The 141,572-nt window shown below is 47.1% G+C and overlaps 3 protein-coding genes, 2 non-coding genes and 1 pseudogene across 30 annotated transcripts in view; 4 read left to right on the top strand and 2 right to left on the bottom strand.

Moving 5' to 3' along the window:
• Window positions 1-28,157, bottom strand: part of MDM4 (MDM4 regulator of p53) — a 59,781-nt gene extending 31,624 nt beyond the window's left edge. For 3 of the 8 annotated variants that reach the window (XR_012375810.1, XM_073884531.1, XM_025855197.2), the window contains exons 1-7: window positions 28,042-28,157; window positions 11,911-12,023; window positions 10,164-10,238; window positions 6,095-6,228; window positions 4,790-4,845; window positions 845-912; window positions 14-113 (exon numbers count right to left, since the gene is read on the bottom strand). Coding sequence is in view for 7 of the 8 variants with exons in the window: in XM_073884531.1 (XP_073740632.1) it covers window positions 14-113; window positions 845-912; window positions 4,790-4,845; window positions 6,095-6,228; window positions 10,164-10,238; window positions 11,911-11,988 (511 nt within the window). In the remaining variant the exon portion in view is untranslated. Of the gene's footprint in view, window positions 1-13; window positions 114-844; window positions 913-4,789; window positions 4,846-6,094; window positions 6,229-10,163; window positions 10,239-11,910; window positions 12,024-25,691; window positions 27,962-28,041 lie in introns of those variants that run through there. The other 5 variants (XM_025855198.2, XM_073884528.1, XM_073884532.1 and 2 more) reach the window with 5 other exon arrangements.
• Window positions 28,158-33,207: 5,050 nt separating this feature from the next.
• LOC112811216 (large ribosomal subunit protein uL1-like) lies at window positions 33,208-34,068 on the top strand (annotated as a pseudogene).
• Window positions 34,069-36,472: 2,404 nt separating this feature from the next.
• Window positions 36,473-36,545, top strand: TRNAK-UUU (transfer RNA lysine (anticodon UUU)). The gene has a single exon. It is a non-coding gene; the product is annotated as a tRNA-Lys (tRNA).
• A 283-nt stretch (window positions 36,546-36,828) lies between these two features.
• Window positions 36,829-36,901, bottom strand: TRNAK-UUU (transfer RNA lysine (anticodon UUU)). The gene has a single exon. It is a non-coding gene; the product is annotated as a tRNA-Lys (tRNA).
• Window positions 36,902-46,179: 9,278 nt separating this feature from the next.
• On the top strand, window positions 46,180-135,153 carry PIK3C2B (phosphatidylinositol-4-phosphate 3-kinase catalytic subunit type 2 beta). Of its 19 annotated transcripts, XR_012375844.1 has the most exons (38): window positions 46,180-46,621; window positions 58,439-58,552; window positions 59,398-59,538; window positions 65,083-65,419; window positions 68,460-69,492; window positions 72,770-72,870; window positions 73,491-73,645; window positions 73,974-74,094; window positions 76,953-77,064; window positions 77,228-77,307; window positions 77,659-77,722; window positions 79,220-79,366; window positions 79,982-80,015; window positions 81,367-81,562; window positions 82,601-82,723; window positions 86,208-86,375; window positions 86,889-87,000; window positions 88,229-88,371; window positions 89,657-89,845; window positions 91,051-91,144; window positions 91,297-91,391; window positions 91,857-92,037; window positions 93,288-93,395; window positions 93,996-94,088; window positions 94,900-95,029; window positions 96,252-96,388; window positions 100,306-100,475; window positions 100,962-101,118; window positions 101,460-101,569; window positions 102,476-102,677; window positions 103,089-103,213; window positions 104,478-104,595; window positions 106,293-106,374; window positions 106,789-106,895; window positions 108,331-108,459; window positions 108,977-109,161; window positions 128,736-129,040; window positions 131,363-135,153. XR_012375844.1 is itself a non-coding variant. In XM_073884630.1 (35 exons), exons 2-34 carry the CDS (start codon window positions 68,548-68,550, stop codon window positions 131,379-131,381), a joined length of 4,932 nt encoding a protein of 1,643 aa, XP_073740731.1. In that variant the 5' UTR covers window positions 65,083-65,419; window positions 68,460-68,547; the 3' UTR covers window positions 131,382-131,426; window positions 133,746-135,153. The 19 variants fall into 19 exon arrangements, 5 of the variants coding, with proteins under 5 accessions (XP_073740731.1, XP_073740730.1, XP_073740729.1 ...); XR_012375847.1 differs by lacking the exon at window positions 59,398-59,538; XR_012375850.1 differs by lacking the exon at window positions 65,083-65,419.
• Window positions 119,807-128,105, top strand: PPP1R15B (protein phosphatase 1 regulatory subunit 15B). Its single transcript, XM_025855091.2, has 2 exons — window positions 119,807-122,287; window positions 125,467-128,105. Exons 1-2 carry the CDS (start codon window positions 120,377-120,379, stop codon window positions 125,686-125,688), a joined length of 2,133 nt encoding a protein of 710 aa, XP_025710876.1. The 5' UTR covers window positions 119,807-120,376; the 3' UTR covers window positions 125,689-128,105.
• Window positions 135,154-141,572: the final 6,419 nt, after the last annotated feature.

Below are 141,572 nucleotides of genomic sequence, written 5' to 3'. Positions count from 1 at the left end.
ATCCAAAACTTACCTTCTCTAGAATTTCTGCATTTATGTTGTGAGGTAGGCAGTGTAGGAATATTGCCTTCTTCCATTCTTTTCCTGGAACTGGAACTTTCTTCTGCACTTTGCTGGAAAAAAAGGGAAAGATGTCTATTAGTGCAGTAAAAATGACTGAGACCAGGGGATGTAGCAGTTCCATTCTGGCTCACCAGTTAGTGTGCGGCACAATGGGTTATGCACAAGAAAGAGATCTCTGAAGTTCACAACAGTCATCAAATAAAGGCAACATCTCTCCTTAACCCACTGGGAGCAGAGCTAAGAGAATCCCAAACCTGGGGGGGGAAAAAAATCTCTGCACAAAAGGCCAAAATCTACTGTTAAAAACAGGCTATCAATGTAAAGCCTCTATACTACAAAATTAGGCATAATTCAGAAAACATGTGAAACCCTCAGCATATACCAAGATGATCATAAAGTTTTCCCAGGTCTGGAGAAGATTTAAGAATGGCCTGACATGAACTTAATTGCAAAAAGCCTGTTAAAATCTAATAAAGCAGTTTTCTCAAACACCTATATACATACACCATTACACACACAGGCATACACAAACCCCAAAGAAAATGCAACTGGAGGAACTGAAGATCAGAAGTGCTACATCCCAAAGAAAGATTCAGAGACTGGAACTCTGTTATGGGCAGAACAGAGAAGTTTCACTCTGTCCCTGGTCTGTGAACTCCCAAGAACCTTTCTTATTAAATTCTTACCACATTCAGAGAAAGGTCTTGGGAGTCCAAGATCCATAGGTACAGAGAAGGGGCCACTCTGTACAACAAAAGAAGTCACCGTGTGGTGATTTTACCTTCAGTTGGTCTTGACTTGGAATATCCATACTGTGATCCTGTGCGAGAGCGAGAGTCTGAGCGGCATCTGGATAGCAAGTAAAACAAAAGGAAAACCTTCCCTGGTAATAACCATTCTTTCCACATAAAAAGGACCTCAGCAAACAACCCTGGAGCCAGGTTTGCTCCCTAAAAATGTACTCCTCCGTGTTGGCTGCACAAGGCTCTCATCCAAAAGGGAAAAATCAAAACTGATAAAAATGGCAAAGACCAAGACAGGCTATATTCAAAATGTATTACCAAAATGTAATCTGGGAGAAAAATGGAAAAATAACTAAAAAATGTTCATGGCAAACTTTCAAATTTTAATATGAAAGTGATTCCAACCAAGAAATAATGAAGAGTATCTTTTATTATCTCTTCCCACAGGTTTTTTATTATTCAATCTGCCTAACTTGTAAACAACAGCAAAAAAAGTTTGGCCTTTAATTTTTATTTGCAACTGTTAAAAGTTATACAGGGTTATGAAATCTGAAAATCTGGAATTCTCTCCACTTCCTTCATCACACAATAGCACCTCATGGAAACTTATATTCTTAAGTGTCAATGATGATTTCCTAGCTTAAACTCCCATAACCTGAATATAGAGTAGGTGTTTTTAATTAACAAGTTTTATTTTTCCCAGTTACTATAAACATTTCTTAAGAAGGAAGGGAGAGCAGATAAAGTTTTTCTCAAAGTCAATGAAAAGCCAGGAAAACAATAACCTGACAGAAATTCTTAGTCTGAGAGAAATATATTTCGAGGACTTGGAAACTTTTCAAGCAGAACAGAAGATGAAAACTGAGCTACAGGAAAACGACAAACTGCAGAGAATTTAGTAACCTAGACTGCTCATTATATGAGGTTATATGTAACTGAAATGTTCCCAAATAAGTCTACCAAGGGTTGGGTTCATTAGCTACTATCAGGTCCAGAGATAAGACACTTAAGGAAAACCTCATCCTCACATAATAAAGACTGCCAGAGAAAAGAATACGGATCCTACAACTGGTCTGATAATTCAGTTGTTTTGCACAAAGCAAACAATTTCAAAATTGTAATTATAAAGAGCATGACTTCTACAAGCATTTTTATAGGTAAATAGAGAATACTGAGAAGTTTAAGAGACAGCATTTTCTGACCACAGTGATCTTCAAAGATCAACTAAAGAGACAATGCAGATAAAGAATTTCTTTAATAAAGCAACTTGCTTACTGTCATTTATAGTTCTAACACCTTACTATCTTCTTAGGTTAAAACATTTAGAAGCAGGGGCGCCTGGGTGGCTCAGCCCATTGGGCATCTGCCTTCAGCTCAGGTCATGATCTCAAGGTCCTAGGACTGAGCCCCATGTCAGGCTCCCTGCTCAGCGGAGAGTCTGCTTCTCCCTCTCCTCCTGCCCCTCCCCCACTCGTGCGCTCAAGCTCTCTCTCTCTCTCTCTCACTCTCTCAAATAAATAAATAAGATCTTTAAAAAAATAAAACGTTTAGAAGCAAAAAAATTATCTGGGAAAATCACAATGTACAAAGGAATTTTAAAATAAAGTAGGTCATATATATTTCATTTTGTTGGTATACATGTGGAGATTTGGACAAATGATTCATAAAGAACCACCTTTACTTTAAACAATGATATTTTCTCAACCATCAAAATAAAAGGTTTAACTCACTTGCAAAGGTGTACAACAGATGATACAGAAAACATTTTTCTCATTTGTCCTTTTAAATAAAACACATGCAATCCAATTTATTCAGATCAACAGAGATAACCAACTACAGGCACCAATGCAAGTGCAAGTCAAGAGCAGACAATCATAATTACTTTGGGGCAATATTCTGGTTTTCAATATTGCACTACGGTTATATGTTAGTTACCATTTGGGGAATCTGGGTAAAGAATATTTAGAACTCTATTATACTTTTACTACTTTTTTGTAACTAAAATTATTTCAAAGTGACAAGTTTAAGAACAAACAAAATGTTTTAAAGATTTAATGTTCAGAGAGAAAAAAGTGTTCAAAAAAATTGGGGCAAATTCTGTTATGACATCAATGTGTAGCACATGAAAAGAGCAAGAACCAGTCAGTCAGAAATACCTGTTCTACCAATTATCAGTGGCAACTAATCTTGGACAAATCACTCATTCTATTAAAAAAGCAAAAAACAAAAACAAAACAAAAAACCCCTCCGTTTCATCATCTCCAGACCTTCCTCACGGGGTTGTTGTGAGGATCAACTGAAATGTTATCAAACTGTTCATTTTAATAGATGGCATGTTAAATGCTGCAAGTGCGAGAGAGAGAGAGAGAGAGGAAAAGTGAGAATTACATCCACTCGAGTTATCCAGAGAACAGATCAATCAGAAAACAAATGCTACTGAAATAGTAGATCAGCAAATATAAAATCCTCTGTGTATTTCAAGCCTGCAGTGAGTATCCCAGGAAAGCCCTATATTTCACAAGTGACTGAATTTCAATAAAGCACCATATTATTTGCAAGGCCTTCCCACTCAACAGAAATTTACAGCTGGGTAAAGTGGGCAAGGTGGACAAATGGCTCAATGAAGTCAACAGGCTACAAAATTCAATGTAAGTTCAAAATTACATTTCAATACAAAAGCACAGTCTCTCTGCTCTCACGTTAAATCATAAATCTTTATTAGGAATGGATTCTTTTCAATTATTTGTTTCACTAAACTATTAAAAGATAACCAATCTGATTACAAACTTGGGCTTTCTTTAAAGGATAAGGTTACCTAAAATCTAATTTGAAGTTCACAAAAGGGCTTCACAGAGGAATGGAGAAAAAAAAAAAGTTTCATTATTTGGAAATGAGTAAAAGACAGGGTTACATTTAAGTTATATCCAGTTGATTGATCTCTAACATCATACTTCAGATCCCAAAGCAGCCCACTTCCTGCACCTACCTAATAAACTCAAAAGGCAGTATTTAAAATATATGGAATCAAGCAAAGCGTGTTAGACAAATTGGCATTCATATAACAGAAAGCTAAAACCATTAGGTGAAAGGTTCTTCTTGGGGGACCCTAATAACAGATGGATCAGAGTAACACCACATGAGCCCATGGAATCAACATCACTTAAAGAGGGACAAGTGGACCTTACATGACTCAGGTGTGATGCAACAGATGTACAAAGCACCACCTATGACACCTTCTCAGCAAAAAATTTAAACTTGAAACTATTCAAGCATTACTAGTTTACGGAAAATAGAAGAAATAGACAAACACGTTCAACGACATCACAAGAATATAATCTGCAACCTCTAGAATGTGGGAAATTCTATAGGACAAATGATCCATTTCTTCAACAAATAAATGACATAAAAATAAAAGGAGGATTGTTTTATAAAGATACTTAGAGACATATCAACCAAATGCAATGTGTGGACTTTGTCTGGATCTTGATTTCAACAAGCCAAATGTAAAACACATTTCTGGGATGACTGGGGGTAAACTATATATACACTGGCTATTGGATAGTATTATGGAGTTATTATTTACTTTATTATTATTAATTTTGTTGGGTGTAAAAATGACACCATAGTTATGTTTAAAGGAAAAAGGTCCTTATCTGTTAGAGATTTTAAAAGTATGTCCAGATGAAAAAAAAGTAATAATAAAATTAAGAAAAAAAAAAAGTATGTCCAGATGAAGCAAATGTGGCAAAATGTTAACAATTACTAAGTCTAAGAGATGGGCATTACACTAATCTATTTTCAGTATATTTGAAATTTTTCACAGTGAAAAGTTAACATCCCGGTAACATTCTGTATGACAGGTATCCCTCCCAATCATGCCAACACAGCATTTCATTTCCATCTTGATCCTCCTTGTTTTCCCATCATTTGCCCCCTTGAGCTCAAAGCTGTGATACAGTCTGAAGAAATAGGATGTGACGTACCTGTAGTAGCAGAGGCTAAAGTGACAAGATTCTTTCTTAGCATATCATAGAGAGGGCTGTCAGAGAGAAAAAAAAAATATGAATAACCTCATGGTTTTCCATTAAAATGTTACATGTCTATCTGATACGTGATCTTCCAACTTTCTCTATAACACATGGAGAAGCAGAATGTTTTCCCCAGAATAGATTTGTTTGTAATTATTTAAATGTCAAGATATTCATGTCCAAGTGCTTGTGATACTCTGCCCCCATTAAGAAACTAATTAATTTACATTTTATTTAATTAGCTAACAGTAACACAAGATTTCCTTTGGAGACCATTCCTTCCCACTAGGAATTAAGTTTTACAATTTTAATTGAGGAAGGGGTGGAAGGGAGTCTTACCAAAGTAAGACAAAATGAGCTCAGAAGAAACAGTCATCACAAAGCTATAGAAAGAAAACACTGGCTTCTCAATTACTAATTAGCTTTTGACTCTGTAACAACCATATACACCCCATGCAGCTGGAGAAAAATCACACAACAGGTCAGAGAAGCTCTACTGTGATTCTTTTTTCCTTTTTTTTTTTTTAAGAGAGAGAATGAGTGGGGTTAGGGGAAGAGGGAGAAGCAGACTCCCTGAACAGCAGGGAGCCTGACATCCGGTTCAATCCCAGGACTCTGAGATCATGACCTGAGCTGAAGGCAGACGCCCAACCAACTGAGCCACCCAGGCGCCCCTCTACTGTGATTCTTATGAAGCCCATCATTCGACCTCAAACTGCCCAGCAATGCTACATTTCTCTAATCAGCTCACTCTTCCTCTCTGTAACAGCTCCTTCACAAAATTCTATCCTAGCCACATCAAGCTCCTCCTACCCAGGCCTTTGGACATGAATTCAGTCTGCCAGAAGCTCTCCAACACTCTCCTGGAGCACCTCTCTCTCCTCACTTATCCTGCAGCTCTCCGCTCAAATAGCACTTCCTCAAGGAACTGTACCTTGACCCCTAAGACCCTAAATCCCACCCCCAACACAGCTTTATGTACCTCTTGTCTGTAACACCCACAGGATAATTTTACCATGTGCTGGTGTGATAACCTGATTAAGATGGGGAAGAGCATCCACTGTCTCACTGCTCTTTAAGCTCCGCAGAATCTGAGACTGTTGCTCACTAACACGTTCTCAGGGCCTCAAAGGTTACCTGACATATGTAGGCCCTTAAATACTGATTGACTAAAGGAATAAATAACCATTAATATCCTATGGAGACTGAGTGGTGAGATATAAGCACCCAAAAAGATAAACAAACCCTCATTCTTCTTACCTTGGATCCTTCACGGAGAAGCTCTGACGTCCTAGCAGTTCTCCCAAAAGATCTCCACCACAATACACCATATGCTGCTCCCGCTGATCATAAAGCTGCTTCACCATTATATACTGGCCTAGATAGTGCATGACCTGCAGGGCAATAAAACCGTATAAAGAGATCTGTCCAACAGCTCCAAAGAACACAAATTAATTACGGTAAGATAAGGGAAGTTAGTTTGTTAGAAAAAGAGAAAACACATATGAGCATGACTGTCAGTGCTTGTGTAAGGAGTCCTACAACAAGATGGCTGTCCCCAACTACTAGGTTCATCCATTTATTATCATGCTGGATATCAAGAGACTCTTATTTTTTAGAATAGAGATGTAGTGGTCTGACAATGAGAACAAGTGTTGAATCTACCTAGTATCCCCTTAAAAATTTTCTCACCAGTCCAAATAAAGAGGTCTGTTCTATGACTAGAAGAAATAAACTTTAAATGTGCCTGGGTCTTAAAAATATTTTCCAAGTCCAGGGACACATAACTATAAGATGCTTTTGACGCATGTTCACTTAATTCTTTTTTGGCAAATGAAGTACAATGGTTAATAAGCCATCAGCACTGTAAGTGCATAAAACATAGAATCTAGTATCTACCAAATAAAAATTTACCTGGCTTTTTTCAGAGTTCACAAAAATGGAAGGAACTCAGACAAGTTCATGATTCAAAAGTTTTAAATTATCTATTTTTTCCTAATGTTTTCTCTATGCAGATTTTTTTAAAAGGCTTAATAATTAAGTTCACTTAATGACAGTCAGAACTTTGTTGTCATAGATCACAAGAAGACCAAAGCAGCTATCTTTATCCTTAGGCCCCAACTTCTCAGGAATTATTAGATATCTGCACAGAAGATTTTTCCAACACTGTTCCCATTACATTGGTACAATAATGCTCCTAAGCTCCCCTCTATACCAAGCAACATTTCATCCCAGATAATCAAATATCTAGGGGGAAATAAGATGGGGAACAGCATCCACTGGAAGAAAAAGGAGGAAGTTTTATATTTATATCTGTCCAACTTCCAGAAGAAATAAATTCACCCTAAGTATACAAAATAAGATCTTCGGGGTGCCTGGGTGGCTCAGTCGGTTAAGCAGCTGCCTTCAGCTCAGGTCATGATCCCAGGGTTCTGGGATCAAGTCCCGCATCGGGCTTCTTGCTCAGCAAAGAGCCTGCTTCTCCCTCTCCTTCTGCCTGCCTGCCGCTCCCCCGCTTGTGCTCTCTCTATCTCCCTCTCTCTGTGTCAAATAAATAAATAAAATCTTTAAAAAAAAAAAAAAAGATCTTCTAAGACAGTATAGATCATCTACCCTATAAATGTGTACATAATTGTTTGCAGCCACTGCCGCACCATCAGAATCTCTAGCTCCCGGAGCTCCAGCTGAAGGAGAAGGGGGAGTAAGTAAGGTCTCTATACTATGGCTTGTACAAAGCAAACCACTCGCAAATCAACCGGTGGTAAAGCTCTGAGGAAGCGACTGACTACAAAAAGCCACTTGCAAGAGTGTGCCCTCTTCTGGAGGGGGTGAAGAAACCTCATCATTACAGCCCGGGTACCGTTGCACTCCGTCAAATTAGACGTTATCAGAAGTCCACTGAACTTCTGATTCCCAAACTTCCTTTCCAACATCTGGTGCGAAAAATTGCTCAGGACTTCAAAAGAGATCTGCGCTTCAGTGAAGCTACCGAAGCTTTGCAGGAGGCAAGTGAGGCCTGTCTGGTGGGCCTTTTTAAAGATGCCAAACTGTTTGCCATCCATACCAAACATAGAACAATTATGCCAAAAGACATCTATCCAGCTAGCATGCCACACACGGAGAATGTGCTTAAGAATCCGCTATGATGGAAAACATTTCATTCTTTAAAAAAAATTCTTCTTCCTGTTGGTAGTTCTGAACATTAGATATTTTTTCCCCATGGGGTCAAAAAGTAACTAAGTATATGATTACAGGTGGAAAAATAGGGGACAGAAATCAGGTATTGGCAGTTTTTCCATTTTCATTCATGTGTGAGTTTTTTAATATAAATGCGGGGATCTAAGGCATCCATGCAAGTCAAAACATTTCAGTGAACAAGTCTCAGCAGTTCAACTTCACAACAATTATAAATAAACCCGTTATACTTTTCTGGACAATTTGGATTTTTTTTATTTTATTTTTTTTAGATTTTATTCATTTGAGAGAGAGAGCTCGTGTGTGAGAGAAAGCACAAGCAGGAGAGTGGCAGAGGGAGACGGAGAAACAGACTCCCTGCTGAGTGCAGAGCCTGAGGCAGGGCTTGATCCCAGGACCCTGCGATCAAGACCTGAGCCTGAGCCTGAGCCGAAGGCAGAGGCTTAACCAACTGAGCCACCCAGGTGCCCTGGATTTTTTTTTTAAACAAGTAAATTTCTGGGGCCCCTGGGTGGCTCAGTCATTAAGTGTCTGCCTTCGGCTCAGGTCATGGTCCCAGGGTCCTGGGATGGAGCCCCGCATTGGACTCCCTGCTTGGCGGGAAGCCTGCTTCTCCCCTCCGGCTCCCCCTGCTTGTGTTCCCTCTCTTGCTGTCAAATAAATTAATTAATGCTTTAAAAAATAATAATAATAAAAATAAAATAAACAAGTAAATTTCTTACTGACAGTAACTGTATGGTGTTGGTAGCATTTTTATCATATGGTAGATCCATCCATTCACTATATTTTTCTGAGTTGTCCTATATGCAAGTACATGTTTTTAAATGTTGTCTGTCTTCTGTGCTGTTCCCGTAAGTTTACTATTAAAATGCATTAAAAAGGGCACCTGGGTGGCAGTCAGTTAAGCGTCCAACTCTTGGTTTCGGCTCAGGTTGTGAGACGAGCCCCACACTGGACTCCGTGCTCAGCACAGAGTCTGCTTAACACTCTCTCTCCTTCCCCCTTTGCCCCCTCCCACCTACCTGCATGCTCACCTGCACGCTCTAATAAATAAATCAATCTAAATAAATAAATAAATAACGCATTAAACTAGGAGCACCTGGCTGGCTCAATCAGTAGAGCCTACAACCCTTGATCTCGGGGTTGTGAGCTCGAGCCCCACAATGGGTGTACAGATTATTTAAAAATCAAATCTTAAAAGAATAATAAAATAAAAATAAATGCATTAAACTAAAAAAATAAAAAATTAATAATGTGTACATAATTACTACTCTTATTATATCATACTGCCTCAATGCACATATTGAGAACCAATATTTAAAAATAAAAAATTAAATTCTTTATGCACCAGATAGGGTCAAAATTCATAATAGAGAGCTTCATGTAAACGGACTCTAATTTTTTCCCCAGTAAAACATTCTTTCTGACCAATATGTACTTAATTTCTTCTTAACCCAGGAAAACTCTACCATGCGATTGAAGGAGATAGCGTAATTCATTGTAACAACCTTATTGATAGAAAATTCCATACTTCAGGGCAGCTGGGTGGCTCAGTTGGTTAAGCACCGACTCTTGGTTTGGGCTCAGGTCATGATCTCATGGGTCCTCAGATCATCGAGCTCAATGCCGGGCCCCCACACTCAGCACCCACACTCAGCACGGAGGCTGCTTGAAAACTCTCTCCTTAGCATCCTTTAGATGCTAAATAAGTTATTTAAATGCATAAGTGTTTGAAATAACTCCCAGTGCTCAGAAAAGTACTGGACACATTTATAATGAAAAACTACTGCATTTAATTCCTGCCTGGCAGTACATCCTATAAATCATAGACAGTGTCATTTTTTAATCTTGTACATGCTTTGCATTTTAACTCTGAGATCAATGAATTAACGGTTAATTTTATGTTTGGCTGACAACATACTTCAAAAGGATATTTAAAGGAAATATGAAGCTCAATTTAGCTCAATGGTCTTTAAAACAAAGCAAAAGTTGCCTCTCTAGTACCTCAGGCAGAGAATTTCCTTTCTTGGGCCTGATTTCAGAACTATATATTCATCAGCTTCTACTTTTTTATTTTCATCAGCTTCTACTTCTCAGCTGTTCTTATAACTGAGAATTCTCTTTGATGGCTTACCTCTTTAACAGTGAACATTTCACCTTGTGCACCTGCTGCCTGCAAAATCTTCAAAAGTGGCTGTTTTGGTCGTACCTGATATAAACATAAAATAAACCTGCTATTTACATTCCAACTAGATTGGTTTCTGAAACCCTAGGGAACAAGAAAACCTCCTTTTTTTTTTTAACAAACGCTGGTAGATACTTATCATCTAATAACATACAATCTTCCAATACATACAATCATAGCAGATAATCAGACTACTACTTGTCACCTCTCTGAAAAATCACATTTTCAAGACAGCTACTAGGATGGCCATAATAAAAAGAAAAAAGGAAACAAAAGTAAGTATTGGCAAGCTTGTGGAGAAGTTGGAACCCTTGTGTACTGCTGGTGGGAAGATAAAATAGTTCAGCTGCTATGGAAAACAGTTTGGCAGTTCCTCAAAAAGTTAAACACAGAATTACCATACGACCCAGCAGTTCCATTCCTAGGTATATACCCAAAAAAACTGAAAGTAGAACTCAAACAAGTATTTGTACACCAGTGTTCACAGGAGCATTATTCACAATAGATAAAAGATGGAAACAACCCAAATAGCACCGACAGGTGAGCAGATAAACCAGATGTGGTATAAACACACATGGGATAGTGACTCTGACATTTCTTGACTCTGTGGAGTCTGTCTTTAGCCACACAATTTTATCTTTAAAATTTTTATGGTCAAAGTTGTCTCTCTCTTCCTCTTACAACCTCTTTGGTTTTGTCTTATTTAAGGCCCCCTTCATCCTAAAGTTTCACAAGCATTTCCTAAATTTTTTCTAGTATTATTTCCCTTTTTACATTTAAATCTTCATCTATCTGGAATTTGTTTTTGTACAAAGTTTGAGGTCTTCATTTGTTTCCTTCCAGAGATGGACAATTACATCAAAACCATCTATTACATAAGCCAAATTTCCCATCAAATCCAAATTTGGATTTGGATATGTGCAATGCATTTTGTGCAATGTTTATGAAAACACAAGACCAAATTATGTATTTTTATATGTTAGAGGAAAGATCTGAAACAAGACACACCAAATTAATAACAGTGTTGTCTTAGGGGGAGGGGACTTTGGGGGAAGAAGAGAAGAGACAGTCAAGGAGTCCTTATAGATAAATACTTTATAAATACGTTATAAAATTGAATTGTTTAATAAGAATATATTTGCTATATTTACAACTTGAAATTAATTTTTAGGGGTGCCTGGGTGGCTCAGTTGGTGAAGCAACTGCCTTCAGCTCAGGTCATGATCCTGGAGTCCCAGGATCGAATCCCACATCAGGCTCCCTGCCCAGCAGGGAGTCTGCTTCTCCCTCTGACCTTCTTCCCTCTCATGCTCTCTCTCTACCATATTCTCTCTCTCAATAAATAAAAATCTTTTTAAAAATTAATTTTTAAAGAAAACAAACTTTTGTTAAAATGAAGTGAGAGACAGAAAACATACAACTTGATCCCAAATTCTCCACAAGCCACCCATACTCTAAAACACAAGTTTTCAAAATGTACCATATTTTAAGCAATCTGTAACCTCCACATCTTTATTTAATCAATAATCAATTCAAATTTTGAGCACTGACACCATTTCCTAGTTTCCCTAATATGGCATTTAAAAAATAATCCATTCTGCTCTACATAAAATCCTAGTCAGTGAAGTCACCTACATGCTCCAACTCAATTTTTTTAAAGCTTACAGAAAACTAGGAATGCCTAAAAATGATTTACCTGATTGGTTTGTTCTGGAGAGATCCTGCAAGCACTGTCAGAAGTTGAACACTGGGCAGAGGTGGAAAATGATGTCATTTTGGCAGTGAAGAAATTGCCGTCTGCTGATAAATCTAAAAGGAAAAAAAAAACATTATGAAATCTCTTTCAAAGTAGAAAATTCTCACTTTAAGATTTACAAAATAGCAGCCAGAAGTAAAAAAAAAAAAAAAAAAAAAGACACACGTATCAGAGCGCCCTACACAAATGCAATATATCCATATGAGGTTCTTGATACTCTTCTTATCCCTAAGTTCAGATCCTACAAAAAACTGAAGAGTTTAATTAATAGTCAGAACCATCTATGCTTCCCTCAGGTAAAGCCTGAAACAGAAACAGGTTCAGGCATGCTCCAACCTCCACAGTGATGATAATGAGAAAACTGTTTTAGCTGAAAGTCAAACTTACAATCACTACTTCCCCAATGGGTATCAGGGTTTCAGTAACTCCTCCTCTCTTGAACAGTGCTCAAGAGCACCCCCTGGAAGACAACTGATGTAGAGTTGGGGGAATTACCAAGATTAAGTAATAGATTTAAGATTCCAAGAGCGCATCAAGAAAAACCTCTGCAACATGTTGAAACATGTCTTGGCAAGGAACTGCAGGAAAGTGAGAATCAAATTACTCAGTATCAGTTAAAGCAGCTTTTAATACCTGCCAAACCCAAAGAGTATATAGCAACTAAATACCTACAAGATGGGTTAAGCCAAGGTGGACATTTATCATCAAGGAAAGATACAGCATGAAATGAAACAGAGAGTAAGTTTTAGTTAAAATTTTTCACCTTCTACCATCTCTCCTTTAAAAAAATTAAAAAAAAAAAAGCTTTAAGAGGGAAAATAAAATTTTAAATAAACTTGTTGAAGTTTACCGTCAGGCCTTTTTCTAGTAAAAAGGTGATAAATGATCAGTGAAATTTATGACCAACAAGCCACAGCAGGGAAAGGGTGAAAGGGGCCTGGAAAAACTGACAAATAGTCTGGCTAAACTAACAAGATTCCTCAATCTTCTGAGAATACTTACTAACTGTAACAAAATACAAATTTCTCCCTCCCCCATCTGCCTCCCTTGCTACAAAATGGGAAGTCAAATAGGATACAAGCATAATTTACAATTTTAAAGCAGCTACCTCCTAATTAGCATTTCAAACCTTATACCTAAAACACCAGTCCTGATCTTCCCAAACCTGCCAGTCCTGCAGTCTCCCCCATCTCAACAACCGGCAACTCCACCCTTCCAGTTGCTCATGTCAACGACCTTGAAGCCATCCTTGATTCCTTTTTCCTTCACATTCCACATCCAGTTCATAAATAAACCCTAAAGCTGTATCTTCAAAATATATCCAAACTCTAACCATTTCCCACTTTAATTACTGCGCTAATCCAAACCACCTACCTCTCAACTACACTACCCTCCTAAGGTTTTCTTGCTCCCACCCTTGCCCTTCGAGCTCCTAACCTCCTCCTTTTGTCTGCTCAAATGTCAGTTTACCGAGGCCTTCCATGACTACCCATTCTTAAAACTGCAACTCCCAGCCTCCAGTATTCCCTATCTCCTTCCCTGCCTTATTTTTCTTTAATGTCCTTGTTACCAACCAACATACTATACATTTTTAATTACTTATCATGTAAAACATAAGCAGCAAGTGGGCAGGGATTTGTATTTAATCATTCATTAATAAATCATTGGTGCCTAAACTGACAATTACATATACTGTAGAGCAACATGACGGATACAAGTATCAGTTAACAGTGTGGATGGGGGATGTGTGGCTCGCTTAGTCGGTGGAGCACGCGACTTGATCTCAGGATTGTAAATTCAAGCCCCATGTTAGGTCTACACTTACCTAAAAACAAAATCTTAAAAAAATGAACCACATCTCCCAAGTGGCTCTGTGATGTTTATCAACAGAATACAGTGGAAGTGATAATGTGCCAATTCCAAGCCTGGCAGCTTCATTTTTTGTGCTTTTGGAGACCCCTAAAATCTGACTACTCTACTGGAGACCACATAAAAGGGCCATGTGGAGAGGATTGTCCAGTTGAGCCCAGCCTTCCAGCCATTCCCTCCAAAGCACCACATATTACAGAACATTTCCAACAGCAGCGGTCAGCTGACCACAGCTGCAAGACAGACAAGAACTATCCAACTTAGCCCACAGAATCATAATAAATAAAATGGCTGTTGTTTTAACTCACTAAGTTGTTGGGTGGTTTATTACCTAGCACTAGATAATCAAATGGCACAGACTTATGGAGAGCTTACTCTGTACCAGGCACACATATTAACCCATTTAATACTTAAATAATCCTATGATGTAGGCAATATTATTACTATTATTTACAGTATAATTATTATTTATAGTATAATTATTAGTATAGTATAATAATTATTATTATCGTTTTACATCTAAGGCAAGAGAAGCATGGAGGTGTTATTTGCCCAAGATAATACAATTCATGCACCAAAAACTAATGATGTAATATATGGTGATTAACATAACAATAAAAAATTTAAAAAAAAAGATAATACAATTCAGTGAACTGCTAGAGTCAAGATACCGAACTCGAGAGTTCTGAAGTCCCCACCTAGTAATATTTTTTTTGCCTGTTAGACCTCAATGTACAGAATTAATCATAATCCTTTCCTTCAACATACTCTCATTGTTTATCCACACGGCCCACTTTTCCTTGATTCTTCCTGATGGAATAAGCACCTGCAAAGCAGTACTCTTGACAACAACCTATATTCAATTATAATATCCCCTCCCTATCCCATTCTCCTGCCTCTCCCCAACAATCATCCTTATCCTGTTTTGATTTTCTTCCCTTCCTTTTAATGCATTTTACTGCATCAAAATGGAATGCTAAAGAGTAAATATTTTGTTTAGTTGTTTTTAACTTAAAAAAAGCAGGTATAGGGGTGCACAGGTGGCTCAGTTGTTAAGCGTCTGCCTTCGGCTCAGGTTCCTGGGGTCCTGGGATAGAGCCCCCCCGCATCGGGCTCCCTGCTCCTCAAGAAGCCTGCTTCTCCCTCTCCCACTACCCCACTTGTGTTCCCTCTCTCACTGTGTCTCTGTCAAATAAATAAATAAAATCTTAAAAAAAAAGCAGGTATAGTAATTTGAAAGATTTTTGTTTCACTAACATTAATTCCTACCGTCGTGTCACTTTATTTTTATTTTTTTATTAACATATAATGTATTATTAGTTAGAGGTAGAGGTCAGTGATTCATCAGTCTTACATAATACCCAGTGCTCATTACATCATGTGCTCTCCTTAATGTCCATCACCCAGTTCCCCACACCCCCACCCCCCTCCAGCAATCCTGTTTGTTTCCCGTAATTATAAGAGTCCTTAGTTTTTTAATTTTATTGTAAACTAAATATAACATAAAATTTACCATTTCTAAGTGTACGACTCAGTAACATTAAGTATATTCACAATACTGTACACCATCACCACGATCCATCTCCAGAACTTTTTCATCACCAAACTGAAACTCTGCACCCATTAAACAGTGAGCCCTCCAATGACCCCTCCCCTCCAGGCCCCAGTAACCACAGAACTACTTTCTCTCTGAATATGCCTATACCAGATACCGCATATAAGTGAAATCACAACATCTGTCCTTTTGTGTCTGGCTTATTTCACTTAGCATAATGTTTTCAAGATTCATCATGTCACAGCATACTTTATTTTCCTTTTTTTTTTTTTAAGATTTTATTTATTTATTTGAGAGAGAGAGAATGAGAGACAGAGAGCACGAGAGGGAAGAGGGTCAGAGGGAGAAGCAGACTCCCCGCTGAGCAGGGAACCCGATGTGGGACTTGATCCCGGGACTCCAGGATCATGACCTGAGCCGAAGGCAGTCGCTTAACCAACTGAGCCACCCAGGCGCCCCATACTTTATTTTCCATTTATTTTGACTGTTGTATATTCCAGTGTGTGATGAACATTTGGGTTGTTTCTAGGTTTTCACCATTATGAATAGTGCTACTAGTAATATTCTTGTACATGTGCAAAAAAGTGTCTCTTAGGCATATCTGTAAGATAAATTGCTGGATCATAGCATATATGAATACCCAACTTTAGGAACTGATACCAAACTGTCTTCAAAGTGTTTGCACCAATCCACAATCCCATCAAGAATGTATAAGATAGGGCGCCTGGGTGGCTCAGATGGTTAAGCGTCTGCCTTCGGCTCAGGTCATGATCCCAGGGTCCTGGAATCCAGTCCTGCATCGGGCTCCCTGCTCCTCGGGAGCCTGCTTCTCCCTCTGCTTCTCTCCCTCTTTCTCTCCCTCTGTATCTCTCATAAATAAATAAATAAAATCTTTAAAAAAAAAATGTATAAGATATCCTGTGAATCCATCTCCTCTCCATTATCTGATCTTATGAGTCTTGCTATCCAGTAAAGCAAGTCTTCTCCCTGTTCTTTTTTAGAAGTGACCAGCTATTCTTGGCCCCCTAACTTTTTAAGTTTTCAATTTTAATTCCAGTATAGTTGACATACAGTGTTCTATTAGTTTTGGGTGTGCAATATGATTCAACAATTCTATACATTACTCAGTGCTTATCATGATAAGTATACTCTTTAATCCCCATCACCTATTTCACCCATCCCCCACCCATTTTCCCTCTCCTCTGGTAACCATTAGTTTGTTCTCTATGAGAGTCTGTTTTCTTAGTCGGTCTCTTCTTTTTTTCCTTTGCTCTTTGTATTGTTTCTTAAATACCACAGGAGTGAAATCATATTTGGCTTTCCTCTGACTTATTTCACTTAACATTATACTCTCTAGCTCCATCCATGTTGTCGCAAATGGCAAGATTTCCCTTTTTTTATAGCTGAATAATATTCCAATATATTGTGCATATATACCAATCTTCTTTATCCATTTATCTATCGATAGACACTTGGGCTGCTTCCATAGTTTGGCTAGTGTAAATAATGCTGCAATGAACATAAGGATGCATGTATCCCTTTGAGTTAGTGTATTGTATTTTGGGGGTAAATACTCAGTAGTGCAATTACTGGATCACAGGGTAATTCTATTTATAACTTTTTGAGGAACCACCATACCATCTGCCACAGTGGCTGCACCAGTTTGCATTCCCGGCCCCTTATATCTCTTCCATATAAATGTTGTTATCTTTATCAAGTTCCATAAAAATCCCTGTTGGGATTTTGAATGAAATTACACTTTATATACAAATTGTTTTCTAATCATTAGCATCATATATTTCCCTATTTATTAAAGACTTAATTTTAGTAAAATTTTGTAATTTTCCCTTTAGAGATTTTTCTAACACGTTTGTGTTAGAATAATCTCTAAAGTTGATATTCTAATACTATTGTGATGCCTTCTCATTATAGCTGTTTTTGCATATATACAGAAATACAAATGACTTTCATTAATCTTCTATCCAGTCACCTAAATTTACATTATTTCTAATAATTTGTCTGTATATGCTTCTGTTTTCTATGTAAATGGTTATATCATCAGCAGATAATAAAATCTTATTCCCTCCTTTCCAATTCTTACGCTAATTTATCTTACTTTACTGCTTAGGACTATCCCAACACAGTATCAAATACACACAATGATAGTGGGCATCTTTGTCTCTGATTTTAAAGAAAGTGCTTCTAATGTTTCCCTATACTTTTTTTTTAATGTTTGTTCTTTAACAGTTACTTTATCAGTTTAGAAGGGTTTCTTTTCCTCATTAACTAAAAATATATCATGGAAAAGTTGTTTTTATAAAATATTTTCTCAATCTATTTAAATGATCATGATTTTTTAAAATCTGTTAATGTGGTGCCTTTTTGAATTTCATTTATTGATTTTCTGAAATTAAATCCTTACACACCTGAGATAAACCAAACCTGACTTGGGGGTATTATCCTTTTTTGTACACTGCTGGTTCTGATTTGCTACTTTGGTTAGGTTGTAAAGTCTATAGGAGGGAGTGAAATGGGCCTCCAATTTTCCATGGTCAAGTTTTTGTCTAGTTTGGGTGTCAGCACTAGCAGGCCTAATAGAATAATTGTTGAATAGTCCCTATTTTTCTTTTGCCAGGGAAAAAAATTCTACAAAATTGAGATGTTCTGGCCCTTGAAAGATTGGTAGAATTCACCTATGAAACATAAAACTCAGTGTTTTCTTTGTGGAAGATTTTTAATCACAATTTTAAGAAATTGTAGCTTATTCAAGCTTTTTATTTCTTCTTCCATTTGTCTAAGTTTTCAAAATTACTGGCACATAGTTGATAGTATTCTCTTTTAATCTGTGTACAGGTGCATCTTCCTTTCCATTCATGATATTACATCTTTTATTACCTCTTCTACTTTTTAAAATTGTATTCTGTTGATCATTTCCCAATTTCTTAACTTGGACATTTAGCTTACCCCTTCTCTTACAGTTTGAATTTCTTAAGGCTACAAATTCCTCCCCCCAACCCAGCAATATTTTTTAATTTAGCTCACAGGTTTTGCTATATAAAGTTTTCATTATCATTCAGCTGTATTTTTTAATTTCCATAATTTTTTAAATCCCTGAGCTTAGCTATGCCTCTGCACACTGTATTTTCTCAATTTATGTTTTGCGATTAACTCCTAATTTAACAGCACTGTGGGGAGATATCATCCTCTCTATAAAACCTGTTCTTTGAAATTTTTAAGGCTTTCACCTGGTCTAGTTGGTGATCAATTCTATAATGTATGCTTGCAAAACTCTATGTTTCTTATGCTAAGCCTGCTGCCTTTCTATAACCTTACATATCTACTAATTCGTTAGCCTGACCTACAGATAATTGAGAGATGTAATGAAATCTTCCACTATAATGGTGGATTTGTCCATTGATCCCAGTGTAGTTTTACCAACTTTGCATCATCTATTTTAAGGACTTTTAATCAGAGGCATACGTGCTTTAAATTACTAGATCTTCTTGCTGAACTGACATCATACTATTGTCAGTGTACTGTCATTATATAGTGATTGTCATTATATAGTGATTCTTTCCAACCCGATTGAGACATTTAGTCCTAAAGTGCATTTGATCTAATATTAGTGAGGTCATAGCAACTTTCTTTTAGTAATTCCAGGTATGTATTTTACCAATCTTTTAATCATTTTTACATGTCCTTAAAATTTTGGTGTATCCCTTATAAAAAACATGTATCTGGACTTTGGATTTTTTAATCCAATTTGTCAGTTTTTACCTTTAACTAGTAAATTTAGACGCTCCCTGGTGGTCTAGTGGTTAGGATTCGGCGCTCTCACCTTTAACTAGTAAATTTAGTCCATTCACTCTAATTAGTATATATGGATGCTTCTACCATCCTGACTTAGCATTCCAGTTTGTTCCACTCTTCCCATGCTTAATATGTTATTACCTTTCTTAAAAATTCTATCTCCGTCAGCAAGAACTTTAGTATGATTCATCTGGACTTTTAATCCTGAGATTTTTTTTTTTTTGCCTTAGCCTTTACAATAAATATCAAGAAATTATAATCACCTTTACTTCACAGATCTCTTGTTAACACTTCCTGGATTTGAATCTCTTAGTACTTCATCCAGAACTGGGCTCAATATGGGTCTTTGTGTGGCAAGGCTCCCAAGACTTCATACACCTGAGAATTTTTTTTTTTTTAGATTTTATTTATTTGACAGAGAGAGAGAACACAAGTAGGCAGAGCAGCAGGCAGAGCGGCAGGCAGAGAGAGAGGGAGAAGCAGGCTCCCCGCTGAGCAGGGAGCCCGACGCGGGGCTTGATCCCAGGACCCCAGGATCATGACCTGAGCCAAAGGCAGACGCTTAACTGACTGAGCCACCCAGGCACCCACCTGAGAGTATTTTCGTCATCATCCCTCCTATTTAAATGAATGTGGGTGGGTATAAAATTCTGTCTCTCTTGAAAACTCTGCGAACAGTTTGTTTTCCTGCATTTACTGATGCTGTTAAAAACTCTGACGTCAATTTAATTTTTGTTCCCTGTAGTAATCTGTTCCTTCTCTCTGAGACTTCTTTTGATATTTTTAACTCTTAAAATTTCACTATAATGTTCCTGGAAACAAATTTTTCCTGATCTCTCATCTTCAGGTGTCCTAAGGATACTTTCCCTCTGAGGACATTCATTTAAGGAAACTTTCCTTCTGAGAACATTTTTTTCTTCTTTTTTGTTAAGATTTATTTATTATAGAGAAAGCACAAGAGCATGTGGGGGAGGGGCAGAGGGCGGGAGAGAGAATCTCAAGCAGACTCCCCACCCAGCACAGGGCTGGATCTCACAAACCTGAGATCATGACCTGAGCCGAAATCAAGACTCAGATGCTTAACCGACTGAGCCACCCTGGCCCCCCCCCTTTTTTTTAATTCTAAAAGAGAAATATTTTTCCCATTATTTCAAGCATGCCTTTTTTTTTTTTTTAATGCAGGCTCCAGGCTCAGAGTATCTCCTATCCTCTAGGGAAAAATAACAAAGACAGTTGAAGAGCACAGGTATTTCAAGAGAAGAATAATGTATAAGTTTCACTGGAAAAGAAATAATAGAACAGATGGACCTAGAGTTTAAAGTTAGATTGATAATTATCCTAAAAGAAACAGGGAACATCTTAAGAACTTGAAACAAGAATAAGCAGGGTCTGAGAGAATCAAGCCAAAATAATAGGGTTGAAAAATGCAATGGTTGAAATAACAGAATGGATACAGTTGAAGAATAAACTCCAGATCAAGAAAATCTCCCAGAATAAAAAAAAAAGATAAAAAGAAAATCTAAAGGAAAAACCAAAAGGTAAGGAAAATAGATGTAGAGGTACTCACATCTAAATAATAGGAATCTTTTTGTTAAATTTCAATTTTATTTTTTAAAATATTTTATTTTTTTTTCAAGATTTTTTATTTATCAGAGATAAAGACAACACACACAAGCAGGGGGAGCGGCAGACAGAGGGAGAAGCAGGCTCCCCGCTGAGCAAGGAGCCTGATGCGGGACTCGATCCCAGGACGCTGAGATCATGACCTGAGCTGTAGGCAGATGCTTAATCAACTGAGCCACCCAGGCGTCCCTTTATTTAATTTTTTTTTAAAGATTTTATTTATTTATTTGACAGAGACATAGAGCACAGATAGGCAGAGCGGCAGGGAGAGGGAGAAGCAGGCTCTCCGTGGGCCAGGGAGCCCAAAGCAGGGCTCGATCCCAGGACCCTGGGATCACGACCTGAGCCGAAGGCAGCTACGTAACTGACTGAGCCACCCAGGCGCCCCACAGATTTTATCTTTAAGTAATCTCTACACCCAGTGTGGGGCTCGGACTCACAACCCCGAGATCAGAAGTTGCACGCTCCACCAGCTGAGCCAGCCAGCACCCCTAAATAATAGGAATCTTAGGTAAAAATGAAAAGGAGGGGGGTCTGATTCAGTCGGTGGAACATGCAACTCTTGATCTCATCATCATGAGTTCAAGCCCCACATTGGGCATGGAGCCTGCATTTAAATTCTTAAAAAAGATTTTATTTACTTGACAGAGAGCGAGAGAGGGAACACAAGCAGAAGGAGTAGGAGAGGGGGAAGCAGGCTTCCCACTGAGCAGGGATCCCGATGCGGGGCTCGATCCCAGGACCCTGAGATCAGGACCTGAGCCGAAGGCAGATGCTTAACGACTGAGCCACCCAGGTGCCCCAGGTCTGAAGAACTTAAAGGTAAGGTTTTCTTACTTTGCTTCAATACCTGGTAGACAGTGTCCTGCCATTAAAAACAAAACAAAACAAAGCAAAACACTGTTTTAAGGGCCATGGAAGTTAAGGGAATGGAGACAGGAGTGGGAGGATTTTTTTTTTTTTAAAGATTGTGTTTATTTATTTGACAGAGAAAGAGCACAAGTAGGCAGGGCGGCAGGCAGAGGGAGAGGGAGTAGTCGGCTCTCTGCTGAGCAGGGAGCCCGACACGGGGTTCGATCGCAGGACCCTTCCCCATGAATGGAAGGATTTTATTTTTTTTTTTTAAGATTTTATTTATTTATTTGAGAGAGAGAGAGAGAATGAGAGATAGAAAGCACGAGAGGGAAGAGGGTCAGAGGGAGAAGCAGACTCCCCGCTGAGCAGGGAGCCCGATGTGGGACTCGATCCCAGGACTCCAGGATCATGACCTGAGCCGAAGGCAGTCGCTCAACCAACTGAGCCACCCAGGCGCCCATGAATGGAAGGATTTTAAAATGAGAAAATAGGGGCGGCTGGGTGGCTCAGTCGTTAAGTGTCTGCCTTCGGCTCAGGTCATGATCCCAGAGTCCTGGGATCAAGCCCTGCATTGGGCTCCCTGCTTGGCGGGAAGCCTGCTTCTCCCTTTCCCACTCCCCCTGCTTGTGTTCCCTCTCTCGCTCTCTGTCAAATAAATAATAAAATAAAATAAAAAAATAAAATGAGAAAACAGTGGAAAGAGTGGGAGGGAAAACATGAGAGCAAAGGCACTGTTCAAGAACATATGTGAGAAATGAAGTCAGTTGACAAGCTCTGAATCCAAAGCAAAATCTGGCTCTTCCCCACTTGGAGTCTCTTTTGATTACAGCAGGGTTACGCATTGTTACTTGCTCCTTAAAAGAGGAAACTGAGCCTAAAAGAAGTCAAATAACTTGCCTGAGTCTAAAGCTTATTCTTTCCCACTATGCTACCAGTGAGCAGTTACATTCCGTTGCTCAAATCAGGAAGTTGGGGGCACCTGGATGGCTCAGTCGGTTAAGCGTCTGACTCTTAATTTCAGCTGAGATCATGATCTCAGGGTTGTGAGATCAAGCTCCACGTCAAGCTCCTTGCTGGGCAGGGAGTCTGCTTGGGATTCTCTTTCTTCCTCTGCCCCTCCGCCCCCAACCCCATGCATGCGCTCTCTCTAAATACATAGATTTTATTTATTTGTCAGAGAGAGAGTACGCACGTGCACAAGCAGGGGAAGCGGCAGGCAGAGGGAGAAGCAGGCTTCCCACTGAGCAAGAAGCCCAATGCGGGACTCGATCCCAGGACTCTGGGATCATGACCTGAGCCACCCAGGTGTCCCAATACACACATACATACATAAATGAAACCAGAAAGTTAGCAGTCACCTTCTCTCTCTTCCTGTTACCACATCATCAAACTTGATCAATTTTAACTTCTAAATATGTCAAAACCACCCCTTTTCATCTTCATGACTACTTCCCCAAACCAAAAGTGTTATTTCCTGCATGCATCACTGAAACAGACTCTTAACTGGTCTCTCTAACCCCCTTCAAACCAAATTCCACACTACAGCTAGAAGGATTAAAAAAACAAAATCAAAAAACAAACCCAATCCTACAGTGCCAGGCCCTGCTCTAAAACTTGCTACTGCTCTAAAGATAAACACAGAATCTAGCCCCAGTCTTGCCAGTCTTTCCTGTTGCACCTCACCACACTGATCTTTTAGTTTCTCAGGGCATTTACTTCCTGCTTCAGGGCCTTTGCACACGTTGTTCCTTCATTTGAAGCACTGCGAGTTCTGCCCAAGACTGACTCATCCTAGACCTTCTAGTCTCACGTTAAGTATCAGCTCAACAATCATTAATAGATAATAAGCCATTTAAGTAAAAGGCTGGGGGAGGGGAACTTTAAAACACATGGAGAAGGCTGAGAACACTTGACCACTGACAAAACTCTCTAAAAGATGGTCATTTGCATCATGTACTTCCTGATGTGAAGCAACAGGAAGCACCCAGAACCTCCTACCTCCTGTGAAGTATTCTTGAAAAAAAAAAAACTAACCAAGCTTCTACATCCAACTACTAATTACCTGCTTGTAGGAAAAATGGAGGGCAAAGGAATAAATAATAACAAAAGCAAAATAATTAGCCAAACCCAGAATGTAGGAAATTATACAGGATCTCAGATGGCGGGGCAAGGGGGCGGGCCCGGAGCAGGGCAGATATGGTTAAGTGGGGAGACCATGATGGAGGCTTAAAAAAACATAAACAGTACAGCATGTGGACCTTGTTCATTCAAGTCCTGATTCAAAGAAACCAACTGTAAATGCCATTTTTCTCTAAACAATCATAAAATTTTGAATTATGTACTAGGTAGTAAATATTAAGAAACTGTTCATTGTAGTAAAAAGACACTGATAATTTTTGTAAATCCTGACCTGATAAGAAATACATCCTAACATATTTAAAGGTAAAATGATACATTTGTGATATGCCTTAAAAGATTTCATTAAAAAATTGAGAAAAGTAGAAAAAATATTTAATTGAAACAACGGACTTTATTGAGTGGTACACACCAAACAGAAAGAAATCACAAAAATTCCAATTATCTATTGCATCTTGAAAAACTAGTACTCAGAGAATACTCCAGTTACGAAAAAGAATGTACATTATTAACTGGTACTACTTTGGCTCTCTGGAAATGTTTCTTTCCAGCTAATAATAAACCTTAGAGATAAGTATAAAAAGCTGAAAAGAGGGGCACCTGGGTGGCTCAGTCAGTTAAGTGTCTGCCTTGGGCTCTGATCTGCAGGGGTCCTGGGATCAAGCCCTGCATCTGGCTCCCTGCTCAATGGGGAGTCTGCTTCTCTCTCTGCCCCTCCTCCCCCACCCCCTCGTGTTCTCTCTCGCTCTACTCTCAAACATTTAAAAAATCTTTTAAAAAGCTGAAAAGAACTTGTCTACTTTTAAATGAATGAGGGAAGAAAGTTCTTTCTGCAGTTTTCTTGCTTTCAAAAAAAACTCTCCCTTTGGGATGGCTGGGTGGCTCAGTTGGTTGGGCATCTGCCTTTGGCTCAGGTCATGATCCCAGGGTCCTGGGATCGAGTCCCACTTCGGGCTCCCCGCTCCGCAGGAGGCCTGTTTCTCCCTCTCCCTCTCCCCCTGCTTGTGTTCCCTCTTGGTGTGTCTTTCTCTGGGTCAAATAAACAAAAATCTTAAAAAAAAAAAAAAGAGTTTATTTACAAAAAAAGAAATTCATTAAAAAAAAAACAAAAACCAAAAACCTCTCCCTGGAACAAACTGATGGTTGCCAGAAGGGAAGAGGTGGAGGGACAGGCAAAATGGGTGAAGGGGAGTGGGAGATACAAGTTTCCAGTTAGGGAATGAGTAAGTCACAAGGATAAAAGGTATAATACAGGGAATACAGTCAATGGCATTGTACTAGCGTTGTGTGGTGACAGATAGTAGCTGCACTTGTGGTAAGCACAACATAACGTATAGAGCTGTCAAATCGCTACGTGTACACCTAAAATAAATGTGACATCGTGTGTTAATTGTATTTCAACTTAAAAAAATAATAAATAAAATAACCCAAAAGGACTCTTCTTTAAGAGATGTGTTTATTGACAGAGAAGCCATGGGACACCTGGGTGGCTCAGTCGGTTAAGCATCTGCCTTCGGCTCAGGTCATGATCTCAGGGTCCTGGCATCAAGACCCATGTCTGGCCACCTGCTCAGTGGGGAGTCAGCTTCTCCCTCTCCCTCTGCCCTTCCCTCTTGCTCTCTCTCTCTCAAATAAATAAAATCTTAAAAAAAAGAAAAGAAAAGAAAGCCAATTCCACCTCTTCATTCCACAATACAGCAGAATTAGGGATATCCCAGAGCAGGCCAAACTACCCTGGTTTTTCAGTGCATTTGAAGAGTGAAGGACTATCACACATGAGCCTGTAGAGGTGACTCAGGAGGCACTTCCCTTTCCACTCTCACCCCCCTCACTGGGTATGTGTGCAAGTTTATTCGATTGGTTTCCAACTTACTGTCTCCATTCCTGCTTGGTACTCTTCAAGTTTCCACTTGAACCACTCAATCCCCACCATGACGAATGATGAACTCAGTTTCTTCAATGTGTCCAGTCCTTTTATCACTTACCTCCCAGGTGTTTTTAGTACTGAGTTTTTCAAACTACAAGTTGTACCCCCGTGAGTATTAACTGCTCCCCTCCATTAATGATATAGAACAGAACAGAAAATAAAAGTAAGTAACAAAGGTAAGTTTTGTTTGGTGGAACCTGTTTCTGTTATTGAATAGCCAACACAACAAGTTAAGCACCTTTGTATCAGGCACTCTTTAAAGCAATAACTTTTTTTTTCAATAACTCATTCAATCCTTACAGAGATCCTATTAGGTAGATGTATTATTGTCCTCATTTTCAAAGGGGAGACTGAGGCAGAGAAGAAGATAACTTGCTGGAAAGTATGGTCTTAGAGTCCAACCACTCTGGCCGCAGAGCCAGAGTTCTTAACCATTCCCCCTCCTATGCATACTGGGTCACAATATAAAACATTTCTTACTGGGGGTCATGGTTTAAAAAGTTTGAAATCCACTGCCTTTGGATTTCACATAGTATCAGGCATCTGTCCTTCTTCCTCTTCTGTGATCTACTTTCTATTGAAAAGTCTTATTCTTTTACCTAGGCCAAAAGTCACTTCCTTGGTGACTTTTGACACCCCAAGGGAAGCTGATGACAGCAGAGCCCCCCTATTACCACTTGCTACATTATATTTTTTATTTGTGTCCTCTACTGGTCTGAAATCAGAAAGCAGTTTATTCATCTCTCAGTGATGATGAAAGACTGGTTTTTACCCTACACTTAGTCCAAGAGACTCCTACACCTCATCTTCAAATCTCTACCTTTGAAGACAACTGTGATTTTAAGACTAATTAAAAACTTCTTGTCAAAATTTAGAACTAATTCGTAATTCTTTAAAGCCCTAAGGACCTCTACTAAACACGGTCTGATTCTTTCAACTACATACTTGAAAATAATAAAAACTTAAAAAAAAAGAAAACTACTGTACCATTCAGATGTTTAGTTCTTACCAAATCTGTTACACACCTACACAGGCAAAGTGTGTAGCAAGAGTATGTTCCAGCACAGTTTGCAAACCAACATGCCAGGAACAACCTAAAACTCCATCAGTGGGGAACTGGCGAACGAAACTGTTGTATAACCCTCTAAACCAATACTATGCAAGTGTTTAAAAGAAAGTATATGTATATTTGATGGAAAGCTGTCCCTGATATTACCTGAAAAACTTAAGGTGCATAACAATGCATACAAAATCATCTCACTGTTGTTTAAAAATGTGAGTACTGTAGGAAAAAGGAAAGATGTTATCAAGCAGTTAACAGTAGCTAGCCTGAGGAGTTAATGAACAGTTAAACTTTACACACTTCTGTATTATGCGCATTTTTTTTAACTTCAGACACACGTCTGGCTTTTTTTTTTAATATAAACTACAAAAATTTGTGATCCCGACCAGTACTGTGTGAAACAAAATATTGTGAAATAAATACTTTAAAAATAAGTTATCTTTTCGTGTCAGGAAGGTATGAGGAGGGAGGAGACAAAACCTAAACTGACCTAAACTGAGATGTAGGAATACCTAACACAAAAAGTACCAAGTACCTTTGGGACAGATACTTGTTCAGGGTGGAAGAGCTTCCTCACTAACACAGAGCTTTCCTGATGACAGGGAAAAAGCAACAGCATGTTCTACGGGTGTCGCTTTGTAAGAGCGGTTTTCAAAATCCGGGAAGCACAAGAATCAGCGGGAAAGTGCGCTGTTTAAAATACAAATTCCCGAGGCCCATCTCCGGATGTTCGGCTTGGGCGGGTCTGGGTGTGGCCCCGAAATGAGCCCTCTTCAAACAAGCACTCAAGTTGTCTCTGACACAGATGGTGCGCAGCCCTGAAAGTGACTACCTTCAAATCTTGAGACACATCGATGTCATTCTTCCCCCCTCCCTCTCTGGCCACCTCTATCCTCCAAAGGGCCTCAGCAGGTTTCCAATGTTGCGTCCAGTTAAACATCGCCCACCGACCATTTCTACTCCAGGTGTAACCTGATGGCCGAACGGCTGCAAGCACGTCACTCCACCTCCATTTTTGCCTTCCGCGCGGCCTCAGCTCATCACCCTTCCCCCACCAGCCCTTCTTCCGCCCGGCGCGACCATCCCAACGCCGCCACCCGTGCCTCAAGCTCCACCCGCCCGCTGCCCCAGATCCGAGGCCCGCCGAACTGGCCACACCACCGCCCGCTCCCCACTCTCCACCTCCTGTCCCCAGCCGCCGGGGACCCGGCCGCCGAAACCCAAGAGCCACACCTTAAGGCCGCTCCATGAGTCGCTCCCCCGGCGAGCCCGGGGGGGGGAGGGGGCGTCAGTCACAGGCCCTAAGGCCTCAGCAGCATTTTGAAACGGCGAGTAGTGAGGGCGCAACTTCCGGCCTCCTGAACCCGTCTCGTACCAGAGCTTCCGGTGAGGCCTCCGGAAACCATAGAGGCCCCACTGGAGGACTAGAGAGGTAGAAAGGCTGAGCTCTCCCTACCATAGACTAGAGCCCAGTCCAGAGAGAGAGTCGCAGGTCCTGGATGACTGAATTTTGAGGTTCTAGAGAAATCGTTTTAGGAACTCAGTCTGATGGTATTCACAGACGTGTCCTAGGAGATCAAAAATCGAGGAGGGGAGAAACCTAATAGCATAGTCAGAGGCAGCCTTTCGCTGTTCCAAAAAACGCCATTCCCACTGTTACTCAAAGTTAATTTACTCACTCTTACTCCCCAGAGGTGGTGGCTGGAGAGGGCAAACAGCATGTTAGTGTTGTCGCTAATTGGGGGAGATAGGATTAGAATATACACGAATAACTCAAGATACGTGATAAATGCTGAAAGAGGTGCAAAGAACCGGGAGGGGGAGCTTCTTTGGATCATACAACCTGATAAAAGCACGTGCAACCTCTCAGGTTGGCCGACTTCCACCTCTGCCAATGCCAAATGGTATTATCCCTCCCAAATACCTCATCTCATTTATTTCAGGATGATTCTAAATGTTAGAGGATTTTCTGAGCTGAAGTATGTTACTTTGCAATTTCCATTGGTTTCAGTTATACACTTGGTAGAACAGAGTAAGGAGTCATTCTTTATAACATGAATACTATTAAGTCATTTGAAGACAGTTCCCATGTTCCATCCCTAACCCTGTCCCTTGTTTTTCTACAAGCTAAAAATCCCCTCACAGCCTTCAACTATTTCTTATTTGACATGGCTTCAAGCCACCCTGGTCACCATGTTCTGAACAAGTACTTGTTTGTCCTGTTTAAGATGTGGTTCCCAGGACTGGGTACAGACTCATGTTAAATAAAATGGGGCAATGACCTCCCTTAATTTACACATTGCACCTTGCTCTATTTCTGGCATAACCTTCCGCATAGCCGGGAGATCCAGATTTCTGTAAATGAGCTGAAGAATTAATTCCTTTTTCACAGTTGTTCTGAAAGAGCTTGAAGTCAGCAACCACCTCTCTCAAAAAATAAAGGGGAGGGGCTTTTTTAGATGAACCACTCTTCAACTGTTTCTCCTCTTTTTTGTGCAATTAATTTTAGTGTTTTTTTTTAATTCCCAAACAGTAATTTGTATCTTTTAAATAATATCCAGTTAGTTTAGATCTCTTCCTCCTGTCTCCAGGACTCTTGGAATTATGATCCTGTCCAGCAACTCATTTTGTTTAAGATCAACAAACATTTGTTGAACACCTACTCTGTGCCAAGCACCAACCTAGAAGATTCCAAAGCAAGTAATGCCTGGAATCTGCCTAGTGGAGGAGTCAGACAGTCCAGGTAAAGAGAATGTGGTAAGTGTGGTTAACCTTGCCTGGAAGGTTGAGAGAGATTAGCTCTTTCACTTTTGCATTTTGCAAAATTTTGATCAACATATTTAATTTGTCTTATCAAAAGTCTTGATAAATATGCTGAATAGGACATGGTTAAGAATAGAGCTTTTCCCCTCATGGTTGACACTGATTCATGATTAATCATTCATCTTCAAATATTCTTAAACCACTAATGATCCTACCTAATAGTGGTCAGTATCTGGCAACATTTCGCTATCCTTTCCTAAGGAGTTCATAAAATTTCATCAAATGACTTGCTCTAATGAAAATAAACCATAACTAGAGCATTTCTTCTCCTCATCAAGTAAACTTACCAAAAAGAAAATGAAATTAGCTTAACAAGCTCATAACTGACTCAGTGATCACCACTTCCTTCTCTAAGAACTCTACTCAAAAACCGTTTATTTAATAAAGGAACAGGAAATGTAGGTTTAGTCTAGTTATTTCTAGAAACCAGAAAGTTACACAGTTCTTCAGTTTCACAGTCTGTAAATAAAATGGCTAAACCAAATGATTTTTCTAGAGCCCGTCGGAGTTCTAAGGGAACTAGAAGTCAATGTTGTTGATCTATAGTCTTTCTTAAAAAATTATAATGAACTACTTCACACATACAACAAGGTATAAAGAAGAATATTATCTCCTTTTCCCCACCACTCTTCCTAAAGAACAATACCTTACCTTTTACAAAAAAGTTTCCTATAGTCCATTCTCCTAAGGCATCTCCCTCCTTCATCTCCAAAAGGAACTATTCTGAATTTGGTATTTACCCCTGCCATGCACTTCTTTAGACTTTTAGGATTTATATATGTATATATTCCTTAAAAATATTTTATGCTTTTAAAATGTTTATAAATGGCATCAAACTGTATGTATTCTACTACAACTTGCATTTTTGCTGATCACTGTGAAGTTTCACAATGTTAAATCATGTATAGTTGATTTTCAGTATTATTTAGTAATGTTGTATAGTAATATATTGAATTGTGTAATTAATTGTTATATAGTAATTGTGATTTTTTTATATTTTATTAATTTATTTGACAGAGAGAGACACAGCTAGAGAGGGCATACAAGCAGGGGGAGCGGGAGAGGGAGAAGCAGGCTTCCCGCAGAGCAGGGAGCCCGATGCGGGGCTCAATGCAGGGCTCGATGCAGGGCTCGATGCAGGGCTCGATGCAGGGCTCGATGCAGGGCTTGATCCCAGGACTCTGGGATCATGATCTGAGCCGAAGGCAGACACTTAACAACTGAGCCACCCAGGCGCCCCAGTAATTGTGATTTTCTAGGGCTACCATCACAAAATACCACAGACTGGGTGACTTAAACAATAGAAATCTGTTTTCTCACAGTTCTGTGTGCTAGAAGTATAAGATCAAGGGGTTGGCAAATTTGGTTTCTTCTGATACCTCTCCTTGGCTTGTTGTACGTGGCTTGCCTTCTTGTTTTGTCCTCAACCCTTGGTCAGTAAGTTGTCTGCGTCCTAATCTCTTCTTATAAGGACAACAGCCATAATGGATTAGGGCCCACCCATAGGACTTCATTTTACCTTTATCACCCCTGTAGAAGGCCTGTCTCCAAATAGAGTCACATTCCGAGGTGCTAAGGGGTTAGGTCTTCAAAACAGTAATCTGGAGGTGGGGGGACACAATTCAGCGTATAACAGTAATGAATGCACCACAATTTTTTATTCATCTCCTCCTTTGATAAATAGGTGTTTCCAATTGTTCGCTGTTACAAACAATGCTGCCATCGACATTCTTGTACTTGTGCACTCTAGGGAGTAGAATTATTGGGTCACAAAAACATTGTCAGCGCTACCAGATCATAACACAGTGCTCTCCAAAGTGGTTGTAGATGTATACACTCCTGAAGGGTGTGTATAAGATTCTATTGCTCACATTATCGACAATAGCCAAACTATGGAAAGAGCCCAAATGTCCAATTACTGATGAATGGATAAAGAAGATGTGATACACACACAAGAGAATATTATTCAGCCATCAAGAAAAAAAAAATGAGGGGCGCCTGGGTGGCTCAGTCGTTAAGCGTTGCCTTCAGCTCAGGTCATGATCCCAGGGTCCTGGGATCGGGCTCCCTGCTCAGTGGGAGGCCTGTTTCTCCCTCTTCCACTCCCACTGCTTGTGTTCCCTCTCTTGCTGTCTCTCTCTCTGTCAAATAAATAAATAAAATCTTTTAAAAAAATGATATCTTTCCATTTGCAAAGAAGTGGACGAAGCTACAGTATATTATTGCTAAGTGAATTAAGTCAGTCAGAGAAAGACAAATACCATATGATCTCACTCATATGTGGAATTTAAGAAAGAAAACAGATGAACATACGGGAAGGGGGGAAAAGAAAAAAAGGAGAGAGGGAAACAAGCCGAAAGAGACTCTTAACAATAGAGAACAAACCGAGGGTTGATGGAGGGAGGTGGGTGAGGGGTGGGCTAGATGGTGATGAGCCCTGGGTGTTGTATCTAAGTGATGGACCACTGAATTCTACTCCTGAAACCAATATTACACTAGATGTTAATTAACAAAATTTAAATTAAAAAATAAACTAGAAGTGCCACAATTTAAAAAAAAGATTCTGTTGATACACATCTTTGCCAATACTTGGTATTATGAGATTATTTTAAAAAAAATGTAATAGATGTGAGAATTTCTCATGGTGGCTTGATTTATATGGTGACCCATGATTATTAGTAAGGTTGAACGTTTTTTCATATTTATTGACCATGTTTACTCACCTGTGAATTGCCTGTCCATATCTATTGCCCATTTTTCTGTTGGTTTGTCTATTCCTTACTGATTTATATGAGTCCTCTGTGTAAACTGGATATAAATCCTTCTTGATTATATATATCACAAATAAATCTTCAAATCTACAACTTGTTTTCACTTTTTAAATGTCTTTTGATAAGCAGTTTTTTTAAATGAAGTTGGATTTATTAATTATTTTATGTTTCACTTCCTTTTTTTTATTTAGGAGATTCTTCCCCTTGGGGTCATAAAGATACTCTCATATACTTTCTCCTAAAAGTTCTAAAGATTCACTTTTCACATTTAGGCCTTTAATTCATCCTCAATTGATTTTTGTGCATGTTATAACATGGAGATCCAGTTTTATTTTTTCAATTTGAAAAATAAATGTCTGGCTCTATTATTGAATCTATAAACTGAATGTGAGCCTATCTATAGTCTCTTGAATTAATCCCTCCTTCCTATTTAACACAATCATTGGAAGGTTTTGTAGAAGAATAATCATTTGAGTGGGACCTTAAAAAATGAATAGGATTTCAAGAGGCAGAAATGGGAGAAGTAATTTGAAGAAACATGGCACAAATAATGAGGAGAGGAAAGAGATGAGGAATTTAGAAGAGACGGTCTTAAAACGGAAAAGAATCTACTTTGATCAAAGTGTTGGTCACTGAGTAAAAGATTGGCACGGTATTGAATCCCACTGTCCAATATAATATCCACCAGCCACTTGTGGCTTGAAATGTGGCTAGTCCAAATTGAGATGTGCTCTAAGTGTAAAATACACCTCAGATTTCAAAGACTTAGTAGGGCTTTTTTCTGGTTACCGTGGTGCAAGGAACCATGAGCAGCAGAGTCTCCTGCGAGACCCTGTATGAGGCAGTGTGGTGGTAAGTCCTGCACGGGAACCAGCACAAGTGCCGGAAGTTTTCAGAGATGGTGGAGCTGCAGATCAGCCTGAGGAACAATGACCCTTACAAGGACAAATGCTTCTTGGGCACCGTCAGGCTTACGTCCACTCCCCACCCCAAGTTTTCCGTATGTGTTTTGAGGGACCAACAGCACTGTGATGAGTCCAAGGCTGTGGATATTCCCCTCATGGACATTGAGGCGCTGAAAAAGCTCAACAAGAATAAAAAATTAGTCAAGAAGCTGGGCAAGAAGTACGATGCCTTTTTGGCTTCAGAATCTCTGATCAAGCAGATTCCATGAATCCTGGGCCCATGACTGAATAAGGCTGGCAAGTTCCCTTCCTTGCTGACCCACAGTGAGAACATGGTGGCCAAAGTGGATGGAGTGAATTCCACAATCAAATTCCAGATGGGGCGCCTGGGTGGCTCAGATGGTTAAGCGTCTGCCTTCGGCTCAGGTCATGATCCCAGGGTCCTGGGATCTGGTCCCGCGTCGGGCTCCCTGCTCCTCGGGAGCCTGCTTCTCCCTCTGCCTCTCTCTCTCTCTCTCTCTCTCTCTCTGTCTCTCATGAATAAATAAATAAAATCTTTAAGAAAAAAAAAAAAATTCCTGATGAAGAAGGTGTTGTGTCTGACGGTGACAGTTGGCCACATGAAGATGACAGATGATGAGCTTCTGTACAACATCCACTTAGTTGTCAATTTCCTGGCATCATTGCTCAAGAAGATTTGGCAGGACATCCAGGCTTTATACATCAAGAGAACCATGGGCAAGCCCCAGTGCCTGTACTAAGGCACAGTTTAATAAACCCTAGTGTGCTACCATTAAAAAAAAAAAAAAAAAGACTTAGGAAAAAACACCTGTAAAGTATCTCAATAATGTTTTATATTAATTACATATCAAAATGATATTTTGGATATATTGGGTTGAATAAAATATATAATTAAAATTAATTTCATCTGTTTCTTTTTACTTTTCTTAATGTGGCTACTAGAAATTTTTAAATAACAATTGTGGTTTGCATTATATTATATTGGGACTGGTATGGAATGCCAGCAAAGTAGGCCAGGACCAGATTGTGGAGGATTTTGAATGGTGTCATAAAAAGTTCCATGTGTCACTCATTAAAGTAGTAGGAGAGAATCAGAGAGTTTTGAGCAAAGGAAAGGCAGTCTGATAGTCCTAACTTAATGACTAAGCACCCTGTCTGCACACAGCCAATTTTAGAAACCATTTTACCATTAGCTCCGGGCAGATGATTAATTCTGGCAATGTGATTCTGATGAGAATATTTGATGTGGTAGTCCTTGCGTTTTTATTGTAGCACGAATGAAACAAATCTAATGTGTGCTCCTTTGAGGGGAAATTGGAACATAAATGAGCCAAACTTTTAATAATTCCCCATTACTTAGGGGATAAGGTGATTCTTTTTGTCTGGAGATAACTCAATATTGTCAGCTTTCAAAATTCTCTACATCTCCTCCCAGTCCAGTCAAATATGTTTAAGCCCTTATACACAGCATGGTTGCTGCAGTTAATAATACTGTAGTGCATATTTGAAAGTTGCTAAGAGAGTAGATCTTGAAAGTTCTCATCATAAGAAAGAAAACTTGTTAACTGTGTGCGGTGACAACTTCACTAGACTTATTGTGGTGATCATTTTGCAATGTATACAAATATGGAATTGTTATGTTGTGCACCTGAAATGAATGTTATATGTCAATTATACCTGGATAAGAAAATAATTGTTAACATATGTTAAGTGTTGAAGTGTAGATAGTGTTAGAATGCTAGAAAGAGCAGAATCTGTAGTCTGTTCTTGTTACCTCTTTGCCATTGTCTTTATGTGACTTCACGATTGCTTATTTCTTGTCAGACACCATTCTAAACAATTTATATAAACTATCTTAGGAATTCTCACAATTACTCTATTGTCCTGAGACACAGAGATGTAGCTTGCTCAAGAACACATAGTGGAAGTAAGGTTTGGTTTTTATTTTTTGGAAGTAAGCTTTCAAGGAGGGGCACCTAAATTCAGAATCCAGGCTGTATGTAGAAACATTTATCCTTTCAGTTTTTCATTGGACACATGTGCACCTTTTTAAAAAATTGCTTTGAAATATTTCCTAACTGAACAATATTTTGCAATTTTTCCCGAGTTGTATTCTTCTATTAACATGATTATTAATAGCTATATAATATTCCATGTATTAAGGCTGTACAATAATTTGTATAGCCAATATGTCATTTGCAATATTTTTCAATTAAAATACCATGACGATCTTTCCCGTAATCAAGTTTTTTTATACATCCCTGATTATTTCTCTAGGACAAATTCCTACAAGTGAAATTTCTGGGCCAGAGCAATCACTCCTAAAGCGCCGGAATTAAGTAGATGAATGAAGGGAAAGCAACAGAGATTCTTCACTGTCCCTCGGTGGGTAATTCTCAGCCCCATGGTGGGTAATTCTCAAGGCAGCCCTGTAGCAGAAGGCCATGCTCAGACTGCTGATGGCTGTGGAAGAGAAGAGCCTCCAGGGCTATGGTCAATGAAATCTCTCCACTGGCACGTTCAGCTTTCCTGTCTCTCTGGCTTGCTGGGCTTCTGCCCCCCCCCCCCCCCCCCCCCAGGGTCATGGCTGGGGACTTCCTCCAGGGCTTGCGTCACTTAAAAATAACTTGGACGTCTTCAAGGGACGTACAGGACAATCACACTATCCCTCTGCAGGATCCTTTCTCCCACTCCAAACTACGCAGTTCAACCCAGCAGCTTCCGAGCAGTGTATTTATATTCTCTCTTAGTCTCTCTCTCTCTCCCTTTTTTTTTTCTTTTCTGTTGTCAGGTCGGCTTTAGAACTGATATCCACCCTATTATCAATAGTAAAATAGATCTGATGCCACTACAGCACGTCAAAAGTGGTAAACCTCGCGTCCCCTTACTCCTGGAGACAGATTACAGATCAAAGAAGCCTACGTGATAATGGTTATTGAGCATATAAATACCTTGGAATTCTGAAGTAGCTGCTAATGCTGGTGAAAAATGCGTGATTTAGGTCTTCTGTTTCTCTTTGTTGTAGGAATCCTGAGCTTTCTTGGGTTTAAAACAGTTTCACAAAATACAGGTGGAAGAAGTCGATTACACAAGGTTCTTTATTCTTATGTAAGGCATTGTAAGTAGAAGCCTTTTCTCATGAGAGCCCGGATAGCTCAGTCGGTAGAGCATCAGACTTTTAATCTGAGGGTCCAGGGTTCAAGTCCCTGTTCGGGTGCTTTGCTTTAACTTTCTCATTTACTTTTTTCTTTAACTATTAACAAGCTGAGAAACACAAATTTCGTCTCCATGGGAGACCACTGTGTGAAAACCTCCATATTCGCCAAGAAATTAAGTGATTTTGCATAGTCGGTTTTTTTCTTCCCTGAGAACACATTTACCTTGCATATTCTAAAAGCAATGAAAAACTGAATTCAGTTCGAAGTGGAAGTACGTTTTATCACAAGAATTTCTTACGCTTATTATATTTGGTAATGTAAGTAAGGGGCAAAAGCCACAAACGCCCGAACAGGGACTTGAACCCTGGACCCTCAGATTAAAAGTCTGATGCTCTACCGACTGAGCTATCCGGGCGCTCTTGAGAAAAATTGCTCTTCTGTTTACTTGATATAATTCTAATAAGTTACTTCTCTGGCAAAATACATTTGAAGTGCTTTTTTTCAACACAATAAAGAAAAACATTCGCTTTCCTGTCTTTTTTTCCATTTACTTAAGACCCGTATTCTTCAAGTTCTCTCATATTTCATGCCTGCTCAATTGCCAATATCTACAAAACTGAAATGAAACAGTGGTAAGATAAGGCAACCAACATTAAACTTTCAGACATAGAGCAGCAACCTCTTTTTATTGTAATTCTTCTGTCTTCTATCACTTCGCTGATAGGACCTCTTAATTTTAGTTAACTCTACGGAGCCAGATTACCGTATTTGTCCCCTTAATGAAAAATACATTTCCATTCACTAGATGATGTCGCTGTTAGATAAGCATTCCTCAGCACAAAAGAAGGAAAGACGCATTTGATTCATGAATAGAGGAGCTAATAGAAGAAAATAAAAGTAACAGTGGGAAGGTGGGACCAAATTTAGATCGAGAGAAAAGGAGCTTAGACTTTTAATTTAAGTTTTGATCGAAGTTTTGCCTTTCCCTGCCTTCCAGGCAAGTTGCAGTTTTCAAGTCAGGCTCACAAAATGAGCCCTCCTAAAGCAGTGTGCACCAGTAGGAGCAACATGGAGTATTAAGACTCCAGATCAGCCTAGTCTTTCCTAAAATCAGTTTCATCAACCCTGATGAATAGGGTGTGGAACCCAGGATTATGAAATTTCAAAAACTGATAAGGATATTCATTTTTTATTTCTGGGAACTTGAGACTTCTGAACACAATGAACAACAAAACAGCTCAGCCTCAGTTGGAGGGATTTCTTTCCTACAATTGTCTGATTCTTTTAGAACAAAGACCAACAAATTATGTGATCCTGAGCAGGCCTGGGTTTCCACATCTGTAAAATGAAGGAATTGATTGGTTGACCTGTAAGATACCTTCTAAATCTAAATCTATTACTTTTCCCACTGTGAATAAGATTAGAAGTAACAGACTCAAAATGCAACAGGAAGGAATGATTTAACTGAGCAAACATTTATTGATCATCTATGATGGCTTAGGTCCTGTGCTTAGGCCCTGATGGCTTAGGTCCTTTACTATGATGGCTTAGGTCCTGTGCTTAGGTCCTGGTGGCTTAGGTCCTGTGCTATGATGGCTTAGGTCCTGAGCAAACATTTATTGATCATCTATGATGGCTTAGGTCCTGTGCTTAGGTCCTGATGGCTTAGGTCCTTTACTATGATGGCTTAGGTCCTGTGCTTAGGTCCTGATGGCTTAGGTCCTGTGCTATGATGGCTTAGGTCCTGAGCAAACATTTATTGATCATCTACGATGGCTTAAATAGGACATGGATCCTGCTTACAGCCTAGGAAAGAAGGTGGACACTTAAGCCAACCACTTTAACAAAGTAATGAATGCAGTAATAAGAATCAAGTACAGCATGGCAGGAGATGAGAAAAGGCCATGGTTATTAAATGAGGATGGGGACCCTCGAGTTTTCAGCAAGAAAAACACATGGTGAGAGTTGAATTTAAACAAGTTACTGTCAGAGGTATACAGAGTAGATTGTAATCAGCCACCAGACATTTGTCATTTATTTATTCAGACATGTCTTGGGCACATACTGTGTTAAATAAGGAAAATTTCTTGCTCTGTTTTTATGAAATGCATTATACCTAACCTTTTTTTTTAAGGAAGGGAAATGGTATCTGTCCAGGCTCCCTAAAAGGGAAAGAACAGAGGGGCCTTGAAGGTTTTTTTTTTTCCCCCTTGCCCAGGGTCTTTGTTACATGGTATTCCCTTTCCTTCGAGATAATAAACCTGCTGTTTAAAGTTGAACAGACTGAATGAGATTGACCCATCAACTTGCTTATTGAGTACCTACTATTTCCACAGCAGTAAACTAGGCACAGTGGGAAGGAAAACAGTAAGCCCGAAAGGTAAGTGGGGAGTGTACATTGGGTTTGAAGGTTGGTGAACAGGTTAGTGTGGCTGAACGGGGGAAGGTAGAGAGAGGTGTCAGACTGGAGAAAGCTGACCAGCTTTCTTTCAAGCCAAGGAGAAAAATTATATCATACAGGCAATGGCAAAGTTTGAAAGTTGAGTCGAAGGTTTGGCTTGTTAACACAGAAATGTCCCACCTGAGGTAGCAGGAACTGAATCGTCTTTGCCCCACGTTGCATTACACAGACCGGCAGGAGTGCTCTCTTGTACCATATTTAGCGCTGTAACCCTGGAGTGCTTCTTCGAGCTTCTCACTTCCCATAGACTGTCTAACTTAATTCTCCTGCTAGAGGGCAGTCTAAACTTGTGCTTCTTCGAACTTCTCACTTCCCATAGACTGTCTAACTTATTTCTCCTGCTAGAGGGCAGTCTAAACTTACAGATTCTATGTTGGGGACCCCGCCCCACATCTCTTAAGCATCATTTCCTCCACTAATTTTACCCCTTTTAAATTAAGTTTTTATTTTAATTTAGTATAGCTAAATAATATGGTGTTCTATTAGCCTCAGGTGTTCCCCCGATTTGTAAAGGGACACTTTTTACCCGCCCTCCCCCACCCCGCCCATCCCCCATTCACCAGACTCATCTGTCTTTGAAAATCACCATCGACTCTGTATCAGAGCTGGGAAAAGTTGTGGAGCGAGAGAGGTCTTGCTGTTCTCCCACCTTCTTGCCCTCTTGGTGACACCATTTGTTACCTGGACCCTGACACAGTCCTCTTCTTAAAGCTGGCAAGCCTTAGCTTAACTTAAGCAGTTACACCTTGGAATGGAAACTGTTTTCACAGGGACTTGGGGGCACCTACGTGTGTGGTGAGGTCTCGTCTTCCTCATCCTGAGAGTCCCACAGTGGTGCATGGCAGGGAAAGCACATGGATAGTTGTGAGTTGTACAATTGTATTGAAGAGCCAGATAAGCACATCTCTAATGGTGGAATTTAATTTAAGCCAGCAGGAAAGGTTTAATTTGGGGAGGCTTTCCCAGGGCTTCCCAAACCAATGCCAAGTATAGCTGCCTACGCAAGGACCCAGTCTTCCAGGATCACTGTATAGAGTCTTTGGAGTTGAGACCATTACAAGGCACCAGGAAGATGCATGTTACAGAGAAGTCGTTTGGAGAAAGCTCCTCTGGTGTTTTGGCCCTAATAACTCCAAACCCAGAGCAGCCTGGGTTTCTGGTGGGTGCTCCCACCCCTCTCTTCTCTGAGAATACAGGGAAACTAGCAGCCCAACAATCTTGGACAGCATCAAGAGCTCAGACACTGGGATAAATATTCCCTGAACCAGGCAGCCCTCAAATGTCCTCGGTCATTGAAAAGGTGTATGAGAGAAGCAGGACTGTTGTCAAGGCCAGTGGGATTCAATGAGACTGAAGAAGTCAATCTGACCACCAAATATTTACAGAGCTCCCCTACCCCATCTCCAACATCTATTCACCTTTCAAAAATATTTGGATCTTTTTGAGGAAAGTCTACTGAAGGACTTTTAAATGAAAATGGTGCAAACATTGCCTTTTGCAATTTTAGTTTTTTGCAATTTTAGTTTAAAGTTGTTTTACAGATAAACCCGAGCCCAGAGCAGAGCCCTGAGAGAACACAGCACAGATTTACTCACCCTCTCCTCTCACTCATTTCAACCACCTGCTCCCTAATAACCAGGTCCTCATTCATTCACTCATTCATCAATATTTACTGAACACCAGCTTTGGATCAGGCAACGAATTAGTTCTAGAAATTCAAAGGTAAACGCAACACAGATTGCCTTGTCTTTAAGGAGCTTATAGTCTAATTACCCTCCTCTTCTGTCCCTTCCCCCAATCCAGAAAAAAATCAAACAAGTAATTTCGACACTCTGTGATTAATGTTACAATCCTCATCTCTCAGGTGTATTTAGAAGCACTCTAGGGAAGCTTCCTGGAAAGCTAATTGTAGGGTGTATTAGTCTGCTATTGCTGCTGTAACAAATTACCACACATTTGGTGGATTAAAAGTTTATTATTTTAGGGTTCTGTAATCAGAAGCCTAACATGGGTCCCACTGGGCTGGAATCAGTGTGTCAACAGTGCCGTGGTCCTTTCTGAAGGCTCTGGGGGAGAATCTGTTTCCTTGCCTTTTCCAGTTTCTAGAAGCTGTTCACATTCCTTGGCTCAGGACCTCAACCCTCCAACTTAAAAGCCTGCAATGTTGCATCCCTCTTAACATTCTTCCATTACCACGTCGCCCTCTGACTTCAGCTGGGGAACATGTTCTGCTTTTAGGGATCAGTGTGATTAGATTGGGCTCACCTGGGTAATTTACCCAGGCTAATCTCCCCATCTCACAGTCTTTAACTAAATCCCATCTGCACAATCCTCTTGCCAGGTAAGATAACATATTTACACGATCCAGGGATTGGGAAGCAGACATTTCCTCCTGGGGGGGGGGGCATTATTCTGCCTACCATGTAGAAAGACAGCCACATAAAAGGAAGGGCAACAGAGGTGGGGTTTGGGGGGGGCAGGTAGGAGGCCCTTTCCAAGCAGTAGGAAGAGCCTGTAGAATGACCCCTAGGTAGGAATTGTATGTATTCCAGAAACAACATGGAGTTTGCATTGGAATGAGGGAGGGAGTTATTCATTCAACCCACATTTATTAAATGCCCTCTATATGGTAGGTGCTGTTTTGAGGATACAAGATTGAACAAGACAAAGTCTCTGTCCTCTGAGGCTAGAGTGAAAAGCAAGGGCCAGATCATGAGAGGCCTTGTTGACTTTCTTAAAGAGTTTGAGCTTCATCCAAGAGCTATATGGAGTCATCCATTCATTCATCTGACAAATTTTATTGAGCACATGCTACGTGCCAGGCATGTTCCAGGCTCTGGGAATACAGAATTCTAAAAACTAAAGAAAAACAAAACAAAAAAAACCAACCTAAAGAATCCCTGCCCTCACAGAGCTTCTGTGCTAGTTGATGTTAATTAAGCAGGGGAAGTAGATGTCTGCTTTAGAAAGATCATTCTGGCTGGGGTGTTGGGGAAGAGACTGGAGGGGAGGGAGCAAGACTAGAGGTTGCTAGACCCCTTGACTCCCTTCCTCAATATTCACAGGCTTTCTCCAGCTTCATGTCCCTCGTTGGACTCCTCCTCTTTTGTCAAGAACCCTCTTTCCCCTTTATCCTCCAACTGTACTTATTCTGCAACACCCCACCCCCAGCCCTGATTCAACATTCTGCACCTGGGCTTCCCAGTGCTGCAGAAGAAAATGAGGAAAATGTTAATATCACCTCCACTACATATCAGAATATCGGATTCCAGCCACATCCTCGACTCTGCTGACAATTCCATTTCTCTCTCTAAGAAGCTACCATTCTCATTCCTTTGGGTGGCTATTTTAACCTTATCCACTTTCCTTAAGTCCTCAAGCCCAACTTGACCCCTTCTCTTTCAAGAAATTGCTTACAGACCATCAGGTAGCAACCAGTTAACTCCTAACCTCTAGGTTTACCAATCTACACAAGTATCTGTTCCGCTCCTTGCCCTTTCTTGAAGATATCCCAGGCAACCCCTGCCCCTCCCCCCATTTCCTCTGGGATGGTTTTCATTAATCATCTCTCTATCTCCTTGGTCTTTCTCCTCAACATTTGAGCGTATTTAAGCTCTTCCCATCTGATAAAGGAAAGCCATAACAAAAATCCTCCCCTCCATCCTGCACTCCTCAGCCCCATACACTGCCTTATATTTCTCCTTTCCATTAATTGCCAGGCTTCTCTAAAGAAGCTCCAATGTCTTCATATGTCTCTTTTATTCCTTAAGCCACTGGAGCCTGTGTGTTTAACTGTGACTGTTCTCACACCACTGGTCCCAATGACTCTCCTGCCAATCCAAAGGGCACTTTCCAGGGCTGCCCTCCTGGCTTTCCCTGCCACACTTGTGTTCAGTCACTTTCCTGACACTTCCACCCTCCTTTCTGATACTCTGTGGTGGCGGGTTTTCCCTACCAACCTCGTTGTTTCTTCTCAACTTCTTTGGCAGGGGTCTTCCTCTGCACGCGCCCACCTGGGTGATCTCACGCATGCCCACAGCTTCACTGACCATCCATGATCTGAAGAGTCCAAAATTGCCCTCACTTGTCCACACCTCTGCTCTGACTTTAGTTTCTAGACATCCTCACCTAAACATTCTACAGTTACCTCAAACCCAACATGTCCAAAATGAAACTCATGTTTGCTCCCCCAACACCTGGGCCCTGTCTTACTATAGTCCCCCCACTTGGTGCATGGCATGATTTGCCACTAATTCCTAAGACATCAAATGGACAGTGATTCTAGATCCCTCCTCCCACTGCCTACATTCAATACATTATCAAATATTATTGATTTTTGGGCGCCTGGGTGGCTCAGTTGGTTAAGCGACTGCCTTCGGCTCAGGTCATGATCCTGGAGTCCCGGGATCGAGTCCCACATTGGGCTTCCTGCTCAGCAGGGAGTCTGCTTCTCCCTCTGACCCTCTTCCCTCTCGTGCTTTCTATCTCTCGTTCTCTCTCTCTCTCAAATAAATAAATAAAATCTTTAAAAAAAAATATTATTGATTTGACTTCCTAACCATCGCTTGTATCTGGTCTTTCCTTTTTATCCCCATGGCCACGGCCCTGGCTGGGTTTTGAGATTCTCTGATCTTGCACTCTGAATGTAGCCGTGGCCTCCGTGAGCTCTCGGCCTGTACTCCTAATGTGGCAGGAAGCAAATGACACACTCCAATTTGAAGAGACAATTTACAAAGGGTCAGCAGGGTAAAGGAAAGCTGTGTGGTGTGAGAACAGTCACAGTTAAACCCACAGGCTCCAGTGGCTTAAGGAATAAAAGAGACACATGAAGACATTGGAGCTTCTTTCTAGAAGCTTGGCAATTAATGGAAAGGAGAAATATAAGGCAGCGGATGGGGGTGAGGAGTGCAGGATGGAATAGTGTGCAGCACATTGGGGCCATCAGGAAACCAAGTTTCCACTCCCAGGCCTGAGAAGGTAATTGAGATATCTGAATTGAGAAAGTTGGGGGTGGAGGGGGAGAGGGAACCACCCAGAGGGAGCTGTGAACTTTGGCTGAGGGAGGCAGCCAGCCCACAGGGACTCCAAAGAGAGGGAAATCCTGAGAAGCAAATATCCAGACCTATTCAACCTCCCGCCTTCCAATCTTCTGCCAGGGCTCCCAGTGGCCACCCTCTACTAGGAAGCCAGATGGCTTCAGGGACAATGGGAAGACACAGAGTGCATCTTCCAAATCCTCCTGTGTAATATGCCAGGAGGTTTTTCTGATATCACTCCCAGCTCCACTTGTCTACACCCTGGGTTCTCTGTCACCCGCAGGACAAAAATCTAAACTTCTTGCCATGCCCTGGTTTCTCTTATAAGGAAATATTTTCTCCCTACAAAGTGCATTGGAGAGCCTTTGATAAGATGTTCAACGCAGTGACCCAGGCTTATTTCCTGTTAGCTCTCCACTTGGGAAATTTTCACTCCGGCAAGAGACATACTGACGACCCCTAGGCCCCTCTGTTCTCGCAGGCCTCTGAGCTTAGCCTGATGACAGGCACACAGTAAGGCTCACACATATTCACACTGTGAACAAGTGGTGAATGAGTGAGTGAACGAATGCATGTTTTTATCCCCTGTGGCTCTTGAGGATTAGGAGCTGATATTATCACTGATGCTCAGAGGGTGGACTACCCAAGGTCACATGGCAGAGGGTAGAGAGAAGAAACACAGGCTTGGGTCTCCCCTCTCCTCCCTATGGTCTCACTCAGGGTTGCCTGCAATTCGGGGTCCTTCGCATTCGCTCAGATTTCATCTTATATGAGAACAAAACAATATCCCAAGAAATCCTTCTGAACCGGGAACTCGCTTTTTTAAGATTTTTATTTATTTACTCATGAGAGACAGAGAGAGAGAGGCAGAGGGAGAAGCAGGCTCCCAAGGAGCAGGGAGCCCGATGCGGGACTCGATCCCAGGACCCTGGGATCACGACCTGAGCCGAAGGCAGATGCCCAACCATCTGAGCCACCCAGGTGCCTGGGAACTCGCTTTTTATATTGCTTTCTCCCCCTGTAGGACTTCTTCTGGTTAGTCAAATTCTCTTCCTAATAAATATCCTCTTACTGAGCTTTGGAGTCTCTTCAAATTCTATAATTTTATGAATCTAGGAATTGTGTTGGCTTTTCTCACAGTTTTGTATTAATAAGGGAATTTTAGCGGCCCCATATCTTATTAAAAGGCCTTTCTGACTTTTTTTTTTAACTCTAGTAAACCCTAAACAGACTGAAATAGTAGCATTTTAACAAATATTTCCTTGAGACCAGGAAAGGGGTAGGTTGGCAGACGTTTCCATGGGAACCCTGGCTGGGGAGTCCCAGGCTTCTGAAGGAGGCTGGGAGCCTGGAGACCCCCATACCTGAAGGGGAACTGCAGGGGAGGGAGGCTGGGAACCAGGTGTTGATCCTCACAGACCGGCCAGAAAGGAAGGAGGGCCCCGGGGGAGAATAAATTAAAGTTTTGAGGAAATTGTACTTTGAGATCAGAGATCTTAGTTACTATGCAAAGCAAATGCAAATGAGGAGCTGGCCAATTCTTGGTTGTTCTTTTTTGGGGGGGGTGGAGTCTTTAGGAAAATTCTTCTAGAGACCACTGCTCAAAGAAAGCACTTGGAGTCAAAATCTTAAACATAACCAACTGAATGAACGAAGTGGGTTTTTTCCCTACCATAGTTGGGTTGGAGGACCCTCTCCCCACCCCTCCCCCTCAGGATTGCTATTCTCTGGGGTTCAGGTCGGACGGGGCACTCGGGCGGACAGAAACACCAACACGGCTGATTGCTCAGCCCCGAGCCAGCTTCCCCCCTACCCCCACCTCCGCCCTCAAGGTAGGGGCTTTTGCAGGCGTCGCAATCCTAGTAACGCAGGGGGTAAGTCCTCAAACCCTCAGTGGTTCCTTTTCAGCAGACAGACCTGGCATTAATCTGACACGGAGCAAAGGGGTCCCCGCAGGGAAAAGTAACGACCATCTGCAGAAAACCTCACTCAAGGGGGAAGCGGCAGCGCCGGCTGCAGTCCCCGAGCACAATCGGACGCCCGCGCGCCGCTCTCCCCCGCGGGCCCGCGGGGAGGGAGGGAGGGAGGGAGCGAGTGGCGGCGGAGGGAGGGAGGGAGGGAGGAGGGAGGGAGGCGGGCGGCGGGAGGGAGAGGTAGAGGGCGGTCAGGGTTCCGGGGCCCGCCCCGCCCTCGCGCTCGCCGCCGACTCGGCGCTGCGGGCTGGAGCGGGCGGCCGGGCGGCTGCCTGTCCAGGCCGGGGCTGGCCGCGCCTCGCGTCGCCGTGCAGTGCGCCGGGTCTCCGGGAGATGGCTTCTCCGCTCCCGCCCGCTGCTCCCGCTATTGTCTCACCCGGGGTGGCCTGACTCTGCGGGCTCGCGCACGCTCCGGACCCGGAGGGCTCCCCCGCGCCCCCGGAGCGGGTCCCGGCGCCCTTTCCTGCCTTCCCCGCCGCCCCGGGGTGGGGGCCCCAGGGCCGGCGCTCGCGGCGGGCAGCGCGGAGAGGGGAGCGGCCCGGGCGCGGGCGGTGCGCGGCCGGCGCGCCCGGGTGCTGGGGACGCCTGGAGCTGCGGAGCCGGCAGCCCGCGTCGCCGAGCACACGCCACGTCGGGTCTCGCAGGGAAGCCCGCAGCGAGCACAGGTAGGACGCGCACCGGGCCGGGAGCGCCCGCCGCGGGTCTGCGGATGGCCCGCGGAGTGGACGGAGCAGAGGTCAAGGGGCTCTCCCTCCAACATGGCAACAGCCGAGGTGCAACAATGGAAGGAGCCGCGGGTTCCCGGAGGCCGGCCGAGCCGCGGACGCGGTGGCAGCGAGAGCTCCAGCCCGCGGCGCCCTGCAGGTTGCCGACTCCCGTCGCCACCCCGCCCCAACAGTTTCGGGGCGTCTCGGGCCCCCGGGCACCCCCTTCCCACTCCCTTCCCTCTCAACACACTTCCTGGCTCCCAGCTGCAAGACGATCTGAGCCAACCGATGGTTTGGGGGTTTGTTTGTTTTAAGATAAGAAATAAAAAGCAAAACCTGCCCCGGAGTGGGGGTGGTGGGGGTGGCGTTTTCTCTTTTTCTCTTGCAGTGGGTGAAAAGTCAGCATCTAGCCTGGGGAATATATACATTTTTTAGCCAGACGGAGGGCAGACTTGGCTTCTGCCTTATAAGGGTACTGCAGCACCAGGAGAAGCTGGAGCGGGGAGAGAGGGACCCTCAGGCCTGAGTTTCCGGGCCCTCCGGGGAGTCCCTGCTCTCCTGGCTGGTACTCGTCTCTCGTTCTCAGCTCCCGACAGCGGCGGCTTTGATGTTGGGGAGCAATCGCAGCAGCAGGAAGCCCAGGGGACGCTGCCAAGCTGGGGTGGGGTAGGGTGGGGAGCCAAGGGGTTTGGCAAGCTCCTGGGTTGAGAGAAGAGATTACCAATTGTATGAGGTTAGTGCACACACCCTGGTTGCCTGGGGTGTGTGTGTGTGTGTGTAGAATCTGGGGGGGGGGGTGTGGTGTGTGTGTAGAATCTGCCATTGCTCCTGCGCCTTGAGGCCACCCTTCTCTCCCCTTCGTCCCTACCCCCTTGCGGGGTCTTTGTGGCTTCCCTGTCCCGGTCCCACCAGCCACGCATGGGTGGAATCTCTATTGTTTCCTGCTGCCCTGATGTTCTCCCCTTCCCCGCCCCCCCAATTCCGTTGGGGAATTTTGTACCCTGGGCTGGCTGGTCCCAGCATGGCACCAGATTCCTGAGCGCACAGCTACCCAGGCTTCCAGAAGTGAGCCAACGCTGCCCCTCCTTCTCTCTCTAAACTACCTGTCTGGGATGTGGCCAAGCAGATGTAAGCAATTTGCACTGAATTCCAACCCTGTATCAGTTGCTGAATGAAAACTTACTCCACCGCTGCACTAGGCCTTGGAAAGATATTGGGAGAGAAACGTTCCAGGGTTGGCAAACCTGATCCCCAATTATTCCTCCTTCTCCAAGTCCAGCTGTGCATCCTACAGCAGAGAGGTTATGAGGCTTCAGAACTGCATCTCCTCCAGAGCCTGGCAGTCCCATCTGGGGCTGTGTGCATGGAAAAATGAAGTAGAGGTACATTTTATACCTCTGCCTGGCATCTAGCATTTGAGGAGATGGGGCTGTGAGCTGGAGCCCTGGACTGCTTCTCCTTTGGCCTTTGGGTGAGCTCAAGGTTTGATTTCCATGGCTCTGAATTTACTGCTGAGTGTGCATGGGTGTGTGTGTCTGAATTTGATCAAGCTCTCAGCCCTGGCCAGAAGGGAGCTTGTACATTTTCCTCTCCCTGGAAGCATCAGTGAGGGAGGCCCATGGGTATGCTGGGTTGAGGAAGGCTCAGTGGATCTGGGGCCTCAGGATTTTCTCTGGGGTGCTCCTTTGGAATTGCCCAGTGACCTGGAATGCTTTTGGTCTTTGCCATGACATAGTGGCCCTCTAGCAGACACCCCACAGCCTTCTGGGCCTTTGGTCCCCTTTCTGGTTTCCTCACCGTACCTGGCCTGGTGCTTTGCAGGTACCTCACGTGTATGGTCCTTCAGCCTGCACAGCCATGCCACAGCCAGCAGGGAGGAAAAGGAGAGAACTGTGTTCCCTTGGAGGCGTTTGTGGCTGGCCATAAACTTCAGGCTTCTCATGCTCCCAGGATGTGAACTTGGACATGATAATGTGGAGTAGTAGAGAAAATAGTGGGTGGGTTTGGGGTCAGGAGGCTTGGTTTTGAGTCCCGGTTTGACTTACTTCCTAGCTGTGTGAGCATGGACAACTTATGAACCTAAGACTTAGTTTGCATATCTCTAAAATGGGGGGAAATACCCTTGGCTCACAAGATTGCTTTAAAGATGAAACACACTGCTTACCATGAACTGAATAAAATCATGTGTGCAAAAGCACTCTGGAAACTGCAGAGTACTATACCAATGTGTGTTACCCTGAATTTAGCCTTGGTAACAACAGGGGAGGGAGAGCTGGTGGGGGTTGGGAAAGGGGTGGGAGGAAGGGACAGAATAGAGAATGTTCTGGAACATAGGACAAGGGACGCGTGATGTGCAGATACCAAGGTAGCTATTTCTTGGGTTACTTTTCTGTTTTGGGGGGGAATTACTTCACTTTAAAAAGGGTTGACAGGATGTGAGCTAGGAGAGAAGGAGATGCTGCTTAACGATATCTGTAGGGAAGTGGGGAAACACCCCCCAAAGGCGGGCTACTGTCCATAGACAGGGTAGTGCTGAGCTGGCAAATAATATAATAGCTAACATTTACTGATGTCAATCAGCTAGTAAATGACAGAGGAGGGATTTGAAGTAGGCTGCTTCACTCCAGACCCCTGTGCTCATAACCTTGATGCCACTGTGAGGGTGATATCAGGTCTTGGGAGGACGGAAAGGGGTAGCAGAGTACAGAATTCATGCATACTGGATTTCCTGACTTGAACGCCTGTGACAAGTCACCAGCCTGGGACATTCCTTAGATAATAAAGTTCTCGGGGCACCTGGGTGGCTCAGTCCCTAGGCATCTGCCTTCAGCTCAGGTCATGATCCCAGAGCCCTGCATCCGGCTCCCTCCCGGCTCAGCAGGAAGCCTGCTTCTCTCTCTCCCACTCCCCCTGCTGTGTCTCTCTTTCTGTCAAATAAATAAATAAAATCTTAAAAAAAAAAATGTTCTCAAGGGCTGGGGCCCAGCATAGCACCTCCTTAATTCCCAGGTGTTTGGGGGTCAAGGCACATGTATGTGAATTCCTTGGGTTCCTGCCTTACCGGCCTTTTTGTGCTTTCCCATTCATATCCCTACCTCAGTGTAAGGAGAAGAGTGGGGGTAATCAAATCGAGTAATTTTGCTCCCTTCTGGGCAACATTAATAAGAGGTTTGGGACTTGGCGGTACTCTGGAAAATTGAGGCAGATCTTTCGTTTTAGTATTTCTGTATGTGCTTCATTTCGTGTCTCTTTTATAAAATGAAACTTAGGAGACTGTTATTCTTGCACATCCTATGACCCCATAAGGCTTTAGAACTGGAAAGGACTTTGGAGATCATTTCCCTGAGAAGGAGTGACTCTCCCAAGGTCACACAGTTACTAGCAATGTTGGAATTTACTCTTGCCCCCTAGATCACAATATGATCAATGACAGGACCTATCTTTTGGCACTTCACAATTGTGTGCAGACCCTGCCAGTGACTTCATTGTTGGGGAATTCACTCCCTCCAAACTCCTATGTTTGGTTAAAGACTTTAAGGACACCTAAGACACTGTTTGTGCTGCGGGGCAGAGGCCCTCAAGGTCAGGAGAAGAGGAGAGCGGTTCTCAATATTCCTGAGGCAGACCACAGAACCTGTGGCTAAAGGAATCCAGCAATTCCTTCTTTCCTCTTTTGGAATACTTCCCATAGGAAGTCTCACCCCACAGAGGCTCCGTAGTATTTCCAAGAGGAGCCAGAGATCATTTGCCTCTTCAGAAAATGTTTTTCCTTTCATCAACGCTTTATCACTCCTGCCTCTCTTCCTTCCTGAAAACACCGTTCCATTCCCTTCTTCCTGCTCCTTTCTCTCTCTCCAGCCAACCGACCCTAGCAGTCACTGCGAGATTGAGCTCCTGGGTGGCAGTGCTTGCTTTCTTCTCGGCAGTTCTTCCTACAATGCTTTGTGCGCCCTAAGCCTCTGCTCCCGAGGGGCCTGTCGTAGAGGCTAGATTCTCCTTCATCTCCTCTCCCCGTATCCTCCCCAAATGGAGGTGGGTGTCAGGAATGAGAGCTCAACGTGGCTGGATGGCGAGGCCCACCGGGGCTAAGCTTTCATGGAGGCATCCTCTTCAGCCAAGTTCTTCTATCTTAGTGTAGTTGGTACCCCTGGCAGCAAACCAGAAGCACAGGGGGAGGGGAAAAGAGGAAAGAACCAAGAAGATTCCGTTTTGAGGAACTGCTACAGTGTGCCTTGCGAGGGAGAAGAAATAGATATGAGCCTTTCTTGTCTTAGGTCGCAAACGAACCCAGAACACAGGTGAGTGTAATGATGGCTCTCTTCCACTGTTGAGACATCTCTTGAGAGCCCGTCTTTGCTGGAAGCAGAGCGTCTGCCATGTTCCTGATTCGCCATGCTGTTACGTCTTCCTAAGGGTAAATAAAGGAAGTTAAAATGATAAGGAGCACCATTAGAGTGTGTTTAATTCTGACCCAAAAAGGAGAGATTGTTTGCAAATTGGGTATTATGGGAAGCTGGGAAAAGACATATTATTTTCCCCCAAAAATATTATGGCCAGGATTTCATGTTTCCGCTGTAGACTTCAAGAAGGCATTTTATTTTTTTAATTAAGAGAAAGGATAGATATAATTCCCCGACAAGAGACTGTGAAAGAGAGTGGTTCCAAAGGGTTGGCAAATTCTCTGAAGTGCAATTTTGACGACACTGTTACGGCACACAAGGCGAAAGGGAGCCACCTGAACAAAAGTTCAAGTACCATGAAAGGCAAGAGTGTGTGATGAAGAATAGCCAGCAGCACTGTCTGTCCACTGGTAGCTTTTCTTTCTTTTTCTTTCTAAGTTTTTGTTTTAGTTCCAGTGAGTTAACATACAGCATTATATTAGTTTCAGGTGTTGTCCACCTGTAACTTTTCAGACATTATCTTTACTTTCCCCTTCCCCTAACCTTGGAGGAAACCATGATGATGAACATGTGTCTTCCCCCAGGCAACCCTGTTGGGACCCCTCTCACTCTTGAGAGCTTTTTCTGTATCTTCACTTAATAAACTTCTATCGCTTTACTCACAAGAAAGAAAGAAAGAGAAAGAAAGGAGAAAGAAAGGAAAGAAAGAAAAAGAAAGGAAATGTGCCTTCCCCCTTTATCAGTGGGAGAGCTGAGATTTCGACTAGGTTTGATTTGAATGAAGATTAAGAAACATGCCAAAGATAATTAGAGAAGAACCGAAGTTTGAATCCAGGTCCGGATACCTCCAGCACCTGTGTTTCTATCTTTGGTGTTCCCCTGTAAGGGACCTCTGAGAGAAAAGTGTCAATGAGGCCCAAGTTCTGAATGAGATGGGGTTTCCCCAAGAGTCAGTTGACAACAGAAAGCGTTGTTCTCAAAGTCTTTTGTGGAAGAAGCTATGGTCACAAAGGGAGATAAGTCTCTCAGATAATGTTTAAAAAGAACTCATTCATTCCATTCATTCATTCAACAGATGTTTTTGAGGGCTTACTAATGACTTCTAGTGCCTTCAGTGATGAGGACAGAGAGCCTTCCAGAACTTACAGTTGAGTGGGGAATACAGACAAGTAAATAGACTGTGGGGTGGGTATGTGGGTGGGGGAGTGTGGGATGCTTTGGAAACTCATAAGTGGGGCATTTGGGGTAGTCAGACTTCCGGAAGAAATTCAGTGTTAGCCGAGACCAGAACAATGAGTAGAAATTGGGCTGGGGGACAGAGTAAAAGGCAAAAAGCAGGTGAAGTGAAAGTACTTTAATCTGGCCAGAGCCATTGAAGGAGTTTGTATTTTATTTATTTTTTCACGATGTACCTGACGCTCATCTTAGTGCACAGGAGTGGAGAAGACACAGTCCCTGTCCTTTTGGAGTTTATGTTCTGGGAGACCTTAGTTCACTAAGAATAAATTAAATCACGCTTCTCTGTTTTGCTGACAGGGATTCTATACTGGTAGATCAAGGAATTCCTCATAGACAAACTCTGGCTGAACTTAGGGAAAGTTTGAGAAAGACTCTTGGGATACTCCTACGGGTAACATAGGGAAGAGGCAAAAGGGTTAATTAATGGTTGGTCAATTCTTCAACAAAAACATCTTTAGTGCCTCTGTTCCTTCATTCTTATATTCATTGATTCATCAACTGAAGGGCAGTATAAATTCAGTATATAGGTAAGAGTATGGCTTTGGAGCCAGATTCCCTGGGTTCAAAGCCTGGCTCTCCCACGCACTACTTGTTGGATCTTGAGAAAGTTACTTAATTTCTCTGTGCTTCTGTTCCCTCATTTGTAACACGGGGAACATAATAGTACCAGGGGGAAAAAAGGCTGTGGTAAAAATGAAATGAGTTCATTAATAAACTATCTAGAACAGTGCCTGATACTTCGTAAGGGCTTAGTAAATGGTGGTTGTTATAATTATGTTATAGGGATACAAAATTAAATTCAGGATGGTCCATGACCTTGAGGTAACCACATTGTACTCCAGAAACTGCAGGTGAATGGATGAACTGCTTTATGGAGCAGGGTTATCCTATAAGCTCACTATGAGGCAGTTGTCTCCGCTGCTCCAAGAGCTGGTATAATCTGAGGCAGCATTTCAGAGAAGTAGAGAAGCTAGGACCAGGGTGCTTAATATTTTGGGGACCTCTAAACTCTGAGAGTAGTAAATGCTATGGGGTATCAACCTGGAAAAATAAACTACAATTTTGCCTTCCTCATTCAGAATCTCTAATCCTACAGCAGGGAGGTGTTAAATGTTCTCCTCTGGGTTGGTCTGACCACCCTCCAAACACAGTATTTAACAGCTCTGTCCCTGGTGTAAAACATTGTGTTGAGCATCGTGGGGAAGACAAAGATAAATAAGAGGTAATTTTTATTCTTAGATTAATGGGCTTGTGTCTCTGAAAATGCTTGGTAACTATAAATTACCCAAGTGGATAAAAATTATTTTTATTCTAATCACTAGTAGGTGTAATGCAAAACAATATAAATGCTGTATGTGTTTAGAGATGTTCAAAGGAGAGCAAAAGTCACTTTCAGTCGTAGATGAGAGAAGCCTCAAATATAAGAGCAGGCACTTGTAGAGGGGAAGGCAGAGAATATTCGAGAAAGCACTAGCATGACTGAAGATTTGTGGGAAAACTCGTGGCCCTGGGAAGTGGTTAATAACCATCCTCATTTGGGGGGCATGCAGGGAACTGGGCTGGGACTCAGGGTGGGGAGTCTTGAAGGTCTGATAAGGAAGGAGAGAGACAGAAACCTCTTCCTTAGAAGGATGACAGGAACAGAGCCATTGTGCAAGGTTATCTTGACAGTGGAGCGTGGATGCTTTAGAGGTCAGCGGGGAGATAGACCTCGTTAGAAGGCTGTTTCACTTGTTCAGGTAAGAGAAAGAATAATAATTTTTGGTGCCTATTATGTGCTTTCAATAGGTTATTTCACTTAAGGAAAGCAATCCAAAGCTTGGAAAGGAATGGACCAATTGGAGAGAGATTGGAACAGGAAGGCTGGGGGATTTCCTTCCCTGGAGGTAGACTGGTTGTGGCTCAGTCTGGAAAGAGCACTGGAGTGGGAGCCTGGGACGTGCCTCTAGTTTGTAGTCCCACTTCTGCCACTGACTAGCTGTGTGACTCCAGACAAGTCATTTCTCCCCTCTGGTCGTTGGTTCTCTCTCTCTCTTTTTTTATGTTTTTATTTGAGTATAGGTGACACATGATGTGACATTTGTTTCAGGTGTAAGACATAGGGATTCAACTTCCCTCTGTGTTATGCTGTGCTCACCACAAGTGTAGCTATGATCTGTTGTCCACCACGCTAGTACAATAGCATTGACCAGATTCCCTGTGCCTTTTACTCCCATGACTTATTCACTCCATAATGGAAAGCCTGTGTCTCCCACTCCTCTTCACCCATTTAGACAATTGGCCATTTGGTCCTCTTATCTGCAACATGGTGGGTCGTCTTTTGGTTTTCCCTTGTTTATTATTTGCTTGCTTTTGAGTGGCTTGGGAGGTGAAGTGTTTTGGGGTGTGGGGGGCAGAATGTGGAGGTGTGTTAGAGTAATCACCAATGTCAGCTTGCACTTTCGGTAACCTGGGATGTGCCTGGGTCCCATTCTTTGGGATGGGAAAACCACGATGAATTTTGGCCTCAAACAAGTTTCGACTGAATCCTTGATTCTACCATCTACGAGTTGTGTGACCTTGGGTGAATTATGCAGTCCCCTTCCTGTTTTCTACTTCCCTTATCCATTAAATAAGGATATTAATATCCATGTGGGAGGGTTGTTGTGAGGATTAAAGAGGACAATACCTGGCACAAAATCGTGGAGGGGAAAAACAGGTCTCTTTTCCTTCTGTTTCTGTGCTGCTCATGTTCACTTAGCCTCTCCCCCAGCCCTGCCCCCTTCTCCTCTCTCCCTTTCGCCCAAAGTATGACACCTCCATTCCAGTCATGACAGCAGACTTGTCCCTGGGGGAACGAAATTGACAGACTCTGTAATGGTGTTCACATACTTCGGAGTGGTATTTCTGCAAGGTGTCTGCGGAACGTCAGCCTGCTAGGCCTGCACGCAGGGTCACTCCCTGGCTACACTTACCCAGCTGCAAAGTGATGTCAGCTAATCCCTACTGAGAATGGCCTCTGACGGTTGCTACCCTTGTGGACCCCGAGTGAGGGTCACGTGGGCAAGGCCCCATGAAGATGGGACTGGTGAGATGGGGGTGTGCTAGCCTGTGCCAGGTGGGTAGCTGGTATACCCCTCTGCCGGTGTAGACTAGGGCTCTGTGTTATGGACACCTCTGTCTCCCTTGGGACCTTCCCGGGCAGTGTGGGGCATAAGAGATAGGAGAAAGCATCAGAGCATGTCCAGAGCAACACCAAAAGGAATCGCCATGACTCCTTGCCCTACTCCCCCACCCCCTAGGTCACTACCTGCTTAGAAAATAAGTCTTCTTGACCCCTCTGCACAGATGAAAGTTGTTTAAAGGCCATCTAAGGCAAATGTAACTCTTCTTGTGGCCCAGACAGCAGGGTCACCATTTTAATCTGTTGTGTCACATACCGCATCAGAGTGTTAAGGAGACACAAGGAGTAGAAGGAAGGAGAAATTGGAAGGATTGACCAGGGAAGGCCTCTGAGGCTCTTGAGTCAGAGTTGGAAGAGGAGAGACAGAAAGCAGGGAGGAGGAAGGAGCCTCCAGCTGCGCCCAGGACTTTTGAGGCCCTGAGAGTCAGCTGGCTGGGGAAACAGGGCATGGGGAGTCTTTACGAGGCTGTCAGTGCAGATGGGTCCGACTGAGGGCGCTGGACCTACCACTGGGACAGGGGTGACCAGACTGATATGGGGAGTCCTGGCTGGGATCTGGTACCACGGGACACTGCCTGGTGCCTCCTCCCCAGGCCCCCATCTATGTTTCCCTTTCCCTGTGGTTTGGGGATTGTGAACACTGAGAGGCCATCTTGGGGAAGACCTCAATCTTAGTTACCTCTCAGGGCCCTGCATTCCCAGTGCGGTTTCTTCTTTGACCTGGGTAAAATGGAATCCTTGGTCTCTTTCTAGGTTCAGTGTCCTTAGCTGACCCTGAGCAGGATATCCTGCCTGTTACCAGGAAAAGTGGAGTGGAACTTCGTGGCTACGGGGGAAGGCCGGTGGCCGCCTGGGTCAATCTTGGCTGACAGTAGCCAAGGCCTGGGATTAGAGGGGGCAGTGACTTAGAGACAAGCAGCCTGCTGGGCCGCACTGAGGGGGACATGTGTTCTGGACGGGGGCAAGAGACGCCTAGGCCTCAGGCGCTGAGACCAGAGAAGCCTTGAAGAGGCACGGCCAGCACCAGAGATCCACCCCGCCTACCTTTTAATGGATCATTCCTCCCAGGCCACTAGAAATTTCCCTTACCATTTCCAGAATGGGTTGGGTTGGGCACTCCTCTCCCTGGACTCTGCTTTTTAAATGCAAATGTCCAATGTCCCTGGGCGGGACTAACACCTTGGCCTCTAACAGCCCTGTGTAAATTAGTATCACATGTTCGGTGGTGTTTTCTTTGTATGTGTGGGGTTTTTTTCTGGGCTGTAAGATGGGGGCTGCTTAAGAGGGGCACCCCTTTCCTTTCCTTTCCTTTCCTACCCTGGTCTGCAGGGACCCCAGGGCCTCTCCAGTGTGCCCTGACTTAAAAAAAAAAACGACCACCTCTGAGGCCTGCCGGAAGCTAGGTGGCCTCAGGCACCTTCAAGCTAGTCAAGGTCCTCCTGGGCTCATCTGCCTGGTGTCCCTTCCCTGGCATTCTGGCTCCCTGGTGCCCTGCGGGGCCTGTCTCCAGTGTATTGGAATGTGGACGGGGAAGGCCCAGGAGCCGAAAGTTCCTGTTTTCCTTTTTCTTCCGGGTTCAACCTTCTGTCTGCTTTTCTCAGACTTCTTTGCCAGTGACACTAAGATTGTGACTTCATGGTGTCTAAGCTGGCTTCCTTTCCTCCCCTCCCCTCTCCTCAGGGAGCTGATGAGGGAGGGAACAAGGTGGAGGGGATGTGTGTGTGTGTCGGGGGGGTAAGGTATGGGGGTATGCAGGGGCAGATGTGGGTAATTGTGCAGGGTGTGGGGGGTTGTAGGAGGTATACCGGGCATGGAGAGTGTGGGGTGCATGTGGGCGTGTGGGTGAAGGTAGGGGTGTATGTAGGGTGGGGAGGAAGGATGTGGAAGAGCTAGGTCTCAGGGGATGTGGAGGGTGCACAGGGAAGGGAGTGAGCGGTGTGGGGTACGTGGGGGAAGGTGTGGATGTATGTGCTGTTTTGTGTGATTACCATGGCTTCAGGTCCCTGAGAATGACTAGTTTATCCGAGATTTTCTTGATCTGGGGAGTTAGCACTAACCAAAGACACTCTTTATTATCAGATCACGTGTCTAGATTGCTGGTTTAGGGACTATGGTGGCAGAGAGACAGTGGGCAGGGCTCGTGGGGTGTGCAGAGCCTTCCGACCGGGAGGGAGCAGGGAGCTTGCCCTGGGCATGTGTGTGGGGTCTGGGCTTCAGCTCGGGTCCCCGTGGAAGACTAGCTCAGCCTTTTTCTCCTTGACTCCCGCCCTCCTCCCAGCCAAGCAGGTGGCTCTCAGCTGCCGGCAGCCCACCGCCCACACAGCCTGTCCCTGCCCCCGGCTCTCTCACTCAGGCTTACAGGCAGTCGCCCCCAACCTTCCCACTGACAGCACCACGGCATGGAGGCTGCCGGCCCCCCTTTCTGCACTCTGTGTGTAGGATCATTCTGGGGACCAGTTTTCTGGGTCCTTCTCATCCTCATCCTGGGGTTCTGGCGCATCTGGGGCAGGTGTGTACTTGTTGGGGGACAGCCCAGGGCTGGGGTCTGGATTGTTCCTGAGTGTCAGCACCATGTAGCTTCCCCACATGGGGTCTGTGGACCCTTCCCCACCCAGCCGCAGCTCCAGTGTGAAACCCAGGGCAAAGTCACTGACCCTTAGTGGGCCTCGGTCTGCTCGTCTCTAATAGACAGGAGGACCCTGTCATGGAGAAGAGAGAGAGCCTTTCAGATGTCTAAGAAGTTGCTACCAGAAAACAACCAAAGCATTGTTAGCATTGAATTCATTGGAAATGCTCCCTAAAAATCCAAGTTCTGATCCCCAGCAAGGATGTCCTCCTGGAGGCGGTCCCACTGGCATTATTCAGTGCACTCTGGTTAGTCCCATGCCTCTGCAGTTACCCCAAGATACACCCCCTCCCCTTGCCATGGGCTCAGGCCATAATGTGAAGCTCTCTGCTCTGTCCTTCTTGCAGACTCCAATGGGTTAGCCCCGCCCAGCCCGGGAGGCCTTGAGACGCATGAGGACTTGGGGCTTGAGCACGGGAGCAGTGAGGTGTCTCCACACTGCCTCTCATCTCTTCCCTCCGGTGAGTCCTCCAGGCAAGAGCAGAGAGACTCTGGTGTGTTCTGTTCTCCCTTTGGTGCCATGGCTGGATGGGAACAGTAGTGACCTGCTTTCTGGATTCTGTTTAATGGGCTGGCCGCCTCCAGGGAGTTTCCCCAGCCCACACAGGAATCCCGGAGAACTGGATTCCAACGGCCACGAGCTGGGGAAGCTGGACTGGAGATTGAACTGCAGGTGATAGGGGACAGCACAGGCCTTGTGGGAGGCCTTGGTTTGCGAGAAGCAAATGGCACTGTGTAGCAGAGCTGAAGAGAGGAGGCAAAGGCCGTGAGGGCAGCTGTGTGCCCATCCCCCACGCCACCCACTTTCTTACATCCTCCTCCCAGAGGGGCTTCCTTTATACTTCATGGGCTCTCCCATACCCTCAGAGAGATTAAGGTTTTTTAGATGTTGGTGTTTGGCAATGTTGGGGTGGTTTTTCTGACGCAGGATGGGCTGGTGTGAATCTTGTCTGTAGAGAGCTTTCCTTAGGAATCCCCTCAGCTGGAGACCAAGATTGGCCAGGGAAGGTCACCCCAGAGAGCTCCTTCCCCCTCCCCCACCGCCATCCTGTCCCACTGCCTTTCTCTGGAGGGCCAAGGAAGCTGGAAGAGTAATTCTTAACCACCATGCTGTTTGCCAGGAACCCAGCTGATCAGAACTAAGGGCTGGTTCTATGGGCTGCGGGGGCCCAGGGCAGGTGGGGAGGGTGGTGGGGGGGGAGGAGTGCAGACCAGACAGAAGGGAGATGTGGCTGCTCTGGCTCCCAGGATGGTTCCTGGAGTAGAGAGCCACACGCTGCCAAGACCTTTCTTCCTTCTTTGCCAGGGGTTCCATTCAGCTGACTGCCAGCTCCCGGTGTCTGATCTACGTCGCGAGCTCTAGGAAGGAAAGTTTTGAAAGGAGCCACAAGCTGCCTGAACTCTTCCATCCCTGACTTTCTTCTTACTCAAGTTCTCAATCTGCAGGGTTTGTGGTAGGATCGGTGATTTTCAGGGCGCGTGTGTGTGTGTGTGTGTGTGTGTGTGTGTGTGTGTGTGTGTACAGAACCAGTTGCACCCATGGTTTCTGAGCTGGGATTGAGGATTCTCGGGCTCTGAATGCAAACCCAGCCCTATCTAGCCATGTCACACAGGCTCCTAGCACCCGTCTCTGCGCTCCTAGGACCCAGAGAGCCCTCTACTGACTCTGGTATCAACTTTGGCTTCAAATGAGTGGAATGTCCAGGGTAGGCCCAGGGAATCCAGGGATGGAGAGTTAAATTCCAGTAGCAAAGACTGAACCATGTGGGGCTGCTTTAATCTGGCCAAGAGGTTGCTAGAGAGGGGCTGGGTGAGTAGGAAGAAAGCACAGACAGTCGTTTTCTGTCTTCCCATACTTGGAACCAAGTGATAGCCACAGAGACGGAACATAGATAAGAAAAAGACCTTATTGGTGCATGTGATCCAATGATGGGCCTGACATCAAAGCAGCTCGCAGACCTGTGCACAACCTATAGGTTTTCAATGCAGAAGCCAGGATGAGGTGGATATGTGTTGGAGACAGGGAGTTGACCTTTCAGATACACTTGCCTGTTGGATTCATGACACAAGGCACGCTAACCTTCCCTGCTAGAGCTGAGCCTCTGGGGGTGGGGGCGGGGGTGTGGTAGGGGGGTCAGCTGGGCAGCAGGTATATGAAGCAAGGGGTGGGGGGTGGGTCCCTGGCTACAAAGCCAGTGGGATTTTGGGTGTGGGTGAGTGTGAGTGTAGGGGGGTGGAGAGGGGCAGGGGTCCTGTGAAGACAAAACTCTGGAAGCCAAAGGGTTTAAGTCTGAATGGCTTCTAACTCCTTGACCCATTTATTCTGAAAGGAGGTGCTGAAGGTCCCTTCCTAGGTAGTCCTAGAACTAAGTCCTCTTCCGTTATTAAAAACTGCTAAAAGGTGGGATGCCCAAGGCTGGGGGCTTGAGACCCTTCACATATTTTTTTACCATCTTGCTTGACGGCTCCCCATAGTCCCTGCCAAGACATGCGGTGCTTCCCTGCTTCGTGCCCCAAGGGAGGGAGGGGATTGAATTATTTATGCCTGTCACCTTTGCTAGATGGTAAGCTCCCTGGAACTGTGCTGAGGGTCATCTGAATGGTTCGAGGACAAGCATGGCGCCTGCCATGTAGCTGGTACTCGGTGGCCATCAAGATTCAGTTCTGTGGGTCTGGGTGGGAGGAGATGACCCATAGCCATCAGGCTGAGTAGAGCCGTTCTGAAAAGGCGCCCTCCCACCAGGCAGCAGGAAGCCCGCTCTGCCCACAGCTGGGATCACTGCTGGCCCCTGGGGCCCCACCCTCTCTGGCACAGGGACTGAGCAGAGCCAGCTCACTAGCGGGAGTGTCCTCTCTTTTCTCTCCGCCCTTGACTCCAGACCATTGTGTGGCTCTGCCCTGACCCCGTTTCCTCCCCCGCTGGCCTCCAGCCATCCTTTGGCAGCCCTGTGGATTATTTGGTGCCTGGTGCTGCCCAGACCCTGGCACCGACCTGCTCACCCATAAGCATGCCCTCTTCCTTCACCAGCTGACTGCCTGGGGCTTGGTGGGGTCCCCTTTTCCCCACTTGCTTCTTGTCTTCCTGGCAGTTCTGAAACTGTGGTCTGTAGGGTCAAACCTGGCGGCGTATCTGAATTGCTTGGGAGGCTTTGAAATGGTCAGAGTCCATGGATTCACCCTGCCGAGTCAGACCCTCCAGATGAGGGGCCCGGAATCCGTACACGTGGTAAAAACTTCCCAGATGACAATTGTGAGCATTCAGATGTGGGCTGTGTATTAGATAATATTATCGTGTCAACCCTAAATGTTGTGGGTGTCCTAATGGCGTCGTGTTTATGTAGGGAAGTGTCCTAGTTCTTCAGAGGTTCAGGCTGAAGTGTTTAGAGGTGAAGTGCTTGCATCTTCCTTGCAAATGGTTAAGCAGAGAAAAGAGCGCGCTGATGTGGGGAGGTGTAGACAGTGAGCGCTTGCGGGTGGGTGGTAAAGGGAACCTGGCTGAGAGTGGTCTCCCGGACAGTTTGCATCTGCTCTCTGGAAGATGGACCTGAGAAAAGAACACAGCCAGTGCCGCCAGGGTGGGCAACTCCAGGGGGTGCCATTCTCATGGTTCTCTTTGCTGTGGTCAGAGGGTGGCACTCATACAGACTTCAGTGTGTGGCTGCCCCCTGGAGTTGTGCGACACCATAGTACTGGCCCCAGCTCTCTCTTCCTGGATGGGCTGCAGAGACCCCGGCCCTCACCACCCCACCTCTTTCCTGGGACCTACGTGAATTTTTTCCAGAACCCCTGGGAGCCCTTGAGGACTAAGGGAACAGAGAAATTTCTAATTTGTCAATCCAGCAGAGGCTGGGGGAGAGGGAGCTGAATTGGGGAAGGGGAGGGGGGAGGCAGGAATCTGTTGTTAGGAAACATACTTTGTGTCTCCCCACCCGCCCCAGAAACTGAAATTTGGGGCTTGAGTTCTTCGAGGAAGCCAGCCTGCTCTAGCGCCAGGTTGTTGGGAACTTTGCTCCTGACTTCTGTCTCCCGCCCCCCCTGCCCCCCCACCGCTGAGCATTGCTGCCGCTCTGTACCTTCACTCCACCGTCGGGGGTGGCTCTCCTGGCCCTGCTGCTTGTCCGCTTCCTCACCTCGGATCCCTCAGCATCAGAGTGAGCAGAGCCAGTGTGACCCCGGGCGCGGGGGATCTGTCAGCAGGCTGGGGCCTCCTTCTCTGCACAGCTGATGCGCAGTCTGGTGGAGTCCTGGCCCGGCGCCAGGGGACGGTGGTTAGAGGGGGGTAGCTCGGCTTTCCTCGTCTGAATTCCAGTTTTGGAAGAACCTCAGGAGCCAGGCCTGCTGGATTGCCTGTGGGCCTTTCTTCTCTTTCCTCCCAGGGCTAAGGCTGCTCTGGGATGTGACTTTGGAGTCCTCCGAGAAATTTTGACTCAAGGAAGCCAGTGGGTTAGAATCAGAGGCCCAGAGCTGGAAGGCATTTTGTGGGGTGGTCCTGTCTGTCCACCCACCCTGTCCTTATAGGTGCCAAACCCAGCCCAGTGAGGTGATACCCAGTCCCGTGCTTGTAGGACCCAAGGAAGGGCACCAGCTGCTTCCTGATCACTGGTCTTATGTCTAAAAACTCTTTCCACCAGAAAGTGCTGTCTTTTCATCCCATTTCAAGTATGTTTCTCAAGGGAAATGTGGTGAATTTGGAACTTAAGGAGCATAGTGGTGGTGGTGGTGGGGTGACAGGTCCATACCTATTTAATTTTGAATATACTATTTTAAGACTGTATTTGAGGTGTGTAAAGGGTACTATTGGGAGCGTAAAGAAGCAGCCCTTAGTCCAATCTGGGGGTTCAGAGAAAGCTTCCTGGAGAACGTGATGTCTGAGCAAAGTCAGATGGGTGAGTACTCGAGTCCCACAGGCAGAAAGCAAGAGTGAGTTGGGAAGGGCATATGCCCAGGGGAAGGAAGATGTTGAACAAACTCAGGGAGGTACTGAGTACCTGGCGATGAATGGCTGAGAGGAAGATGGGGCAGGTGATAAAGGATCTGTAAAGGAAGCAAATAGAGAGCTTTTGAAGGGGTGGAAACAGGGAGTGGAATGGTCAGGTTTACCTTTTAGAAAGAGCCCTCTGGCTGTTCTGGGGAGAATGCCTTAAGGAGGGGCAGATTAGGAGGAAGAATTGTTAGGAGCCTATTATAATAGTTCAAATGGGAGGAGATAAGGGCTTAATGAGGGCTGCAGCCCTTGGGATAGTGGGAACGACTAGATTGGGGAATACTCACTCAGGAGGAAAAGTCGCTTCGTGAGGAAGACTTTGCTGAGTGGCTGTGGGGGCCGGGTGACGGACGAATCTGGAGTGGCTGTCGGGTTTCTAGGTTGGGTGACGACTGGCTGGTGTCCTTTGCTCAGGTGGGGAACCAGGAGAGAGGAGAGGTTGTGGGAAGGGAAAGGACAAGGTGGTAGTTCAGTTGTGGACATTTGGGGCTTGCGATATGGGTGGGCATATCAACTTGAGGGGCGAGATACCCCTCTGGACACGCTCTGACACACGAGTGGAACGAATAGTTGCTGAGAGGCAAGGTTGCCCGAGCAGAGGGTGTAAACGGTGGCTGAGAATGGAGTCCTGAGCCAACACCAACATTTCAGGGGTGGACAAAGGAAGAGCAGGACCAAGAAGGAGGGGGAGAACAAGAAAAAAGTAGTGTCATGGAAGCCAAGGGGTAGAGGGTTTAGGGAAGAAGGAAAGGGTCTGGAGACCGAAATGTAGTAGCCATGTCTGGGCAGATAGAAATGCCTGTGGAGGGGCACCTGGGTGGCTCAGCCCCGTAAGTGTCTGCCTTCAGCTCAGGTCATGATCCCAGGGTGCTGGGATCGAGCCCCTCGTCTCCCTGCTCGGCGGGGAGTCTGCCTCTCTGCCCCCTCTCTTCCTGCTCATGCTCGCGCTCGCTCTCGCTCTCTCTCTCTCTCTCTCTCTCTCTCTCGCAAATAAATAAAAATCTAAAAAAAAAAAAAAAAAAGACCTGTGGAACTGGATGGCCCTGGGCATTGTTTCTGGGCAGTTTTCTTAGAAGGATGGGGACAGAAGCCAGATTACAGTGAATTGAAGGGTAAACGGGAATTGGGTAAGTTCACGCGTCTTGTGCTCTTGTAGAGCTTAGCTGGGAGGGAAGAACAGAGAAGGTACTGGCTAGAGGACAAAAAGGCAAGAGACAGTGCCTAGGGTGTAGGGTTTTTGTTTTGTTTTGTTTTGTTTTTCATTCTTTCTTTTTAAGGCTAGAAGCAGCCTTAACATGTTTATGTGCTGAAGAGAGAGACCCGGGTAAGGAGAGGCGAGGGTACAACAGAGGGAAGGGAAGTCAGTTCATGGCACATCCTCCTGGAGGAGAGCCAGTGAACGGGGCAAGAGCAGAAGAAGGTTGTACCTCAGCAGGAGGCAGGCACCCACTTCCCCTGAGCCCGAAAGGACGAAAGGGAGACTGCATACAAGTGTGGATAAATTCGTGTGTAAGAGAGGCAGGAAGTTAGAATATTTCCGATGGCTTCAGTTTTCCTTTTCATAACGGTGCCTGGCGGAAGGAAGGCAAATCCTTTTTTTTTTTTTTTTTAAGAGAGAGAAAGCACGCATGCAAGTGGGGAGTTGGGGAGGGGCAGAGGGAGAGGGAGAGAGAGAATCTCAGGTAGGTTCCACACCCAGCGCAGAACCTGCCATGGGGCTCCATCTCACAACCCTGAGATCATGATCTGAGCCCAAATCAGGAGTTGACAACTGAACCAACTAAGGCACCTAGGCGTCTTTTTGTTGTTGTTGTCGGTCAGATCCTCTGTTTATTGCAGAGAGAAAATGGATGGAATTTAGGGTTAAAAGCATGGATGGAAAAACAATGGAAAAGAAATGCCTTCTGTTTTCAGTTGAATAGGGGTCTATAAACTTGTTTCTAAAGTCATTTGACTTGTTCTTATTATTATAGTCATGAGTTGTGTATCACGGGTCTGGTCCTGCAGGTTAAAAAGCCTGATGCAGGGCCCAGTGAAACCCAAGAAGAAGCTGTTCCTATGAGCTTCAGAGCCATACCAGAGATGGAATTACCAAACCCAGACAGAGCCTCCAGCAAGGACAGATTTGGGATCACATCGGACTCAGGGTGGGCACAGCTCTACTCCCTGTGCCTTGTGTTCAGCATGTTCGGGACAGAGCAATTGTTCCAGAAGGTTCTGTCAGAGGTCCCACATCTGAGTGGAGAAGAGGTGAAGATAAGAGGGACTCTGTCCCTGAAGTCACAGGCCCTGTGGCCCTGGGTTGGGACAGAAGACTCTCAGCAGAGGTCCATCCTCTTTGGAGGTGGGTGACAGGCCAGCCCTGAGAGCACAGGGGTGGTGTGTCACATCCCTATGGGCCTTGAGCTCCAGAGGAGCAGCACTGAGCCTGGGGTCCCAGCATCAATGTACTAATTAATTAGCCTCAGGCACTGACTGGAGCCCAGAGATGCTCAGGGGCTGAGCTGCCCTTGGGGACAGAGACCCCGCCCCTCCTCCGCTCCCCCCCCCAGGATTCATGAGCATCAGCCTCATCCCAGGACAGCAGGTGTTCAGGGCACGTCCCAGCTGTCCTGGTGACAGGACCCCAGTCACACTCGATGTCCCTGGTGTTCACTGCTGATGGGAATGCCTCCTGGAGATTGTGACACCAAGGACAGCTGGGTGAGCACAGGTTGACCTGACTTCTGGAAAGACAGAGAAGCCCAGAAATGGCAGAGTCCAGGAAACTGTGCAGCCAGAGAGGAGACAGCCATGTGTGTGTGTGTGTGTGTATGTGTGTGTGTGTGTGTGACCAAAAATGAGGCCCCTAGTCTTTTTTTTTAATTAAAGATTTTATTTATTTACTCATGAGAGACAGGGGGAGAGAGAGAGAGAGAGAGAGAAGCAGAGGGAGAAGCAGGCTCCCAAGGAGCAGGGAGCCCGATGCGGGACTCGATCCCAGGACCCTGGGATCATGACCTGAACCGAAAGCAGACGCTTAACCATCTGAGCCACCCAGGCACCCGAGGCCCCTAGTCTTAACACTCTCTGGAATAAAAGGCTTGGTCCAGCTTGGAGCATTTATCTGGTGTCTCCTGTCTAAAGTACTAAGACCTTTTCCTGGGACCAGTTTCCCAAGTCCCAGGAGCTGTGTTCTGGGTATCTCTATCTGCTCATCCAATTCCTTTGAATTTCAAATGGTAAGACTCCCTCTTACCCTCTGGGGGTAAAAAATAATCTATAAGAAGTTGTTGAAGGGTGGACAAACTCCACAGGCAGAGAACCACTTGCTATGCCCCGAGACTGGACTTGGGCTATTCAATCTGCGAGGAACTACTTGCTAAAATTCTCTAAGCTAGCCACAGCCCTCCAGGCCAGGGTTCTGAGCCTAGGTCTGACGGAGACACCAGGGTCCTGGGCAGGCACCTCAGGTCAAGGGATACCTTTGTCCTAACTCATCTGGGACCTGCTAGAGCTTGCTGCCCGAGTATTTACCTGAACCTTTTTCCTTTTGATGTTTTCTGATTTCTTTTTTTAGGAACAACATGCTTCATGTTGATTACCTGCTGGGTAAAGCCGTACAATACAATGAATCATTTTTGGGAATTTTATGAAATCGTGAACTTCTTGGCTGCTGGCGCTAAGGGTCAGAAGTGGCCACTTCACACTCGCTTCCCCCAACCTAATCTGAACCATACACACACAGAAGTCTGTGGTTCTCAGCTTCGGCTGTAGACCAGAATCTCCTGGGGTTTTAAAAAATACCACTGCTCTACCGCAGGCCAATTAAATTAGAATCTCTTAAGAGTATCCAGGCATCAGCGCTTTTTAAAAGTGCCCCTGGTGTTTTTAACGGGTAACTAGGGTTGAGAACCGCTGGGCCAGGCTAGCCTTGTCCCGACAACCGTTCATTCAGTGCCATCTTTGTGTCATGGCCTCTAAAGAAAAGGATACCAACTCTGGAGTGTGTGAAGGGGGCTGCTTGCAGCCAGGTCCAGCTGGCCTGGGGGTCCTGCCTTCCTGCCCAGCTTCCTGAGGGCCAGGGGGAATCCATATGGCACACCTGTAATCCATCAAGTACCCCGGGTCTCACCTGTTGCCAGGCTTTGTTTTATTGCTCATGTTGGTGTATTTGGGGAGGATCTTAGTGCAGTCTGAGTGGTTACAAGGTCTGTTTCATTGGACTCTATTTCACTTTATAGCTTTATTGAGGTGTAATGGACATACAATAAATTGTACCTATTTAAGGCATACAGTCCGATTAAGTTGTGACATATTTATATAGCCATGAAACCATTGCCACAATCTAATGAATATATTTGTCATCCCCGTAAGTGTCCTTTAAGCTTCTTTGTCATCCATCTCTCTTTTCCCTCCTTCCCAGATAACCACTGATCTGCTTTCTGTCACTGTAGATAGTTTTCATTTTCCAGGATTTTATATAAATGGAATCCTACGTATTCGTACTTTTTTGTCTGGCTTCTTTTACTCAAATATAGTTATTTTGAGATACATCCATGTTAGTGCACGTGTCAGTAATTTATTATTTTTTGTAGCTGAGTTAGTGTCATTTTGTGGACATAATCACATTTTTTAATTCATTCCCCTGTTGATGGACCTGGGTTTCCAGTTTGGGGATATGACAAATAAGGCTACCATGAATATGCGTATATGAGTCTTTGCGCAGACATGTGCTTTCATTTTTCTTGGATAAGTGACTAGGAGTGGGATAGTTGAGTCATATGGTAGGTGGGTGTTTACCTTTTCAAGAGGCTGCCTGTTTTCCAAAGTGGTTGCCCCACTTCACATTCCCCACTAGTGTATGAGAATGGTCCTCTTTATTTTATTTATTTTTGTTGTTTAAGATTTTATTTATTTATTTGAGAGAGAGACAGTGAGAGAGCATGAGCAGGGAGGAGAGGGAGAAGCAGGCTCCCTGCGAGCAGGGAGCCCGATGTGGAGCTTGATCCCAGGACCTCGAGATCATGACCCGAGCCAAAGGCAGACACCCAACCAACTGAGCCACCCAGGTACCCCAAGAACGGTCCTCTTTAAACGGATCGAAGAGCCCCTGTTTCCATCTTCTCTTGGCTGATGCGAGGTGCCTCCTTCTTTCATCGGGGTACACGGGAGAGAGAGGAGGGTGGGAGCAAAGGACCAGACATCTGTAGATGAATGGAAAGGTGGATGGATGTATTCCATAGAGTTGTGTTGGTGTCTCTCTTTTTCTCCGTCTTTTTCTTTCTTTCCATCTGTTGTAGGCACTGGAGAAGCAGGCAGTGGCCCAGATTATGTCACCCAGGTCACATTATTAATTCACGTCTTTTTGTGGCTAAATGATATTTTTAACCCCTCACCTGCAGGTGCCCAGACACCATGCCAGAATCCTGTACACCTGACACTGGGAGGAAGTAGAAGACTTCCTTGTCTCCTCTGCTCCCCATCCTCACCATGTCTTCGACTCAGGGCAATGGGGAACACTGGAAGTCCCTGGAGTCGGTGGGCATCAGCCGCAAGGAGCTGGCCATGGCCGAAGCCCTGCAGATGGAGTACGACGCGCTGTCCCGGCTCCGGCATGACAAGGAGGAGAGCAAAGCCAAGCAGAACACAGACTCCGCTCTCATCAGCTGGGATGAGCCCGTCCTAGACTTCTACAGCAAGCCGGCAGGAAGGCAGAAGGACCTCAAACTCTTACGTGGTCTTTCTGGCTCCGATCCTACCCTCAATTACAACTCACTCTCCCCACAGGAAGGGTTATCCAACCACTCTACCTCCCAGGGCTCCCAGCCTGGCCCGGATCCCTGGCCAAAAGGCTCTCTGGCTCGAGACTATCTCTACATCTTTGATGGTTCAGATGAGGGGCTCTCTTTGTCCCCGGGGGACATAGGACTGGGGGACATAGATGGCTCTTCCAAGAAACTGTCCCCACCTCCTCTGCCTCCCCGTGTCTCTATCTGGGACACCCCTCCACTGCCTCCCAGAAAGGTGTCTCCCTCGTCCTCCAAGATCTCCCAGCCCAATGACTTCAACACGTTCTCTTTGGTGGAGCAACCTCCAGGCAAACTGCTGGGGCGTCGCATCCTAGAGGAGGAAGAGGAGCGGGGGGGCGGGGGTCCGGGGCGCGTCCTGGGGCCTGTGGACTATGACGGTATCAATGATGCGATCACGCGCCTCAACCTGAAGTCCACCTACGATGCGGAGATGTTGCGTGACACCACCAGGGGCTGGAAGGAGGGCCGGGGGCCCCTGGACTTTGGCGGCAAGGACACTCCTGGGAAACCTGTGGCCCGGAGCAAGACCATGCCCCCTCAGGTGCCGCCGCGCACCTATACCTCCCGCTATGCCAATGGGAAAAATAAGACCCCGGGCAAGAACCGCCGGATTTCCGCCACGCCGGTGAGGACCTCGTTGTGTTCCTTCTGCTCTCCTTTCCAAGCGCCATTCGGGAAACAAAGAGTAGTCCTTCTTTCATCTTTGTTGTTCCAAATCGAAATCTGCTACCCACTCACCCCGTTAGTCCTCTCCTCCCCTCTGCCCCTGTCTTCTGGCCCCTGGGCCCTGGCTGGGGAGAGGAAGAGGGGCACCAGGGGAGACGGGGCTCCTTTTCAGGGCTGAGTTTTGTGCCCAGACAGCCCTTGTGGGGGCAGGTGTTTTGGGAATCTCGGTTCCTAGCGTGTGCTCACTTCCGCAGGTAAGGATGGAACTGGGCTGAGGGGGTTCGTGGTGACTCTGTGGCCAAATGGCCTTGTGGACTGGAGCAGGTTGCTTCTGCTTTCTGACCTGCTTTGCCCAAAGTGCTGCGTGGTGATAGGCTCAATCGTGGCATTAACCAGTGGTTAGTGCTCGCTGGTCACCAGACCCCAGTCCAGACCCCACAACAATCCTGGACTGGATAGTCCAAGGCACACAGCTCTGGTCTCTCTTGTTCCAAAGCTTGCTGGTTCTTGCTCTCTGTCTCCTTCTGTCTCCCTCTGTCTCTCAGTCTCTCTGTCTCTCTACCCTCTCTGTCTCTGCCTTTCTCTCTCCGTCTCCTCTCTGTCCCTCTGGCTCTGTTTCTATCTCTCCCTCTGTCTTTCTCCCTGTCTCTCTCTCTCTTACTGTGGGGAACTATACAGAACAAGATTTACCATCTTGGCCAATCTGACATGTACAGTTCGGTGACATGAGCAACATTCACATTGTTGCGCAGCCATCCCCACCGGCCACCTGCTTTCACAGTGAAAATATTTAGAAAAGATACGCAGTGTGACAATAATCATTTTGCTTTTATCCGTACACAGTATAAAATAGCAAAGTATCCACACGGAAGTATGGGGTAGGTTCCAGGACAGCTTTGATCTTTTTTCTGGTTTAAAAGAGTGTCAGCAGCATCTCCATGGGTGGGACCTGAAGGCCCCTTGGAGTTTCACCCTTGGTTCTGGAAGCCCCGACCGCAGAGGGAGTCAAGAGGTATCTTACGGCCAGTGGCTTCCGTAGGAACAGCATTCCACTTCATTCCATCCCTGTTTCCTCCTTATCCATTGTCTAAGAGACACGGGGGCTTTCCCGCCCTGTGTCCCAGCAATCGGGATCCTTCACAACTCTGGGAAAGTCACGTGGTCCTTCCTTCCTGTGCTTCTGCTAAGAGAGTCCCCCAAAGCAGAATCAGCTTCTGGGAGAAGTCACGACTCTGGAGCTCAGGGCTTTTTAAAGGCCCTGCTCTGAGAGGTGGGGCTGCTCCCGCTATTTATAGGGACGGGGAGATTCCTGTTCCCAGCTCCTAGTTCCTCACCCAGAGCGGGGCCTGCTCGGAGTCAGGCCACCCGGGTAGGTGGTCACCTCTGTCGCTCCCTCTCTCTCTTGCCTCCTTCCACCACCGCACCCTTCCCCTAACCCCTGCGTGTCACCAGGGTTCTGAGAGGGAGCTTGGTCCAGAGTGTCCTTGAAGAAGCTAGGGCAGAGCAAAAAGCTCTTGCCAGTTCTTGGGGTGGGGGGGATGCGGCCTTGGTCGTCCCCCCCACAGCTTGGTGCGGGGGCTCATCCCACCGGGCGGGGGGGCCTCTCGGGCCCTCGGCCCATCCCGCCACCCCGCCTCCACCGGGCTTTCGGACGGAGGGACCTTCCTTATCCCAGGCCTGCGGAGCTGGCTCTGGAAATGGTCGGCTCCAAATGCCAGCCTGGTGCCCCCGCTGCAAGCCTCTGCCCAGCAGACCCCCCCAGCCAGCGTCCGGCGATGCCACCAGGGCCTGCCGGCAGCGCAGACGTAAGTGGCTTTTGTTTTCTTACGGAGCCAGGGGGTGGTACTGAAGGGCATGGAAATGGCCTTCAGTAGCCACTCTGTTCTCTATCCCCCTCGCCTTCCCCTCCTCTCTCTGTCTCTCTGTCTCTCTGTCTCTGTCCCCCCCTCACTTTTGTGGGTTAATTGCTGACACTGGCACTGTTGCTGGGAGTGGGACACAGGCTGGAACTTGGCAGAGCAAGGGCCTCACGTGCCAACCGCCCCCGCTGCGCCCTCCCCTCTGCACCCCTCCACACTCACCCGGGGAGCAAGGCTAATGAGAGGGGTCACTCAGAGGAAACAATTTGGATATTCAGATGAGGCGCTCAGTGGCTGCCGTGGGGCCCTGGGGGCCGGCAGGACAGGGGAGCAGCCAGCGGGAGGGCGAGAGGTGAGGCATTGCTCTGAGCCCAGGCCTGCGCTCCCCGGAAGCAGCTGCTGGCCGTGGCCGCCCGTACCGGAAGCAGGCTGGGCTCCATCTGAGCTGCAGCTTCGTCCCCGTGGGGTGGCCTGTCAGGCAGGAACCTGCCGGGCCCCAGCTGTCCCCAGCACTTCCTCCTCCCTGGGGCCCAGGCTACAGGCCTTGGTTGAGAGCTTCCGAGGGCTTCTTTAGCACTCGTCGCGGTGACTGAAAGCAGCTCTGTGCTGGGAGACAGGTCGCGTCTCATCTGAGAGAATCCCCCCCCACCATACCCAGATTCCCGGGTAGGAAGTGGGGCCCAGGCAGGGTCCCTGACATTCCAGCTGAACTCTCAGGAGCCAGGAGGAGCTAAGCCTTCTGCAGGTTCTCTCCTGCCCAGAAAGCCGCTTTGATACTTTCTTCCTCAAATCGCATTGACGGAGAAGGCACAGGTCTGAGTCACCGCCTCCATCTGAGGGCGCTCGGTCTCTCTCTGCTTTGGGTCCCTGGGGCTTGCTGTGGATGCTGAGGCCTTTGCCTCAGGCCCAGCTTCCCTGGGCACTGTTTGGGCAACCCACTGGCCCTGGACCCCACGCTGGGATGGAGACAAATAGCTGCCTGTAGAGCTCTCCACCACACCCCTGGGAGCACCCCCAGAAAGCCAGCCCAGGGACCAGCAATGCTGTGTGCTGCCTAACCTGGGCTGAGCTTATTAGATGCTGGCCGCCCCCACCCCACCCTAGGAGAGGAGGCTTGGCCACATTCTTGTCCATTCCACCCGGACTTCCAGCCTCAGCCAAGGCTTCAAGTTCTCTTTTTTTCCCCCTTGGCTCCTGGTCTCCTAGGACAGCAGATAAAGACATTCCTGGATTTCCCACATTTTCCTGTGCCCCTGAATGTTCAGTGCTTAAAAAGCCTCTACACCCAAGAGTTTCAGGGTTTAGATCTGGGAGCAGCCTGTGGGAAGGGGGTGCCGTGACGGAAAAGGCACTGAGTCAGCTGCTCTTCTCTTAAAGGTGGACTCACGGCGCCATGCTGTTGCCAATGGCCATGAATTGTTTGAGGTCTCAGAGGAAAGAGATGAGGAAGTTGCTGCGTTTTGCCACATGCTGGATGTGTAAGAGTTAAAGAATGGGATGTTGGGGAGGGCTCTGGGGGCTGGGGAGGAGGGCCAGCCCACTCAGAACTTTTCTCGAGGTAGGAAGAAGAGCCATATTGAATCCATCTCAATTCACAGCTATGGGGTGTTTCCTACAATAGGTGTTTGTGGGCTTTTTGAAATCTTAGAAGTTTCACATTTTGGGCAAAGTTTATCAACCATTGATCCAACAGACAAATTATCCCAGTGGCTTCAGGGTCGGTTGCCCTCAGGAGCAAATGCACCCTGGATGGAGCGAAGAGTATATTACCTGGAGCTAAAAGAGAAAGGAAATGGAGCCGGGAGAATTTCCCACTGAATTGAGCACAGAAAGCTTTGTCACTGTAGAACTTAGAATTGTCCCTACCATGCAGCGGGGCTTGGGAAACATTTTGTAGCTGTAGCAAATGTGTCAAGAACATGGCTTCCCAGAGCTGCTTCCCCACTGCCCCCAGTCCCGGGCTGCAGACCTGGAGGGCCGGGCTGAGCAGGGACAGAAGGGACCTTGGCCTCAGGGTGGGAGGGTTCCAGCAGGTGTCTTCTTGACTGCTCTCTTCTGAAGGCACAGTGAGGGTCCTTCTCCCTCTCTTTCTGCACAGCCTTCGATCTGGCTCGGACATCCAAGACTACTCCCTCACTGGATATGTCTGGAGTGCTGTCACCCCGAGCCCAGAGCACCTCGGGGATGAGGTCAACCTGAAGGTGACTGTGTTGTGTGACAGCCTACAGGAGCCGCTCACTTTTACCTGCAACTGTAAGTGAGGAGGGCAGATGAGCATCCCTTGAGGTGGAGCAGGGATGGCTGTGGTCTGGACTATAGGATCCTTTGACCTCAAGTCCCACCCCACCTGTGGCCCTGATGAGGGGCATCGGGGACGGTCCTCTGGGGGACTGGCTCTGGGGCCAGCTTTAGGGGCCCACAGTCATTTTCCCCAAGCCCAAACTGTGTGTTCGCCTGCTTTATCTGGATAGCCGTGGTGCTGGAGAATGTTTAGCCAGGAATAGGGCGATCAGCGTGGGGATGCTGAGCCCCACTTTCCCTGGCTCCCCCCATCATTGTTCCCCTGCCCCACCCCTTACAGGTTCTTCCACTGTAGACTTGCTCATCCACCAGACTCTGTGCTACACCCACGATGAACTGAGGGGTGTGGACGTGGGGAACTTTGTGCTGAAGCCCTGTGGGCTGGAGGAGTTCCTGCAGAAGTGAGTGAACTGTGGGGAAAGCGGGTAGGAAGCGGCACCTGCCTTCAGCGTGGTAGGATTGTCAAGGGGCTTCCTTGGGGTGGTGCTGGGCTCGCGGCCTGGGGCTGGCAGCCCCTCCCTGATCCCACGGCTGCTTTCTGGGCACACGCACAGCCACGTCGCACTTTCCCCAGGCACTCTGTCTTCCAGCAGGGCTGGCTGGCTTCTGAGCCAAGTCTGCTGTGGAAAGAGCTTGGAGCTGGGACCAGGCAAAGACTAAGTCATATCTGCTTGCAGGCGTCTGCATGTGGAGAGATGCGGGTGTGGGGCTGAGGCGGGGAGGGGACTGTCGGGGGCTACTTCTAGATTGTGTGTCTTTATGGTCAGGGGCAGATGGAGGACTGGGCAGAAGTGCCCTTGCGGAACTTAGGGGAAAAATTACAGTTGCTCCCTCTTCCCCGTTTCCCTGCCAATAGGCCTTTCCCCCACTGGCATGTGCAGCTGGTTATCCACCAAAGGCTTGCGTCCAGCTCCTCTCTACCCAGTGCCCTGGGCAGCAGGCAGCCTCCTGGAAAGTCTGATGTGGACCAGCTACAGCTCTGCCCTTTCTACTGCCCTGGGGCTCTGGGTGCTGGGGCGAGAGTGGGAGGGAATACACCCCTCTGGGAGTAGGGCTGTGGGCAGGCTCTAGAATCAGCCAGAAGGCAGCAGATAAGGAAAAAGATGTGCTTTCCTCCCCAAGCCTCTGGCTGCCTACTGTCCACTTCCCCTGGCCACTCAAAGAAAGCAGGCCTTGGAGGTGGGGAAAGGAGGGGCCTGGGTCTCAGTTCTTAGGAGTGCCGGATGAGCGCCACCACTGGCTCGAGATGCAGGGATGCTTCACCAATGGCCAGAGCAGTTCTTGACTGGTTTCTTTCACCCTGGGGAAAGGAAGGGCAGGGCCCTGAGTGGCACAGCCCCAGGAGCACTGTTCAGGTGTGTTCAATGTGTACTCACCTTCCGTAGAGGCGTAAGAAGGGGTCCTAGACTCAGGGTCTCCTGGCAGAGAGCACCCCAGGCACTGTTGTAAGGGAACAAGGGGCGTAATGGATCACACCAGTATGGGTGGTTTGGGTTCTAGCTTGCCACTTACTAGTTGTAAAACCCTGATCCTCAGTTTCTTCCATAAAACGTAGTAAGGACTGCATGTAAGAATGACCCAATAAGCAGGGAAGGACCAGCCCAAAGGGAAGAGAGCATGGGGATCCAGATCAGCTGGATACTCTCATAGTCCTTGAGCCCCCAGGGCCAAAGATGGTAGACAGGCCATCAGGTTCTGACTTCCTGTGAAGACCTCACTGGAGTGTTCAGTGTGAGGTGCAACCGGATCAGTGGTCCTAGGGTCATGCCCCTCCCACTCTAAGCTGAATGCACGCAGAGGAAGGCCTTCCACAGAGAAGGTCAATTAAGTCCCCAGGCGACCCCAGTGTCCATGACTCATGGTCCCGAAGCCTCCCTCTTCCACGGAGGCTCTTCTCTTCCCTCCCACCCAGCAGAAAAGCCTTGACCCCTGAGTACCAGACAGCTGCCTTGGGTGGGGGTGGACAGACCCTCTGGGGGTTCCAGAAAGCTGCTGGCTCCCAAGGAAGCCCTGTGGTTTCCTACCCTGGCTGAGCAGGGGCTGATGCTGAGGGGGCGTGGTAGGTCCAGGATGCAGGCTGCTCTCAGATAAGAACCTTGAGACGGTCCCAGGGGAGGGCTGGGTTTCCTGCTGCCTCCCCCACCCCTACCACACTCTTCCTTCCTCCTGAGGCACTCCCACCAGACCCCCCCTTGCCCAGCCTCTCCAGCCCCAGGGTTTAGCTCCAGCTCAGCCTTGGCGGGTTGGGGCCTAGATCCTTGAGGCTTGGCCCCTCAGGATGTGGAGAACCCCTTCAGTCCCAGCTGGACCCAGACTGGTCTCAGGCCGCCACCTCTTGGGTTGCTGCACAGACTCCTCCCCTCTGCTCCTCTCCTCTCCCCTCCATTTCTGGCCTAGATTCCCAGCTCTGCCGAGGAAGGAAGTCCCTTTCCGGCTTCTGTTACCCAGCTGCTGGGACCCGGCCCAGGCCTTCAGTGCTGGTCTGCAGGACAGACTCCCTCTGCCCCTTCTCCTGGGTTTCCTTTCTGATTATGATGTAATTCGGGAGGGAGGAAAAGGCTGGGTCACAGAGGGACTCCCGAGGCCTCCTCTGAGACTCGGGTCGACAGGGTCGCCTGTGTTGTCACTCAAGCAGTGAATGGCCTGCAGATGGGTGTTGGTCAGGAAGTCTGTAGAGATGTGTGTTGTCATTCACAGTCGGACAGGACCCACGGATGAAGGGATGAAGAGATTTTTTGGGGCTCGGGAATAACAGACCTAGAATCTTGGTGGGTTTATTTGGTTGGCCTCAGCACCCCAGTCGCTGATGGTAAGGGGGTAGGAGACTGAGGACCACAGCGGGGGGAGAGTGTCGCTCAGTAAGCTCCATTCCCCAGCTGGAGCACTGGTGACTTCCAAAGTGTTCTGTATACCAAAGCTGAGAGAATGGGGTTTAATCACCGCCCCCCCCAGAAGTCTCTGTACCCCACTCCCTCCAGAAGGCCCACCCCTGGAGCGATCGGTGATGATGATACAGATAATAAATGCCTAGGAAAGTCGGCGTCTATACAGACCAAGGTTACATGTATTAGGTGGCTTTTCTTTAGACAGACTTCTGTTTTTTTCCCTGAGCTCTACAAGGACATTTTCCAGGAGCCCAGGTAGTAACCCCTCTCACTGTCCGCTTCCTCTTAATTCTCTCTCCCCAAGGTTAAGGTATACATCTCCCTTCCCACTGAGTGCCCGAGGTGTTAATGGTCTTGTCCCCCTGTTCCACCAGTAAGCATGCCCTGGGCAGCCACGAGTACATTCAATATTGCCGCAAGTTCGACATCGACATTCAGCTACAGCTGATGGAGCGGAAAGCTGTACGCAGTGACCTGGCCCGGACGGTTCGTGCGGGGCGGCGGTGGCAGGGGCAGTGGATGGCTGCATGGGGATGGGGAGGTGGCGTGGGTGGAAGGTGATACGGAGCGCATTCAGTGGGAGTAGGGTAGGAGCGCTGGGTTATGATCAAGGTACCACTCCTCTCTGAATAGGACGCTTCTTACACAGGTGAATGATGACCAGAGCCCCTCCACCTTGAACTACCTCGTCCATCTGCAAGAGAGGCCAGTCAAACAGACCATCAGCAGGTGAGCGTGGGTGCCATCTTGGATGTGGGCCAAACAGGAACTGTGAGGGGACCCCAACGGATAACTTGCTTGCCTTTCTGCCAGTGCCAGGGGTTCTTACAGGTGTCTGGGATGAGACCCAAGAGTATTCTAGGAGAAGATCCCCACTCTAGGGTGTGTTACATCTCTTCCCTCTAGTACTGTGCCATCATTCTCCAGGTGAGAGGTGGTGAACCTATAGAAAGAGCGGGAACCCCTTTAAACTAGAGCCTGAATCCTGAGCTGTGGGGAAGGAGGGAGAGAATGGGTCTCCCAGTACCTTGGGACTGTCCTGACCTCTCCTATGACTTTTCCCTGTCCCCAACTCCCCAGGCAGGCCCTGGATCTTCTGTTCGACACATACCATAATGAAGTGGATGCTTTCCTGCTGGCTGATGTGAGTATCCATTGTGGGGCTGGCCCAGCTGCCCAGAGCTCCTCCCCTGCTTTCCCAAAGTTGTCCTGGGATCAGCCAGCCCTAAAGGGCTCTGGAGTAGACACTGAAAATCTGTCAGCAGAGCACTTCTTTCCATTCCTCTAGCCCCCCTAGCACTTCTTCCCATTCCCCTAGCCCAAGGCTGCTGGGTGTTGGGCAGTTGGCAAGAGGGGTTCTGCTCCTCTGTGGAAGTAGGTCAAGAACCATGCCCTGATCCCTGTCTCTGGAGTAGGGCGTCTCCAAAGCTAAGGGACATAGAGGTGTCCCCCCAGCTGCTGTACTTGAATGTACACCAGAGTGTGCATCCTATGAGCAATGCCCAGGAACCTCTGATTTGAGACGCTCCGATGTGCTGGAGTCACAGGTAGGAAACCGTCAGGAGGTGAAGGGTCACCGTGGTAGGCAAGGGCCGGGACTCTCCTCACTTGGATTCTCGTGGAGTTTTAGGCCGCGAAACCATGAGAATAAACATTTGCCCCAAATGTCATGAAGGTTAAAAAATAAAAAAGGACAGCGATCTTCAAAACTAATCCCGGTCTCGTGGTTCCAGTGCACAGTGGTCATGGACTCTTGCCTTTGGGGGAGTTGAGCATTATATCTAGTTCAGTCCTCCACCCACCACCGGAATCCCTTCTCCAGCAGCCTCCGCTCCACACCCACGTTTACCGGGACGAGCGGGAAGGTCTCTGAGCACCTTTTGTGTACGCGTCTGGCTCTATGTTAGTGGCTACTGTGGGTAGAGAAGCATAAAGATTGTCTTCGCCTTCAGGGAGTGAGTGTTCCTGCTAGCAAGACAGGGTAGTAACACAAGGCTATTAGGAGACAGAACGGGGTGGTTCTGAGTTCATCACGGGCTCTTGGAGAGGGGTAGGAACACTGGCCAGGGGCTGTGAGAAGGAGGCTGGGTGTTCGCTGGTCCACGATTTGAACTTCCGTAGGTAATCAGGACACGACAGGTGAGATGATTCCAAGTGAGAAAACTGCAGGAGGCCAAGTGCAGAGGAGAACGCATGGGTGTGGCCTGCCTGTGGTGCCGAGATGGCATCCTCCTGGAAGGTCTAGGTGACAGTACGAGTTGTAAGGCGGCCTGGGCAAAGGGGCCTGAATATGGTCTCTGGCTTCCTTGCTATTCCCTATGGATTGGTTTTATTAAAACTGCATGTCTCTGGGGGAATGTGTGTGTGTTATGTGTTTGTACAGTAGCTGCCAGGAGGGAGTCTGGGAGTCGGAGGGGGTTCAGGGAGGATGGCCGAAAGACCTAGAAGCCTGGGCATGGCTCATCTAATTCAAGAGGAGAAGTTGTTCGCTAATGCCGGACGTGTGAAAATCGAGCATGGGAGTCCACTCTTACTCCTGAGGGTCATGAAGCCCTACTCCCCACAGCCCTTTCCTTCAACAGTGTGGGTGCTGGGGGCTGAGGGTGCTCGCCTGCCAGCCTCGCTCTGCCGCCTCCCACAGGGGGATTTCCCACTGAAGGCCGACAGGGTGGTCCAGTCCGTCAAAGCCATCTGCAACGCCCTAGCCGCCGTGGAGACCCCTGAGATCACCAGCGCCCTCAACCAGCTGCCCCCCTGCCCCTCCCGCATGCAGCCGAAAATTCAGAAGGTAACGGGGCTCAGAGCGCTAATGTGGGGGAGGAGGAGAACAGTAGTCACAGGTAGCTGGGTGACGAGGTGCCCACTTACTCAAAAGGTCCTCTCTCCACCGCCATCTTGCAAGTTTGGAATTTACCACAAGAGTTCATGTGTCCCCTCTTCCTGAGGATGAGGGCAGTTGAGGGTCCGCCCCGGCACTGATTGCCAGGAACCCGGGCTGGCAAAAGCTTTATTCATCATCACCGAGGCATTGCCTGGCGCTTTGCATACCCACCAGGGTGCAAAACCAAACCCTTCCCTGAGCCAGGGGCTCTGTGACTCCACAGTGGGGGCCGCATGCCGCACACACAGGGCCAGCAAGGTGGCCACCGTGACCTGGGCTGGAGTGGCCTTAGGGTGGGAGTGTCTCATTTGGGTGGACACGACTTTAACCTTGGTCTGGCTCCCTCTGTCCATCATGTGGCTCTGGTACAAACCATGACACAGTCTTCCCTGGGGAGTCTCTGCTCCTCACATTTCAGGCCAGTCTGGTCCAGATGAGCACAGCTGTGGAAAGCCCTTCTTCCAGCTGTGCCGAAAAAGGCCACAGCCCTGAAGTCCCCTCCCTCTCCTTTTCCCCCAATAGGATCCCACTGTCTTGGCTGTGAGGGAAAACCGAGGTAAGGGAACTTCTCTCTGTCTTTATTCAGCAGGGGCAGCTGAAAATAGGTCTCTGCCCAGATTCCTTTTTCTCCCTGGCCCCTTGATTTATGGGTCCAGGTCTGCCTCTGTGTGTGTGTGTGTGTGTGTGTGTGTGTGTGTGTGTGTGTGTGTTTTCCAGCTGGAGAGCACATTTCTTTCCACAAAATGTTTTCTCATTATTTTTACTAGTTATTCCTGTGGTGTCCCTGGGAGATGGTGATGAGGCGGTATATGTGGGAGGCTGGGGGTGGTGAGGCAAAATTAGCCCTGGGTTCCAGATGAGAAAACTCTTACTAGGCTTAGGTCTGTCATTATTCTTCAGGAGGCTCATGATGCGTTTCCAACTCAGAATGGGCCTGGGGAGAAGGTGATAAAGAATTTTTCACTAGGAGTGAGTCTTTCAAGCAGAACTTTGCTCTCTGGGATTCTTGGTCGGTGATTCCCAGTCTTTTGGATTCCATGAATTTTGGATTCCATGAATTAATAACCTGCCCCACAACGCATTATTTTATTTCATTTTAAAGATCGTTTGTTTATTTATTTGAGAGAGAGAGAGAGCACAAGCAGGGGGAGCGGCAGGCAGAGGGAGAGGGAGAAGCAGGCTCTCCACTGAGCAAGGAGCCTCATGCAGGGCTTGATCCTGGGACCCTGGTATCATGACCTGAGCTGAAGGCAGACGTTTAACCAACTGAGCCACCCAGGCGCCCTGAACAAAGCATTTATTTTAGGGACCAACATAGAAATTGTCTGCTTTTCTTTTGCCAAGCAATGACTTTTAAATGATCATTTAATGATTATTCCCCACTATTTCCCAAAAGAAAAGACATTTAACACAAAATAAATAGCCCTATGTAAAAATAAGGAGAATGTTTAAAATTAAGTATTGGGTGCCTGCGTGGCTCAGTCAGTGAAGCATCTGCCTTCGGCTCAGGTCCTGGGATCGAGCCCTGCATCGGGCTCCCTGCTCAGCCAGAAGAAGCCTGCTTCTCCCTCTACCCCTCCCCCCGCTTGTGTGCTCTCACTCTCTCTCTCACGCTCGCTCTCTCTCTCAAATAAAGTCTTTAAAAAACAAAACTGAGGAGACACTGACATTTAAAAAAGTAATAATAAAATAAAATTGAGTATCATTTTGTGAGAAGCGCATGACATGATTCTGCTTTTTTTCCCCTCATTTCACCACAGCTGGGTGAACCTTGTCATGGCTGTTGGAAACTGACTGGCATTTGGGGACTACTGCCCTGGGGTACACCATCCTCGCCAGTGCCATGGCAACAGGATGGGGCTTGCTGAGGCCTCGTGACCTTTCCTTCTGACCCGTTCCTTTCACAGAGAAGGTTGTGGAAGCTCTGACAGCCGCCATCTTGGACCTGGTGGAGCTATACTGCAGCACGTTCGATGCGGACTTCCAGACGGCCGTGCATGGGAGCCGCAAGCACGATCTGGTCCAGGAGGCCTGCCATTTCTCTGGGCCCCTGGCCTTCACTGTCTATGCCACCCACCGCATCCCCATCACCTGGGCTACCAGGTGAGCCCAGGGCTGAATGTCCTCTAAGGGAGCGAGCGGAGTTTGACTTTCAGATGGCTTCTCCCTGTCTGTGTGCAACCCCACTGTCCTGAGTGGACGGTCTGAGGCATTGTGGTTCACCAAATGCCTGATGGTGGGGGACTGTGGGCAGGGACATCCCAAGGAGAGGCAGGAGGTCCCCTGGGATCAGAGAGGAGGCTGCAGTGGTCAGATCCTCCCAGGCCCTCTCAGAGCTGGTTGCATTGGCATCCCTGCCCCCCACCCGTCCCAGGCCAGCTGATGGAGACACTGCGACAGATGGCGGCTTCCCAGATTGAGTGCCTGCCCCGAGGCCAATGACTGCACTTCCCTGCAGATGCACAATGGGAGGGGGGTGGGGAGGTGGGAGATGACCCTTTGTCGGGAGTTCCCTAGGCCTGCACGGGTGGGTGGAGGGGGAGCCTTCATTTGGTAATCCTCAGCTCCTCCGCCTGGTCCCTGGCATCCAGGGCCTGGGGGAAAAGGCATTTGGCTCCACCTCCCTCCTTTCCGGACACCCCCCCTTCCCCCTCTCTTTTTGTTCCTCACTTAATGTATTCCTCTGGGCCATTGGCGGAGAACAAAGGAGGCAGCCTGGGAAACCAGGGCCTTCTCTGACCTCTTCTGTCAGGCACCTGTCACGAGCCACAGGGACCCCCATGTGTTGGCATTCACGTCGGCATATGTCGATTTCACCCCCCCCCACCCTTGTTGCTTGTGCATGCGCACACAGTTACCCACCAACTGTAAGGAGGCGGCTGCACGGGCTGGTCCCCAATAAAGAAGGGAGGAAAAAACGGTGGGCCCAGCATGGAGCCTGGAGGTGGGCGGAGGGATCCAGATCCATTTGCTTCTCCTGAAGCTTTCTCAAATCCAGTTTGACTGTCCTGTCCGGTGACCCCATGCTGTAGCCCCCAGGGAACAGGGAGGAGTCTTCACAGGAGAAATGGAGCTTGGCGTAGGCTGGGTGACTGTGATGGGGTTTGGAAGCTGAGCGTCCTTCCTCTCTTTCTGTTGCAGCTATGAAGATTTCTACCTCTCCTGCTCCCTCAGCCATGGCGGGAAGGAACTATGCAGCCCCCTGTACACCCGAAGGGCTCACTTTTCCAAGTACCTCTTCCACCTCATCATCTGGGACCAGCAGTAAGCCCTCCCCCTGGGCCCTGGGCCGCCCCTGCAGACCCCGCAGAGGGGCCCACACCTGCAGTAAACCAGGCTCCACCATGAACCCTACCTACACAGACCCTCAGCCTCTTGAGTCTCCGCTTCCTTAACCCTTAGCTGGGGTCAAGTACCATTTCTAATGCACAAAGGCTCTCTCTGTAAACCGTAAAGGATCATATAAAAGTTAGTGGTTGGCTTTCATAATAATTCATCGTCCTGATCTTGTCTCCCTTTTAAGGTTTAACTAGTTTGAGGGATTCTCATCCTCTCCCTTCTTCCCAAAGTTTCCATCTAATAGGGAGAGGAGCTGTGCTTTTTTTCCTTGTAGGTGGGAAAGGGGAGGTTGTCTAAAGGAAAGAAGAGTGGGCTGGGAGCCACAGGAATAGGCCTCTCTTTCTAGCTCTGTCTCTAGTCCTACATTCTCTTTGGCCTCTCTGTGCCTCAAACTGTAAAATGGGGCCATTTGTTTAATTCAGAGGCCGTTGTGGCATTGAAATGAGATAGAGTATAAATATAAGTAGGAAACCACAAGCACAGGATGGTATTAATCAGCATTTATTGACCAGCGTTTGCTGTCGGGAAGGTAGGCGTCTGCCAGGCAGGGCAGGAGGGAAATGGAGGCAAGCACGTGTCGGGGGGATGCACTGCAGGTGTGTGCCCGCCCTGTGCCCTTTCTGTGCTGCGCCCTGCCCTCCCTCCAGACTGCCAGAAAGCCCCTTGTTTGCTGCCCCCAGCTTCACTTCCCCAGACTGGCTGTGTCTGAGTCCTTATTTGCAGAGCAGAACTGGAACTTCAATATTTGGAGTGCAGATTAGAGGCCGAACAGGGTCCTCGGGGAGGCCAAGTTTGCCAAAATAGGCCGAGGCAGAGTCTGTGCAAACACTGCAAGAGGTGGGGTATTTAACAGACGGACAGCTGGGAAGGCAGGCCCTTCTCCCGTCTTCACACCTGTGTAAGTTACAGAGCAGTAAAGCGGTACATAAAGCTTTTCATCGAACAACCACCAGGGCAGGAGAGACTCTTTGGAGGCAGGGGATGGCTGCCTCCAACGGCTTTGGAGTTTTACCATCGCCTTCCGCCCCGCGGGCCTCGATGAATACTGCTGCCAAGGGGGTCATGCTATCCAGTGCTCCAGCCCGGGCAGACCCCACAACATTGGCCCGAGCCTCTCTTCCCGTAGAGTCTCAGCGGCATAGAGCCTGGCCTGGCCTGCCCTGCCGCGGCCTGCCTGCTCTGTGGGTCTCCTTCCACACCCTGTCTTAGATTCAGCCTCGAATCCCAAAGGGCTGGTCCCTGCCTAGAGCCCTGTGGAGATTTCCTCTCCGTGCTCCCCATCCCCATGCCCCACAGAGGCTCATGGCACCTTCATGGTCAGGATCACGGCATCTGGGAGAAGACGCTACAGTGTAGGGTTCAGAGCATGGGCTTGGGCGCACTCACCCTAACTGTAGGTGGAACCTTGGGAAGTAATTGGGCCTCACTTGTAGGGCCGTTGGAGAACTCCTGGGACGTTGCAAGTAAAGTGCATGGTACAGTAGCCAGCGTGTGATAAATGCTTTCCTCTTCATCCTTGTCATCTTTTTAGCTGGGGGAGCCTTCTCAGTTCCGGTTTCCCTGTTCCAAGTGACTGACACGGTGACTGGTACACGGAGATATTTGTGCATGCAAATCCTATTTGCATAGCCCGGTTCCAGTGCAGAAGCCTTAGTGTCACGTAGCAAAAAGCACACAGTGTGTACACACATCACACAAGTGAAGCTGTGTTCCGCTCTCCGCTGAGGAGGCACCCAGGGGTCGAGGTGTTGCGAGTAGCAAAACCAGGACTGGAACCGGCACATCCCAGGAGTCCTTCCTGGAGGAGGTGGCCCTTGTGATGTGACCTTGAGGAATGGCTGCAGAGGGAAGGAGAGGGGTTTCGCAGGCAGGGAGGAGGTTCAGGCTGCAGTCAATATACTGGTTATCCTGCCAGGCCCCGGATGATGGTCTGTGGGAGAGGTTTGGGAATGCTAGATGAACTCGAGGACTGAGGAGAAGGGGATCCTGGCTGTTTCTAGGGGTTGTGGCTTCCTATTCTCTTTGCCTCCGGATGCACAGCCAGAAGCCTCTTCTGGGCTGACCAGAGAGGGGTCAGCACCAGCCCCCTCTCCGCTTTGCTGTGGGGTCAGCTGACTGTCCTGCCGCCGCAGTACCGGGATCAGCTCACTCTCAAAATAGGCCCAGCGGCCGCGCTCTGCCATCCGCTAGCCAAGCCCGGGCCTTGCATGTCTGCTGGCTGCTGGAGGGGCCCTAATTATAGCCGTGGGCCCCCAGGGCACGGGCAGCTGGGACAGCAGGGCTCTGCCAGTCTCTGGCAGGTGGGAGAGAGTGCCTCGCTTAGGTGGAGATTTTCCTGCAGGAGTGAGGGGCAGCAGTGGAGGGAGGCTGCTTGATCGGGCCCCTCGGAACCTTGGGGGTGGCCGCCCTGCCTCTGTGCCCTCTGGCATAGAAACTGCCCTGGGCTGGCCAGGAGGGCGTGACAGTGTGGACTTTGGCCCAGGGACAGCTTCCCCAAAAGGTAATGTGGGTCCTCCCTCGCTTTCCACAGCTCCCCTCCTCTCTCCCTCACCCCACCCCAGCTCCTTTCCCTGAACTTGGAGGGAGTGGCTGGGCGTGATCTGGGCAGAGGAGCCCCGAGAGAACACATCTGGACTGGGGTAGTGGCGAGGCTTACGTGTCTCAGTTCTTATCATCGCTGGCCAGTTTGCTTGCTCTCCCCCCAGGGACTTTGGGAAGCCCCTTCTCTTTATCCCTTTGGTTTTGAAAATGTTTTTGGGGTGAGAACAGACCATGTTGTGCCCTGGGGTTTGAGAGAAGAAGGGGACAGGAGAGGACAGACAGGTGGGAGGACTACTGGGGGAGGGTGGCCTGAGGGCAAAGAACACCCCGCTGCTGCTTCCCCCCTGCCTTTTCAGCCTGGTAAGTGGGGGAGGGACGAGGAGTGTCAAGAGGCGCAGCTTCTTGGTGACTCTCTGCAGAAATCCTGAGACGGGGGCCTTGTGGCTTAACCATGGGACCTGTAGTCATCTGAACTCTGAGGTGGCTCTGGCTACCCAAGTTCTGTCTGGTCACCGCGGGTGGCCTCCAAATCCGGATGTTAGGCACACTCTCCTGAGAGGCTGCAAAGACAGCACAGTGTGCTTCTGGGCGCATCCAGGGGAGCTTGCGCCTACCGTCTGGGACCTGTCCTGGTTCCAGGCTTCCCCAGGGAGCGCATCTGATATCCCGAGAGGCAGGTCGAGTTCTCAGCCTCCGCTCGACTTCCTGGGCCACCTTCCTGTCCTGGTTCCAGGCTTCCCCAGGGAGCGCACCTGAGATCCCGAGAGGCAGGTCGAGTTCTCAGCCTCCGCTCGACTTCCTGGGCCACTTCCTGCCCCTTGACGCCACAAGGGTGGCACCTCCTGACTTGGTTTCTTGTCCTCCCCAGGATCTGCTTCCCTGTGCAGGTGAACCGGCTGCCTCGGGAGACCCTGCTGTGTGCCACACTCTACGCTCTGCCCATCCCCTTGCCTGGGAGCTCCTCGGAGGCCAATAAGCAGCGGCGTTTGCCGGAAGCCCTGGGCTGGGTCACTACCCCACTCTTCAACTTCAGGCAGTACGTGGTTCCCACGCCAGTGGCTTCTTGGCCTTGGAAGGGAAGGAGGGTGATGGAGAGAGGGGCCTGGTGCTGCACTGGCCAGTGCCCCTTGGGACAGTTGGCCATGTGGGGCTCACCCACAGAGTCCAGAGGGCCCTAGCTGGGGGAGCAAGGCACAGGAGTAGAGACCAGGATAGTTGATGTGACCAAGAGCTTCTGGGCAGGACGGGGCCGGGGGTGGTACGTGCATGTGTGGAAACAGAGTGCTTGGGTAATGTCATCTGGCCCTGTAATTGGAGGGCCTTAGAGGTCATCTAGTCCACCTCTCTGCCTCATGGGGCATCCCCACCACCAGGTCATTCAGAGGCTTCCTGGAGGGGGTGTGCTTTTATAGGACCTGGAAGAAGGAAGAGCCTATGGTCTAAGAGAAGAATGACCGACTTGGGTGGTGGCTTCAAAGGCAGATTTTTGGATGGGGGAGCAGGAGGAAAACCATTGTTGGCTCATTCCCCTCCCCTCCATTCTCCTTAGAGTCCTGACCTGTGGTCGGAAGCTTCTGGGCTTATGGCCAGCAACACAGGAAAACCCCAGTGCCCGTTGGAGCGCACCTAATTTCCACCAGCCAGATAGCGTCATCCTGCAGGTGAGACCCCAGCCCCAGGACCCTCCCTGCTATCCGCTGCTCAGGACTGCCCAAGAGCCAGCTCCGAGTTTTCGGCCTGGAGGTTTGGGCTAGGAAGTAAGAGAAATCGCTGACACGTTGGGCACAGGGCCCTGATGTGATGGGAGCAAATGGGTGAATTTGGTTGGACCCGGGGTGGGAGGGTGAGTTCTGTGGAATCTGTGTGCCATCTTCTGGGGGTTAACTTTGATTTCAAGGAGGCCGAAGGCAGGGCCTGAGCACCTGCACACAGCACCCCCCCTCCCCCGCCCCGGGGCTCAGCCACTTTGAGTCCTTTGTATTGAGCCCATGTATTACTGAGTCTGATAAAATTTGAGCTGTCCCCTCTTGGGGCCTGAGGGAAAGCCCCCGGTGCAGCCAGCCACCCAGTTGGCTCCCAGAGTGGACCCACCCTCTGGGGAGAGGAGGAGCTGGTCAAGCCCAAGGTCTAGTTACTTGTTTCTGGCTCCCCTTATGATCATGAGATGCTTTGGTATGGAATCTGGAATATCAAAGTGGACATAGCATGAAATAGAATGATACAGAATGAAAGCTCCAGAGGCAGGCGTTTTTGTCTCTCTTAATTAACCAGACTGAATGCCCAGGACCTAGAACATTGCTTGGCAACGTATCAGGGTTCAATAAACATTTGTTGATTGAGGGAACATAGGACCCACTCCGCTCTGATACCCGGCTTCAGAGGATGAGGATCATAGAGCAAGGGGACCCAGGGCCACAGGGTTGAGAGTCGGTAGGGCCCTCACCTGGCATGTGGTCCCACTTCCCATCAGGCAGCAGTGCCTTCCAGGGCCACCCCTGAAGGTACTGTGGGTCCTCCCTCTTGGAGGCTCCCAGTGGCTCAGCCTGGTGACACGTCTGTTCAAAGTTCTGGCCTGGGGCCGCCCCCTCCCCTGGCTACATCTCCCCCCAACCTCTCTCTCACTTGCCTAGTTCTTCTCTTGCTCTGTTTTCTTCTAATTTTTTGCTGGAAGTGACAATTGGAAGGGGCTTTCCCCAGAGTCCCAAGTTCCCACCAAGTCCAACAGGGGTATTTTACAAGCAACCTTGCAGGGAAGGAAGGGAGGGAGGGAGAAAGGCAGGACCTCCGGCCTGAGACAGAGGTGCTGGAGAGCCGGGAAGGTGGCGGCTCACCTTCTCACTCGCTCACCTGCCTGTCCTCTCACCCCACTTCCCTGACGCTATCCCCCAGATCGACTTCCCCACCTCAGCCTTCGACATCAAGTTCACCAGCCCCCCTGGAGACAAGTTCAGCCCCCGCTATGTGTTTGGCAGCCTCCGGGAGGAAGACCAACGTGTGCTTAAGAACATCATGCAGAAGGAGTCCTTGTACTGGTGAGGCCCGGGGCTTTCCACACGTGTGGCTCAGGCCCCAGGCTGTCTGACCTCTCACCTGCCAGCTCCAGGTTCCCGCCCTGCTGCTTTGGGAGTAGAGGTGCGATGGGGTGGGCATTGCCACCGAGGCAGGACGCAGTGGAGAGATGGCTCTGCTGGGGCAGCCTCCAGGCTTCTTCTCCTGAGCTGACACTATGCAGAGCGGAGAGACCGGGGTCAGGAGATTGATTGGATCTAGGAATGCCATCCCCACAATGGGGACCTGGCCCAGACTCGGCTTGCCAGAGGACCCACACCCCAGATATGCTGTCTACTACTTGCTATCCATGGAGGCAGCTGGTTCCTGTCCTTACCACCCTCCCCCACCTCTGCTCCTTCCACACCCACAGCCTTTGCATTTCTCTGGCCCTCACTTTCCAAAGGATCAGGTGTCAGGGCAGGGTGGCAGCTCTCAAGGGTAAGCAAGTCCAAGCTGATGTCATCCTTGGGGCCGCTTCTCTTACCAGGATTGGAGGGGGAGGGGAACTGGAGGAGCTGGTGGGATGGGGGCTCCTGCCCTGCCTGCTCATGTGTGTGTGTGTGTGTGTGTGTGTGTGTGTGTGTGTGTGTGTGTTTTGAGGGGGGCAAGGGAGACGGGGCTCATCTCTCCCTCATATCCCACCCACCCAAGGAGCCAGAGTAGCTGAGTGACTACAGATCCCCCTGCCCGCACTCCTCTGCTGACCCCTTGCTTCATTAGCCCCTCAGCTCCCTTCTGCCATTAGACACCTGATCTCAGGCAAGGCTTAATTAGCTGTGGCTTCTATAAAACCTCCAGCTGGCCCCGGGAAGCCGCAGAGGCTTCTCAGCCATCCAGACCCGGACATGTGGGGACCACTGCCCTCTGGTGGCTCATCTTGAGAGTGGTGCTCTAAGGGCATTGGCAGGAGGGGTGGCAGATTGGGTGCCCTTGACCTGCGCATTCTGCCTCAGTCTGAGCTGTCCTGAGATGTCGGCATCAAAGATAAGATTTGGGCCCTGGTGCCCAAACGTTGCTTCACACATTGCAGTCACCTGGGGATCTTTTAAAAATACCAATGCCTGGTTTCCCCAGACGTCCTGACTCGATTGGTGTCGGTGTGGCCCGGGCATGGGGACTTTATAAACCTCCCCAGGTATTTGTAATGTGCAGCAAAGTTTGGGAACCACTGAACTGGAGAATGTGTAGCATTCTTTTGGAGAGTAAGTACCCTAACCTGTGGCTGACAGTGCTCTCGCCCACCTCCCCTGCAACCCCCACCCGCAGGCTCACCGAGGCCGACAAGAAGCGCCTGTGGGAGAAGCGATACTATTGCCATTTGGAGGTGAACTCCCTCCCCCTGGTGCTCGCCAGCGCCCCCAGCTGGGAGTGGGCTTGCTTGCCCGACATCTATGCTCTCCTGAAGCAGTGGACCCACATGAATCACCAGGATGCCCTGGGGCTCCTGCATGCCACGTGAGTTGTAACACCCACCTTTCCTTGACCACGAGTCCTTCCAGAAGCCAAGGCTTGGCACTGCCCACCGCTAGCCTGAGACAGCCCTGGGGAAAATGGTAAAGTGGGTTAGGAAATTCAGGGCATCTTCACTTCTTTTTTGCTTTTTCTTTGCCTCCTTTCCCCACAGTGTGACATTAGGAACATTTTCCAAGCGTACTTGGAAACCGAAAACTTTACAGTGAGCATCCATGTACCCACTACCTAGATTCTAACCATTTTAACTATTTGCTATATTTGCTTTCTTGCGTGTTTTTCCCTCTATCCAACCTTCAACCCATCGTGTTTTTTTAATACATTTCAGTGTAAGTTGCAAACATCATACCTCCCTCTAAATACATCAGCGTATGTATATCATTAACTAGAACTCAATGTTTGTTCGTTTTTTCTTTTGAGGCAAAATTTACATATAAGGAAATGCCTATGGCTTACCTGTATGTTGGCTGAGTCTTAACACGTGCACACCCCTGGGTGACCCAAACCTTACCACTGAGTTCGACTTTAACAGTCTTCTCTTCCCTCTTCCCCTCGGAAGGGTTCTCTGGGGACATGCTCCTCCCAGTTTCAGACCCCCGGGGCTGCATTTTCCAGATGGTACCCAGTATTTTTGGCTTCTTTCTTGCTGCTCTTGGTAATTAAACTGTACGTGAACCATGTGTCTCGCCTTCAGGACTTTTTGAGACCACATTTTTGCTAATCTCTGCTCAACTAAACTCTGCCATTGGGTACTGGCTTATATAAAACTCCATGATTCTCTATTCTTCACCTGGCTGGCTTTGCATTAAAGGATGGTACCATCATGTTTTAATCCACATAAGGGCTCTTCGGTGACAGGAATTTCTAGCACAGTGGGAGTTGAGGAAAAGATTTTCAGGAATGGGGTTGAAGACTTTGTCCAGTTTTCTTTAACTCATACAAGGAATGGAAGTGGCCACTGTCCTGTTCCTCCGTGACCCCATGCCAGCTCTGACCAGGGGACAGGGCCATTCTTAAGGGTTGCTATCCAGACAAGGAGCTAAGGATTCTTCTGGTGGCTTTGGCAGACTCTGAGGGACCTTGCCTTTTCTCCACCCGTGTCTCTGAAGCCCAGCTGTGAGGGTGCTGGCTCACTCCTGGGCTGCAGAGCCTGCAGCTGGGGTGTCAGGGGGCTGGGCTCTGTTTTGCAGCTTCCCGGACCAGGAGGTGCGAAGGATGGCCGTCCAGTGGATTGGCTCGCTGTCGGACGCTGAGCTCCTCGACTACTTGCCTCAGCTTGTGCAGGTGAGCGGACCAGCCTTCCCTCCAGTTCTGAGGATCTGTCCCCCGGCCCCAAGTCTGTGTGCATTCTCCTTGTAGAGCCCAGGGTCCCCGGTGGGATAGTGGCAGGTGTAGCTGACAGGCAGGCCATATAACCTTCTCTTTCCCCTAAACAGGCCCTGAAGTACGAGTGTTACCTGGATAGCCCCTTGGTGCGCTTCCTCCTGAAACGAGCCGTCTCTGACTTGAGAGTGACTCACTACTTCTTCTGGTAAGCCACGTGTGGAGAGGTGGCAGGCAAACATGCGTCCTCGGATCAGGAGTATTTTACTCTTTGGTGGGCAAGGATGGGGAGCTGAATCGTCGGGGTTCCAGGACGTTGCTGACTTACCGTGTGGCTGCAGGCTAGCACTGTTCCCTCCCCTGGGAGGGGGGTCAGTCCCCAGGGGACAGTGAGCATCTTCCCTGGCCCTCCTTTCCATCTGCACTCAGCAGAGATAGAAAGGAGAAGGGAGCCACAGAGGGGCTTTGAGCTCTAAATAAAGGCAGAGCGGGCACAGACTGGGATCCAGGTGAACACCTCTGTGTGAGCTATGCATACAGAGTCTGTTTTTCCCTCCCGGGCTTGGGAGGGGTTTTCCAGGGAGTTGGAAAAGCATCTGACCCCTCCCTGCCATTCCACACACCCTTGCTGGTGATCCCAAGTGTCCCGACCTACCCCCACTTTGCCTTGCAGGCTCCTGAAGGACGGCCTCAAAGACTCTCAGTTCAGCATCCGCTACCAGTACCTGCTGGCAGCCTTGCTGTGCTGCTGTGGCAAGGGCCTGAGAGAGGAGTTTAACCGCCAGTGCTGGCTCGTCAATACCCTGGCCAAGCTGGCCCAGCAGGTCCGAGAGGCCGCCCCATCTGCGCGGCAGGTGAGGGGGGCAGAACCGCCTCTACCTATTTCTGGTCCGGGGCTTTTGTAATCATTTGTTACAAAAAAAGTTTTGTAACTTTTGTAACCATTTGTAACCATTAATTCCTTCAACGTCCTCACTGGCAGGATGGCACTTGACCATCTCTGATTTAAGGACTGGAAGGAACTCTGTCTCTAACCTACAGGCCACAGAATGACAGTCTGCAAACTGGATACAGTTTTGGTTGGCCTGCAAAGTATTACCGTTTTGATTTAACTGTTTGCTTTAAAGGCTAAGCACATTTGTATAAGTTGTTCACTACACAAGGGCACCCAGCCAGAGAGGGCAAGTGTGGGCTGAAATCCAGTCCTACTTTGTTCAGTATGCTGTGAGCCATAGCTCAGGGCTACTGTTACCCAGAGCGGGGACCTTTACTGTTTATACAACTGGGCTGTATTAGGCCAACAGTGTTCTCGGTTACTAACATTTAAAAATTGGGAGAATTGGGGCGCCTGGGTGACTCAGATGGTTGGGCGTCTGCCTTCGGCTCAGGTCATGATTGAGCCCTGTGTCGGGCTTCCTGCTCAATGCAGAGCCTGCTTCTCCCTCTCCCTCTGCCATTCCCTCTGCTTGTGCTCTCTGGCTCTCTCTCTCTGTGTCAAATAAATAAATAAATAAATAAATAAATCTTTTAAAAAATAAAAATAAAAATTGGGAGAATTTAGGGGCACCTGGTGGCTCAGTTGGTGAAGCGTTTGCCTTTGACTCAGGGTCATGGTCCCAGGGTCCTAGGGTCGAGCCCCGCATCGGGACCCCCTGCCCAGTGGGGAGCCTGCTTCTTCCTCTGCCCCTCTCCCACACGCTCCCATCATTCATGCTGTCTGCCTCAAATAAATAAACAAAATCTTTAAAAAAAAATTGGGAGACTTTAAAGTCCAGATTGTTGGCTCTTCTTGGCAATGGCCTGAGCAGCACCGCCCCCTTGAGATGCACCTGCTCTCTCCGTTCACTGTGGCCTGCCTAGGGGTGTCATCTGCCTCACCTCTGTAAGCTGTCTGGGCTTGCTGCCCATGCATTGTCCCGGGCGCGATACCCCAGGCCAGGGTAGTTTTCCTTCTTCACGGTCTCCTGGGGGTTGTTCATACTTCTCCGATGGTGATTTTCATCCCAGCCATTACAGGGGCGCCCACCCCTGGGAGAGGCCTGGTTCTGAGTAGAGCCCATGGGCACCCCCCTCACCCGTACTCTCCTTCTCCCCTCCCTCTCAGGGGATCCTCCGCACGGGCCTGGAGGAGGTGAGGCAGTTCTTTGCCCTGATCGGCTCCTGCCGCCTGCCACTCAGCCCTAGTCTGCTGGTTAAGGGCATCGTGCCCAGGGTGAGTGACTGGTGGGTTTGGGGCTCTCGGGGCAGGGAGGGCTCAGTGGAGGCGAGGTCTTCCCACCCTGGTTATTGAGAGGAGGAAGAGAGGCATATCTGGGGCCTCTTTCCAGATCTAGTGTGTACGGACTTTTGCCTGACAGCTGTGCAAGGTGGAGGAATTGGGTCGGGGGCTGGGTAAGTGTCTCCCCTGATGACACAGGACCCAGGCTGGTGACAATGACTGTAGCTGTCATCTGTCACCACCGAGCGCCACCTCTGTGCCGCACTGTTCTGAGTGCTTGATGCCAGTCATTGCATCTTACACTCACAGCTCTTACGAAGTTGGTACTGTTGGAATCCCCATTTTACAGAGGAGTAGACTGAGGTGTCGGTGGGAGTCCTATCCTAGTAGGTTGTATGCCAAAGGCACCGAAGGCATGAGAACAGGCCCCGGAGCCAAGGCTGTAACAGACTGGCCTGGGGGAAGGAAGGAGCGTGGGCTCCTGAGGAATCTGGCAGAAACTACGAGCAGGTGGACCAGCGGCAGCAGCTTGACCCATGGTGCAGAGGCCATTTTCCTTCCTGACCCTTGTCACTACCCTCCCTCCCGTGGCAGGACTGTTCCTACTTCAACTCCAACGCTGTCCCTCTCAAGCTGTCCTTCCAAAATGTGGATCCACTGGGCGAGAACATCCGTGTCATCTTCAAGGTGAGGACACTTCACAAGCCTGGTGTGATGATGAAGGTGGTAGAGGGGAGGGGAGGAGGGGGTCGAAGGGTGGCAGGGGCAGCCCCAGGGCAGGTCTCTTGCTATTACTCTGTGCTACCATTTGCACATGTGAAAGATGATCAGGTGACCAAGGAAAGAGACTAATTCTCCGTGGCCCCAGCGGTCTAGGAACAGAATGTTGGCAGGTGTAGCGAGGCATTCACTCTTGGGATAGAGTGCTTTCTAGGAGGCAGAGCTATCCCAACAGTGAATAGATACAGTGGCGATCTGCTTGTACCCCAGGGTATTCAAGCAGAGGCTGAATGGCCGCATGGCAGCAGTGTTGAAGAGGAAATTAAGAGAACAGGTGCAGATTGGACTAGGTGAACCCTGAGGTCCATCCTAACTGATGCAAGACGTGCATGATTCTGAGAAGTAAACCGTAGTCTGAGAGCATGTAATCCAGCGGGGGAGAGGAGATGCATGGATGCCACTGTGTAATGTATATATTGGCTGTGCGTCAGTTCCAAATCCAAGGTATAAACACTCAAGTTTTAAATAAAGAGTCTTGACGATCAGGAATCTAAATTCAGTGCAGATGGGGATGTGGGGTTGAAGAAAGAACCAGAACACCGCAGGGGCAAATGTGATGGCTGGCCCACCTCTGGTCCTGTGACCTGGTGTGAGCGGAGATGGGAGGTGGGAAAACTGGGCAGTCCCCTGTCATTCTTTGGGCCACGGTGGCTCTCTTGGAGCATCTGGGGGCCAGGGGAGGCAATGGAGATGAGCTCTGTTCACTTTCTTCATCCAGTGTGGGGACGACCTTCGCCAGGACATGCTAACCCTGCAAATGATTCGCATCATGAGCAAGATCTGGGTCCAAGAGGGGCTGGACATGCGCATGGTCATTTTCCGCTGCTTCTCCACTGGCCGGGGGAGAGGTCGGTGGGGCAGGGGGGGGGGGGGACTGTGAGCAGGCAGCTGGTGTGGAGGGCACCCCTTTGCTTACTGCCCTTCTCCCCTTCCCCAGCATGAGTTCTGTACTTTTCCAGAAAAACGAAACTGGCAAGGTTATTTCAATAGAAGCCGTGGAAGGGCATTAAAAAAAGGAAGGTAGGGCAGAGAGAGAGGAACTGGAATAAAGTAAAACAGACTTGGTGACATAACCACCAGACATGTCATGTAGACTTTGGGTCCTAATTCAAACCAGCCAACTGTGAAAAGGTATATTTTGAGATAATAGGGGGAAATGTAAGTATAGACTGGGTTAAAGAATGAATGTTCATTTTTGGGGTGCAATGATCTGGTGGTTATGTCCTTGTTAGTTGTACTTGAAATATTTATGAGTGAAATGACATGTCTGGGATTTGTAAGAGGGTGCCTGGCTTGCTTAGTTGGTAGAGCTTGTGACTCTTAAGCTCAGGGTTGTGAGTTCAAGCCCCACGTTGGGCTCAGAGTTTACTTAAAAAAAAAAAAAAAAAAGATACTCCAGTAAGGAGGGAAAAAACAGGGTTGGCTGAGTAAAATAGGTAAAACTAGATCAGCAAAATGATAATTTTTGAAACTGGGTGACAGTTATGTGTGAGTTCACGATCCCATTCTCTTTATTCGTGTGTGTGTGTGTGTGTGTGTGTGTGTGTGTGTGTGTGTGTGTATAAATTGTTCATACAGGGGCACCTGGGTGGCTCAGTGGGTCAAGCATCTGCCTTCGGCTCAGGTCATGATCCCAGCGTCCTGGGACTGAGCCCCACATGGGGCTCCCTGCTCAGCAGGGAGCCTGCTTCTCCCTCCCTCTCCTCTCTCTCTCTCTCTGTCAAATAAGTCAATAAAATCTTTAAAAAAATATTCATACATATATATGAATAATTATTCATAAACCTTGTTCACACACACGTATGTCTGAAAATTCCAGTAGTAAAAGTCAGAAAGAAGGAACAGCAGTAATGAACTAGGAAGACCAAAGAGCCCCAATGTCCCAGCGTGGAATGTGAGGCTTGGGAATGGTATTCTTTCTCCTACTACCCTTTTCCCCTGATTATCAGATTTTGTCCAAATAGCCTAGGGCTTCATTTATAGGGAAGCATCCAGCAGACCTCCCTAGTTGTCTCCCCGTAGCCCCCTTGGCCCTGCCCAGGAGCACCACACCCATGCCTCCTCTCATAGGGATGGTGGAAATGATCCCCAATGCCGAGACGCTGCGCAAGATCCAGGTGGAGCACGGGGTGACTGGTTCCTTCAAGGACCGGCCCCTGGCAGACTGGCTGCAGAAACACAACCCCGGGGAGGACGAGTATGAGAAGGTAGGATTGGGGGTGGGGGCGAGGCTGGGGGCGGGGTGGGGCTGACTCTGGCACATGGCTGTGTGAGCGCAAGGCCTGCGCGTGCGCAGAGGAGACAGCTCAGCTGTGTCGGGAGGGAAGAAACACGCTGGGCTGACAGGTGTCTCCCCATAGTTAGGGTTCGGGTCAAATGACTGTGGTAAGGGGACTGAGAAAAACCCCTGGTGTCCAGCTGGGAAACCTTCGTTGAGCCCCACCCCCAACCCCCTACCCCCTACCCCCTACCCCCTACCCCCGCAGATTGAGCTTTGGGAGCAGGAGGGGGGCCAACTTTTGAGAAACTGCCTGGATCTCTCCTAATGGTGGCTCCTGTTCAGTTCGTCCTGTGCCCTCAGAGGGCTTCAGTGGCACTTTGTAGAACAAGAGTTAGTTGGAGGAGACTTTAGAGATAATTTTTTTTTAATTTTTTATTGTTATGTTAATCACCATACATTACATCATTATTTTTTGATGTAGTGTTCCATGATTCATTGTTTGTGCATAACACCCAGTGCTCCACGCAGAATGTGCCCTCTTTAATACCCATCACCAGGCTAACCCATCCCCCCACCCCCCCTCCCCTCTAGAACCCTCGGTTTGTTTTTCAGAGTTCATCGTCTTTAGAGATCATTTTTATCCAACCCCTCTTTTCACGATGTGAATTAGGATCCACTCAGTTGTTCCCAGTTATGGAGCTGGTTTGAGGCAAGGCTATAAATAAGCAGAAGCCAGGATTAAGGCTGGAGAGGAGACAGAGGTCATAGAAAAGGAGGTTGGCCTGGTCCTTAGGAGGAGCATTCTTAGGTGGTAGGGCTTTGGTGGCCTGCTGTGGTGCATGGCTGGTCCACGGTTTCGTGGTGCTAGTCTGTGTTTATTGAGTTTGGGGGAGGGGAGCCAGTCCTAATAACCAACTCATAAGAGATGGGCTATAAGCCAAAATGCCCATTTATATAATTTAACTTCTAAGGGGACCCGATACTAAGGTATATTGATCAGTGCATTTTATCCCGGAGGGAAAACCTGTATGGACAGCCGAATTATAATCAGAATGTTTGTTTAGTGAACATGTAATTAGATGATCCTAGATGGCCTTAAATGTTCCATTCCCCAGGATTTCATTCCTGGCCTGCTGTACTCTCTTTGAATTCTCGTGCCTGCTCATCAGCTCTTATTACTTTAAGTACCACCCGTTTGCTGACATCTTCCAAAGCCATTCCTTCCTCCCTCCCTTGAGCTGTATGCTCTGAGCCATCTGCTTACTGGGTGTCTGTACTTGAACTTCATGCATACCTCAAACTCAGTACAGGCAAACCCAATCTTTCCATCTCGTTTTCTTGAAGCCTGCTTTTTTGTGTGTTTCCTGTTAGTAAATAGTGTGAGTCTCTATCTCGTCACCCAGGGCAGAGCCGTGAGTCTTCCTGACGCTTCCTTCTGGCTCACCTCTGCTGTACCAAGCCCTGTTGATTCTCCTCCCCCAGCATCTCTCACAGCAGTCCTCTCCTTTCTATTCCTTTCAGCTATGTGCTGTCTAGAATGCTTTTCCTTCTGTTGCCATCCTCTGCTTGAAGTCAGAGGTTGTTTTCTAAATAAAGTATAAACCGCTCATGTCACTCCTTTACTCTAGGTTCTTCAAAGGCTCCCTATGTCCTAAAACACAGGTCCAACATCCATGGCGTTGCACACAAAGCCTGTTGGAATCCAGCCCGGCCTACCCCTGCAGTCCCATCCCCTGCAGCTCCCCTCTTATGATAACTTATGCCCCAGCCTAGGAGGCTCCTTCTATTTCCCCGATACCTTTAGATGATCGTGTTCCTTCTGCCTGGAAAACCAGGTGTTCCCTTCCCCATCCCTCAAAACCTACCCTCTGTATATTGTCAATCACAAGACCCTCGACCCCACTAACATGTATTCCTCAGGTATTAAATGGCCACCACACAGAGGCACTGTGCTTGGTGCTGGACTTACAACATCTTCCGGCCAATGTAATAGAAAGTTATAATAAATATGATAGAAGGATGCAGGACAAGAATGCACAGAGAAATTCACTCTGTGTCCTTGTGTTTATTTTATTTTTTTTTTTTTTGTCCTTGTGTTTAATATCAGTCTTCCAAACGCAGCCTGTCAGCTCTTCCCGGCTTTCTACTAGAACAGTGCTGGTAGTTTCTTCCACTGACTTCCAGGAGGAAGGAACTAGAACCATTTGTCTTCTGGCCACTTCCTGAGCAAAGAGAGTTGCCCACATCCTTCAAGTGAAAACCCCTTAAATCAGGAGAGCTCCCTTGGTCTGGCGAGACTTCCTGCAGCTAACAACACTCCACGTAACTTAGGTGATGAGACGAGTCATTTACCCACAGCCATACAGCTCTTTTGTGAGTCAAGATAGGATGCATTCCAGGTAGGGGCCCCTGGCTCGCTCAGTCGGTAGAGCGTGCAACTCTTGATCCTTGGGGTTGTGAGTTCGAGCCCCACATTGGGTGTAGAGCTTACTTCAAAATAAAATCTTAGGAAGGAAGGAAGGAAGAAAAGAAAGGAAGAAAGGAAGAAAAGAGAAAGGATACACTTCAGGTAGAAAGAACATCTATGGCAGAAGACAAGCTGATGGAGATGAAGGTCAAGACTGGGAAGTTCTCCTACTGGGTTGTACTCCTGACTGAGTGGTTTCTCTTCATTCATCTATTTCTCTGTCTGGGAAATAGTCCTTTCCTTCCAGAAGGTGCATTCTGTGATTTCTTTTGTAGACGTTCTGTTCTTAGCTTCCTGTGGACTCGCCACCTGGCTTAATTAGACAAGTGACTGGGCAGGGGGTTCCATGTGGCTAGTTTTGAAATAGGCCTTGTGGATGGTCAAGAAGCTGCTGGGAGATAAGACCCCTAGACCCTGGGGAGAGAAAAGAGTGAGTGCTGGATGAATGCCAGTGGCAGTGGGGCTGTTGGGGCTCAATGGGGGAGGAGTCTGTGGGAGCTGGAAGGGCCTGGGACTCCCGGCCCTGAAGGAGGGGGGGAAATTTGCAGAGAGAGGCAGGGAGAGCACACATTCTCCGGGAAGCTTTCTCTCATTCTCAAGTCTGTGTCTGAACATTCCTTGTCAGCTGTGTGCCAGTTTTTGCCCTCTGCTGATGAGTCTTTCTTCAATTCTTAAGAAATTCTATAAACCTCACAAAGAGGATTCAGAGGGTAAAAGGTATCCATTTGCTAATTCCATTATTTGTACTTCTCAGAGAGACAGAGAAGGGGACAGATGTTGACCAGATGAAATAAGGTGGATCTTAGCCACCCCTCCCTCCTGTTTTATACTTAAAAATATCTCTCACACAGTTTACCAGCTAGAGATGTCTGATTTTCAAGTGTAAAACCCTCCTAGGAGTGTTGAACTGCCTCAGCTCTTCTTTGGAGTGAAGTGGCTTTGATTAGATTAGCATTTAGCTGCTACCAAGAACCCTGGGAATGGAAGGTGTCTACGGGGCAGGGAGAAGCCCGGAGAATTCTGAGCAGGGTCAGGAAGAGACCCAGAAGTCGGCAGCCTCAGGGCTGTGCTTTAATTGAACCAGTCACAACTGTTTGGGAACGTGGTAAACATCCGTCTTCCTGTCTATTAAGGTCTCTTCAGTCAGGGCTGCTCAAGTCAGGGCTCCCAGATAAGTTCAGTCTTTCCAATCAGTTTTCCTAGAAGAAGGAAAGGTGCAGAGGATGATGAATGGCAGATAAAGTGGTGGAGATACACACACCAGCCTTCCACCTCCTTACAGCCCGTGAGACAGGAGAGAGGTGTCTGTGTGCGTGGGGGTGTGCATGAGAGCAGGGTTGGCTGGATTGAGGCTGGCCGTGGCCCTTGGAGTCCCTCGGAGCCAGCTTTCTGTCCTCTCCTCCCATCTGCCTGCCTCCCCCTGCTCCCCGCCCCAGGCTGTGGAGAACTTCATCTACTCCTGTGCTGGCTGCTGCGTGGCCACGTATGTCCTGGGCATCTGTGACCGGCACAATGACAATATCATGCTGAAGACCACTGGCCACATGTTCCACATAGACTTTGGCCGCTTCCTGGGCCATGCTCAGATGTTCGGCAACATCAAGCGGTAAGTGGTCTCCTGAAGCCAGGCTGCATGTGGAGGGCAGGGAGGTCCGTAGAAGTGGCTCTGGGCTGAACACAAGCCTCTCATGGAAGTGGGCTGCACTTGAGCCCCTGGGCTGAGCAGCTTTGGAGAATCGAAGCCTGAGAAAGAGGTCAAGTAGTTGCAGGGCCTCACAGAAGAAGGTGGGGACCAGCTCTTCTTCCTCCCTGCTGAGGCCTGAGCAAGGGGAAATGAGCCCAAACCACAGCAAAAGGGAATCGTTACCTATCCAGGAAAAAAATATTGGTAGCACACAGACAAGGAATCTATGAAGGACGTCTCTGGGGATCTTTTGAGATTAAGGTAGGAAAAGCAAAAGGGAACAGTTAGGGAGAGCCCCATCTCTCCAGGTTCCCACAGGTGATGAGGGGCATTCTCTGATGTACCCCACAAGGTGGGGGGCTTCCTCCTCCATGCTGACTTTCTACCTGTATGTTCCCCTCGGCCCAGGGACCGTGCCCCCTTTGTCTTCACCTCGGATATGGCGTATGTCATCAACGGGGGTGACAAGCCTTCCAGCCGCTTCCATGATTTTGTTGACCTTTGCTGCCAAGCCTACAACCTCATTCGCAAGCACACCCACCTCTTCCTCAACCTCCTGGGCCTGGTGAGGAGCTCCATCCCTTTCTGAACCCCTCCTTCTTATCATCTGGCACCATCTTTAAGACGCCCCTGTCTTGCTTCAAAGGATTTCTGGAGATGTGCTTCTCTGAGGTCCAGATAAAGGCAGGGCCCAGACTACTGGGAACAGTGGTGTCTGTGCGGTGTCTGACTTCCCGCCCCAGCCCCTCCCTTCCTGTGGCCTTCTAGCCACCGTCCACAGCATCCGTCTGCCACCCCCTAGGAGGGTTAGGGAGCCTAGCTGTAGAAAATCTGGCCTTCTAGGGGGAAGGAGCAAGAATGTCTGGTTTTACAGGTGCCCTCTCTCCATCTTTGCTTTCCTTCTAGATGTTGTCCTGTGGGATCCCCGAGCTCTCAGACCTGGAGGACCTCAAATATGTTTATGATGCTCTAAGGCCTCAGGACACAGAAGCCAATGCTACTACCTACTTCACCAGGTAACACCCCTTGCACAAAACAGTGCTCCCCCCCCACCCCGAGTCCTTCATTTCCAGGCTGCCCGATGGGGAGGAGTGGAGCTAGGGACACGGGGAAGGCATAGCTCGGATGGCAGAGCCTACAGTTGACACGTGGCTGTTGTCCTAACTTCGCCTCTGACTTAGGGAAATCACTGGACTTCCCCGACTCCGTTCTCTGTCTGTACTTTGGTGCTCACCTTTGTGGATGGAGCCATAGCAATCTCTTACGTTCTTGCCAGGTCTTGGTCAAAGACTTCGTTTATGGGACAAACATGGAGTTTTCTTAGTCCTCAGCTCTCTGGATCAGAACCCTTGCACTTACCAAAACATGGTCTTCCATGGTTCCATCTTCCCATACTTGGCAGTGTTGTTAGGCACACGGTATGGAAGCAAGGAAGTATCTCTGCACTCATGTCTACAGTTCTGTTCGTGTAGGCGATGCCTCAGTTTTATCATGCACTCTTTTTGGAACTTGGCGAACTAAATTTTCTCTGTTGGTCTCACATAGAACCTCCCTTTTGATCTGAAATCTCTAGACTGAACGGTGCTTGGTAAGATTCCACTGCACTGGAGGTCTCCTGTATGTAGACATTTTCATGCTGACCCTATGGTGGAATCCCTAATTCCTACCTTGGTTTAACTGTCTTTGGTTCAGGAGGGCAGCGAGGGGAGATAAGACCCCAGGATTCACATGAATAAATTGCATGTAGATAATTGTGTGCCAGTCAAGCATTCTATTAGGGTATTACGCAGGGAAAATGATTGTATCTGAGCTGAGTGTCAGGCTCAGGAGTCCGGGGATACTCATGGAGATCGCTCTGTCCAGGCAGTGGGGACTTGGGTCCGTGGTTACATCCTTTTCTTCCCATCCTCCTGCACCAACAGGTTGATTGAGTCCAGCCTGGGCAGTGTAGCCACAAAGCTCAATTTTTTCATCCACAACCTGGCTCAGATGAAGTTCACAGGCTCAGACGACCGGCTGACCCTTTCCTTTGCCCCCCGAACACACACACTCAAGAGCTCTGGCCGCATCAGTGATGTTTTCCTCTGCCGCCACGAGAAGACTTTCCACCCCAACAAGGGCTACGTAAGTGTTTTCTCCGATCTGACCCTGTCTTGCTCCCCACCGCCCCCAGCATATTGCGGTTCTGACTTTCTCTTCACATCCGCACAGTGGGCACTGGAGTTGTGAGCATCCCAAGCTCCGTGCAGTGCAGTCACAGACTGAGCCTCTCCCCTGCCCGAGGGGGCTGCTAGAATCGGGGCTGAACTGCATGGTTGTTCCGTCTGGGTCAGGGGTCCTATGAAACATGTGCAGGACAAATGTACATCTGTCTCATCTTCTCCTTTGGAGACACTTTTGCACTTTTCCTTCTGGAAAGTGGACCCCCCCAGCACACGCATGCACACACCCCTTCCCTCTTCTGTTCCCTCACCCACTCCCTTCATTCAGTGCACGGGGTTTGGCAGGTATTCTCTAAGACTTGGACCTTTGCAGGTTTATGTAATAAAGGTGATGCGAGAGAACACTCATGAGGCCACTTACATCCAACGGACGTTTGAGGAGTTCCAGGAATTACACAATAAGCTACGGCTGCTCTTCCCTTCTTCCCAACTGCCCAGGTAGCTGCCCCCTTTCCTCTTCGCACAGGGGGATCCTGGGGAGGGAGAAGGGATAGGGGGCCGGCAGGATCGCAGGATCCTAAAACTACCCTTTCCAAGATTTGCTTGGTTTTCTTGGCCTGGCAATGAGGGTGGTAACACGTGCGCCCCCTGCTGGCCAGGATCTCCTGACTCTCTCAGTCCAACGTTGAAAATGAGCCTTGGGTCCACCTGCCGGGAGAGAAAACTGGGGCGAAAGGCAGAGGACTAACTGGATCTGAAGATGTTTTAAAGTTTCTTATCTTTTGAAGAGTAGAAGATAAATAGATAAACAAAATTTGGCATATACATATAATGGAATATTAGTAAGACTTAAAAAGAAGGAAATTCTGACACAGCATGGATGAAACTTGAGGACATTATGCTCCGTGAAATAAGCCAATCGCAAAAAGACAAATACTGTGTAATATTCCACTTTTATGAGTCTCTAGAGTAGTCAGATTCCTGGAGACCAAAACCAGAATGGTGGTCGCCAGGGCTTGGAGGGAGGGAAGGAGGGTGGAATAGGGTGTTTAATGAGTACAGAGTTTTAGTTGTGCAAGATGAAAGAGTTCTGGAAATGGTTGGTGGTGATGGTCGCACAATACGGTCTATCTAATGCCATTGAACTGTAATGGTTGTGATGGTAAATTTTATCTCCTGTGTGTGTCATCACACATTTTTAAAAAGGAATTTTCGGGCGCCTGGGTGGCTCAGTCGGTTAAGCGACTGCCTTCGGCTCAGGTCATGATCCTGGAGTCCCAGGACCGAGTCCCGCATCGGGCTCCCTGCTCGGCAGGGAGTCTGCTTCTCCCTCTGACCCTACCCCCTCTCATGAGCTCTCTCTCTCATTCTTTCTCTCAAATAAATAAATAAAATCTTTAAAAAAAAACAAAACAGCAATTGCTTTAAAAAAAAAAAAAAAGGAATTTTCAAGTGAACTTTTTACCCTGATGGGAAAGACTGCGGGCTCCTCCAGAGCCCCGAGGCACTTCTGGGGGAGCCCTAGCACTGCCCAACAGCTCGGCTTTCTTGTCTGGGGTTCCTGGGACTGCTGCGTGAAATGCTGCCCGAGTGTGTCGTTGGCGCAGCCCCGGGGAGCCGTGGGAGGAATGGGGCCGGCTGGTGAGAAATGTGAGTCAGGTCGCTGAAAACGCAAATGAAACGTGACAAAAGCCTGCCGCCTCTTCATTTTCTTTCCCCTTCTTGCCTCTCCTGCATTCCCACGGCCCGCCTGCTTCGCCAGCTTCCCTAGTCGCTTCGTGATTGGACGCTCCCGGGGGGAGGCGGTGGCCGAGCGGCGGAGGGAGGAGTTAAACCGCTACATCCGGCACTTGACCCACGAAGCCCCCGAGGTGGCCGAGGTGGGTGGGTTCTCCTCTGTTCGGGGGGCGCTGGGGTGGGGGGATGTGGGGGAAGCGGGGAGGGGGCGAGCCCCCTGGCGGTCAAGGACGGGACTTGACTCTTTGGGTCTGACTCTGCGGAGGAGGAGGAGGGGGAGGGGGAGGGGGAATAAGAGGGGGAATAAGAGGGGGAAGGAAGGAGGAAGGGGAAGGGGGGGTGAAAGAAAGAAGAGGGGAGGAGGGTCTTGGCTCCCGCCTCTCAGGTCATGCCTTTAAATGTAATGAAAGCATGCCACCGGCAGCAGGGAGAGAGGAGAGACATTTACGTATCAGAAGCCATCCCAGAGTGCTAGGAGTGATCAGAACCTTGGGAAGGAAGGGGTTCTTGAGGAAAAGGAGTTTTCTGAGCAGGCTGAGTGTGTTTATTTACCAAGTTGTTGTGTTGTTTTTTTTTTTAAACAATTGGTATTACAATTTGGGGGTACAATGGGCATAAAAACAAATACAGTCATCAGGAGGTCCCCTCCCAGATCATCTCATCCCATTTCCATCTTTCCTTCCTATTTATCTATATGCAAATGTGACTCTTACCATTTTATACTGGTCATAGCTTCAGTATTACTCTTAGAGCACAACTTTAAATATCTGTACCAGATTAATACTTTGACTTGCAATCCCAAAATCTCCTTAACCATTTGTTTCTTGAGAGAGAGATTATGTCCATTTTTCCCCCCACTATTAATGTTAGGGTAGGTATTTTCACATTTTAGTTTTTGTTTTCCCTGACACAGTTAGGAAACATTCTCAAGAAGAGTAGAATTCAGGGGCACCTGGGTGGCTCAGTCGTTAAGCGTCTGCCTTCAGCTCAGGTCATGATCCCGGGGTCCTGGGATCGAGCCCCGCATCGGGCTCCCTGCTCCGCGGGAGGCCTGCTTCTCCCTCTCCCACTCCTCCTGCTTGTGTTCCCTCTCTCACTGTGTCTCTCTCTGTCAAATAAATAAAATCTTTAAAAAAAAAAAAGAAATACAGTTTAGGGTAAACATTGCAATAGTAACTGATGTGTTGGAAGAAGAAACCACATTTAAAAAAAAAAAAAAAAAAAAAAAAAAAAGAAGAGTAGAATTCATGGTCTCTGTCCAGGGCTGGGTCAGGTACTTCTCTGCTTGAGAGGTCTGTGTGTGTCCATGGGGGAGGGCATGGCAGAGAAGAACAGACTGCTTTTTGACCTGATGTGACGACCTAGGTTTTTTTTTTTTCCTTTTAAAAAACTTGTTAATATGAGAACTTTCAAACATACGAAAAAGCCAGAGAAACAGTATAATGTGTGCCTATATGTCCATCACCTAAACAGTTAATGTTTTGCCGTATTTGCTTATTTTTGTATGAAGTATTTTAAAGTCAATCACAGACATCATGACATTCGACATGTCCCTAAATAGTCTCTATGCAACTCTGAAAAATAAATTCTTCTATAACTACAGTATCATTATATCATCCAATACACGGTCCATGTTCAAAGTTTCCCTGTCCTCCCCCGAATTCTTTTTACAGTTGGTTGATTTGAGCCATGATCCAAACAAGAAGTACATACTACATTTGGTGGTTCCATTTCATAGGACTCTCTTAATCTGGAATAGTCCCTTTCGTTTTTTTTTTTTTTTTTTTTAATGGGGCCGTTGTCTTATTGAAGAATGACTCTGTCTCTGATTCCATTGCAGTGTGATTTGGTGTACACCTTCTTTCACCCCCTGCCCCGAGATGAGAAGGCTGCGGGCACCAGTGCAGCTCCTAAGTCCTCAGGTATACTGTCTTTTCTGTCACATTCCTGCCAACCTCTCTGAACCATTCCCGGGGTAGTTTTCTCCTGCCCCCACCCCCTCCCAGTTCTCTTCCCTTGACTTGTCTCTGTTCCTTTGCTTCCTGGCTAGAGGATCTGGTTTCCCACTCGGGCTGGGGGGCCCATGGCTCCTCACACAGGCTTCCCACGGACAGGATATTCAGTTGGTGCTTATACACACACATTGGACAGACCATCTCCACCCAGTCCTAAATCACGTGCACAGAATCAACTGGCAGTTCCCCCGTGGGGTATCAGGAGACCAACATGAAAATATGGGGGTGGAGGGTGGGGAGAAGAAACCAGAAACATCTGCCTGGCACCAGATGGGGACAAAACTGGCCTCATGACCTTTCTTGCGTTCTTTGTCCCTGTAGACGGCTCATGGGCCCGGCCTGTCGGGAAGGTGGGCGGGGAGGTGAAGCTGTCCATCTCCTACAAAAACAATAAACTCTTCATTATGGTGATGCATATTCGGGGCTTGGTAAGTATACGCACAGTCTTCATTTGGTTCTCTATCTTTCTTGTACTTGTCCAACTTTGGCGAGTAGCCTAATTACTCTGAGCCTTTTTTTTTTTTTAAAGGATTTTATTTATTTGAGAGAGAGAGACAGCACAAGCAGTGGGGGGTGTGGGGGAGGGACAGAAGGAGAGGCAGGGAGCCCGACACGGGGCTCAGTCCCGGGACCCTGGGATCATGACCTGAGCCGAAGGGAGATGCTTAACTAGTGGAGCCACCCAGGCGCCCTTACTCTGAGCCTTATTAAAATGGAGATAGTGTTGGTATCTGCCTGGTAGAGTTGGGGGGGGGGGGTTAAATGAAAGAGTGCATGCAGAGCACTGAACAGATAGTGCTAAGTGCTCTGGTAAGCAATAAAGCAGAGGACGGATGCTGGGATGGAGCGAAGTCATGGCAGTTGTATAAAGAGTGGTCAGGGAAGCCCTCCTTGATGAGGAGATATTCGAGCACAGCTGGAAGGAGGTGAGGCTTGTTCCAGGCAGAGGGAGTGGTTAAATCCACAAGCCCTGAGTCAGGAGCCTGCCTGGGGTGTGTTGGGAAGCGCAGGGGGTCATTGCGGCTGAAGGCTGCGGAACAAAGGGGTGAAGAGTGGATGATGGGGTTGGAGAGAGCGCAGCGGAATGGAGCCCGGGTCCCACAGTCAGTCAGGCTTTTACCCTGAGTGCGATGGGTACCATGGGAGGGTTTTTGAGCAGAGGCATGACAAAATCTAATTTAAGTTTTATTTTTATTATTTATTTTTTAAAGATTTTATTTATTTATTTGACAGAGAGAGACACAGCGAGAGAGGGAACACAAGCAGGGGAAGCAGGAGAGGGAGAAGCAGGCTTCCCATGGAGCAGGGAACCCGATGCGGGCTCGATGCCAGGACTCTGGGATCATGACCTGAGCCGAAGGCAGACGCTTAACAACTGAGCCACCCAGGCACCCCCTCATTTAAGTTTTAAAAGGATCAGGCTGGATGAAGCCCTAATTGGCTGGCCTTCAGCAAGCCACTTAATCTGTGTGACTCATCTTCCACCTCCTGGGGGTTACTTGGATCAAATGACAAACTAGACAAAGACATTGGGCCAGGCAGGAAGATATCTAGAGACGTGATGGCTCGGTCAAAACAGACCAAGGGATGGCATGGCCGAGCATTTGTATGAAAAGTATAGACTGGGTATAATAGGCTACCAGGTTGATGTTTTAGTAGGACACCTCATATTGTCATGGGACAGGTTTCTGTCAGAATGGAGTGAGCTGGGATGTACATGCCTGTGCCCCAAAAGAAGCCAGGTGTGGGGGCTAAGAGTCTCTGGCTGGGTGGGGGGTGGTGATCACAGGAATGGTGATAAAAGACACAGACCTAGGAATCTTTTTTTTTTTTATTTAAAAAAAATTTCCATTCCCTTTGTAGCAACTGCTCCAGGATGGGAATGACCCGGATCCCTACGTCAAGATTTACCTCCTCCCTGACCCTCAGAAAACCACTAAGAAGAAAACCAAAGTGGCCCGGAAAACCTGCAACCCCACGTACAATGAGATGGTGTGTGAGGCATGCCCTGGAGAGGGGCTGGGGTTAGCTGACTACACCTGTTTGTGGAAGTCAAGTGATGTTGGAATGTGGCCCCACCCATCCATTTACGTACCGTCATGTGGCAGCGGCAGGATGGCATACTCCTGACATAGATCAGACCCTATGGCCTCAAAAGCCTAAAGTATTTCCTATCTGGCCCTTCCCGTAAACAAGTTTGCTGACCCTGAGGGTTGGGATTCCACAGCTGGGGCGTGGCCTGGGCCCTGTCCCGTGGGGGTGGGGGGGCAGGGGGAGGAGTCCTTTGCCGATAATGAGCGGTGGGCCCAGTACAAAGCCCTAACCTGCCTGACCCCTCAGCGAAGAACGAAGTTCTTTAAAGCTTTTCTCGGGTTCCAGGTGCCTTCTCTATCCCCTCGAACTCTGGTTGGGGAGCTCAGTGGTCTCAGCCTCGGCCAGATGAAACCCCCATGGCCCTAAGCGTCTCCCTCTTCTGTGTTCCCTCTCTTCCCAATCTCTGCGCTTGCAGCTGGTGTATGATGGGATCCCCAAGGGAGACCTGCAGCAGCGGGAGCTGCAGCTGAGTGTGCTGAGTGAGCAAGGATTCTGGGAGAACGTTCTCCTCGGGGAGGTGCACATCCGTCTGCGAGAGCTGGACCTGGCCCAGGAGAAGACTGGCTGGTTCGCACTGGGATCTCGAAGTCACGAGACCTTGTGAGCCCAGCAGAGCCCTCCCCTTTCCCCCCTCCCCCGCCCAGGACCCCAGGCTGCTGGGGGAGCCAAGGGAGAGGACTCATCCCCTGCCCCAGGGGCCCTTTCCTTGCGAAGGGGCAGGGCCCTCGGTGGGCCTCCCCTCTGTCCGGGCGGATCGGGCCTCTGTGACAGGAGGTAGGGAGAGTAAGATGCTCTCTGCTGTCCCCTCCTCTGCCAAGTCAATTTGGGTTCGTTGTGATGAGCAGCCCCTTGGAGGCTGTGAGGTGGCAGCAAAGTTTTAAGTTTACCTTGTGTCAAGGGAGCAATGCCTGGTTTGGGGTGAGTGGGGTGGGCTGTATGAAGTAGCATTTGCGGGGAGGGTGGGTGGATTATGTTTATTTTTATTTTTAAAAAATGAAATAGTAATGTTGTCCTGACTGGACAGGAAGCCTCATGCGAAGGGACTTCACATATGCCTCGGAAGGCAAGAGAGGAAGACTATTTGGACTTTTTGTATGATTAAGGTTCTTATTGGACTTTTCCTTAGGTTTTTGTTTGTTTGCTTCTCTGTTTTTCGTTTTTGTTTTTCTATCTATAGGACTTACTTGGGGAGGGGCCCAGTGGGTCCTCGGTTAGAGCCCTCCCTCTCTGAAGGCAGGTCAGGGAGGGGTGGGGAGGGCGGGTGTGCTGGACTGAGGCCTGTGCGGGGCCTTTCTGATTTTGCCTCCAAAGGAGAGCGATGTGCTACCTACGTGTGTAAGGAAGGGCCTTCCGAATGGGGCTCTCAGAGGACCTGTATTCAGGGACCTGGGCTCTCTCAGGGGGAGTTTTTCATCTCATCTTCCCCTACTTTGCTAGGACTTGCCCTGAATACTGTCTTCTACCCCTCCATTCTCACGGCCCCCCTGGGGACCGTCTGGTACCCGCAGATACGCTGGGGGTGCTCCTCCATAGGTCTCTCTCCCTTCCTTTTTCTCCGGTGGGATAAAGTGCTGCTTCAGCTTTGATTTGCTTCCACCCAAGGGTGTCCCGGCCCTGGGCAGGGGCCTCTCGGCCGCAGATGCCGGGGGGGGGGGGTGTCCCATCAACCCACCACACCTCTCCTTTTTGTGTGCTGCTTTCCCCAAACTCCATTTCTGTCACACTTTTTTTTTTTTTTTTTTTAAGAATTTCCCTCATTCTGTGGGGCCATAAACCTATTTAGTCTGGAGCCAAAGGGATGCCCTAAGTGGAGGAAAGGGGCCTGGGGTGGGGGATTCCAGTGATGTTCTTTGGTTTCGAGGAGGCTGGAGTGGAGGGCGTGGTTGATCCCCTGGAGCTGAGCTGGGAGGGAGAGACCGGGGCTCTTAGCTCTTAGACTCTTTATTCCCTACCAGATGGACTTCAAATTCACTCTTGCGCTTTACTCCAGAGGGTTGTATTCCTTGGAAAAAGAGGGAGAGACTTCGAAATTGATAGGAACTTTTTAAAGCAGACTTGGCTGGATGTACCCCATGAGGGGGGCACGGAGGTAATCGAGGAAACTCTCAACTGTGCCTCTCCCCAGCTTCCTTCTCAGCTCCAAGGATCAGAAATCCCCCCCTTGGCTGACTCATTCCCTCACTGGAGAAAGAAGCTCCATTCACTGAAGCCACAGGGTAGCAAGGAAACCTAAACTTTTCTTTTAGGTTCAAAATGTCAAGGATCAAGTAGCCACTGTGGGGAAGGGGGTGGGGGAGGTGGGGACAGGGATGGAACTTCTCCAGATGAACGGACCATAGTTGTGTTACTGGCTCTTTGCCCGTAGCTCATTTTATTTTGACCTTCTGTGCCCCTGACGTAAAGAGGTCTGTGTACTGTACCCACTTCCCAGACATCCTTGTGTCTGCTACTTTCTCTGGAATTGTATTTTCTAATAAATGACACTTGAGAAAAACAAAAACTAGCATTTTCAAGATTGGTTGATGTTTCGATGAAAACAGCTGGTGTACAAGGTGAAATAGTTTCACCCAGGTTGGTGGTCTTACAAATGGTGCCTTTCAGCTGCACTGGTGCCCTGCCAAATCTAGCCTCAGAACAACTCGATCGGTGAGCAGTAGTGTCCCCATTTCACCGATGAGGAAACAAGCTCAGAGAGATTAAGTTAGTGGCCTAAGGACACAGCCAGTAGGCCTTGGGCCTGGAATTTGAATCTAGGATTGACACCAAGCCTGGGGCAACCTCAGGTAAATACAGTCCCTTAAGTTGGTATATTATTTGTTAGTTTTCAGAGTGTTTTATATGTAGGTGATGTCACTTTTCCATTACAACCAGCATGAGAAGCCCATATGGCTCATTCATTCATTCTGTCAACAAAGGTTTACTGTGTTTACCAGTGCTACCTTGTGACATGCTTCCATTCACAAAGAATACAGCTCATGGAGTTGTGCACCGGGCCCTGGGCCATGTACCAGGCTGAGGGTTACAAAGGTAAATCAAGATAATCTGCATTTAAGAAGTCTACCGCCTAGTGGTATTTAACCAACCACATTTTATAAAAGAGGAAACTGAACCTCTGAGGTGCCTTACAACTGTGAAGTCATGAGAGCAGAGCCGTAGCCCAGAACGTGGAACTCACCAAATGGAAAAAGGAGGCCATGTGACCCTTGTTCAAGCATCTCACCCAGAAGTTTTCAAAACTCTGCAGTGGGGTGTCCTGTTTCACCCTGGGAAATTCTGTGGGGCTTCCAAGGGACTTCCAGTAGTAAAGAGTAGGAAGTGTTACCTATCTTGCTGGGTTTCCAAGTGGTTTTTGAGATGTCACTGCACTTCTGGGCAAATCCCAGTGGACCTTTTAAAAGTTAGAACTTGAATCCGGCAAGAGTCTTAGTTGAGGAAATTTCTTGGCCAAATGAGGCAGAAATCTGAACCACCCTGAAGGGGCGGGGATGGGAGCTGGGAGTAGAGGAAGAGGGGGTGCTCAGGGAAAAGAAGAGATGCCAAAAATGAAATAACCTGACTGGCTGGGATTTGGGAGCAAAGATTAGATTGGACTTGAAAGGTCAAAAATGAGGCAGCATTTTGTTTTAATTTTTTATTGTTATGTTAATCACCATACATTATATCATTAGTTCTTGATGTAGTGTTCCATGATTCATTGTTTGTGCATAACACCCAGTGCTCCACGCAGAACGTGCCCTCTTTAATACCCATCACCAGGCTAACCCATCCCCCACCCCCCTCCCCTCTAGAACCCTGTTTGTTTTTCAGAGTCCATCTTTCATGGTTTGTCTCCCCATCCGACTTACTCCCCTTCATTCTTCCCCTCCTGCTATCTTCTTCTTTTTCTTTTTTCTTAACATATGTTGCATTATTTGTTTCAGAAGTACAGGTCTGTGGTTCATCAGTCTTGCACAATTCACAGCGCTCACCGTAGCACATACCCTCCCCAATGTCTATCACCCAGCCACCCCATCCCTCCCACCCCCACCACTCCAGCAACCCTCAGTTTGTTTCCTGAGATTAAGAATTATGAGGCAGCATTCTTAAGTTGGGAGGTAATTTTGGTGACTGGACTGTGTCTGAGGGTTCTGTTCAACAGACCACACTAAGGGCGTTCTCTGGGTCAGGCTGGGCGGTCAGGCAGTGTGGCCACGAAAATGACAAAGATGTGGATCCCGTCATCAAGGAACTCCCTGTCCAGCTAGGGAGGGAGGCCCGGGAACAAAGAATTACAGCGCGGAGTCTCCGGATGAGGCAGCGAAGGGGAGGGGCCAGGCAGCCAGAGGGGGCTTCACAAGGAGAGACTTGAACTCACAGAACACCAGATTTTCTTCTTAGTGTGATGGGACTACCGTTGGAAGATTTTGAGAAAGGGACTGTAGCGCTCCAATTTACATTTTTAAAAGGTCATTCTGATTGTGGTAGAAAGACCACACTTTAAAAATGGTGCCCTGGGGTGCCTGGGTGGCTCAGTGGGTTAAGTGGTTAAGCGGTTAAGTATCTAACTCTTGGTTTCAGCTCAGGTCATGATCTCAGGGTTGTGGGATCAAGCCCCACGTCAGACTCTGCACTCGGTTTGGAGTCTGCTTGTCCCTCTCCCTCCCCCTCTCCCCCTTCCCTCCTCACTCCCACCCCTACGTACACACTCTCAAAAAAAAAAAACCTTTATAAAATAATAAAAGGTCATTCTGGCTGTTTGAAGCAAGAATGGAAGCAGCAGAGAAGGCTCTTGCAGAAGGCTAGGAGGGAAATGACAGGGCAGGGAGGTTATGGGGGGTGGTGAGAAGTGGTTCAATTCTGGAGAGAATTAATGAATTTTAAGGTAGAGCCGATGGATTTGCTGATGGATTCGATGTGGAGTTGAGGGAAAGAGGAAGTGAGGGTGACTCTAAGTTTAGGGTCTTGGCAACTGGATGAGGAGGACTGGGGGCAGCCATTGAGGGAGCACTGGGAGGATGGGCTTGGTGGAGCTGAATCAAGAATTTTGTTTTGGGCACCTGGCTGGCTCAGTTGGTAGAGCCAATGACACTTGCAAGATCTCGGGGTCGTGAGTTCAAGCCCCACACTGGACATGGAGCCTACCTAATAAGTAAATAAAATTATTATTTAAAGAGTTTTGTTTTGATCATGATCAGTTTGAGATATGTGGACATCCACGTGGAGAAGCCAGAGAATGGAATCTGAAGCTCCTGGGAGAGGTCAGCCTGGAGTTTAGATATGGATATCATCCGCATGGGGTTGAGATTACCTAGGTTAGGCTAGAAAAAAACACGTGGGTGGACTGAGCTCTGATACAGGCCAACATTCAGAGGAGGAAGAAGAGGAGCCCCTGGAATTGTAGGGAAACCAAGGGAGTGCCATCACGAGAGCCCAAAGAAAAGTACTGTCCATATCCTAGGGCTGCCGTACAAAGCACCGTAGGCTGGGTGAAGTAAGCAACAATTTAATTTGCTCACAGGTCCGGAGGCTGGAAGGCCACGATCAAGCAGAGTCGGTGCCTTCTGAGGGTTGAGAGGGAGAATGAATCTGTTCCATGCCTCTTCTACCTTCTAGTAGTTTGCTGGAAACGGTTCACATTTCTTGACTTGTAGGTGCATCACCCCAATCTCTGCCTTCATGTTACACGGTGTCCTCCCTGCATGTGCATGTGTGTCATGCATGTGTGTCTGTCCTTTGTATAAGGACATAATCATACCAGATTGGACCCACCCTAATGACCTCAACTTGTGAAGACCCTGTTTCCAAATAAGGTCATGTTCAGAAGTCCTGGGGGATTAGGACTTCGCCATCTTTTAGGAGGACACAGTTCAACCCCTCACAGTCAGAGGATTGGACTTGGTAAACTGTTCTTGGCGATCTTGATAAGGGTTGTTTGTTGTTGTTGTTTTCTTAAATAGGCTCCATGCCCAGGGTGGGGCTTGAACTCAACGACCCTGAGATCAAGAGTCTGATGCCCCACCCACGGGGCCAGCCAGGTGCCCCAGGAGGGCTGTCTGAATGAGTAGTGGGGACAAAGTTTACACTGGAGGCAGCTGAAGAGAGAATAGGTGCTGAGAAAGTGGAGACCATGACCATAGATGACTCTTGAGAAACTTTGCTGTAATGGTACAGAAACGTGCAGGGGCGCGAATCTGGGAGAGTTTTTAAAAATTTTTTAAATTTTTATTTTTTGTTAAAGATTTATTTTAGGGGTGCCTGGGAGGCTCAGTCGTTAAGCGTCTGCCTTCGGCTCGGGTCATGATCCCAGGGTCCTGGGATGGAGCCCCGCGTAGGGCTCCCTGCTCCGCGGGACGCCTGCTTCTCCCTCCCCCACTCCCCCTGCTTGTGTTCCCTCTCTCGCTGTGTCTCTCTCCATCAAAAAAATAAATAAAATCTTAAAAAAAATAAAAATAAAACAAGATTTATTTGAGAGAGAGAGAGAGAGAGAGAGAGAGAGAGCAGGGGGGAGGGGCAAAGGGAGAGAGAGAGAGAGAAAGTCCCAAGCAGACTCCACATTGAGAACGGAACCTGACAGAGGGCTTGATCTCAATACCCTGACATCACGATCTGAGCCGAAACCGAGAGTCGCACATTTAACCGATTGTGCCATCCAGGTGCCCCAGGTTTTTTTAACTTTTAAGATGGGTGATACTAACCTGCATGCGAGTGTTTAGAAGCTCGAGAGAGGAAATTACATGTTACAGGAAAGGGGCTAAGGGAGGCCAGAATTCCTTTGGTAGCCACGAAAGGACGGGATCCAGAAGGCTGCTCTTCTTGTCATGGGATTGAAGGCAGGGGTAGTGGGTCCAAATGCAGGTAGATTGGCGGATTTAGTGATGGAAAGATGAGGTGGTTGATGTCCAGTTGTAGCTGGTTTCCCAATTAAGTATGAGGTGTGATCCTAAGCTGAGAATGTGTGTTTACAGGAATGCTGGAAATTGGAAGAACAGGCATTGTGAAACCATCTGAGTGTGGGAGAAACGAAGCTACAGTGGAACTGTCAAGTGCTGTAGGAGTGGCTGGCACTGATGAAATTTGGGATCACAAATATGAAGCCAGTCAGTCGGCACGGTTGAGTGTTTCCACAATGACTGGCCGCAAGTGTGTAGACTCAGAGTAAGTGGGTAGTTGGGTTTAACTAGGGTTGGAATTTTGCCGGAGAAGAGCAAGGGTGTGAAGCGTCTTTGCAAGGGGACCACGGAATTCACGCTGGGGGAGCAGGGAAGTGAAGGAGGGTTTCTGGGGGCTGATAACCAGGGCAGTGTGTTGCAAAGATGGGAGGTGGTAGCCACCCAAAGTGTGGGATACTTAGAAATAAGATTTTGGAGGTGGCACCAGCTCAGAAAAATGAAGTCAAAAGCAATATACCCTTTATGTTGGGCCCGCAAAATCTTTTTAAAATAAATGTACTTAACTGAGGTTTAAATCTTCTCTTTTGCCAAAGTGCCAGTCAGCTTACCAGTCCAAGGACTTCTTGTCTTCACCAGCACGCCTGTGGCCATGGCAACACCTTGCTATCTCTGTGTCCAGAGCTACCCTCCGTCTGCCTTCTACTTGATAGCAGGCTTGAGGAGGCTAGTTTACACTTTATTTTCCTGTTGGGACTGATTGGACAAAGTCACGTATCCCTATGGTATTTGATACTTTATGATTGTGGGGTTTTTTTCCCCCTTTAGAACAACTTCCAAGGTGAGGAAAATAAAATTATGTATTCAATGACTAGATGGGGAAGGGGAGGCTCATTCAAGAAAGCTTTAAGAAATGCTTTTCGGGGGAATGTGGTGTTAATGACAAAGTTGAGAGTAGAAAGCAAAAGGCTTAGCCATAAGGAAGATGTTGTTATTTTAAATTGTGAATATGCTTCCATTCATTCAACAAACATTATAGGTCACCTATTATGTGCCAGTCAACATGTTAGGTCCGGGGTTCCTAAACTGTTTGGTCTCAGGATCCCTTTTACACTCTTTTTTTTTTTTTTTAAGATTTTATTTATTTATTTGAGAGAGAGAATGAGATAGAGAGCATGAGAGGGGAGAGGGTCAGAGGGAGAAGCAGACTCCCCGCTGAGTAGGGAGCCCGATGTGGGACTCGATCCCGGGACTCCAGGATCATGACCTGAGCCGAAGGCAGTCGCTTAACCAACTGAGCCACCCAGGCGCCCCCCTTTTACACTCTTAAAAATTACTGAAGACCCCAAGGAGCTTTTGTTTATGAGCATTATATCTATCAAGAGTTACTATTTAAGGGCGCCTGGGTGGCTCAGTTGGTTAAGCGACTGCCTTCAGCTCAGGTCATGATCCTGGAGTCCCAGGATCAAGCCCCACATCGGGCTCCCTGCTCGGCGGGGAGTCTGCTTCTCCCTCTGACCCTCCCCCCTCTCGTGTTCTCTCTCTCATTCTCTCTCTCTCTCTCTCAAATAAATAAATAAAATCTTTTTTAAAAAGTTACTGTTTAAGAACTCAAAGCTGAGGAATTTTTATTTTTATTTTTATTTTTTCAAAGATTTTATTTATTTATTTGACAGAGAGAGACACAGCGAGAGAGGGAACACAAGCAGGGGGAGTGGGAGAGGGAGAAGCAGGGTCCCCGTGGAGCAGGGAGCCTGATGCGGGCCTCGATCCCAGGGTCCTGGGATCATGACCTGAGCTGAAGGCAGACATTTAACGACTGAGCCACCCAGGCGCCCCCACAACACTTTTTTTTTTTTAACACAACACTTTTAATGAAAAATTATTTTTCAAAACCAAAAATTGTAGCAAAAGAGTGACCTTTTGGGCGCCTGGGTGGCTCAGTTGGTTAAGCGACTGCCTTCGGCTCAGGTCATGATCCTGGAGTCCTGGAATCGAGTCCCACATCGGGCTCCCTGCTCAGCAGGGAGTCTGCTTCTCCCTCTGACCCTCTTCCCTCTTGTGCTCTCTCTCATCCTCTCTCTCTCTAATAAATAAATAAAATCTTTAAAAAAAAGTGACCTTTTTTCCCCCAAGTGTCTTTAATATCTGGCTTTTAATAGAGGACAACTCCAATCTCCTGTTTTTGCATTCCACCTGTTGCCAGATCACTTACCACTTGTCCTCTAGAAGATACACGTCCACTGTACACTCAGGAGAAAGTGAGAGTTAAAAAGGAAAATAACAGCTTTGTATTATTATGAACATTTTTTTGGCTTTGAGGGCCCCCTGAAAGGGTCTTAAAATGGGATCCCCAGGGGTGCCCAGATCATATTTTGGGACCCACTGGGCTAGGTGTTGGTATACAGCCCTTAAGGAGCTGAGACCAGGGGGCACCTGGGTGGCTCAGTTGTTAGGCGTCTGCCTTCGGCTCAGGTCATGATTTCAGGGTCCTGGGATCGAGCCCTCCATCGGGCTCCCTGCTCCTCGGGAAGCCTGCTTCTCCCTCTCCCACTCCCCCTGCTTGTGTTCCCTCTCTCGCTGTCTCTGTCAAAAAATAAATAAAATCTTAAAAAAAAAAAAGGGAGCTGAGACCAGCAGGTAAGAACATTTACAGGTATACATAGTGTAGCCTGTTAAGTGCTCACATAGTATCTAATAATAGAATTCTGACTGGGAAGGTGGGCAAAGACTTCAAGAAGGAGTTGACATTTGAGATGCACCTTGAAGCATGAGTACTTGCATAACAGGGAGGAAGAGGGCTTTCTTGGCTGAGAAACCACATGAGTAAAGGCAGGAAACACGTCAATGTTCTAGAGTATTAACACTCAGTAAGGGACGTTAGGAAGAGAAGGCTGATAAAGTATAGTAGGTGGACAGGCTGTATGGAGCCTTTATTGTGTGGGCAACAGGAAACAATTGTTAGCCAATAAATAACAGACATTAGCTGATGTTTATGCCCTACTAGATCTAGGTATTAGAATTAGTTCTCGGGTGCCTGGGTGGCTCAGATAGTTAAACATCTGCCTTCGGCTCAGGTCATGATCCCAGGGTCCTGGGATCGAGTCCCGCATCGGGCTCCCTGCTCCTTGGGAGCCTGCTTCTCCCTCTGCCTCTCTCTCTCTCTCTCTGTCTCTCATGAATAAATAAATAAAATCTTAAAAAAAAAATAGAATTAGTTCTCTCACCAACATGTTGAAAGAGGAACTATTAGCCTCACTTGACAACCAAGAAACTGAGGCTTCAAGTACTTAATTTGCATGGTTGGATCTCTTTTATTAAGCTGGCTCCTATTAATATGTTTTTCTGAAGTTCTTATTATTGAAAATGAGATATTTCCAGAGAGATGAATAAGATAACAAGGGGTAAACCATAGAGATTGAGGACATCTCAGATTCCTAGAAGGAAGTAGCTGTTCTTTGAACAGTCCCAATGAAGCAGGAAGAGCAGTTGCCTTCCTCCTGGCTCCAGAAAGATCTTTCTGCCGTCCCTAAGTGCAACAGACTGCCACATTCCCTCTGCAATAGATATTTGACTTCAGAGGTGTCAGTGAAAAACTTTTAGTAGAAATAAATGAGTTAAGACCAACTCACAACATAGAATCAAATATAGCAATTAAAATTATCAGACAAAATTTTTTCAAAGTATAATGGTCTGTGCGTCCCTCTTTGTCGGCTGTATCCTGCGGTTCTGGGGTCTCAGGATACAAATAGGACTTGAATGTGTTGCCTACTCAGAAGCACAGGAGTCAACAGTTCTGAGGGCTACGTTTCTTTCCTCCTCTGAGACTTCGGTTTGCCCCACTGAAAGGGGAGAGTCTAATAGGGACGCCACCTGAGAAACAGGAGTTCACATTTTCGTGGATGTATGTGGGTCAGATACTGAAAGCTAGGTCCTAGGCAAAGCTAGTGATTTAGAAACCCGAAAACCGAAGGGGCAGGAATGCCTACGAATGACTCATTTTTCACTTAAGGTTTTGTCTCTTATTATTCACTCCAAATTATTAGTGTCTTAACACCAGGCATGTATTTACACAGTATTGCCAATTCCTATTATACTAAGATCTCCTGCGGATGATCTACTTAGCACTCAACAATACAGGAACCCCGATATCTGCAAGTCAAAGATAAGTGTCTACACTTGGGCGTGTATTAGGCCCTTAAAAGGGCTTCCGGGAATTCTTGTGTTATCTGGTAACTTCCCCTTTCGCCCAGAGGGCGGAGCGGGGCGGGGGACGCCGAGGCGCGGCGGTCTCCTAGGAGACCACCAGGGAACAAGTGCGCACGCGTAGAGCCTCGGCCCGGCTGATGCAACCTCCGGCGCGAGCGCTGGGTCCGCCGAGAGTAAGGAAGCCGACAGGGAATCGCGCGAGACCAATGAGCGGCCGCTCGGAGGAGTCCGGAAAGGCCCGCCCGCCGGGCTCTGCGAGTGACGTTGGGCGACGCGGGGCTGGTGGCGTAGCCAGCCGCCATCCTTCGTCTCGTCCTCTTGCTTGTGGGTGTTCTGCTCCGTGCTGGCCCAGCGGCCATTTTGGGCTTCGCTTCTACCCGCGCCCGCCTGCCCAGCCCTTCCGGGGTCGCGCTGCCGAGGGGCCTTTTTAACGGCCCGTCTTTCTGGGAAGTCGTCGCAGTCGCCGCGGGAGGGCTCTGTTAATGGTGGAGAGGCCTCGAGCGGACTAGGACATCTCCTTCCCGTCAGGATGAGTGTCGTCTCGGCCGCTGCGTCCTGCGCCTGTCGTTCCGGACTGTGGTCTGCCGCCCGCGGCCGAAGCCGCTTCCCCCTGTGGCTCTTCACCTGGCCGGGCGATCGGCCTGGGGCCCCGACTCCGCCGCGCAGCAAGGCCAAGACTGCTTAGACCTCTCCGAATCCCGTCCGACCTGCAGCGCCGAGAGACTGCCTGGAACAAGGACATGGAGCCGGCAGCAGACGGATCGCGGCCGCGGCCGGGCTCCCGGTTCTGGCTGCCCTTCTTTCCCCGGCGCCCGCAACCCGGCACTTCCAAGTTGCCCACACCTCCTGCCTCGGAACACCCCGGGGACCCCAGACTGGCTGCTCCCCCCCAGCCCCAGGCTCGGACCGGCTCCTGGATGAAGCTGCTTTCCCAGCTCTTGGCGCCGCTCCCCAGCCTGCTTCAGAAGCCGCTGATTTGGAGCCAGCTTTTCGGCGGGATGATCCCGACCAAATGGCTAGATTTTGCTGGAGGCTACAGCGCTCTCAGAGCCTTGAAGGCTCGGGAGGACCCAGCCGTCCCCCCGGCGCAGAAATCTTTGAGTTCGCTGCGGCTCGACCCCTCGGACGACTCTACTGCCAGTTCCCTCGATTGGCTGGAGGAGGGGATCCACTGGCAGTGCTCGTCCTCAGATCTAGAATTGGAACTCAAAGCCCAGGCTAGAGTTCTGGACCCTGCCGCACACGCTATTCCGTTAGAGCAGCAGCTGTGCGGAATGGAGCTGTTACCGAGTGGCCTTCAAGGCCATCTGTGCTCTAACCGGGAACTTGGCTCTTCGCCCGCCGGCCCTCTACCCGTTCGGCGTTTAAGCAGTTTCAGCGTCGTCTCCTATTTGTTGAACCCCGCCTATCGGGACTGCGTGCCCCGGGTGGGGCTTGGCTATCAGAACAGCGTGGGAAGTGGCGAACCTGTTGATTTCCAGACCCTCAGCCCAGAGGGCGCCTGTCTGACTGAAGACCTTGATCCTCCCCGCCCGCTGAAGGCAGACGTCGTTTGCTCCACGCGGCAGGGATGTCCGCCTCCTTCTAGAGAGGGCCTGCCAGAAATCCACCATCTTCGCACGAAACGGCTGGAGTTCCTTCAGCAGGCCAGAAAGGGGGAAGCATTACCCACCCCAGACCAAGATAATGGCTACCACAGCCTGGAGGAGGAACACAGCTTGCTCCGGATGGATCTGAAACCCGGCGGAGATAGTCCCACACAGTGTATTCCCTCTGTTGGAGCCGTTTCCGGAACCGCCCAGGAACCCACCGAAGGAAAGATCGCATCGTTGACGAAAGAGGTTCCACTTGCTTTGGAAAAACAGGACCTCTCGGAAGGTTGTCCGTCTGGTGAGGTGCCTGTGGAAAAAGAGCCTGGAGAGGACCAAATAAGTGTCGGGGACTCCTCAGACCTAGAAGATGACATTCTCATTTCCACCAGGCCAGCTTGTAGTAACAGACTGATAGATTACATTTTGGGAGGTGCATCCAGTGACCTAGAAACAAGTTCTGATTCCGAAGGTGAGGATTGGGATGAGGAAGCTGAGGATGATGGTTTTGATAGTGATAGCTCACTCTCCGACGAATCAGACCTTGAACAAGACTCTGAAGGGCTTCACCTTTGGAACTCTTTCTATAGTGTAGATCCTTATAATCCCCGAAACTTCACGGCAACAATTCAGACTGCTGCCAGAATTGTTCCTGGAGACCCTTCTGACTCAGAGAAGGATTCCTCTGACAAGTCTGCTCTAGAGAATTCTCCCCAGATTGGAAGCCTTCCCGAGTCTCCTGACCATAATTCTGGGGAGGAAGATGACTGGGAATCTAGTGCAGATGAAGCAGAGAGTCTCAAACTGTGGAACTCTTTCTGTAATTCCGATGACCCCTACAACCTTTTAAATTTTAAGGCTCCTTTTCAAACATCAGGGAAAAATTGGAAAGGCTGTTGCGGCTCAGAGGGCCTGTCTGAGCCCACTGTGGCCATTTCTGATTGTCAAACCTTACTATCTTGTGATGTGCAGCTGTTGGGGAGCCGAGAAAGTGAAGATCCAGACTTGGTACCCGGTGGGGTTCTTTCTGGAGAAAGACGTATGCATATCAAGAGAAAAAAGGTTTGGTTTTTCTTTTTTTTTTTTTTACTGTGCCTGATAATTTGTACTGTTTTGATACGGTTAAATACAGTAGCATGACTCTTCTGGAGGCATAGTAGTAGAGCATATTTTTGAGGAAGGGCTCTAAGCTTCTGTACTTGGATTAAGAAATGACCCCTCCGCCCCCCATATAACCACCACCTGCCTTCTTCCCTTCTGTGGAATGTTGTTCCTATCCAAATCGAAAATGCTGGGGTATAGGTGTTAGCAGGAAAGTGTCCTTTTCATTTGGGTTTGTATCTCTGGGCTGTTTCCATATAATCTTCAACTTTTCTTTCTTTTTTATGGAACAGAAAAATTACACCTTGTGTATACACAATTCTTCTGGAGATTGGTCAGGTCCCGTTATGGAGTATTTAAATGGTATTAATTGTAGTTTGTTATTTGTGGACACCTAATATTTAGAGGATAACAAGTGTCTTCATTCCTGTTAGAGCCCAGAGGGATAATAGTACCAAGTAGCAAGTTTGCCATCAAAGAAGATACTAATTTCAGTGTAAAAACTTTTTGATGTGAACATGATTTTGACAGTAATAAAACAATACAGGAAATAGTACTGCCGTTTCTGAAGAACGCAATACTAGTTATCAGTGGCCACCCTCAGGTTAATAATCATTTGTAACAATGATGTTTGGTTACCTATTTGATTTATCTTGAGTAGCTGCTTCCTGTTCCTAAGCTCGTCTTAAAACGTTTTACTCTTTCAACACATTGTCAGGTTAATCTTATTTGGGGAGGTTCTTTGGAATTGCTTTATTTTTTCCTTCTACTATTTATTCAGCAAAGGTTATTAACTGGAGAGGAATTCCCCCAAACACACAGGGTATCTTTTATTGTAGAGGGCAAGTTTCTTTAGTTTTCTGTACACTTATCTGAAAGACAAAGGAGGGTAAGTTATTTTTGACCTCAGATTCTGCCGCATTAGAAAGTTTCAGGTGGACAGTGCCATAATCTGTTGGCTCCAGATGGCCAGCTTCGTTCCTTTGAGATACTTCCTGGGTAGAAAATACCTCTACATGGTGATAACCTTACGTCTCACCTGTAGAATAGGTCATGGTTAAAAATTTAGTTCACACATACGTAAATGCTGTCATAAAAGATATTTTCTGTTTACTCTTAGGGGACCCTGACAAAATGACCTATTTAGTTATTAGTGAATAGGTTAAAACCTGTTAGTAAACCTGTAGGTAAAACCTATTAGTGAATAGGTTAAAAAACCGAGGCCTGATTGGTAAGTGGAGCAACAGAATGAGCATTTGGTATCTGGAGGCCTGTGTTCCCTCCTGCTGAGTGGTTAGGGCCAAGAAATTTGGGAAGACAGCCAGACCTGCAAAGTAACTTGACTTCTCATGGCCTTGGTTCACTCATTTATCTGATGGGAATAATAATTATAAATATTGTGTGAATTATTACATGATTTAAATGAGATGAGTGTGTAAAACTCCTCATTCATCGCCTTGCCTTTAATTGGTAGCTATTATTGTTCAGGGACCTCAGGCCAGTCTCATGTCTCATTTTGGCTTGCTCATTGAGCAAAGATGAGATGAGTCAAGTAGATGTGAGACTACTGACTGAACAAGAAGGAACATTTATAAAAGATTATGTCTAAAATATGGTAAAATTATTTTGGCAGCCTTTGACCACTTGCCATTCTTTAGCTTTATGGGAATAATGGGTAGTGCTTGATTTTTTAGAGTGAGACTTAAAATGCCTGTGTCATTGACATAACACAGTGCAGATTGTGGAGCCATACTCCAGGTTTGAATCCTGATTACTACACCAGAGGGAGGCTGTATGATTGGAAACAAGTCCGTTAACCTCTCTTTCCTTATCTATACAATGGAGGTGATAGTAGTACAGACCCTATAGGGTTGCTCTGAGGATTAAATGAGATAAAAATTATAAAGTCCTCTGAAATGAGCCTGGCATGTGGTAAACATATAAATGCTGCTGCCGTTATTTATTTTAGTGATACAATGAGTAACTCTAGAATGCAATATCTAGTAAGATGTTACAGACCTGCTAATTGTCCTCCAGGGCATTCCGTGGCCTGATGTAAAGGGAATGAAAGGAGTAGGCCACGGTGGGATTAGCTGATGTAACTATTGAACATATTTTTAAAGCAAGTATTTACTTTCGTAGTTTGCTGTGTTTGAAAGAAACGTCTATGCTGGAAATTAAGTAGGGATTAAAAGGGACTTTAACTCTTTACGTGAAATCATGTATATAGTATTTATTTTTTATTTTTTTAAATATTTTATTTATTTATTTGACAGAGAGAGACACAGCGAGAGAACACAAGCAGGGGGAGTGGGAGAGGGAGAAGCAGGCTTCCCGTGGAGCAGGGAGCCCGATGCGGGGCTCGATCCCAGGACCCCGGGATCATGACCTGAGCCGAAGGCAGACGCTTAACGACTGAGCCACCCAGGCGCCCCTAGTAACATAACCTTAAAGATAGGTTAACTTGGCTGCATTTTGTTTACTAAATAACTTTTTCTATAGTCTCATTACAAAAGCAATAATAAGAGTAACACTATGTGTTTATGATGCAAAAATTGGAAAGCACTGAAAAGTGAAATTGTGTTTAAAAGGAAAAAGGAAGACTAGAAATTGGTGAAGTTCTTTGTTAAAGCTTTTGTGCTGTAATAAAAGCATTGACTAATACTAATAACTATTTCAAATATTTCTGGAAAATTTTTTGGGAAACATTTGTCATTTTGGAGGAAGAGTGTCACAGAACTGTATTTCCCTAAGGATTAAGAAAAGACAAAAGGACTGATAACATCAGGAAATTCTCAGTTCCCCATCTGGATTCATTTTATTAACACCAAAAGCCAAGGGGAGGGAGGAGGGATGACAGGACGACAGATGGGGGCAGGAGTGTGTGTGTGTGTGTGTGTGTGTGTGTGTGTGTGTGTGTGTGTGAAGGAAATCAAGATGGAGTTCGCTCACTTTTTACTGAGATGCCATCTAGTCAGTCAGAACTTACTTTTTTCTTCTGTTACAGTTGAAACCAAATATTCCTGTAAGATATTTGGATATTTGATATTCTCAAAGAATTAGTAGCATAAAGGGTTAATTACTTCAATGGTGATTTTAAGGTCCTAGAGCATGATTAAAATTAGTCTTTGTCTTTATAGGTAACCTTCCTGGAAGAAGTTACTGAGTATTATATAAGTGGTGATGAGGACCGCAAAGGACCATGGGAAGAATTTGCACGGGATGGGTGCAGGTTCCAGAAACGAATTCAAGAAACAGAAGATGCTATTGGATATTGCTTGACGTTTGAGCACAGAGAAAGAATGTTTAATAGATTCCAGGAAACATGCTTCAAAGGACTTAATGCTTTTAAGCAATGTTAAGATGATTTGACGGCCTCTAACTCGAGCGTACACTACCTCTTACTTGAGAGGTTTCTTTTAAAAACAAAAATTGGCAGCTGTCCTTTTTTTTTTTTTTTTTTTAAGAGGATATGCAGCTTGGATCCAGAGACCTAGTTTAATATTTTTTTTGTAACTGATCCCACTCAGAGATGGCCAGGTTTGAAGGCAAGCCCTGGTAATGAAGGATGAGATGGTGTGATTTCTAATACTCCCTTTTTTGATTCAGTTGGGTGTATTTTTAAATGTCATGTGCTTGCTGAGGTGTAAAGGGGACCTTTTAAGGTGGAATTTTGCATTTTCAAAACTGATTTCCTTGGGAAACAGTATTTATAGGGTTCAAAGCCCCATTTTCCATTCTAATTTAAATTATGTGTACCTGTCTGAAAACTTTGGGCTCTCCCCAGCCAACAAGTTAATGGGCTTTTATGTTTTCTCTATTTTTTATTTCAGTGATGTGGTCCTTCTAGCTTTAAGGTTAAGAAAATAATCTTGTATATGCTACCAACTTAAATTACCTTGTGTCAACTTTGTTTTTCCCTTCTAAAAATGACTTTGGATGGACATGCGTGGTGGGCTTTTATAGGTTAAATTTTACCTTTCCAAGGACCGCCACAAAACTTATTTGTGCAGTACTCTCTGCTGCTTTGGGAAAGCTGCATCTTTCTGCCAAATTTTAACATCTCAAATGTTTAACTTCTGTGCAAACTGTTTCTTGGAGAGGGTTCTGTGTGTGTGATTGTCATTCCAGTTAAATGGTTCTTTGTGTGTTTCAACAGGTAGAAGTTGTTGTAAAAGACTCCAGAAAGTAATAGTTGCAGCATAGACATTCACTTTTTAAATTGAAAAGCCAAGAATTTTCCTAGGAAGGAACTAGGAGACTTCTCAGAGCAATTTGTTTTTGTTTTATATGCTGTCAACAGAAAACCAGTGTTACTAATCTCATGCTTCAGCACTGTCACTTTTAAAACCTGTCAGGGTGACACTATAAACTTGGAAATGGGCACTTCTGAATTTTCCAGTTAGCAATGTAAAATAGAGACTTAATCAATCTCCAAGTTTATTGTGTTCTACTGTTAGAGAAGTAATGACAAGGCCTGTAACTTTCAGGAAAGGATGGTACTATAGACTTAACAATACAGAGTCTTAACTATTTTTAGCCCAGAGTTTACTTTTGAATTGAAGTTTTTGCAGTGACTGGTTGTCCTTTGTTTAGCTGGACATGGTGTGCCTCTGTTAGGCTGAGGTAATGTTTGTCAGCTTCTTACTGGTCTGTTTTTGCCCCATGTGCCTCTTGTTGCAGGTAATGGAAAACATGAGTAGAGCAGGTGGCCTCTTAAGTTTGAACTTGTTTCAGTGTGGGGACAAATTTTTTGTCAGAAGTGCTTGCAGAGTTACTACCTCAGTTTACAGTCTACCTGGTCATTATTTTATTTCTATCTGGTTTGCTCTAAGAACTGCCTCCAGTGATAATATATATATATTCGTACATAAACACGCCAAGAGTACAACTTGAAAGCTGGTCCGATATTTGCAGAGCCCTTATTCAATGTGTGTTGTGCACCTCCACTTTAGGTAATCATAGGGGATGCATTTGCAGAGTCCTGCTGTAACACTGTGAAAACAGGCTGGTTTTAAGCACCAGCTGTGTCAGTTGGGAAGAAGGGATCATCTGCCTTGAAAAAAAACTTTCTGAAAATGTATAGGCATTTTTTTAAAACCAGACTGAAGTATACTGTTTTATTTCACGGCTTAGTCTGAAATCTAGCACCTCTGCATAGTTGAAAATAATGGGATAGCTTGACATTGATTGGATTTTGGAAACTTGTTCCCTTGGGATTCCAACCTCGCTACCAAATGAGTACACTAAAAGCTTGGTGAAGAATTCTCCCATTTACTACCCTCCTTTAAAAGAAGTGATCGAGACAGTGACAAAAAGGACAGAAGGGGCTGTTTTTAAGTTGGACTGAAGGAGAAACAGTTCTTGTCATTTCATCCCAATCCTAGTTGTTAGAGCAAAGTTAAACTTGGAAGTTGTAATTGAACATTGTACACATTTAAAGTCTTATAATGGTGCTTTAAGTATCAATGTAGCATGTGAAGGCATACAGACAGGTAAAATTTCCTTTTCTGAGTGTTGCAATGTGATAACAGCACCTCTTCATCTTTCACTTGAAATCAAAACTATCAGATTTTATTTTTGTATAATTTAAGGGAGGTGAATTTAGGGGACTAGAAGACTTAATTGGCTTCTACAGATCCAGTGACTTCAATGTAACCAGTTTGTTGGGATTTTATAGCTAAAATTATATTTGTGTATATAACTTTAACTAATCTGTAAATTGTAATAAATATATTTGCAATTATTAAATGTTACATGGTATTTTGGTTCAAGTTTATATTGTGTGTTTCCTAGTATTTTACATTAGCTTTGGACTTAGCTGAATTTTCAGGATTAAATCGGGTATTTTTGGAGAAGCACTATAAACTTAGAGGTGCCGAACAAATTGCTGTGGTTTAAAAAGGTCATGGGGACATGTAAATTGCACGTCGGCTTGTTGAAGGGGAGGAACTTTAAGGGGACGGAGGATTGCAAACCACATTTCAATAGAAAGGCGAATTTGGCTCTTAAGAGTATGAAATGCCCTTCTTAGAGACTGGGGTTTTGATTCCAAAATTGGCTCCAGTCATCCACTTCTGCTACTGAGAAAACAATGGGGTATTCACAGGAGCAGTACAATAAATTCACATGCTGGGCTTAGCATAGCGTTTACCTTTTTTTTTTTTTCTTTTTTAAATTTTTATTTGCGGCAGAGAGTGAGGGAGAGAGCATGAGCCGGGTGGAGAGGGAGAGGGAGAAGCAGACTCCCTGCTGCGCACGGAGACTAACATGGGGCTCCATCCCAGGACCCTGGGACCATGCTTAACCGACTGAGCCACCCAGGCACCCCTAAGTGTTTCTCTTAAGTAGCAGGGAAATTAACTTTTCTCTAGTTGGTACATTATTATTATTTTTTTTTTTTTCCCAGGCTGACCCTCTGGAGTTTATTCACTTCTAGTGGTACCGGGCCAGATGGAGACTTGGTGGCACCCACCCCCCTCTTTTTTTTTTTTTTTTAAGATTTTATTTATTTGACAGAGCGAGACACAGCGAGAGCAGGAACACAAGCAGGGGGAGTGGGAGAGGGAGAAGCAGGCCCCCCACCGAGCAGGAAGCCCGATGCGGGGCTCGATCCCAGGACCCCGGGATCATGACCTGAGCCGAAGGCAGCCGCCCAACAACTGAGCCACCCGGGTGCCCCTAGTTGGTACATTATTATTCATGATAACTATGGTATGTAAATCATGGCGTACTCCCATTTACAATGTTGCCTAAATGTGATGGTAGCATCAGAAAAATCAAACTTTGTACCCTGAAAAAAGACATTTGGATTATAGCGAGCCTATTAATGGATTAAGGCATAATAGCACTCTTCATTTAGGTACTTGGATCTTCCTAGCTAATGAAGAAAAATTTATTAAAGATCTATTTCTGACCCAGAAGGAAAGAAACATAATTGCAAGTAATCAGTATTTAGTACAAATTGAATTGACAGCCCCAGGTTATACTTTTTTATTACCATCTTGGGGTTAATTTAAGCATTTTTGGCTCTCTCCAGGAAGGTTTATGAAAATAGCCATGTTCACATCAAGCCAGATTTACTGCTATGACTTTTTTTTTTTTAAAGATTTTATTCATTTATTTGACAGACACAGCGAGAGAGGGAACACAAGCAGGGGGAGTGGGAAGGGGAGAAGCAGGCTTCCCCCCGAGCAGGGAGCCAGACGCGGGGCTCGATCCCGGGACCCCGGGATCACGACCTGAGCCGAAGGCAGACACAACCGAACGAACCACCCAGGCGCCCTTGCTATGACTCGGTCTCATATAGAAATTGTGGGGTTTTTTTTTTCTACTTTAATAGAAAGTTTAAAGCAAATGACCTCAAATTTTGAAAGTTACAGATTTAGGAATTTGGTGGTCTCATTTGGAGACTTTCTTTGGATCCTCTATATGTATCTTTAAAAAAAAGTGGAAATATCTTCAGTTTTTTTCTCACAAAAAATGTTATTTATAGGGGCGCCTGGGTGGCTCAGTCGGTTAAGTGTCTGCCTTCAGCTCAGGTCATGATCCCAGGGTCCGGGGATTGAGTCCTTGAGCGGGGAGCCTGCTTCTCCCTCTCCCTCTGCCTGCCTCTCTGCCTACTTGTTCTCTCTCTCTACGTCAAATAAATAAATAAAATCTTTTAAAAAAAAGAAATTAAAAAAATGTTACTTATAAAAGTAATAGGGAAATCTATAAAAGCGTTCTTACATTGTAAAAGGTAAGTATGCTAACTAACCAGTGTACCTTCTTGAGGTGAGAGAATTTTTTTTTAAGATTTTATTTATTTATTTGAGAGAGGGAGAGGGAGAGAGGCAGAGGGAGAGGCAGACTCCTCACTGAGCAGGGAGCCCAACGCAGGGCTCAACCCCAGGACCCTGAGATTGTGAGCCAGAGGCAGATGCTTAACTGACCGAGCCACCCAGGCGCCCCTTAATTTCTTTTTATATGTATGAAAAGGTTTTTTTTTTTTTTGTTTAAGATTTTATTTATTTATTTGACAGACACAGCGAGAGAGGGAACACAAGCAGGGGGAGTGGGAGAGGGAGAAGCAGGCTTCCCGCTGAGCAGAGAGCCCCACGTGGGGTTCGATCCCAGGACCCCGGGATCATGACCTGAGCCGAAGGCAGATGCTTAACGACTGAGCCACTCAGTTGCCCCAAGTATAAAGAGGTTTTTATACTTCTTCATTTTAAGGATTTTAACACAAATGTTAATTGTTTAGAATCCTTCTGTATTGGTAATTAGGATCTTTTCCTTATGGACTCGGTTGAATGCTTTATGATCAATACAAAACATCAGTCTTTTTCTCCCTGGATTTGCTCCGGGGAGGCTAAGTTTGTGGGGAGGCTAAGTTCCTGTCGTTCAGTTGCGACTTTAAAATACAAAGGTAGCATTATCATGCTCCCTCTGCCCCTCCCCCCCTCTCTCAAAGATCTATAGCAGTAGGGGTAATAAGTAGGATACATAGATCTCTTCTAACCCTGCTCACTTTGAGGATTCATCAAGCCAGAGTTATATTGTTTTCAATTAATATGTTTTAGTGACAAGTTTGCTATCAGGGAATTTAAAGAAACCATTGTACACATTAAATGGAGAATACGGGGGGTGGAGGTGGGGGTATGTGTCTGTGTAATAATTTGAGTTGCATCACTGTTTTACCATGAGCAGACTCCTTAATCTCACCAGGAAAGATAGGGGAAGCCTGGTTTATGGAAAGTGGGTTGCCTGAACCATTGGGAAGATACCCTCGGGATCTGATGAGGACAAGGTTTAGAAAGCTGAACTACAAGGGACGATCTTGGGAGTGATTTATGAGGTCTTGTTCTTTTATTATTTTTATTTAAAAAAATTTTTTTCACCCCCCCATGCCTGGCAGTTCCTCAACCCCAGGCGGTTTTGTTCTTTTAATCTTTTATTCTTCCCTTCATCTTAGTACTATCCTTTTCTCTGTCTCCTCCTGCCATTGTTTGCTGAATATATATTTATACTTTTTTTTTTACTATTGTTTTATAGGTCCTTCCCTAGAAGATGATGAGGACCTCCATAGCAAAAGAAAAGAACAGCACAATTTCCAGAGGTGTGCATTCATTAGAGATACTGTCCACCAAGAGGAAGAAAGGACCTCACAGAATTTTTAACTCTCTCCAGAGCTTGCTGCATACTTTCCCACCAGAACCTTAGGTTACCATATATAGGGTTTGGGACTGGATTAATTTTCAGAAATATCCCAAAGATGTTCAGGGTCAAAGAAAGAGGTGATGGTAAAGCTGCATGCAGTATGCTGCTTTGAGTTACCTGCTTTTCTTTCTGTGTTTTTTGTTTTTTGTTTAAAGATCTTATTTTTAAGTAATCTTTACACCCAACATGGAGCTCAAACTCATAACCCCGATATGAAGAGTTGCATGCTCCACCGACTGAGCCAGCCAGGCGCCCCAAGGCTGCTTTTCTTGACGGAGTTCATACATTGGCTCTGCAGGCAAAAACCAGAGAGGAGTCCCAAAAAAGCTTTGAAAACTCATATGCATATTTATTCTGAAACAGTTGTCTTTATTTTTATTTATTTAAAAATTTTATTTATCCATTTGAGAGAGACAGAGAGAGAGCATGGGGGTGGGTAGGGAGGGGCAGAGGGAGAGGGAGAAGCAGACTCCCCGATGAGCAGGGAACATGATGGGGAGCTGAATCCTAGGACCCGGAGATCATGACCTGAGTTGAAGGCAGATGCTTAACCAAGTGAGCCACCCAGGTGCCCCTATTTTTTTTTTTTTTTTAAGTAGGCTCCTTGCCCAGTGTGGAGTGCAGAGCTTGAACTCACAACCCTGAGCTCAAGAGTTGAATGCTTAACTAACTGAGCCATCCAGGTGCCTCAGGAATGGTTGTCTTTAAAAACATTTCATTATGAGGGGGCACCTCGGTGGCTCAGTTGGTTAAGTGTCTGCCTTTGGCCCAGGTCATGATCCCAGGGTCCCTCCTTAGGGGGAGTCTGCTTCTCCCTCTGGCCCCCCCCCCACCACTCATGCTCTCTCTCTTGCTCACTCTCAAATAAGTAAACAAAATCTGTAAAAAACAATTTTCATCATAAGAAGATGAGCTCTTCTTTGGATCTCAAAAGCACCATGACCCTTCCTTTCCCTCTCCCTTTGCCCTTTTAAATTATATTCATTCTGACCTCATCTTGTTAACATTTGCATCTGTTCCTTGTGTGCTGCCACCCTCACTAATCGGTAAATGCTGTGAGGGCAGGGATCTTGTTTGTCTTGTTTCTGAGCCCAGAGCCTAGAACTGTAGATATTCAACAAAGATTTGAATGAGTTAATCACTTTTTTAAAAAGTTTATTTATTTATTTTTGTAATCTCTATACCCAGTGTGAGGCTCAAACTCACAAGATCAAGAGTTGTGTGTTCTTCTGATTGAGCCAGGCAGGTGCCCCGAGTTAATCACTTTCCTAAAGTCACCTCTCATACAGCCTTTACCGAGATTACATCAACACAGCCATGTCTGATTAGAAACAAACATGCCACGATCATAGCTGATGTTGAATCACGGAACTGAAAAGTCCTTACAGAGAAGTTGCAGTAAGCTCTAAATTTGTAGAATGTAATTACAAATTTCAACCTGGCTAGGGATACCGCATCAGTTAATTTGAGTGTCATTAATAAGGTGCATGAATTTCATATGTGAGCAAATCAGCTGAGACCTTCCTTTTCCAGAATTAGTATTCTGTATCAATAATACCAAAGTATTCTTCCCACAACACCAGCAGGTTTATTTGTGGCCAAAGACCGGCTGTGGGTTGCTAGAGATGGTCTGTTGATTCCACTAGATGGCGTTACCATCTCGAAGCGCCTGACGGATCCCCACGATTACTAATGTGACGGGTGTTGCTCCCTTGGAGGTCATTCCCTGGGTGTATAAACAAGCTGTAGAACTGCCCTGCCCTGCCTGTGCCAGGCCTGCCCATTGTGACTCCACCTTTTTGTGGTAACCATCCTTTTTGTGGTAACTGTTCCTTAAAGGAGAACCACGATTTGAGGTCGAACACAAACACATGAATTGATGGTTCCTGCTCTCCAAGGAGGGAGAATAATTAGGAGATTAGGGGTGAAATCTAAGAGGCTGATGTACGGCTATTTGCTGAGTTTTCTGGATCGGGTTTTTTCCAGTTAGGGCTTCATCTCCCTTAACTATCTGCTCAGCATTCTGCTTCCTATTGCATTCCTGTGAACCAGGGCAGTCCTTCTCAGGGAGCGGAGAGAGAGGGTGCCACGTTGCTCGAGGTATGGAGAGTCACTATGTCTGATTATGGAGTTGTACATGGGACAGGCTTGGAAGGAGGAAAAGAGCCTAAAGAACTGCTGGGCCGGGGTCTCATGCTGTTCTCTGTTTCCCTCTTAGAGCTAGCAGCCAAGACCAGGTGGTACCAGGACTGTTCTTTGGTAAGTTGGTATTGGCCCCGAGGCGCTGCCCCCAGCACACACACTTCCGGTGTGCAGAATGGAAGGCCGGTGTGTGTTTGCATACGGTTTTCTCTGCCTGCAGTGGCTGGGCCACCTTTCAGCTGTATTACAGTGGTGCTCTTCCTGCCTTGTGTTTCTGCTGGATTTGACTGAGTAGCAAGCGGAGGAGATGTTTTGTTTTTTGGGGTTTTGGGGTGTGGTTTCTACCTTCAGGAATTTACAGAGGAGTTTTTTTGTTTTGTTGACTTCCGACGACCTTCCCCAAGACAACCTGCTGTGAGTCACAGCTTGACTGGCCTGGGGGGTGTGGCCCAGGACTGCCTAAGAGATGGCAGTTTTTTAGAGGAATATTGACTTACAGAAGAGAAGTCTTGCTGGGAAGTCAAAGGGCTGAAGCAGGTGCATGTTCTTGCAGTTAATTTCCCAGGTCATTTCAGGGGGGATGACAAGTTATGTTTAGCAGGTGTCCCTTCTTCTGCCTCCCATTTGGCGTAGACCCCCTTCAGGGTCCATTGGGAATATTTACCTTCCTTGATCAGGTTTCATCTCCCCCCCAAAGGCTTCCCTGATGATGACTTCATCTGTGTATCCTCACGGAGTTCATTACGTTGTTCTCAGTGTTACAGCCCCCTGTCGCCCTTTCTCTCACTGTTCATGTCACACTGAGTTGTAGCTGTTTGCGCTTCCATTTCTTCCTACAGACTGTCCACCTCTTTGCTGGAAGGGTCCTCAGCACAGTAACCAGAATGTCTTAGGTGCACAATATACTTTGTTTTAACTCAAGTGACAATTTCCATAGCCGCCTTCTCCCAGTGGATAGGCTCCCGGCCAACACACACAATTAAGTAATGTATTGATTCGTGTGTTTCAAAAAAGCAATTAAATGTGTGGAAAATTCTATTTTCAATGTATACGTTATGCTTATTTATACTACTTGAGATGTTTTTGAGAAGCTAGTATTACTAGTGATGACTTTAAAACTATGGTTTTAAATCAGTTGATGTCATATCTTCATTACAAATCTTTCAAGTGACAGCATGAGGTGCATGGGAACTTGATCAGTGTCATGAAAGGCACTTCCTCATTGGGTAAATATAGAGCATTTCCATTACCCCAAAAAAGTTCCCTCCTGCTCTCTCTTTTTTTTTAAGGTCTACATGCAACGTGGGGCTTGAACTCAAGACACCGAGATCAAGAACCGCATGTGCTCTACCGACGAGCCAGCCAGGCGCCCCTCCCTCATACTCTTGTATTCAACCAACCTGCAGCTTTTGGCAGCTGATGATCTGCTTTTTGTCACTATTTTACCTTTTCTAGAGTTTTATAAAAATGGCATTTTACATACAGTTATGTACCCTTTCGTGTCTGGCTTGTTTAATCTAGTGTCATACTTTTGAAATTCATTTCTGGTGTTGGGTATATCAGTCATCTACCCTTTAAACTGCTGGGTAGTATCACATTGTACGATTACACCACAATTTATTCATTCATTCACTCTTAGGTGGACAGTTGGTTGGTTTGTTTACAGTTTGTGGCTATCATGACTAAAGCTGCTGTGAACATTTGCATACAAGTGTTTCTGTGGACACACATTTCATTCCTTTCTGGATAAATGTAGGAGTGAGATTGCTGGATCATATGGTAAGTATATGTTTAACTTTATAAGGAAACCACTTCCAGTTTTCCACAGTGGCTGTACCAATGGCCCCACGTCCTTCCTACCACTTGATATTCTAAGTCTTTAGAAGTTTTGCTATTCTACTGGTTTTATAGTGGTAACCTTACTTGGTATAAATTTGCAATTTGCATTTGATCCATAAACATAGTATACCCCTCCATTTATTTGGATCTTTTGAAATTTTTCTCAGCAGTGTTGTGTATTTTTCAAAATACTGGTCTTGTACGTATTTTGTTACCTTTATCCCTAAATATTTCTTTTGTTGATGCTGTTGTAGATTGTACTTTTTTTTAATTCAGTGTCCAATTCTTGGCAGCATTTAATATATGGAAATACAATTTATTTTTGTATATTGATCCTGTATCCTCTGACCTTAAGATTTTATACATTGATAATTATATCTTAGAATAAATAAAAAGTTTGCCTCTCTTTCCAATCTGTATCCCTTTATTTCTTTTTTCTTGCATTACTGTACTGGCTTGGATGTTTAGTACATTATTGAATAGAAATGATGACAGCAAACACCCTTGTCTTGCCAGTAGGATTGGTGATTCCTTTTCTTTCATTCCTAGTGTTTGTATTTTATGTCTTCTCTCTCTCTCTCTTTTTTTTTTTTCCTATCAGTCTGACTGGAGGTTTATCAGTTTTATTGATCTTTACAAAGAACCATCTTTTGGTTTCATTGATTTTTCTCTATTATTTTGCTGTGTTTTGTGTCCTAGCTCATTAATTCCCGATTTGTAGTCCATTTCCTTTCTGCCCTGAATTATGTGATCTATTTTATGTATCTCCCAATTTACAGAAGAAGAACCCGAAGCATCTTAACCTAACCCAGATTACATAGCTAGGAAGAATGACAGAGAACGGACAGTTACAGCCAACCTGGCTCCAGAGTCCCTGCTTCACTCCTTTCAGGAAATCTTCATAGATGAGATGGAAATAGGGTTGGAGTTTGGAAAAAAGAGTACTCTTAATTGGGTAAGTGTTGGGGAAAGGGAGCAGTTAAAGGATAGGGAGGCAAAGGACATTTCAAGTACGAAAAATGGCTTTAGGGAAAATGTAAAAATGGAAGAATATAGAATGCATGTTGGGGGAATGGCTAATAGGCAAGTCAAGCAGGGTATGGGCTGTTTGGGATGGAGAAATGTAGTGGAGGAGGAAGTTTTTACCCTAAATGATAGATAGAGCACTTTGAAGGTCATGCTAAAATTTGGTCCATTTCATTCTACATGAGACAAGCCAGCAAAGCAGTGACATGGTCAAACTAGTTCTTTTGGATTACCTCTCAGGTCATTTGGTGGATGGATTGAACTGAGGAGAAACGAGAATGGGTCAAGCAAAATGTTCTTGTACAAGTGTAGGTCTGAAGTAATGACATGTCAGCTTTACTGTCTTTGGTGACAGAGGAGGGTGATGTTATTAACTGAGCTAGGGAACTCTGAAAGAGGAGTATGTTGGGGGGCGGAGATGTAAGAACTCTGCTTTACATGGATAACTGACCATTTTTAGCATCTTCTCCATCTGCAGGAAGCAGCCAGGTGAGCCATCTCAGGGAGATCTTGTAGGGTAGTTCCAGTGAAGGAAGGAAAGAGAGGAAGGGCTTAGGTAAAGAGAGACAGAATTCATAGACCAAAAGCAGGTTTGGAACGATTTCCTTGAGCAGAAAAGAGCATGGGGGTTTCGAGAGGTCTTATGAGTGGCTTGAATCAGCGTTTTGTTCCCACGAAACCCCCACTCAACCACCCTATCCAAACTTTCCCCCAAGTCCAAGCTTGGCCAAGAATCAGCTGATTCTTCAAGGAACGGTGACGGCTTGAGCCAGGAGCATTATGGGAGGTGGCCAGAGTGGACAGAAGATTAAAGGGTCCTTCCTAGATCTTTTAGACTCCTGGAAGCTCCTTATGACTCTAGAGGTTGGGGGAGTGCCTCAGTAGTGATTGAGATAAAATTTTCTGCCACCCTAGTGGGATGAAGACCCGGAGCAAATCACATTTTATTTAAGAAAATAAAAGATTATGGGGTATCTGTTTGGCTCAGTCAGTTGAGCATGCAACTCTTGATCTCAGATCTCACGCAATTCTTGATCTGAGGGTCATTAGTTCAAGCCCCACGTTGGGTATAAAACTTAGTTAAAAAAAAATAAAAGGAAAAGAAAAGGTTATGACATTTCTTACTCCCCAGCATACGCATAACTGTTATGACTACTTAGTTTAAAAGCTTGATTTATGTATCTGTCTCTCAGTAAACCATAAACTCCTAAAAAATCATAACTTACTTATGAAAGTGGGCCCAGTGCCTAGCCAGAGCTTGGTTGACTCTCATTAATTTGTTCATTCAGTATCCTTTATGAGCAAAGTGAGAGACCCTGTACTATGGCTGAATATTCTTTTATTCAGCAAAGATTTGCTGAGTACTTACTGTGTGCTGAGCCAAGAGCTGAGAACACAGATGTGAACAAAACTGGCAGAGTCTCTACTCTCAAGCTTACGTCTTAGATGGGGGAGTTGATATACACAAACAAAAAAATGGAACAAGATAGCATCAGGTGGTGATATAAGCCTTGAAGATAATGGAAGAGAAAGATCTGATAGGGAGAAACTTGGGGAATGACTCTGGACATAGTCATGAGGGTAACTTTGACCTCATACCTGAATGGTAGGAGGGAGTGAGTCATGAGGTGATGGGGGGAAGGGAGGGATGGGAAGAAGGGGGAGTGAACTAGGAGATGATAGTGGATGGCAAGCAAGGGCCAGATCATGTAGAGCTTACAGAGGAAGGAAATTTGGGTTTATTCTAAGTGTAATTGGAGTGTTTGAACTGGTAGGTGTGTGGTACTATAATCATTTTCTCTTTGTAAAGATCCTCTGGCTAGTGTGTGAAAAATGAGTGGGCCAAGTAAGGAAGGAGGGAGACCAGATGAAGAGGGTATTGGATGGTCTAGGAGGAACATGATGGAGGCTTGGACCAGGTAGCAGTGGAGGAGGAAAGAGGGTATATCTGGATGGAGATCCAGTCGATTAGATGTAGAATGTGAGGAAATGGAGGAAATCTTGGGTGACTCCTAGGTGAGATGGCCAACCATCTTGGCTTTCCTGAGACTGAGGAGTTTCCTGGAATAGGGTTTTCAGGGTTAAAACAAGGACAAGTCCCAGGCAAACCAGGACAGGTGGTCACACTACTCCTAGGTTTTTGGACCAAGCAATGGGGTGATTATTGATTGTGCCGTATACTGAAATAAAGAACAGTCCAGGAGAACAGATTTGGAACTATAAATCAAGAGTTCTATTTTGACCACATTAAGTTTGAGATACTTATTAAACATCCATGTGGAGGAGTAGACAACTGGATATACACATCGGAAGCCCAACGGAGAGGTCAGACTCAGACAAATCTGGGAGCCAGCAGCATGTAGATGGAATTTAACACAATGGGGGAGATCACCTAGGGACAGTGTGTAGGTAGAGTACAGAACCAGGTTGAGGGTGAAGTTTGGAGTCTCCAACATTTTAAGGTTAAGCAGAGATGAAGCAGTTACCCAAGAGATTAGGAAGGAATAGCCAGTGAAGTGGGAGGTAAACCAGGAGAATGTGGTGTCATGAGGCCTAGAGGGAAAAAAAAGAGCTTCATGAAAGTGGGAGTGGCCAAACACTGCCCAGTAAAATGAAGACAAAAAAGTGGATTTAAAAGACAGTTCCTGAAAAGAGAGAGAGAGAGAGAGAGAGAAACCAAGAAACAGATTCTTAACTATAGAGAACAAACTGGTGGTTACCAGAAGGAGGGGGGAGGAGGTAGGTGAAATGGGTGATGGGGCTTAAGGAGGGCACTAGTCCTGATGAGCACAGGGTGATTAACATAAAACCAGGGAAGGAAGGGAGGGAGGGAGGACGTCTGTGCTCCCGAGGAGTGGGGCGACAGGAATGTCCATTGCCATACAGGGAGGACCAGCACAGAACGCTGGGCAAGTGCAGGGGGCTCCTCTCTGGGCTACGCCTTGCAGGAGAGTGGAAGACAAGAGCAGATAGAGAAGGGTTCTGCGGAGGGAGGAGGCCCCCCGGGCACAAAGGCACAGGCAACAGTAGGGTTTTCGGGATGGCTGGGGCAGAGAGTGCAGAAACAGATGGTGGCGCCCAGGGCAGGGAGGAGGGAGGGCTGGAGCCCCAAATGCATTACCCAAGGTGAGAGCCCAAAAGTGTCTGTTGGGCTTCGCGGCCCAGAAGTTAAGGGCTTATCTTTGCCAGACTAGTTTTAGCCTTTTCTTTCTTTTTTTTTTTTTTTTTAAGATTTTATTTATTTGACGGAGAGAGACACAGCGAGAGAGGGAACAGAAGCAGGGGGAGTGGCAGAGGGAGAAGCAGGCTTCCCGCGGAGCAGGGAGCCCAATGTGGGGCTCGATCCCAGGACCCTGCGCGATCATGACCTGAGCCAAAGGCAGACACTTAATGACTCAGCCACCCAGGTGCCCCAGTTTTAGCCATTTTCAAGGAGTTGTGGAGACAGAAACCAGACTGTGAGTAACTGGGAGGCACGGAATTGGGCACTGGGAGAAGTGGAAGGAAGGAGCGTGGGGATATGGTAGCTGGGGGTGGGCATGGCGTTTGCCGAGTGCACTTGCATATGTGTGTGCAAGCGTGTGTGTGTGCGTGTGTGTGTATACATGCTTGAGGGGAAAAAACAGAAGAGAGGGAAAACTAAAAATACAGGGGAGAGGAGATCATTGAGGGAGGAAGCTGAGGAGCTGGTGAGGGATGGGCGCTTGTAAAGTGCGAATACGAGGAAGGTGGAGCTTTGGACGGGAGGAGAGAGAGCCGGATGGGCGGAAACACAGGGGAGGTTGCCCCAGCGGGCCTAGGGAGACTGAACTAACGTGGTCAGGTCAAGGCTGTGTCTTTCTGACTGCCTTTGCTTTGCCCTGGAATGATGATGGGGTGCCCTACAGTAATGCTGGCAGCGAGACTGGCTGCGGACACAGCAAGAGGAAGGTGGAGAGTGAATGACAGGGGCAGCGACCTGTTTCCTTCCTCCAGTGGCATGGGGTGACGTTTCCCGGGCCTGAGAGCAGCGAAGGTGGACAGGTGCATCCGGCGGGTAGTTCTGCAGCGTGGGTACGGTTGAGGACGAGTGGCGGGATGCTGTGACCGGCTGTGAGTTTGGGCTGAGTGGCACAGGAAGTGGACCAAGGCTTTCGTGGAGAGATGAGGAGGGAATTGGAGAAGCCAGAGGTACTGTAGGAAAGCAAGGAGCAGGTGGGAAGGGAAGAGAGGAAGGAGGGTGTTGGAAGGAGCCAATCTATGATCAGAAAGTGGGATATTTGAGTTAATGTTTTCTAAATTAGACTAAATCTGAGTGGTCAGACCGTTTAAAGCATGGCCTTGGGTGTGAGGAACTTAATGGAGTGGAGGTGACTGCCCCTGGAGACAAGGATATTAAGGTGTAGTGGGTTAGGACATTGGGTAGTTAATTCACATGGGCACCAAAATCGCCCGACATGAGAGGGAGACGACGCGTGGGGAGGAAGAAGCTGAACCAAGAGCCAAGGTCTCTGACGAGTGTTGAGCCGTGACCAGCAGGTGGGTGGTGGCAGAGACGAGGGGAAGAAACTGGTTGGCTGAGGGCCGGAGCTGTTTTACATGGAGATAGAAGCATAATGGTGCCTTATGCATTTATTGAACTAAAACTGAGCCAAAGTGCTGTGTTAGTTCCAGGAAATGCCCAAGTCAGCACCAGCTGCCATTTTCTAGAAGAACCTGAGGTCAGACATTAACGTCAGCACAAGAGCGTTGCCTGAGCTAGAGAGTCAAGATGGGACCCAGAGAAGAAATACCGGCAGGTAGACTATGGGCCCATCTTGCCGGCTCCACCTGGCCCCTGTCTCTTGCCTTGAGCAGAGGACTGACAGGCTCAGCCCTCCTCTCCCCCTCTGGGGAGCTGCCAGGGCCAGTGCTCTGCTCCACGACGCAGTCCTGGCAGGAGAAATCAGCCAGCCATCTTGGGCTGGCGTCCTTCCCAGGAGAAGCCAGAGCAGAGCCTTTCAGATGGAGCTGAAGGGGGCACATTTCAGGCACACTTCTCACCCGTGAGCAAGGGCTC

Source organism: Callorhinus ursinus, unplaced genomic scaffold, assembly GCF_003265705.2.
Source record: "Callorhinus ursinus isolate GAN/ISIS: 27379988/994484 unplaced genomic scaffold, GSC_fseal_2.0 scaffold57, whole genome shotgun sequence".
In the NCBI taxonomy this organism is placed as follows: Eukaryota; Metazoa; Chordata; class Mammalia; order Carnivora; family Otariidae; genus Callorhinus; species Callorhinus ursinus.
The sequence above is the reverse complement of the archived record's forward strand: the minus strand, read 5'-3'. Positions and strand labels throughout refer to the sequence as shown.

Coding starts and splice junctions, on each gene's coding strand:
- PPP1R15B (XM_025855091.2), top strand. CDS start 120,377: ATGGAGCCGGCAGCAGACGGATCGCGGCCGCGGCCGGGCTCCCGGTTC. Junction 122,288..125,466: donor TGCATATCAAGAGAAAAAAG/GTTTGGTTTTTC, acceptor TTGTCTTTATAG/GTAACCTTCCTGGAAGAAGT.
- PIK3C2B (XM_073884627.1), top strand. CDS start 68,548: ATGTCTTCGACTCAGGGCAATGGGGAACACTGGAAGTCCCTGGAGTCG. Junction 72,871..73,490: donor TTTTGCCACATGCTGGATGT/GTAAGAGTTAAA, acceptor CTTTCTGCACAG/CCTTCGATCTGGCTCGGACA. Junction 104,596..106,292: donor AAGCCCCCGAGGTGGCCGAG/GTGGGTGGGTTC, acceptor ATTCCATTGCAG/TGTGATTTGGTGTACACCTT.